This window comes from Aphelocoma coerulescens, chromosome 19, assembly GCF_041296385.1.
Source record: "Aphelocoma coerulescens isolate FSJ_1873_10779 chromosome 19, UR_Acoe_1.0, whole genome shotgun sequence".
In the NCBI taxonomy this organism is placed as follows: domain Eukaryota; kingdom Metazoa; phylum Chordata; class Aves; order Passeriformes; family Corvidae; genus Aphelocoma; species Aphelocoma coerulescens.
In genome coordinates, this window is record NC_091032.1 from 158,481 (window position 1) to 294,749 (window position 136,269).

The 136,269-nt window shown below is 54.2% G+C and overlaps 9 protein-coding genes and 2 non-coding genes across 14 annotated transcripts; 5 read left to right on the forward strand and 6 right to left on the reverse strand.

The window, feature by feature from the left end:
• Positions 1-1,517: 1,517 nt before the first annotated feature.
• On the reverse strand, positions 1,518-21,660 carry FKBP6 (FKBP prolyl isomerase family member 6 (inactive)). The gene is made up of 8 exons (XM_069033324.1): positions 21,333-21,660; positions 19,931-20,020; positions 19,194-19,396; positions 17,893-18,012; positions 16,868-17,062; positions 16,470-16,579; positions 13,100-13,184; positions 1,518-2,004 (listed from the first exon to the last, which is right to left on the reverse strand). Exons 1-7 carry the CDS (start codon positions 21,550-21,552, stop codon positions 13,112-13,114), a joined length of 1,011 nt encoding a protein of 336 aa, XP_068889425.1. The 5' UTR covers positions 21,553-21,660; the 3' UTR covers positions 1,518-2,004; positions 13,100-13,111.
• Positions 21,661-27,479: 5,819 nt separating this feature from the next.
• Positions 27,480-30,810, forward strand: NSUN5 (NOP2/Sun RNA methyltransferase 5). Of its 2 annotated transcripts, none has more exons than XM_069033118.1 (10): positions 27,480-27,601; positions 27,721-27,843; positions 27,954-28,128; positions 28,207-28,315; positions 28,583-28,721; positions 29,072-29,187; positions 29,522-29,700; positions 29,781-29,985; positions 30,058-30,210; positions 30,361-30,810. In XM_069033118.1, exons 1-10 carry the CDS (start codon positions 27,509-27,511, stop codon positions 30,464-30,466), a joined length of 1,398 nt encoding a protein of 465 aa, XP_068889219.1. In that variant the 5' UTR covers positions 27,480-27,508; the 3' UTR covers positions 30,467-30,810. The 2 variants fall into 2 exon arrangements, with proteins under 2 accessions (XP_068889219.1, XP_068889218.1); XM_069033117.1 differs by having other exon boundaries at positions 29,837-29,985.
• A 228-nt stretch (positions 30,811-31,038) lies between these two features.
• Positions 31,039-43,946, reverse strand: POM121 (POM121 transmembrane nucleoporin). Its single transcript, XM_069033119.1, has 13 exons — positions 43,699-43,946; positions 43,412-43,615; positions 42,983-43,147; positions 40,772-40,852; positions 40,301-40,472; positions 39,284-39,375; positions 38,447-38,517; positions 37,610-37,734; positions 37,107-37,209; positions 36,664-36,834; positions 34,596-36,335; positions 33,606-33,734; positions 31,039-33,393 (listed from the first exon to the last, which is right to left on the reverse strand). The coding sequence occupies exons 1-13, from the start codon at positions 43,944-43,946 to the stop codon at positions 33,299-33,301; spliced, it is 3,396 nt and encodes a 1,131-aa protein (XP_068889220.1). The 3' UTR covers positions 31,039-33,298.
• A 3,505-nt stretch (positions 43,947-47,451) lies between these two features.
• On the reverse strand, positions 47,452-90,277 carry HIP1 (huntingtin interacting protein 1). Of its 3 annotated transcripts, none has more exons than XM_069033210.1 (31): positions 90,115-90,277; positions 60,990-61,053; positions 60,280-60,422; positions 59,651-59,707; positions 59,126-59,206; positions 58,366-58,442; positions 58,052-58,113; positions 56,680-56,820; positions 56,238-56,295; positions 55,362-55,437; positions 54,771-54,902; positions 54,015-54,112; positions 53,795-53,867; positions 53,256-53,439; positions 53,075-53,163; positions 52,868-52,984; positions 52,680-52,781; positions 51,777-51,971; positions 51,508-51,655; positions 51,330-51,416; positions 51,118-51,225; positions 50,549-50,685; positions 50,332-50,442; positions 50,155-50,213; positions 49,952-50,045; positions 49,496-49,596; positions 49,280-49,385; positions 49,028-49,151; positions 48,481-48,542; positions 47,844-47,955; positions 47,452-47,544 (listed from the first exon to the last, which is right to left on the reverse strand). In XM_069033210.1, exons 1-31 carry the CDS (start codon positions 90,229-90,231, stop codon positions 47,534-47,536), a joined length of 3,126 nt encoding a protein of 1,041 aa, XP_068889311.1. In that variant the 5' UTR covers positions 90,232-90,277; the 3' UTR covers positions 47,452-47,533. The 3 variants fall into 3 exon arrangements, with proteins under 3 accessions (XP_068889311.1, XP_068889313.1, XP_068889312.1); XM_069033212.1 differs by lacking the exon at positions 90,115-90,277 and adding an exon at positions 68,003-68,077; XM_069033211.1 differs by lacking the exon at positions 90,115-90,277 and adding an exon at positions 67,517-67,854.
• A 10,159-nt stretch (positions 90,278-100,436) lies between these two features.
• LOC138120594 (C-C motif chemokine 5-like) lies at positions 100,437-101,629 on the forward strand. The gene is made up of 3 exons (XM_069033384.1): positions 100,437-100,555; positions 100,826-100,940; positions 101,414-101,629. The coding sequence occupies exons 1-3, from the start codon at positions 100,483-100,485 to the stop codon at positions 101,511-101,513; spliced, it is 288 nt and encodes a 95-aa protein (XP_068889485.1). The 5' UTR covers positions 100,437-100,482; the 3' UTR covers positions 101,514-101,629.
• A 680-nt stretch (positions 101,630-102,309) lies between these two features.
• TRIM50 (tripartite motif containing 50) lies at positions 102,310-107,889 on the forward strand. Its single transcript, XM_069033383.1, has 6 exons — positions 102,310-102,915; positions 103,552-103,647; positions 105,445-105,675; positions 105,779-105,801; positions 106,345-106,457; positions 106,958-107,889. The coding sequence occupies exons 1-6, from the start codon at positions 102,478-102,480 to the stop codon at positions 107,527-107,529; spliced, it is 1,473 nt and encodes a 490-aa protein (XP_068889484.1). The 5' UTR covers positions 102,310-102,477; the 3' UTR covers positions 107,530-107,889.
• A 5,917-nt stretch (positions 107,890-113,806) lies between these two features.
• On the reverse strand, positions 113,807-115,335 carry LOC138120595 (C-C motif chemokine 4 homolog). Its single transcript, XM_069033385.1, has 3 exons — positions 115,221-115,335; positions 114,596-114,710; positions 113,807-114,153 (listed from the first exon to the last, which is right to left on the reverse strand). Exons 1-3 carry the CDS (start codon positions 115,288-115,290, stop codon positions 114,066-114,068), a joined length of 273 nt encoding a protein of 90 aa, XP_068889486.1. The 5' UTR covers positions 115,291-115,335; the 3' UTR covers positions 113,807-114,065.
• An 8,462-nt stretch (positions 115,336-123,797) lies between these two features.
• LOC138120596 (C-C motif chemokine 4 homolog) lies at positions 123,798-125,502 on the forward strand. The gene is made up of 3 exons (XM_069033386.1): positions 123,798-124,131; positions 124,618-124,729; positions 125,030-125,502. The coding sequence occupies exons 1-3, from the start codon at positions 124,059-124,061 to the stop codon at positions 125,115-125,117; spliced, it is 273 nt and encodes a 90-aa protein (XP_068889487.1). The 5' UTR covers positions 123,798-124,058; the 3' UTR covers positions 125,118-125,502.
• Positions 125,503-128,974: 3,472 nt separating this feature from the next.
• LOC138120569 (C-C motif chemokine 5-like) lies at positions 128,975-130,767 on the reverse strand. The gene is made up of 3 exons (XM_069033353.1): positions 130,658-130,767; positions 130,070-130,181; positions 128,975-129,566 (listed from the first exon to the last, which is right to left on the reverse strand). The coding sequence occupies exons 1-3, from the start codon at positions 130,728-130,730 to the stop codon at positions 129,479-129,481; spliced, it is 273 nt and encodes a 90-aa protein (XP_068889454.1). The 5' UTR covers positions 130,731-130,767; the 3' UTR covers positions 128,975-129,478.
• Positions 130,768-134,675: 3,908 nt separating this feature from the next.
• Positions 134,676-134,747, forward strand: TRNAE-CUC (transfer RNA glutamic acid (anticodon CUC)). Its single transcript has one exon. It is a non-coding gene; the product is annotated as a tRNA-Glu (tRNA).
• A 1,433-nt stretch (positions 134,748-136,180) lies between these two features.
• TRNAS-UGA (transfer RNA serine (anticodon UGA)) lies at positions 136,181-136,262 on the reverse strand. Its single transcript has one exon. It is a non-coding gene; the product is annotated as a tRNA-Ser (tRNA).
• Between the last annotated feature and the right edge of the window lie 7 nt (positions 136,263-136,269).

The following is a 136,269-nucleotide window of genomic DNA, read 5'->3' on the forward strand; positions in this document are numbered from 1 at the left end:
AATAAAAATGGAAAAATGCACTTCAGCAAGGTCTACTTCACCATGGGAAGTCTCCAACAGCAACAAACTACCTGTCAACCTGCAGAGGGACTCTGAGTAAAGTACAAGTAACTGGCGTGGCCTGGGTGACAGGGAAGGGTGTTCCTGCAGTGTGCACCACTGGCAGCAGGACTGGAGTGGACCTTCCAGAGGCTTGGAAAGCTCCTCACCGTGCCACAGCAGCCACACCACTCCTACACTTCACATTTAGCAGATGAAATGCCTTCCTCAATGGGCTTTGTCTCCACAGTTTGGGGTCCAGAGAACCTGCCTTTCCAAGGTCACTGGTGAACAGGGACATGCCAAGTTTCCACTCATGGATCCAGCTGCCCACGGTTGTTTGACCCAAGGGCTGGCAGGAAAGTGCCAGCACAGCCCAGTTCAGAGAACTCCAGGGAGGCACAGCTGTCCCCTTCTGGAAAACTTGCCTTATGTCTTCAGAACTATCTTATCACAGGAAGCACAAAATTCTCTGCTTCTTGTAGGGAAGAGGCATCAATTCCCAGAGTTACTACAAAATTTGTGTAGAAAAAGACCAACATCCAGATTTAAAGGCCATCAGAAAGGAGTCCCGAACACCGCTGGGAAGGATGCATTGCCATCTAGTGTCGGGCTAGGAAAGGGCTCAGGAACATACTCGCCTCCAGCAGGAGCTGGACTGGATAATCCTAGTGGGTCCTTTTGGCTCAAGATATTCCATTCTTCTACAATTCTCCTCTTAGTGCCAGCCCAACCAGTACTGACTGGGGAGACAGTTTTAGGCCCTTCTGGGAAAGAGCAAGGCCAGGAAGATAGACAAACAAGGCCACCTGTGATGCATGGATGGCTGGGAAGCCCTGGCTGGTATGGCTGTGGAAGTCACAGAATCATGAAACGGTTTGGGTTGGGAGGGACTGTAAAGCTCATCTTATTCCACCCACTGCCATGGGCAAGGACAGCTTCCACTAGACCAGGCTGCTCCAAGCCCCCTCTGACCTGGCCTTGAACACTTCCAGGGACGGGGCAGCCACAGTTTCTCTGGGCACCCTGTGCCAGGGCCCCCCCACGCTCCCAGGGAAGAATTTCTTCCCAATGTCCCATCTAACCCTGCCCTCTGGCAGTGGGATGCCATTCCCCCTTGTCCTGTCACTCCAGTCCCTTGTCCCTAGTCCCTCTCCAGCTCTCTTGGAGCCCCTTCAGGCACTGGAAGTGGCTCTAAGGTCTTCTTGGAGCCTTCTCCAGGTGAACACCCCCAGCTCTCCCAGTCTGTCTCCAGAGCAGAGGAGCTCCAGTCCTCAGAGCATCTTTGACTCTGCATTTATTCAATCCCAGCTACAGCCACATGTTCTGAGCACACAGAGTTCTGGAGTTTGCTCCAAAGCTGGTATTATTCAGTAATTTTAAATCTAGCATCAACATTCACAGGAACACTCAGCCAAAACAAAGAGCACAACAACCTGTCGCCCATGAAGGGAGCCAGCTCTACAGACCCCATTCTAAATTCCAGCTCCTTTCAGGCATTAATCACTCTTGCACAATGAATTGGCACAAGTCCTGCCAGCTTCAGCGCTCAGGTTGGTTTATTTTCTCAGAACAAAAACATCAAACATATTTTTTTAAAGAACAACCTGTATAAATAGAAAACTTCATGGCATCCTCCTCCCAACTTGCAAATTCTCTGAAAGCAGCCCGGAATCTATCTGCAAGAGGCAGGATGACAGGAAAGAGTTTTCTTCAAACTGTGTGCATGGGAGAAGAGAAGGAATTTACACAGACCCTTTCCCTTCTCCAACAGCAGGACTTAATTATTCTGAAAACTGCCTCAAAACATGGCAAACAAACCCAACTTCAGGAAAATCAGGTCGTGTATAAACCCAGAACCTTCACTTCAATCTCTCAAAGTAAGACAATGCTCCTGCCCCTTTTCCCAAAACTTGTATGATGTTGAGATCTCTATGTGCCAAGAGCTGGACAGCTGGAACAGTCCTAGGATGACAAAGTGACACAGTCAGTGTCTCCCCAGCATCACCTGCAGAGTTTATTTAATTTGAGCACTAAATGATCCATGGTTACCAGCACACACTTCCAGTGGTCCTGAAAGAAACACCTAGAATTGCATGGATTAGCACAAGTGGAACAAACACAGTGAAATCCCCTTAAAATCCATTCAATTTCCTCATGAAAGACTTGCAGAAACCTGAGTATTAAGTGACAAGAGCTAAAAACGAGCCATGCCCCCCCAGGGAAATCCCCAGAGCACTCCTTGGGCCACCTCCCTTCCTACACAAGGTCATCCATCTCCCATCACTTACGCTTTTCCACCCTGGTTCAGGGAAACTGAAGCCTGGATACTTACTCTTTGCCTTTGGGAGAAAGGTGAATCTTGTATGAGACACAGGGATTTCTCATGAATCCAGATTTCTATTGTTTCTCCCCATATTTTCCTGCTCCCAGCTCCTTCCTGTTGCAGGAGAGGAGCACTGGAAGGACTGCCCATCCAGCTGCATCCCAGCAATGGATCACAGAGCACTCCCAGCACTCTGGGTGTTGTTACCCCACCCCACTTGCAGTTGGGTCCTTGACAGTCTTGGAGCCCACATCCAGCAAAACCTCCTTCTTTCATCTTGGCCTCCACCCATCCCTCCCCTTCTTTAGAGTAACCAGAAGGAAACCAGTACCTTGGTGCAGCATCAGCTTGGTCTGGATAAGAACCAGGACTGTTTTTAAGTGGTGATTCCTCCCTCCTCAGCTCTAAATTTCAAAGGGGAACCTCTTGGGTCACTGCTCAGGACTTGGCTCACCTACCTCACCTTCTAATGGCTTCACTGACCTTGTTGCCAAAAGTTCACCTGCTCCTTCAGTGCCTCTCCCAGGTAGGCTTTCCCTCTGCTCCTGCAGAAGCAGCACCTTCCCCTCTCTGGTCCTCAGACAGACTCAGCACCTTCCCCTGTGCCTGGTGCCACAGGTCACATCCTGCTGCTCTTGATGTTGCTGCAAGTGGCTCCTCTCAAATACCAACACAGAAAAACTGATACTGGAAGTATTTCCCCAATTTGTCAGCACAAAAGGCACCAAAACACTGTTGGAACATAAGCCTTGTCCCCTCCATAGTATGACCAGCAGAAGGAAAAATAAAATAAATGAAAAACCAAGAAAATCCTTGGAAACCTTTCCCCAAAACAACAGTATCTGTCTCCTACAGGAACTCTGAGGACCAAAGGATCCCATCCAAAAGGTGTCTGACCTGCTCTCAGCTCAGGAATACCAGGAGCCCAAACCCATTTTTATGCCCTTCCAGCATCCGCAGGCCACCACAGCTGGCCCACCCAGTTCAGCTACAGTGGCCATTCCAGCACACATAAATCAAATTACTGGTAGCAAAATAGGGAAGCCTGTTCCTTAGAGGATATCGAGTTGCAGGCTGCTAAGCAGGAGGCAAAAAAAAAAAAAAAACCAGGAATTGTGAGGGAAATAGCCTCTTTACGGACTAAAAGAGGAGACGATGAAGCATCACATGATGCTCAAAATCCACACCTCATTCATTAAACATCCTTGAAAGGCACCACAGGATCACGGGATAATTGAGGCTTAGAGGAACATCAGGACTCTCCAGCCCACCCCCAAAGACTCATCCTTCTGCTGACCCCGAAGCAGTGTGAGCTCAGAGCCACACAGAACCCGTGATCAAGGGCCACCCTGCCAGAAAACCAGGTCTGATTCAACACCATGTGCCTCTTACAAGGTCTATCCCCAATTTAAAGTTTGGGATAATAAAAGCATAAAAGAGTTGAGGAACTTTCAAGACTGCCAGAAACACAGGAGTGAGACTTCCAGCCTACCACAAACTGGGATTTAGTGCAGTCACTGTCCTGGTTCATCCACACTCACCAAATCCCACATTACAGCCTCATTTAATAGGCCCCCTTGTACTGCCAAATCTTCCAAAACTGGGGGTGCACGAGGTTTCTGACACACAAGATATCCACAGTCAGTCCAGGCTGGCAGCACTTTCCAGGAGAAGGGGGAAAGGAAGTCCATAAAGAAGGAAAATTACTGGAGGACACTTCAGCTGACCTCCTCTTTGAAAATGAATCAGAGAGAGAAACACTTCAATCATTTCTCCAGTTCACAGAAGAAAGTTCTGTCAACCAGAAGGAAAAAAGGGCTTCAAATGGGAAAAAGAAATTCTTATCCTTGATGTGCTACAGTGTTCTGTGCATTGTTAGACAAAAGCATCCTTGCTTCTCCTAAAATACAACTGACTTCCACTCTGCTCCTTGTCAGTCTAATGCCATCCCCACGCAGCACTTCCTTCACATGTTCCCAAACAGGAATACTTCAAAGCTGATCACTGGATGTTCCCACCAGCTGTTAGCTGTGGTTGGGGGTGTCTTAACTGGGAACAAGCCTACAGCTGAGGCTTCTTGTGCACAAAGAAAATAAAGGATCAGACCAAGAGGTTTCTGGTTTTGTGGCTGCTATTTGAAGCAATAAAATCTTTACGTGGAGCTAATTAAAAAAATATTCAAACTGAAATCCTAAAGCCATTTCAGGGAGTGTTTGATCAGTTTACCTCTTTCATTTCCACCTACCAGCTACACAATCAGAAGAGGAGGGGAACCACAGGGCCCTGCAGACACAAGAGCTGGATGGGATTCAACACCAGTGGTGCTCCTGCACGGAGGAGAATGACACACTCCAACCAGAACCCTGCTCCAAGATTTGTTTCCTTCACTACAGCAGGTTGGCAGTGACTCAGCCACGAAGCCCAGCAAGGCACACTTGGGCTTTGAAGGTCACACGCAAGCCTGTTGTGTCCCAGCTATTTTAACTCATCCTTTGGAACTACAAAGCTGATCATCAATTCACAGGAAGCAACAGGCCAGGTCATGGGTTATTTATAGTCCCAGTCACCTTTACTCTGCATTAAAGCCACAATTAACAGTTAATGCTTAACTAAAGCTTTACAATTTGTTTAAGCTGCTTTTTTGCATAAAAAACTGCAGGTGCATCTTCTCCCTTTTCTGCCTCCATCTCTAGAAGGGCTTGAAGAGAAGCACCAAACACAGAAGGTAAAGTTTCTGTCAAAACATGAGGGAACTGGAAAACTCAGAATTGTGCACTTAAACATTGCTCCTGCCAGTTCAGCCCTCACTACCCCCATGCCTTGAGGCAGCAGCTCCCAGCAGTCCTGCACTGGGATAACCCTCATCGAGAAGAGTGCTCCTCAAGGCAAGTATCCAAGAAATCAGGTTGGTGGTGGCAGCCTGGAAAGCTTTTACATCTCAGAAGAGTGACCTTAAAGGATATTCAGAGAAATGCAGCCTCCTCTGTTAGGGGAAAGAGAGCACCTTCTCTTCAATGCTTCTGTTCAGATCTAAATGGGATTCACACTGAGTATGGAAAAGAAAGGAAGGGAAGTTGTGACTCAGTAGCCAGAAGGATAAAGCACATCCTACACCACAGCTCCACACAAGCCTGGCTGGGAAAGCAGATGTTATGTGCACACATCAGCAAAGAGCCAAAACCTTGAACAGCAACTGCCTGAGAAGCACTCTTCACTCAAAGCCTGACCAGCCCCACAGGCACTGCCTCTCTGGAATGACACTCTGGAGAAAAACCACTACGACCAGGAAGGAACAATCTCATGGACCTCACAAGAGGTTCCTGACAGGCTGCAGTGCTCTGGAGTGCCGAGAAGAAATTCCAGCAGCACCAGGGTGCTCTCAGCAGCTGATAACACGACATGCTGGGCAATCCACCCTGACACCAGGAGAGGAAGAGCCATTTACAATGCCAGCCTGTCCTGATTTATTTGGGCATGAGGCATTGCCATCCCAGGGAGCCTTCTCTGAGCATGTGACATGTCTTAGGGAGAAAATTCCCTAATTAGGGACCATTTATATGCTCTCTGTGGAAGTGACTCTGCAGTCAGCCATGCCCTCTTCTTTTCTCTGTAAGTGCTGTTCAGGGATGTCCCAGCTGTGAGGGCTTCAAGTGGCCACTCCAATGGTTGAGGTGGCTGTGGATATATTTTCAGAGCATGGCAGCACACAAGCACACAGACACTCACCCTTCCCACATCCAAAGTCAGAGCCTGCCGCATCACAGATGCCCAAATCCACAGAGGAAGGTGGAAGGAACAGATATGTTGCTCCTCTTTTCTAGAGCCAAGCTACATGAACTTCAACTGGTATCTGAAGATTTGCACTTACACATTGTTTTCCTCAGGACTGTTTCTTCCAAGTCAATTTGTCAAGATGCTCAGCTCTGCAAAGGATCCACAGTGAGTTCCAAGAGCTGCCTGTATGCCAGATAGACAGCTCTGTGGCAGGAGGAATGCTCCAGAGATCTGTAACAAGTCTTGACTCCAAAGGCCCTGAATGCTGATAACAGGTACTAACCATCCTGAACCTAAAGTGTTGGAAGCAAGAGCTGTCAAATTTGCTTAGATCTGGGGTAAGACAAGGACACATAAAGAAAAAATGAAGAACAGAAAGCAGAGCTCTTTCCCAAGCACACCTTTAAAAAAAACTCCAAACCCTTAAAACAGCATCCAGCCAAAACAGCAAAACTTCTTGTTCAGAGAGCAAGAGGTCTGACAAGAGGAATGATTATGGGAAGGTGAAAGAAGGGATGAACCCTTCAACACACACTTCTGACTCAGGAAGGACTTTACCCAGCAAGCTGGGGCGGAAACTGATCCTTGGAGCAGCTCCCAGTCCTTCAAGAGCTCAGATAACTTCTATGACAGCAATGTTCAGCATTCTATGGAACCAACAGCCCCTGATAAAGCAGGGTGGGCTGCACAAGATGCACATTAAGTTCATGTCTATCCTTACTGGAAGTAACTCTTGAGCTCTGAAAACCAACTCCCAGCAGTACCAAGACACTCCTTGCATCTGAAGCAAAAAGCCTTTCCAAAAGCTCATTCCCTAAATACGGAGTCCTTGTTGGGATCTCCTGGTGCCTGCCGACAGCCAAAAATATCATCTGTTTGAAAAGTGCTGCTGACACTGTGTCAGACACAGCCACCAGTGCCCAGGTGCTGTTCCAGCAGGGATGCAGCCCCCAATTCCATCAGGTGCTTTGTGCTGCTGATGATGGAAAAGACACTCCAATATGGAGCAGCTGAGGGAGCTGGAGGGGCTCAACTTGGAGAAAAGGAGGCTCAGGAGGGACCTTCTGTCTCTCCACAGCTCCCTGACAGGAGGGTGCAGCCAGGTGGGGGTTGGGCTCTGCCCCCAGGGAATGAGGGTCAGGACAAGAAGGAACAGCCTCAAGCTGTGCCAGGGGAGGTTTAGTTGGGATATTCTGAAATTTTTTTTCACTAGGTGGTTAGTCAGGCACTGACACAGATGGCCCAGGGCAGTCATAGAGTCCCCATCCCTGGAGGGGTTTAAGAGGTATGTGGATGTGGCACTTGTGGACATGGGTTAGTGGTGGCCTTGGCAGTGCTGGGGGAATAGTTGGACTCTGATCTTAGAGGGCTTTTCCAACCTTAATGATTCTGTGATTCAGTGATTCTATGCACAAGTGAACAAAGGTGAACAAGGGTTGGGAGCTCACAAACAGAGGAGTGTTTCCCAAAACCACAATGAACACTTTTGAGGGCCCTCAGCACTTATTCCATTAACCTCAGCTGTCCCTGTGTCATCACAGCTACTGCAATGCCCAATTAGAGCATTTAAAACTCTGCCCAAGTTTGTCCGTGTTCCACTGCTCACTGGACCAGAGAGCTGGCAGGTCTCAGGACTCTGACCAGCACCAACACCCTCTCATAATCAGGAGAGCACTTCCCCTGCAGGGTATCAGGACAGTAATAAGCATCCATGATCATTTAAAATCCCTGGATTAAAGACTAAGAAAAACAGATAGGACAAAGACATCTCTTCTGTTGGTTCAAAGGGAAAGTCTGGAGCCTCCAAAGCAGCAGGACTGATGGCCAGACAGAGCACAACCGAGGGGTAGAGAAAGGAGGCCTTAAAAATTATAACTCAGAGAAAGACTTAGGATAATCATGTGCCTCGCTGCTGGAAGTGAGGGCTAGTGACTCTGAGTGCTCTGCAAAGCTAAAACTTCATAAAGAAATTCCCATCTTACACATAGCCAATTCTCTTTAAACTCCACCTGCATGATAAACCAGGTGTTATCACGGGAATGAAAAGAGCCCAGCACCTTCTTCATGTTCTACTGATTTGTAACACGAGACTATTTTATATTAGAGCTCCTGGCAAAGGCTCTGGGAAGTAAAGCCTTACACAGGGATATCCCTTGGGGTCTCAGCCTAGCCTTCACCAGTCACCAGTGCCAGGTGACCTTTAGCAGGCAGGAGCTGGAGGAAAACAGAATCACAGAAGGTTGGAAAAACCCTCTAGGATCAAGTCCAACCATCAATCCAGCACCACCACGTTCACCACTAAATCATGTCCTGAAGTCCCACATCCATACTTTTTTTGAACACTTACAGGGAGGGTGACTCCACTACTGCTCTGGGCAGTCTATTCCAATGCTTTACAATGAAAATCCTTTCCATGAAAAGAATTTCCCCAAGATCCAATCTAAACCTCCCCTGGTACAACTTGAGGCTGTTTCCTCTTGTCACCTGAGAGCAGAGCCCAAACCCACCTGGCTCCAACCTCCTGTCAGCAAAGTTTCCTTTCAGCACTGCAGCCAGGTATCTGCTCCTACCTCACCTGGGAGCTTTACGTTTGAGCACAAAGGGGAATCACGGGCTTTAGGCACTTCCTAAATCAGAGAGAAGAGCCCAGGGCCCATCCTTGGATGAGGCTGGAGAATCAATACTTCACCAAAGCCTTGAAGGACAGCCACAGTGGGACACTGGGGTATTGTACAGTTCTCTGTCCTTTCCATTTCACATCATCTTGTGGCTCCTAAGCCCTGGCCAGGCCTCCCAGTCTGGGCAAAGCCAGCCCTAGTGCATCCAGACCCATGTCCAGTATGCCCACTGGGAAAGCATATCAGGGATCCCTAAAACCAGGTGTTGCGGTCATTTCCTCAGTTTCCAGAAGTGATCAGAGCCCAGGATTCTTCCAGAGAGGTATTACAGGTACTACTGCAGGCCAGAACTGCAGAAATTCTCAGAAAAAGGCACAAGATGCTAGAAGAGGAGAGAGCTGGAGGGAAAACAAAACCCCAAACCAAACAACCTCATTAAAGCTTTTCTCCTTCCTCTGCTTAACAAGGAGAATGCTTAATTAAGTCCTCCTTCAAGCCTTCCCCCTCACCCAGCAAGGCTCAGCAGAAAGCAGAGATTTAACAATTTCCTCTGCAGCACAGGACACTTCAGTGGGACAGGAATTTGCTTATTCTAAAGGCACAGTGAATTGCTGGTTCTCTGTTGTTCAGCCGCAGCTGGGAGGGACAAGATCAGCAGGAGGTACACTTCAGATCTGCTCAGGAATGAGAGAGCAGGAGGGGAAGGAAGAAAGTTGCTGTTTATTCCAAGTCTGGAGCTTTCCCAAGGCAGAAGTTTCACTGTGTTATGCACAGACTTCTCAGTTTATTTGAAAGTCCCCTGCAGCTTACCAAATCAGTTCAACTGGCAACTGCTGCTGATTTTAAGCCAAATTATAGTCACTCCTACCTGGTGACACAGCCTCAGTTCTGCAGCCAGTTCTCACCCATTAATGCCTCCGGAATTGGTAGAACTTGCTATTTAAGGCAATCACCAGTTTGACCTCAAAGTTACTGCTTCCTGTCATAATTTCAGCTTTGTTTTTTTTTCACTGGAACACCTCCCTGTGTGTTCCCACCTCCTGGGACCACTTCTCCTGTGTACTGAGCTGAGATACATTATTAGAGACAAGCTTTCAATTCTGGCTCACTTAAAATCAAATATAAGAGCTCAGAGACTCATCCTCCTGGGACAGAACTATCACCAAGGAGCCTCTACTAGAATCCAGACAGGGAATTTGTCCCCACTCCTCATGATTTAGTTCTCTTATGAAGGACCACAGCAACACAACAATGGGAAATTTTTTTCTGATGGGTCTTTCAATCAAAACAGAACAAAAAGCTCCAAAAAGCCAGAGGCCTTGGCCCATGATTTGGCAGTTTAGGGGACACCAAGGAGGACTTCCAGTTTTGGACATCCCAGGAAACTAGGCTCGATATACCTGCACCACACAAAGTGAACAGAGGCAGGTAAATAAACCAAACCCTGAGAGCGGCCAGCATGAGACTCAAGGGGTTTACAAGGACCTGCAGCAGGATGGATTCAAAAAGGAGTTTGTGCTTCTATTTCTCCCTCTGAGTACTTCTGAATTCCCCTCAGAAAGCACCACAAGCAACCTTGCATTTCACCAAAGGGAAAATCTATTCTGACCTGAAATTCCATTGAAAAGGTAGGAAGTGTGTTCTGAGCAAGATGTTTGTGGCAATTAGAAGAACTGGGCTCTACAGTTGGCAGGGGATACAGAAATCATGGGATGATTTGGGTTGGAAAGGACCTTAAAACCCACCCAGTTCCACTCCCTGCCACAGACAGGGACTCCTTCCACTAGACCACTGTGCTCAGAGCCACATCCAGCCTGGTTTTGAACACTTCCAGGGATGAGGCAGCCACAGCTTCTCTGGGCACTGTGTGCCAGGGCTTCACCACCCTCACAGGGAAGAATTTCTTCCCTATATCCAATCTGAATCTCCCCTCTTTCAGCTTAAAGCCATTCCCCCTTGTCCTACCACTGCAAAATCCTTTGCAAAAATACCAGGCAGAAGGAAGATGCTCAGGTGTACCCAGGTCTGAATGTAATTATACAAAACAGCCCTGGATTATTCAGGGCAGAGAAATGAACTTTGTCCCTGGAACACAGCAGGGCTCACCAAAGGCACAGCAGTCCCACCTGGGAAAGAGCTCTGAAGCAAGGGATGGATGCAGCAATGTTCAGGAGGGAAGGGATGCCACAACTACAGCTCTGAGTCATTCAGGAGCTGGACCACAGATCAGCTCAGTGCTCAACAAGGACCTGTCAGCTGCTATTTGGGGAGGTTTTCTGTAACTTTTGTGATTCCACTGGACCATTAACCATGGACTACAGGCAGCATTCCCAGCCCATCTCCTCACTCAGTGTCTAACTCAGAATGGATGAAGCAGGCCTGCCAAACTGCCCCAGTACAGCCTGTGCCCTAAACTTAACTGGTACAAAGCTGTTAGAAAACACTAAAGAATGTTCTGCCTCAGTTCTGACCAATTCCCAGTGCCTTTGACAGGGAGCAGGAGCTCCTGCTGGAACTGCTTTGTTCCTCTCTGAATGTGTAATGAAGTTTTAAAGCAGCAGCCCAACCTCCAGCACGCACAGGGCCCTGCAAGAATCTCCTCCAGCAAAGGACTCCTTTTGCCATAAATGAACAGTAGATTTTTATTTGGGTCTCAGTGATTTATGTTCATCTGGGAGACTTAGTTTCCTTTTAATACTGCAACAAAACTCAACTTCAAGGAAGTCTGGAAACATTTTTGACTGACAGCTGTCCATCATCTGTGTAAGGTAGGAGAACTCCACACACAGGAGTCAGTGGATAAATTGGCTGATGAGCAGTTCAGCCCAGCCCTTAAGCTTGCCTCCAAGAGAGATTCTCCCTTTTCCTTTGTACTTCTCAGTCTCTTCTAACCAAAATCACTGGTTTACTTACACCAGATGTGTGAAAATCAGCACCTTCACAAGATGCTTTTTGGGAAACAAGAAGCCCCACAACCTTCCCAGGGGAGGACCTGTCTGGTGTCCCAGCAGATCACCACAATCACCCCAACTCGCACCACAAACCAGGCTCAGCTGATCCCAGAGCCCCACAAGAAGCTTCCCAGGTCAGGCACCACCAGGAATGAGACCCAAGGTCCTACAGGCTTCCAAACGACAACTTCCTGAAACATAGCAAGTGGAAAATCAGAGCCTCTTGCCAAGTCCAGAGCCACAGACTTTCTGCACAAGACCTTATCAGACCTTACATCCCCTTTCAGAGCTCCTTTCCTGGGGGCAGGCACCTGCTAGCACATCTAGTAAGTCCCATCCCAAACCCAGGGCAGCATGACTTGTGCTCTGAGGCCACATGTCCAGCTCAGAGCAGAACATAGGGGCAGCAGGAAGGGTAAAGGCTCCACAAGGAGGCACGTCCAGCCAAAAGAAGGTTGTGCTCCTTTAGGAAGCAGCGTTCAATCCAACCTCTTCCTCAAACACTGCCTTAGCTTCCTCACAAGCACAAAGAGACAACCTTAAAACACCAGAGCTGATGGAAAGGCTGCCAATACTCATTTTCTACTAGCGAAGAGGTACTGCCTGTATTGCAGGAGAGACAACAGTAGCAAACTGATGGCCCTGTGCTGGGGATGGTTCATGACAGAAGGATCCTGTCATTTTCCACAACTCTTTCCCTAGGGTTTCTCCCAAAGCAAGAGACCGGCAAAGATTTCCACTCCTGCCTGCACTCCCCTGAAGATTTTGAGAAAAAAAAAAAGAATGATCAAAGAGCCTTTGTGCATTTATAAACCCATCAATTTCGCTAGAAGATTTAAGGCTTTAAAGAGTCTAAAACATCTATATGAAATTTTCTGTCCAAACAGACTTTTTAAATACTTTAAAAAACCCCAGAAATAAAGTATTTAGATTTTTCTGAAGTGGGGCATTCCAACAGCTCTCCAGACAGAAGTGCTGGAGGGGAGGAGGAAATCCAATTCTTAAGTTTGACAGGAACTTACCTTTTTTTTTTTTCCCCTCCTTCCTTTTAGTTGGCAGAGAAACAAGACTACAGAGCTATTTCACCCCTGGCTCTCATCAGGAATAGCTGGGATAAGCAGCACAGGAAACAACAAACCAAACTTACTCAACTGCTGGCAGATCCAGGTCCCTGTCCCACACAAGCTTTGCCTCACAGGAAAGATTGTCCGAGCTGATGATGCAGCAGTACTCCACCCCACCATCCATGCTGTTCCTCTCCACACGCTCCCACCACTTTCCATTTTGCCTCCAAAACCCTCCCATGCAGAAAAGAAGCAGGTTCCCCACGTGAGAACAGTACAGGCATGACAGGTTTTGGGAGAGCTCAGGTTTTTTCAAAACCTGGTTACCTTGATTTCTTCTCAGCCATAAGAATTGAGAGGGTCAGATACTTGGCAGGACACTTTTTCCGTTTCCATGTACTCCTTGTAGTATCTGCAAAGTAGAGCACAGGATGGCATCAGGGGCTGGAGACTGTCTGTGCTACCCTCAGTGTCACAACCTGAAAATGATGTTATTTTTCAGATATAAATAAATTAACATAATGGAAGAGTGTGCTGGCAGCAGAGACACAGCTCCTCCAAGCCCTTCTTTCTGCAGTGTCAGGGAAGGAGAGCAGGAAATGTCATGTCTCATCCCCAGAGCTTGGGTCTCTGCTCTGGTGGGGACTAATTCAACCATTTGCCTTCTGTGAGACAGGTGCTTTCTCCATTAGTTTTGGAAGCATGGGACAATGCAGAGGAACCCCATCCATGTGCTGTGGGATACTTTTGTGTCTCCTTATGCAAGTTCTTTTAGCACCCAGGAGACACGCAGGCGTCCAAGTGCCATACACCAGGATATCTACCACGGATATAGGATCTGGGCAGAGGGTGGGCAGGAGACAGCAGGGATTTGTGTCTGGACTAAGTGGATGACAAGGCAGATGTTTCCTCCTTTGTTCTCTCTTCCTTGCCAGTGTCACAGGATGGCAAAAGCTTCCCAGTCTGCTCCATCTGAACTTCTCCAAGCACAGCATCCTCTGCTCCCTGTGCTCTCACCTCACTGGTAGGAAATCCCTGAGCTGAAGGGTAACTCAGTTTGGGAACACCGTCCCAGGGATCAGTGGCTGCCCACAAGTTCGGCTCTCCTGCATCTGCTGCCATATAAGGCCAAAAGCAAAGAGTTTTGTGCAACATACCAGAACTAGCCCCAGTGAGAGGCTGGCTCAGCCTCTCTCAGCCCCAGCCCTCAGCACCCTTGAGGCCCAGAACCTCAGAGGGTGTGAAATCCTGGCACAGCAAATCTCTCCTGGTAAGTCTCAGACAGATGCTGCTGATCAAGGATGCCCACCTGAGGGTGGCACATTTCCACAGCTATGACAGCAGGAAATCCAAGAGCCCCTTGTTTGGAGGAACAGATTCATGCCAGATATCGGAAGAACCCCATTTCATTCTATTTCTTATGCAATGCAAGCCTTCCAATAGAATTCCCAGATCCAGCAGTAGAATTTGCACCCAAACCACCACAGCTCATACCAGACACATTCTACGTACCCCTCACCCTGGATTCTGCCTGTTGTTCTCCAGGGAATTTTGCCAAGAACCTGTTTCAGCTGGTAAAGAGATGCATTCCAAAGCTTTGTTTTAGACAGCAAAAGAGAGCTTGCTGATTACCACACAACATTGCTTTTAACAAAGTATAAATGTACTCAGTAAGGAAGTGAAAAGCCACTAAGAACAAGATTTTGATTCATATTCCATTTCTGAAGCATTTGTCAGATCACTCCACAAGTTCTCAGGCAAAGGCAGGCTGGCAACATTACATATCTAGCCTGAGGTAAAGCCTCATTAACAACACCCAGTAACACTTGCTTCATCCGTTTCACACTAATTCCACTCTTTGTCATAGGCAAAAGACCTCACCTGCAGTGCTGCCTCCAGCTCTGTGATCCAACATCAGAAAGACATGGAGCTGCCGGAGCCCGTCTGCTCTAAAGATAGGCTGGCAGAGCTGGGGCGTTCACCTGGAGAAGGCTCCAGATAGACCTCAGAGCCTTTTCCAGAGCCTAAAGGAGCTCCAGGAGAGCTGGAGATGGGCTTTCGACAAGGGATGGAGTGACAGGACAAGAGGGAATGGCTTCCCACTGCCAGAGGGCAGGGTTAGATGGGATATTGGGAAGAAATTCTTCCCTGTGAGGGTGGGGAGGCCCTGGCACAGGGTGCCCAGAGAAGCTGTGGCTGCCCCATCCCTGGAAGCGTTTCAAGGCCAAGTTGGACAGGGCTTAGAGCGCCCTGGTCTAGTGGAAAGAGTCTTTGCCCATGGCAGTGGGATGAGATTTAATGTCCCTTCCAACCCAAACCATTCCATGGTTAAAAGCAAAAAATACACCAGTTTTAACAGGCAGCAGAGCAGGAACTCCAGGACAAGTGGTTTAATGTGCACTCAATTCTGACACACGCACACTCACTGAATGTGCTGCTCTCTCCAGAGCTGGAGCTGAAAAAGGCAGAAATGCCTTGTTGCTTCCTGGCCACACCACCTCAACATCATTAGCAAGATTTCTCTCTTATCTACCAACACATTTCAAAAAAAAAATCTAAGTGAATACATGAGGCTTCTAGAATCAGGCCTTCTAGCACTGTACACATACTAGCCTCCAAGAGCAGCCAGACAGATCTAGTCTAGAACTCCCCACCCTCACTGGACAATTTGGTAGCTCCAAACCCAGTGGGAGATCCGGATGAATACAAGAGATTCATTTCAAATTTCCAGACCAGCAGCTAATACTGCCTTCAAGCTCTTTGTACTTCAGAAGTAACAGAACAAATTTGAAGACTTGATGTTATGACAGACTACTAAAGGCAACATGGGTACACAGGACAGAACAGCCCTCCACCAACATATCTCCTGGTGGAAGGCACTCAGCCTATCAGACTGGCTTTTCCAGCAGCACCAATCACTCTTTTTAGATGTTACTGGTGCCTTTCTGCAAGTGCCGGACAGTGACATAGAGGAGAGGGTTTGTATTCAAAGGCTGCTTTGTGAGCTCCAGAGATGAGGACAGCATTGCTCCTGCCTCAGTGAACAGTGCCAGGAGGACAGCACACACTTTTGGGAAAAAGCTAATGCTTCTGGCAGTTTCAAAGGAAGAGCATCATGAGGGCACAGACAAGCATTAGTCATGTTTTGCTGGGGCTGGGGCATGACTAAAGTTGGCAGCATAGTCCTGTACTCAGCCTGCGGGCAAAGGGAGAGTTTGTCTTCAGGGCTGTTCACTTATTATCTCCAAGATGCCAAGAAATTCACTTTTAATGAACATTAGTATTGTGCATTGAAGCACGTGCAGTGCAGAAAAGCTGCTGAAATTAACCAGCACATCTTAAAGGGAATGAAAATCATGCCTATTGAGAACATTAACAGCTGGAGCATCAGCCCCTGTACATCACTGCGTTTGAGGCATTTTAGTAGCCCCCACATCCCTGTCCTCACAAGTCAGGTAACATACATTGCACCAAAGAAATATATGGAAAGGGTGGGCATTCCCAGCTCCTCACTTGCAGCTTTCTGTGCCTGAAAAATGTCTCAAGCTGTTTTCTCCACATGCGTTTTCCCAAGTCGCTTATTAACCCAGTAGTTTGGGGTTCCAGGTTTTTTTGAACATTTTAAATATTTTGGAATGGGTATTACAGCCTGTCCAAACACTCTCTCTTCCCCAGGGATGGAAACAAGGGCTCTCACCTTGCCAACTTCTTCAGCTCATTGTTGATATCACGGTTGAAGGGCTGGATGCACTGAGCTCTGGTCAGGAAATCATGGGATTTGCTATATTCCCTCATGTAGAGACAAGCCTGTCATGGAAAGAAGATAGATGCATCACAAAATAAATACAGACCCACTGCCCTTCTTCAGGACTCGTGCAACAACAAACATTCCTGAGAGAGAGCCAGCTAATTCAGGAATATCCCAGGAAAAGCTCTGTGTGATGCATTTCCAGAGAGCCAGACTTTCCAAAAGGGCAGATGCAGACAAACCACCTTGACTGCTGCAGCAGCCCAGAATTCAGGGATTCTCCTCAGTTCATTCTGGGCTCCCTCTACAGACAGGCTGGGATGTTCCATGATGATTTATTTGCCCACCTGGCCACACCTGAACAGCGCTTTGGCATTTCCTTGGTCCATCTCCAAGGCTAACTCCCCATATTTCAAAGCTCGGTCAGCACGTTCCAGTTTCAGGTAAGTGAGTGAGAGATTCAGGAATAGCAGCAGTTTTGAAGCGTTGATCTGACTCTGCTCTGCCTTACTGGAAGAGCTGCGACCCAGGATGGAGAGTGCCTGAGCAGAGAGGGAAAAACAGCCAGTGCACAACAAATCCATCATGGAAAGTGAGAAATCCATCTCATCCAACAGCTATACCCATGCTTCTGTTCACCTAGGTCACTTAGAAGTAATAACATTCAAAACTCTAAATACAGGCCACGGCATTCTCAGCATGACTAGTCAGCTCAGCCATATGACCACAGGTTTAGGAACTTGCCAAGGAAAGCAGTAGAATTAAAAAAACCAAACTACACCCAGGACTCAGATTTTAAGGACAAATATGGAAATCTTACAGGGAAGAAGACAAGTCAAATTACTTTTGTTTCAAAAATACCAAGGAAAAGCAACTTTGAATCACCTCCACCTCTGAAAAAGTAGCAGAGGCATTCAAGTTTGAGAATAACTGAGCATTTACACTGCCTGGAGAGGGAGCTGAAGAGGCTTAGCCTGGGGAAAAGGAGGCTCAGAGAGTACCTTCTTGCTCTTTACAATTCCCTGACAGGAGGGTGCAGCCAGATGGGGGTCATGCTCTGCTCCCAGGTAGCCCTCTGGATGTGGCACTTGTGGGCATGGGACAGTGGTGGCCTTGGCACTTCTGGGGAACAGTTGGACTCTGTGGTCTCAGAGAGCTTTTCCAACCAAAATGATTCTGTGACTATTACTTCATTTACCACTGCCGCTCACACAAAACCAGGTGTGGAAGTCCTGTTCTTAAGTAAGAAACTATGCCTGGAAAATACCACAGAGTTACTTGATCTCTAACCTGTACCTGTTGTGGTGAGCTAAAATAATCCCTTCTTTCACAGCTTTCCCAAAGCACACCCCACATTTTCCTGGTGCCATACCCTCTTATATCTGTTCTTGGCAATCTTGAAGCGCTGCTTATAGAAGAAGTAGTTGCCAAACTCTCTCTCTGTGGCTGCCACTTTCAACACCTTTTCTAGAGGATGTCTATCCTGCTGCTCCTGGGTGAAGAAATATCTGAATTTCAGTTTAAACTCAAGAAAATAGGCAGAGAACTCAGACAGGACAGTCCTGCACAGCCCCCTCCTATTCACAGAGCAGAAGCCAGGTCCTTGCCAAGGCCAGGCCATCACCATGTGGTATCTCCCCAGCCAGACTGAAATGTGACAGTGTTCTTCTGCTGGTTATTCCTAGTAAAGGGGTCAGGAAGCTCCCCAGGCCCAAAGAGGGACTGAAAAAAGCAGGAATGTGTCCTTAAAACTTGCCCGAGTCTTTCAGCACACAGCTGAGTTAACACAACTGCAGCCACTAGCACAAAGCTGCTTGAAAGGTTCCGTTGCTCTAATTGCTCTCAGACCAGCTCTGGGACAGCCTGACACTCCCAAAGACACCAACCAGCAAAACAAAAAACCCCAACAATAATTTTAAAAAAAGATAAAAATGGAGAGACAGGATTTCTTCTCGGTCTGCAAGTTGGAACCAGCTCATAAAGAGAGGTCAGTCAGCCAAAAAGGGTGGGCAAAGAGGGAGAGCAACAAGTGTGGTTTGCTCACAGGGCTCTGGGGGTAAATTTGCCTGTGCAGAGGCTGGAGGGAGGTGGAGGGACTCCCCCATTAGCTTCTGCCTCCCCTCACCGACCCACAACCATAGCCCAAAGCCACTGACATGAAAAGGTGAATTAACACTAGTACAGTAACTCACCAGGGAGGAAAAAACAGGAAAAGAACACTTGGGAGAGGAGCCAAGAGGCAGAGACAAAGGGTGGGGGCTGGCGGGGCGCTGGAACACTGCAGACTGAAGAGGGTTGTTACATACAGCTCCTTATTGTTCCTTAAAGAAATTCTTGGAAGTTGGTGCCCTCTAGTGCAATCATGAGGGGTTTCTGGTAAAACTAAAAATAAATGAGAACCATTCCACTGACTCCATCCAGCACACAGGAGCAAACAAAGGCAGCACCTGCCTTCTCCTTCTGCATGGGAGGGCAAACAGAGCGAGGCATGGAGAGACAGACACAAAGGGCAAGTAGGTATGGGGATCAGAGGAGAGCTGGGAGCCCAGGACTGGATACTTGCACCTGCATTCACCTGAACACATGCAACACACAAGCCACAGCAGCTGTGAGACAGGACAACGATGGTTCACCCTCCAGATTTCGGTCTCAAGTGATATTAAGGGAACTCACATAAGTCAACTCAAAGAACGCGTCGCATTCCTCTGAGTCTATGAAGTCCAGCACCTCCACCTTGAAGAGGACCGTGGTGTTTGGGGGGATGGAGGGGGGACAGCCCCGCTGGCCGTAGGCATATTCTGGACTGAGGACGAACAGCGCAGTCTCTCCCTTGGTCATAGACAGCAGCCCGATCTCCAGCCCCCACAGTGTGATGTCTGTCACAACAAGGGGTGGGGCAGGTGAGGTTCACAAACACCAACCCCCCTCACACACCAAACAGTGATTTCTCCTTAAGCAGAAAAGGAGAAGGAAAAAAATCCTTGGGAGCTCCTGTCTCAGCAACTACAACAGCCAGCTGCTCCAGTAGGGATTATTGGGGCAGCCTACTGTGGGACTGAGCACATGTTATCACAAATCCAGAGTGGGATGAGTTGGAAGGGGCTTTGGACATCATCCAGTCCAAGCTCTGCCAAGGGCAGGGACACCTTCCACTAGACGAGCATGCTCCAAGACCTGTCCAGCCTGGAAAACACCTCCCTACCACCCTCAGGCAGAGAGTGAGCAGGTCCAGATTCAATCTCCTGTGTGAACCAGGAGGATTTTGGGCCCCATGAACAAGCGTTAAAAGTTTCAAACAACCTAAAGACACCAAACAGCATTTAAACTGAAATGCCTTAATACAATCCCAGGTCCCAAAATGTCTTAATACAATCCCAAGCCCCAGGACAAAGTTTGTGGCTCAAACCTACCTTTTCCAAGTTTCATCAGCCTTGGATACTTGCTGTTTTCATTTGAACAGAAGAGCTTATTCCAGTTTCCCAGGTACCCGGAGTACTTCACTGTGCAGCCCAAAGCGAGGAGTGGGGAGAAGGGAAAAGCAAGAGTTTGATTTCATATCCCATAATGGCAACATCAGGAGCACACCAGGAGTTGTAACCACCCAGTTATCCTGTTTCTCTTTTTCTGTTCGGCTATAGAACAGCAGAGGCAGCATAAACCCTTGTGTTTTACACCAAAAACCTGGTCACATCCAAGCAGCCAAGTGCTGTGTGCTTTAGCATCACTCCCAGACAAAGCAGCTGCTTCATGGTCCTGAGCTAATTAAGAGATGTGATTTTTGCGCTTTTAAGAATTGGAAACTTCAGCTGAGCAAATTAAAATTCCCCAGTTATATGCAGAAACACTTCAAAAGTATTCCCTAACCAAAGCTGGAGCTCTGGAAAGAGCAACAAGGGGGAAAATGTACCACCACTCCAAGCTCTGCGTCTGTAACTCCAGTTCTGCCTCAGAAAATACTGTAACGGGCCTCTCTTGACACAGCACCAGGGCCCTGCACTTCAGGAACCACTTCCAGCTTCAAACTTCTGTGAGCACAGGTGGGCCCTAGAAATCCTTCTTTCCTCAAGGTCAAAATGCCTTTTCATTTAATGTGTCAGCCACAAGAAGTTAAACAGGGTATCAAACTGTTAAAATACTGGTAAGGAGAAGAGACAGTCTCTGAAACAGATACACGCCACGGTATAATACCAGCACTTCTAAGTCCTTGTTGTGGTCTTTGTCAGCCACCGGCACCTCAGCATTAGAGGCTTGGGGCATCTTTCCCAACAGGCTCTGCCCTGTTTCCCTCAGCACCCGCGTCAGGTCCAGCCACACAGAACAAACCTCACACTGAGACACAGGCGACAACAGACGAGCACCAGACCCTCACTCCAGCCCACACTTCCAAGGATTTTTGCTGTCGTAGTCCTGCTGAACACAGATTAAACTAGACAATTGCTATTTAAAAGCTGGTTACTGGTGCCTGAACCACCTGTGCATTCAGGAACAGCATTACTGCCCCCCCGGGCAGCCAGGCCAAGCTCAGGCAGCCTCGCTCCAGGACACCAGCCCTGGTGAGACTGAGAGAATTGTTTGGGTTGGAAGGGACCTGGAAGATCGTCCAGTCTAACCCATGCCCATGGGCAGGGACACCTTCCACTGGAGCAGGTTGCTCCAATCTGGTCTTGAACATTTCCAGGAATGGGGCAACCACAGCTTCCCTGGGCAACCTGTGCCAGAGAACTGGGACATCCTTAACAGGGGTGCCCCGCCATGGCCAGGGGACCTCCCACAGCCCACAGGAGGCTCTGTAGCCCCCGGACTCAGCTGTACCTGCCACAGAGGCGGATGGGGGCACGGGCTGCCCGGTGCCAGGGCGCAGCTGCTCCTTGCGCACCCCTCCATCGCTGGTCAGGTCCTGAAGGGGCTGGAGAGACGCCGAGGCCACCGACAAAGAGGGTGTCGAGGCCGGGGTCAGGGCCCATATCGGTGCTGGGGCCGGGGTCAGTGCTAGAGCCCACATCGGAGTCGCAGCCGGGTCCTCACCCGCCATTACAGCTACGCCGCGTCTCCTCCGCGCCTCAGCCGCTCCGCCAGCCACCGCCCGCCAGCAGCGGCGCCTTCAGCCAATCACGCTCCGAACAGCAACCCCGTCCCAGCGCGCGCCTTTAGAGCCACGCGGGAACGCACGCGCCCCTGCGCGGCACGGGACCAATAGCAGGTGGAACGTCACGGGGCGCAGCAGTGCACGCTGGGGGATGTAGTCCATGGCGTGCGCTGCCTTCCGTACGAACCAAAAACCCCAAACCAACCCAAAACTCAAAAACCAAAAACAAAACCCCACAAAAGCAACGTCAAAAAACCCAACCAAACTACAAAACACCCCCCACAATACTACAAAATAAAAGCCTCCCAAACCAAAACCCAATCCAACAAAACCCCAAACCAAACAAAAGCAAAAGCAAAAACACCCCCACCACCAGCCAAACAAACAAAAAACCCCAAACCAACCAACCAACCCAACAAAAAATCACCACAGGCAAAAAAATCCAAACTGGTTTGGAACAAGTTTGAAAGTTCAGCCTTCTTCAGGCAACTGAAATGATATAAATGCAAAACAAATGAGAATGCAAAATAAAAGCAGGAAGAAACCCACATTCTTGAGATTTTTTGAGATCACCACAAAAGAACATAAACCCAAGTTTTTAATTCACAGAAGGTTTTATTTTGAAGGGAGGGAGGGAGGGAGGGAGGGAGGGAGGGAGGAAGGAAGGAAGGAAGGAAGGAAGGAAGGAAGGAAGGAAGGAAGGAAGGAAGGAAGGAAGGAAGGAAGGAAGGAAGGAAGGAAGGAAGGAAGGAAGGAAGGAAGGAAGGAAGGAAGGAAGGAAGGAAGGAAGGAAGGAAGGAAGGAAGGAAGGAAGGAAGGAAGGAAGGAAGGAAGGAAGGAAGGAAGGAAGGAAGGAAGGAAGGAAGGAAGGATCCCCACAGCCTGTCCCCCAGCTCCCCTTTGGAGAGAAGGTGCTGCATTCTCTGCTTTGCTGTGTCTCAAGAGACCTTCATTGTGAGGCTGGGTGTGAGCCCCAGGCTGATCCTTCTCTCACTGCATTCCCTAAGTTGGACACTCCTCAGGGATAAGCCAGGACCATCCCCAGCTCCCCGGGAGATGCTGAGAGGGAAGCCAGAGGATGGGCTCATGATGGGATTCATATGAGAGATGCTCATAAGCCAAACACATCCATGAACCAGGAGTTATTATATGAGAAACTATATTTTTTCACAATCAGACAAAATAATTCTTGTGCCTTGCCCCACACAGTAAGAGCAATGCTTGGTTTCCTTCTGTTTTTTTTCCAAAAGCATAAAAGGTTTCACCAGACAACAGAAAAACACTGGTTTGACCAAAAAAAATTATATAGTTAATAGCAAAGTTAGCTTAGTTGATAACAATGTCTTAAAGTCAAGTTATCTTAAACTTAGCTGATAACAAAGTGCTTTGGTGAGAACATTCCCTCTGTTGCAGTGGGGATAAGAGAAGTCCCACGGGGATTTGGGGACCCTGGCTGCTGTGGGAGGCAAACACGGCCGGCTCTTCTCTCGGTCCTGCCCAGTCATGTGCTGTGTGTGCCCACACGTGGGTCCACGCAGCCCTTCCTGGGGCGTGCAGGGACAGGATAGGGGGACAAGAGCCTGCCTGGGTCTCCCTGGGAGCGGGAACATCCTGGCAGGGCTGAGGCTGCAGGAGGAGAGCTGCTGGGGTCCCCATCCTGAGGATGAGCTACCTTGTCTGACCGGGTCACATCAGCTTGGCCAGGAGAAGCCGAGGAAAGTCCGTCGGATCCATGCACTGGGAGAAGCAGAGCCAGAGAAATCCGTGTAGGCCACCCGAGTGGTTGGGTATTATTTGGGTGTCTGGGAGGTGTTTCCTGTGAGCACAGGGAGCCCCTGAGGCTGGTCCCTCTGCTTGGGGTCCTGGGATATCTGGTGGACACTTGAGCTTCCCTTGGTTCACCCCACAGCAATGCGCCACACCAGCCCAGCTCTGGTCACAGCCTCCCCTTTCCCTGGGGAAATAACCAAGTCCCTGGCTTCAGGTTTGTTTTCTTCAACTCCAGGCCATGTGTGTGACTTGCCCAGGAATCTGGCAGTTCTGTCCCACTGTGAACAGCAGGGAAGGCAGTGCTGCCTGAGCCTTACAGCTTGGGAACACGCTGCCCTGTGCTCCCTGGGGCTGATGGGAGAGGCCGGGATTTCAGCTCACATCTTTTGAGGGTGCTGGCCCAAAGCATGGAATATGGAAACAAGTTTCAAGAGGGTGAGCTGTGCCTCAGCTTCCCAAATCCAGCATCGCCCCCCACCTCCAAGATAAATGTGCTTTTTGTGTTTTCCTTCTGCTTTTTGCTTAGATGTATCACTTGGGTGATGCCAGTCCTTCTGAGGATGTCCATGGGCTGAGATAACCTCAAAGAGATCGGTGGGAATTCATACAGGGTCAAGACTGGGATTTTTCAGCAGAAAATCCCTCCTGGCTATGTCTGAGCCCTGGCACACAGGCAGGACTCCACTGCAGTCTGACATCCCTGCCTGGGCCCAGGTGGGAACAGCTTGGGGGTGACTGCTGACACCTTGGGCAGATCCAGGACACATGACCAGCTGTGGGCCAGGTGTAGCCACAAACCCACTATGGGTTAAAATCATCATCTCAGACTTTGTTTGGAGTTTTAATGATGGGTTTGCAGCTGTTTGCGCTGCCAATCTTGATCTTGGAACAGGACTGATCTCCCACCAGTGTTTCCCAGCCCAGATCCATGTGGGAAGGTGGCAGGATGGCTCAGAAGACAAACATCAACAAGCTGGAGGAGCAGCTGGTCTGTCCCGTCTGCCTGGACATGTTCAAGAAGCAACTGATGCTGCAGTGTGGGCACTCGTCCTGTCAGCACTGCAGGCTGTCCCTCCCCAGGGTGCTGGAGGGGCAGATCCTGTGCTCTGTGTGCTGCCAAGCCAGGGCCTGCAGCCCCCTGGCACCCAGCATTGTGCTGGCCTTTGTCATTGAGGTGCTGTGGAGCCAGGGTAAGGGCAGAGCTCACCTCAGAGTCCTGCCCAATGCATCCCACAGATGCACAGGCATAGAATCATGGAATGGTTTGGCTTGGAAGGGACCTTGTTGGGGAACAGAATTATTGGGATCAATAAAAGAACTGTGCAAGCAATAGGGCTGGAAGTTTTTAGGCTTGTGTGTGAGACACTTTCCATGGGAAAGTCCCTGTGTGAAGGTAAACAATCAGCCTGAGAAAGAACAGGGAGTAGAGAACTTGCAGCTGTGCTGTCCAGGAGTGAACCAGGGGAGGTGAGCACAAAATTCTTTTGATCATAACAAGACTGTGGAAACTTGCCAATATAGGTCCAATTATGTAGAAATAGAAATGTGTCTTGATAAGCTTTAAGCCACTTAGGAGCTAACAAGCTGGTATACTATATAAGTGCCTTTAGACTGGTAATAAACAGAGTTCATTTATCAACCATATTGGTTTGGATTCTCTTTCTCGCTCTCCCCGCCGGGGATCCAGGCTCCTCGTCCTGCGCGGCTTCCAACGGGACCTTAAAGATCATTTCATTCCAACCCCCTGCCATTGGCAGGGACACCTTCCACTAGACCAGGTTGCTTCAAGCTCCATCCAACCTGGCCTTGGAAACTTCTAGGGATGGCAGCCACAGCTTCTCTGGGCAACCTGTGCCAAGGCCTTTTCACCCTCACAGGGAAAAATCTCTTCCATATATCTAACTTAAATTTTCCCTTTTTCAGTTTGAACCCATTTCGCCTTGATCTATCCAGTTCCTGATGAAAAGTCCTTCTCCAGCTTCCTTGTAGCCCCTTTCAGATACTGGAACTTTCTCTTCTCCAGACTGCACAGCCTCAGTTCTCTCAGCTTGTCTCAGTTAAGGCTGTGGCAGAGTTGTCCTCCCATGGAAGCTGTGGTGCTGCACAACAAGCTCCATCAGTACAGGAGAGTCCTTTCCCTCTCCTCTAAGAGCATAAAATGTCAACCTTGACCTCAGCATCCCCATCCCCAGTCTGAAACACAGCTTACCTGCCTGGATCTCCCCCTGGAAAGGTCTGTATGCCTGAACAGGGTGAGCCATGAGTGTTCAGGGTCTTTGTGGCACATCCTTCCAAACAGAGCTTGAGGTGGATGGGCTGGTTGCTGGCTGAGACAGGGACCCTCTCTGAGACTATGAGCACAGCCGGAGCTGAGCAGGCAACCATGGTGCTCTGCAGGATGAGGGGCTGCTGAAGGGGGAAATGGGAGCACAAAAAGCAGCTGAAGAGCTGTGTGCAGGCAGCAGGTCAGTCCTGGTCTTTCCAGCTGCCCAGGGCTGTGAGCTGGCATGGGGGACTGTGTGCCCAGCCTGCTAGGGGGGACACTGCCCAGGGCCATGGGCTGAGGGGAGCAGGGCACCTGAGGGGCTCAGCCACTCTGCACATAGCCCAGCAGTGCCTCTCCAGTGGCTCCTGAAAACTGCAAAGGGTCACCAGGGACCTGCTCCTTGGTCCTGTCACCAAAATGCACAACCAGCCTGTGCCGACCAGAGGCCAGGGCATAAAATACGCCACCACCAAGGTAAATGTTTGTTCCTGCATCCCCACCAAACTGGGGCTCCTGATCGTGCCTTTCCATGGGTTCAAGTATTGTAGAATCAATGTAATATCCTGAGCTGGAAGGGACCTACACGGATCATCGAGTCCAACTCCTGGCCCTGCACAGACACCCCAACAATCCCACCTTGTGCCTGAGAGTGTTGTACAAACACTCCTGGAGCTCTGGCAGCCTTGGGGCTGTGACCATTCCCTGGGGAGCCTGGGCAGTGCCCCACCACCCTCTGTGGGAAGAACCTTTTACTGATACCAACCTAAACCTTCCCTGACAGTGACAGAGCTCCAGCCATTCCCTCAGATCCTGTCACTAGGATGAGATTCTTACACCCTTTGATTGTTCAGGTACAAGATGACTGATCCTCAGCACCCACTGCTAACCCTTCAGACACTGCAAAGCAGCTCTTGTCTGTCCCTGGATCCAGGTGTCCCTGGAGCTGGTCGTGCTGGAGTGACTGATCCTTCACACCAGACAGTGCTGGGACAGTTTCAAAGCCATGTCCAGGTGGCTGGGATACTGCCTTATGGTGGCTGTCCTGGGGTATCCTTTGCCCTCCATGGACAGCTCTGAGCTTCCCAGAGCAGATCCCTCTTTCTCAGAGCAGATCCCTTTCCTGGAGCAGACCCCTCTTTCCAGGGCTGGGCATCCTTTGCTTTGTTTGAGTTCAGCATAAACACCACCGAAGTCCACAGCAAATCCCCACCAACCCATCACCCACAGGGTATCACAAGGTCTAGCAACCAGTAGTAACATCAGCTTGCTTCCACATGCAGGGACCGGATGGGGTGTCCAGGGTGGTGACTGGAGTTGGTGACCAGGGTCACTGGGGTGATGGAGGTGTTTGGGATGGCCAGGGTGATTGGTTGGTCAGGGTGGCTGGGATCACCAGGATGAACAGGGTGATGGGGGTAGCTGGTGTCACTGGGCTGGCCAAGGTCACTGATAATGGGGTGGCCAGGATGATGGGGGTGACCGGGGTCACTGGGCTGGCCAAGGTCACTGATAATGGGGTGGCCAGGATGATGGGGGTGACCGGGGTCACTGGGCTGGCCGGGGTGACCAGAGTGGCCGAGGTCATTGTGATGATGGGGTGGCCAGGGTGACCAAGGTGGCTGGGATCACCGGGGTGACCAGGGTGATGGGGGTGACCGGGGTGACTGGGTTGGCCGGGGTCACTGTGATGATGGTGTAGCCAGGGTGACCCGGGTCCTTCCGCCGGCGCTGCCCGCCCAGCAGCGCCCGCACGGCGCCCGCCCCGCTTCGTGCCCTAGGCCCGCTCCCCGGGCAGCGACCCCGGAGCGGGGCCGCGCTCGCCCCCTGTGGCCCCGGAGGCCCCGGCGGAAGCGGCGCGGGGCGCACATGGCGCTGTACAGCGCGGCGGCCGCGGTGCTGGCGGGGCTGGAGCGCGGCGAGGGCGGCCTCAAGAGCCTCGTGTACAACAGCGGCTTCCCGGTGCGCCCGGAGGGGACGGGGGTGCGGGGCAGCCGGGGGGGAATCACATTCGGGAGGGTGGGGGGGAGCCCTGGAGCCCGGCGCAGGCCCGGTGGCGCTCACCGCTGCCTGCTCCGCAGCATGTCCGGCAGCTGTACGCGCTGGTGTCCGAGACCCTCCGCTACGCCTCGGTGCTGGAGAAGCTGCTGGATGGAGCCGCGCTACTGCAGGCCGAGAAGAAGCTGCCGCCGCAGCTGGCGAAGGTACGAGGAGTCGCGTAATCCCTGGGCCGCGGTGTCCGGGATTCGTGGTATCCTGAAGCCGCGGTGTCCTGGAGCGGCGGGGCCGGGCTCACATCGTCCCCTCCTCTCAGGTCCTGGTGTATGACCTGCTCTTCGGCAAGGGGCTGAAGTGCGGGGGCCGGTGGAAGGCGCTGGCCCGGCGGCACCGGGCGCGGCTGGAGGCCGAGCTGGCCCGCATGAAGGTGCGGCACAAGGTGAGCCGCAACGAGGACCTGCTGGCCCCGGAGCAGGCGGTAAGCCCTGCAGGTGAGTGGGCTCGAGCTGGGTGGGCACCCTGTGCTGGGAGCAGTGGAGGGCCGTGTCTGACCTGTCCAGCCCCTGCAGTCTCCCAGGTCCCACGCTACGTCCGGGTCAACACCCTGAAGACTTGTGTGGACGATGTGATCGACTTCTTCAAGCGCCAGGGATACACCTACCTGGGCAAGGCAGCCAGGTGAGTATTTCTTTCTGCTATGCCGCCTTTCCTGGGATGTCAGCAAGTGGCGTGGGATGAGGTCTGGAGGGTTGAAGGATTGCTGAACTTGGTGCTCAGGGTGGTTGGGCTGGGGTCTCAATCACCCCCCATTCTTAGATGCTGCCTCTCTGGGTGCTGCCTGGAGCTGGAGAGGAGCTGTGGGATGAAGGGGGTTCTCAGCCTGGGCTCTGCTGTAGGCACTGGGATTAAGACTTTGTATTCATGCTCCCTATGTCTCATGGGCAGTGTGGAGGAGCTGAAGGCCCTCTCCGGAAAAAAATTCTTGTTGGATCTTCATCTCCCGGAGTTGTTGGTTTTCCCTGCGCAGACAGACCTCCATGACAACTTGCTGTATACTTCAGGACACATAATTCTGCAGGACAAGGTGAGGGAACTGAGGAGCAGGAAGTTGCAAGGGCAGGAGAACTACCGACGGGTGGAAGGGTGAGCTCCTTCCACAATGGCTCAACTTGCTGCAGCATTTAAGTCTAAGCAGAAACTGTGGGACTCCCCTGAGGCTTTGCTTCCATAGTTTGAAGGTTCAGGATGAAATCCTGGGGTATAAAAGCCCCTGTGGGAGCTGGGGACTGTGGGTTGGGCAAGGCTGTTGGTGGAGGGTGGTGGTGGCCTTGGCCCTGTGTAATGGTGGTCCCTGTGACCCCACAGCATCAGCCATGTCCGAGGAGGGGCCAGGTGTTTCTGCCCATCCCTTTGATGGTCTTTGCTCTCTTGCAGGCCAGCTGCCTCCCTGCCTTCCTCCTTGGCCCTGTTGCCGGCTCCCACGTCATCGATGCCTGTGCTGCCCCTGGAAACAAGACAAGCCACCTGGCTGCCATCCTGAAGAACAAGGGGTGAGGGCAGGGCTGTGTGCAGGGGTGGAGGGAAGGGGGGAGGTGGCCCTGGTCCCCCCGAGCCCGCAGAGAGCACAAGAAGGTGGCAGGAAGAGCTGCAGCCTGTCACCAACTCAGGTGACCTGGTGGCTCTGACAGTGCTGGGCCACTGGAAGGACCTGAGGGGACATGAAGTTAGGTAGGGGTTCACTCCCAGCCTCCTGGCCCTGGCCCTGTTCCATACCCCTGCCAGAGGGGAGGCAGCTCTCAAGGTCTGCCTGCCCAGTATTTGAGTGTTCCTGGGGGCCAGGTGGTCTGTTCACAGTCTCTCTTGGGCACTGGGCTCTGCCTTCAGACAGATCTTTGCCTTTGATGTGGACCCCAAGCGCGTGGCCACCATGAACACACTGCTGACACGGGCAGGGGTCACTGGCTGCCAGCTGGCCCAGCAGGACTTCCTGACTGTGGACCCCAGAGACCCCAAATACAGCAGGGTGACCCACATCCTTCTCGACCCATCCTGCAGTGGCTCAGGTAATGTGTTAGACTCCAGCTGCTCACCTGGAGCTGGGCTGTGGGTGTGCAGACCCCAGGTGACAGCTCCTGTCCTGCAGGGATGGTGACCCGGGGGCTGGGGCAGGAAGCGGCCCCAAGTGCTGAACGCTTGCAGGCACTGGCTGGCTTCCAGCGCCGGGCCCTGAACCATGCCCTGAGCTTTCCAGCTCTCCAGCGCCTGGTCTACTCCACCTGCTCCCTACACCAGGAGGAGAACGAGGATGTGGTGCAGGCTGTGCTGCAGGAGTGGGGCTCGGCCTTCAGGTGGGTCTGGCTCAGGGAACTTAGGGAGCTGTAGGGGCAGGGTTTGGTGCTGACCCCTTTTCCATGCTGCAGGCTGGTGACTGCCTTCCCTTCGTGGCCCTGCCGAGGACTCGCTGCCTTCTCTGGAGCAGAGAGCTGCCTCCGTGCTTCCCCTGCAGAGACCTTCACCCATGGCTTCTTTGTGGCTATGCTGGAACGGTGCAGGGAAGGGGCTGCTGCTCCCAGGTGAGAGGGGGCTGTGGGGGACTCTAGCTACTTCTGGGGGGCCCCATTGCCAAGGTCAGGGCTCCAGGCACCCAGGGGAGGGTGTGAGGGGACGTGGCTGTGGGAACAGAGGGCACTGGTGAGTGTGGCTCAGTTTGCTCTTGTCCACAGCTCCCTGCCTGCAGTAGCCAAGGAGAACCCACAGCCAGGAGAGGAAATGGAGCCAGGAGCAGCTCCCAAGAAGAGGAAAAAGAAAAAGCAGCGGGTGAAAGAGTGAAACATTTTCTGGACAGACCCCTTCACAGTTGGGGCTGTGGGGAACACACACTGGCCTGAACACAAGTCAAGCTATGTTCCAGCTGCAGTCATAGTGAGAATTCTGTAACACCGGGGACTGAGTGCCAACACTGAGACCAACCTGGAAGGGGCAACTGCTCAGCCAGGGCTGCCCCTTGCAGCCAATCCCCGCTCCACACCCTGCAGGGCTGGGGTCCTCCAGCTGGATTAAGGGTGGTTTATCATGTTTCCCCCCAAAAAAATTTCAACCCTGAGCCTGATGTGGAGCTTTGAAAAAACATTTCACTGTAGGGATGAAGCAGATTAAAAGTTTATTTCTCTTCACTGTCTTTTCCAGGGTGTTTGTGCAGTCCTGCCCTGAAATTGCTACTGCTCATAGTAGAGGCAAAGTGGGGGCAAAAAAGTGAAATACTACTACTACTACTAATCCTGTCCGTGCATCTGTCTTTGAATTGGGGGAGCAAGGACACATGAGCCAGAGGGTGCTGGACCTGAACCCCACTAGCACCCTGGGAATCCCAGCCCCAGGAATCGCACATGGGTACAGCCACATGAACACAGTAATTTTATTTTAAACCAGGGACATAAGAAGCAAGAAAACAAAAATTGCACATTCACACTAAAATCCTCATCAGCCACACCAGGAATGATCCAAGTCTTCAAGTCAGTTAAAACGCAGCCTCCCCCCCAAGCACAAGGGGCTCTCCCAGCAGGGCCTGTGTGGCAGGGAAGGGAGAGCCTGGCTCCTCACGGGTATGTAGGACTACATGGGGCAGCATCCAGAGCCAGGGTGCCCTCAGCCTTGTCCCAGCTCATCCCCATCTCATCAGAGCTGACCTGGCCAAACCCTGGCACCTCAAGGATGGGGAGTGGGTGCTCTCCTGGCCCAGGATCAGTTTGGCAGGCACTAGCCCCTTCCCATCTGCTTCTTCCAACACCAAGGACACATTTTCCCAGCCTGGCTGCTCTCGGCCCACTGCACCCTCAGCCATGCTGGTAGGTGATGGAACATCCTCACCAGCACCTGCAAGTCCTTAATGTCCCCTTACTGTGGGGCTGTGTCCCCTCTGTGCCACAGAGAGCCCATCCTGCTGGGAGAGATGCCTCGACCCTGGCACTCAGCACTGTAATGTGAGAGCTCCTGCTCCTCACCCTCAGAGAAATAATTAAAAAACAAAAACAAACAAAAAAGGTTTAGTCACATCCACATACGTCACATTTAAAAAGAAGGGGATGAGGTACAGCAGGGGGGAGCATGGCAGAGCCTGCAGGATGCAGCTGCCTTTCCCAGCACAGCGCATTCCCGCAGGCACAGCCAGGGTGGGAACAGCTAAACACTAACAGCTGCGGGACTGGCAACTTCACTGAACCAAGCTTGAAGGAATTTGAAGGCAATTTAGCTTAAATATAAAAATAAATTTTTATTTCATTAAAAAATGTTTAAATATTTGTGATTTTTTTTTTGGTTTTTTTTTTTTCTTGGTTTTTTTTTTTAATTTAGACCTCAGCAGACACACACACTCACACGGCTCGGAGAGTAAAAACCTGGCAGCAAAGCACTCCTGGGAATGGAGTGCCCATCCCTCACCTGGGGCAGGGCAGGGGGTGGCTCTTTGGTGACCCCCAGCTCTGGCAGTCTCTTTCCACAGAAGCTCCGAGGCAGGGAAGGGTGGGATTCTCACTCCTGGCTGGATGGGGACAGGGGAGGCAGCACCACAGTTCCTAGGAGCTAGTAAAACCCACAGGGATGGAGATGAGCTAAAAAATGAAAAACAACTTGGATTTGGGATAGGGGGGAGAATGCATCTGCTCTGGACTCCTTGTGTGAGCAATTCCAGATCCCCCTGAAGTGGGGAAGAGGTCCTAGGAGAGAGGGAAAGGGAGCGGAGAGACTGCCAAGGTTGGAACCCCCTGTCGTAGCTGCCTTCCAGTAATAACATGGAAGGGACAACTCCCCAGCACGAGCAGCCACGCAGTGATGCTACTGTCAACACCCAATTAGCCGGGGCACATCTCCCCCCAAGGACTGGTGCCCCCCAAAAAAGAAACTCCAAACAGCAAATCCGGCATAACCAACATGCCGCCACACACACGGTTCAGCTCTTCCTCCAAACTCGATTCAGTGAGTGCAGGAACAGGAGCACAGATAAAGCAGAACAGGGGAGCAGGGTGGGGGCAGCCCACAGCCCCATGGAGCAGCAGGAATGGGACAGGGGTGGGGGGACCCCCATCCTCACCCCGTGCCTCCAGCCCAGGTCCCGGGCTATGGCATGTCCTCAGCTGGAGGTAACAGGATATAAGGCCCCAGCGAGGGGTGTCACCTAGCTGCACACATGCCAGTCACCTGTGGCACTGAAACAGTGCCAGGCTGGAACCAGCCCTGGTTGTGGGGATGGAACCGTGTTCACCAGGCCATGGGATGAACAATGGGAAAGATTTCGGGACCTGGTGAAGATGGTGTCTGACAGCAGCTCAGAACCCCAGCATGTCACCAGTCAGGCTCTGAGTGGGACACAGCCATGGGGCTGGCTGAGGGCTGGGGAGGGGCACGGGAACAGCTAGAAGAAGCAAATGGGGAGAAATTTACACATTATTAAACATGGCAAAATAAATTGAGGAAAAGAACATTGCGGATATGTACAGAGATTTGTCCAGCCTTGGCTCTGGAACTGTTCAAGTAACACGAGTTTGGTTTATCCCGTCCCATCATGGTCTCCGGTGGGTGTCAGGGGACGAGGCCTGGTCCCACCACAGGGGCAGCTCCAGCCCAGAACCCCCACACGTGGGCCAGCAGAGCCCAGCAGCACCAGGGTTACTTTTTGCGGGTGTGCTGCCTCCGTGCCTGAAGCCGTTGGCGAGTGCCCGTCTTGGATCCTGCCCCGATGGAGAAGGTGGGGGTGGACGAACCTGGAAGCAGAAAGGTTGCTCAGGTCTCTGTAGCTTTGGGATCAGCGTGATCCTCACCCTGGGAGGAATGGAAGGCTTGGCATTCCCCAGAGTCCAGCAGGTACCACCTGAGCCGTCTCCCAGAGCACACCTGGCCTTACCACTGTCCCCAGCCCGCGGGGACACCGTGACCCATGAGCTCCCCAAGGCTGGAGCACCAACTCCCTCCTTACCAAAGGAAGTGCCAATTCCTCCAAAGCTCGAGGCAGGAGTGCTGGGTGTCCTGAAGGAAACGGTGCTGCTTCCACTGCCCACGACTCCAGGGACAGGTGTGCTCTGCCCAAAGGTGGGCACAGGAGCTCCTGGAAAGCAACAGGTCACTGTGAGCCAGGGTTGGCAAAGGAGAAAGAGCCTTTGGGAGTCAGTGGCACCCAGAAGAGGCACAGCATGCCATCTGGGGGTTGAAGCACCACAGTCCATCCCCCAGGACCAGCCTCTGCTCCTGAAAAGCCCTTTTAATGCATAAGTTACACTTTGGATAATCCCTGGGCTCTCCCAACAGCAGGGCTGCACAGAAGGATTTGCCAGGGAGGAACAAAGACCTTGGCCTTTCTAGATCAAGGAGCTGCTCACTGTGTGGGTTTCAGTTCTGTGGGAGCTGGGAATATCCAGTGAGCATCTGAAGTGTTAGGGAAACCCTGAGAGCAAGCACGAAGTGATGGCAGTCATTGGCTGGCAGCATTCCAGCTCACCAAGGCATTCCAGGCAGCTGTTAAGGACTGGGATGATTTTGGCTCCTGCAGGACATTTGGATGGGCAGAGCTGGGGAGCTGGTGCCTTTGCAGGGGCCAATGAACAGAGTTTAGGGATTCCCCTTCCCCAGTTTAGGGATTCCTCCCCAGACAGCCAGGATCCTGACAGGGAGTGATGGGAGTGCCTTCCCTTTGTATGGCAAGGCTCAGCTCTGCGTAACAGGGGCACTGGCCTCACCAGGACTGTGGACCCCAGGAGCTTGGCAAGGTCCATCAGGACTACTACTGCCCAACTCGAGACGCCCAAGATGGCTTGTTTGCCCCCACCCCATCCTGGAAATGTTCAAGGCCAGGCTGGACAGGGCCCTGAGCAACCTGGCATAGTGAAAGGTGTCTGAGCCCATGGCAGGGGGGTGGAACAACATGATCTTTAAGGTCCCTTCCAACATGACCCATTCCATGATGACTCACCTCCAAACGCAGGCTTGCTGTTGGGAGTGCTGGTCATGGTGAAGGCGAAGGGCGTGCTCTGGCCCTGCGCTCCCAGTGCGCTCTGCGGCAGAGATGAGCCGAATGGCGTTGCTGCTGGGGCTGCCCCGCTCTGCCCAGCCCCAAAGCTGAAGGCCACGGCCGGGGACCCGCTGCTGAGGCCCGGCGTACCCATCCCAAAGGTGCTGGTGGAGGGGCCCGGCTGGGTGGTGGCCCCGAAGGTGAATGGAGATGGGGTGGTGCCAAAGACAGTGGCACCGGTGCTGCTGCTTGTGGTCTGGGTGGTAGAACCAAAGCTGGATGTGGTGGAGGTGGCTGTTCCAAAAGAGAACACCGAGGTGGTGGTCCCAAACGCTGCCTGGGTGCTGCTGGTGCCAAAGGAGCCCTGGGCACTGGTTGTGCCGAAGGCTGGCTGGGCACCACTGCCAAATGCTGGCTGAGCCACTGACTGTGCTGGGGGGGCTCCAAAACTGAACTGGGGGGTGAAGTTGATGGGGCCAGCAGCAGGCTTGCTGGCGGGCACCTGGCTGTCAGCAGCCCCAGTACTGAAGGTGAGCTGGCTCCCAGTGCTGGGGTACGGTGGCGGTGGCTTTGCACTGGCACTGAAAGAGCTGCCAAAAGCTGAAACGGAGGAGCCGAATGTCAGTGGCGCTTGAGCTGTGGTGGCTGGGGCCGAGGAGGTCAGTGTAGTGCTCCCAAATATGCTAAAGCCCACAGTGGTGGCAGCAACTGTTGAGTTTGAAGGTACCTGGCCAAAGGCAGGGCCTCCTGGGACACTGGTGGTGGCAGTGACTGTGGCTGGAGGCGCCTTCCCGAACTGGAACACAGGCCCCGGGGTGGCAAAGCTGGTTTCCGTGCTGGGAGCAGAGCTGGCCAGGCCCCCGAACAGGAAAGGCTGTGTTGTGCTGGTGGAGGTGGCAGTGGTGAGAGTCACGCTGGCGGCAGGGCCAGTGGAGGCAGGCGGGTTCAGTCCGAAGCTGAAGACAGGTTTAATGGTGGCATCTGTGGAGGAACTCTGGGTGGTGGCAGTTGTAGCTGCAGTGGTGAAGATGACGTTGGGAAGACCCGTGAATCCTGCCAGAGTAGCTGTGGAGGCAGTTGGTGGCTCTGAGGCTGGCTGTGCCGCGGGTTTGAAGGCGAAAGGAGATACTTTCGCTGGAGATGAAGCAGCAGTGATGCTACCAAAGATCGGCTTGAATATGGAGGATGTGGAGGACGTCGAGGCAGGGCCCGAGCTTGCAGACACGGTGGCTGTAGTGGAGGTGACAGCCGTGCAGGCTGCTGTGCTCTCACTCTTCAGCACAGCACCAAAGATGGGTTTGAAGATGGGGGTTGTGGTGGGCATGGCAGTGGGTGGGGTGGGCACAGCAGTGGATGCAGTGAGTGCAGCAGTGGCTGTGGTGGGCACGGCAGTAGCCACGGTCACTGCTGGCTGGCTGGCTGGAGGGGTGTTCAGCATCCCAAACAGGATGCTTGGCTTTGGGAAGGAGGGAGGCTTGCTGGGGGTCTGGCCCAGCTCGGTGAACACAGGAGGGGCCAGGCTGCTGGGGGGTTGCACTGCCAGGGCAGGGGGGGCACTGGGGGCAGGTGTGCTCAACACAGGCATGGGCTTGGTGTCAGCAGAGATGGTAGGCAGAGAGCTCGACTCCAATGACACAGCAGAAGCAGGTGGCTGTGCAGCTGATGGAGGTGGTTGGGATGCTGCCACAGCTCCAGTGGAGTCTGGAAAGGGGAGAGAGCTTATTTACGGACAAGGGCGCACCTTCAGCAGCTCACCCTTCTGCCAGGTACCCACCCACTGCTGCAAAGGCTCCCGGAGCAGCACCCACCACACCCAAACCTCCATGCTTACCATAAGCCTCCAGCAGGACCAGGGGCTCAGCATTCCCAAAGGTGTCCCCTCAAGCCCTGCCTGCCAGCTCTGCTGCCAGCAGAGCACTTGAACAGAGGGTTTTGTCAGCTGCCTCAAGCAGAGGTAACAAGGAGTTCCCGCTGCACCTGCCCAACTCTGCTGGCGTTCCACTGTGCCAATCCTCCCCCTCCTCCTCACCTGATGCTGTGGATACAGCCTGGCTGCTCTGCATCTTCTTCAGGCTGTCCAGGAGTGAGGAGCTGGCTGGGGCAGGAGCTGTGGAGGCAGGCATGGGCCCAGGGGAGGTCACAGCAAATGCCAGCGGCTTGGACACAGGCATTGTCTCTGCAGTGGTGCTGGGAACTGCATCTACAGGGAAACAGCAAGATATCAGGGCTCACAAGTGGCTGTGATGAACAAACCCTTAGCAGAGCTTCCCAGCAGGCAGGGAAACTGCACCTACACCCTACAGCCCTGGGGAACCTCACCCAGCACCACATGGCATGAGACCTCCTCAGCTGGAAGGCATCAAGACCACACCCAGACCTGAGGCACGACTGGCCCAGGAGCTTCCTTGGCCCATGCTGGCCTGCCAGACCTGGGCTTGTTCCTACCCCTCCACAATCCCAGCCCATCCTTACCAGCCTTATCCTCCAAGACACTGTTGAACCACTGCAGCACTGCCTTCTTCTCTGCATCCAGGTCCTCTGAGGTGATGGAGTAGCCCAGCTGAGGCGGCGGGGGCTGCCAAGAGAGAGCAGCAGCAGCTTAGCTCCTTCCCAGGGAAGCAGGCAGAGCCTCTCTGAAGGTGTGCTGGCGACTGGCCGTGGCGAGCCCTGTGAAGCAGGTGGTCCTGCTGCAGCTACCGCGGAGCTCCGGTCCCCAACTCTGGTGGGCCCCCGGCGTGGCACTGAGGGCATGGCAAGCCTTCCCCAGGCCATTACCTGGTCCGGCAGCAGGCAGCACAACCACGCACAGCCCACCAGACACTGGGGCTGGGGAGAGCGTCACTTCCCACTCGGCCAAGGACGGGGCCTCCTTCCTGAGGGCAGGCAGGTCAGTGTGCCCCCAGCCCTGCAGAAATTGCAGTGAGCACATTCTATTGCCAGAGCGGGGCCAGAGGGGCTGTGAGACAGCGACGTACCAGAACCAGCTGGTCCCCACGGAGAGACGACAGCAACGGGATCTTCCGCTTGCGCTTCCCACTGCTCCCCGATGTGGATGGTGGGCTCAGGGAATTCTGCTTCTTCCACACTGGTGACTCCACCACTACAGAAGGAGACAAGTCAGGCCAAGCTCTGGGCAGAGAGGTGTTTGGTTGTAGTGACAGGGTTGTCCCTTCTGGCCCCGCTCTGGGTGGCCCCGCTCAGAGGGCAGAGCCAGGGGCACAGCTTGAAGCTGAGGACAAGGTTGTGATGCCCTGAAGAGCAGCTCCACATCCAGGAGGTCTGTGACAAGAGGCTGGCGGGGCTCTGTGGGGCAGTGGCCCCCTCCCAGCTCCATGGATGGTGCCAACACACTGCCTACCCAAACCACATGCCACAGCTGGCACCCTATCATGGGGCCCACCTGCCACGGGCACAGAGGATTTCCTCTCCATTTTAGCTGAGGAAGCATTGGAATAAGCTCAGACTGGAATTTGGTCAGGGTGCTATTCATGCCACAGCAGGTTGTGGACCAAGGCTGACACCTGACCCATGCTGGGTTGGGAGCTGGAGTTCCCCCTTGCAAGCCACCTCCCAGGTATCTGCTAGCACCCCAACACTGTCAGCATCCCCGTATCACTTGGAAATCCCACTAGAGCAGTCACTGAGGCCAGCAGAAGTGCCACTGCCTTGGGAACAGCACATGCCATGTTTCCAGGTGATCTCTCAAACCATTCCCTCTGCAGACCTCAGCTACCTCCTGTCCTGCTCTCTTGCTTGCAGGAGATGGTAACCCATCCAACCTGGGTGCAGTGTCAGGGCACACCTACACTTACCTTTCTCTGTCTGCAGCTCCTTGTCTGACTTCACTGGGGTGGAAGCATTGGAACGAAGTGACTCCTCTTCCCTGTGTAAGCAGGAGAGACAGTTAGGGTCAACCCTGGGCTCAGCCCTGTCCCCAGGGAGCAGGATGAGACCGAACATGCTGAAGACTCGCACGAGAATCCCTGGTGTTTTTATTTGCCTCCTGTGAACAGATCTCAGGACAAAAGCTTTTACCAGCTCCAGGCAGAGGAGTTGCTTCCTGCTCCAGACTCAGCTTGGCTGAGCCTGTGCACCCTCCGCAAGACGAGTCAGCCTCAGGAGAGTAGCTGGGGTCCTCAGATGGGAGTCACTGCCCCTCACAGGTTGGGCCCACCCAGGTGGTTGTGTCAATTTTAGTTCCGACATAAGCTCAGGCCCCTCTGACTTGGCAAAGAGGAGAACACAGGCTGTGCTCCAAGGCAGGTATTAAAATACAAATACTGCGATTTGACTTTGAGATGGCAAAAATCAGGGCCTGTCTCTTCCCAATGATCCAGCAACCAGCAACTCAGGCCACGCCAATGCCACGAGGCACCATCACTACTGCTGCAACCTGTGCCCGTAAGTCTCTGACCTGGCTTGGGAGCGGGCCAGGGGTGGCACAGCTTGGACACGCCACAGCATGACAAGGTGACAGGGAGACCAATTGACACAAGTGGGTCTCCTGATCATTATGTCTGGGAGAGGGGCCTGGACTGTCCCAGCTCCAGTGGAAAGTGGGACTTGCATGCTAGGATGGCTGGGAAGGACTGCTCGCTTGCCGGCTGGCCATCAGTGAGCAGGCACTCACCAGGTGACTGGCTGGTTACCTGGCTTTCTTGAGAGGCCACTCCGGTGTCTGGGGGCGGGAGGACGCTGGGCTGGACAGTGGGGAGACGCTCACACCACTTCTCTTCCACAGCTGGAACGCAGAGAGATACCAGCAGTAACTTGGCGTGGGGCTGGCAGAAAGCACAGCTCCTCTCCGCCCTGCTCACTCACACTAAGACCTAGGGCCATAGCTATTGAGCCCAATGAGCTGAGAGCCTCTCCTGCTTCACCACCACTTAACTCCCCTCCACATTTTAGGGAGCACAAAGTCTGGCCACCCCAAGCTGAATCCACATGGGGAACAAGCAGCCTCCAGGGCCTTTACAGCCCTGGCTGAGCACAGGGAGGGAGGACACTGCCAGGCCAGCCTTCACGTGACACAGGCAGAGGCCAGCCAGCTGTTTTGGACACCCTTGTGTGTAGGGCTGCTCTGGCGGGAGCCAGCACCTCCTTGCCAGGAATTCAAAGCACATGGATCCCAATGCAAGGGTCAGACTCTCTGCAGCCCAAGCAAACCCCTCCCTCTCACTGCCTGGAGCAAACCTTTCCCTACACAGACAGAGCTCCACTGGCCATGTCTATGTGTCCCTTGCACATCTGCAAGCCCAGCCAGGCCACAAGCAGTGCTCCATCGTAGTCAGCAGCTGGCACCTGGGTCAGAGTGGGAACACATGGCTCCCACACTGCTGACTCCAGCTGAAAGGATGTCAGCACAGCAAAACCATTTTTTTTTCCTTTACCTGGATCTATCCAGTCTAGCAGACTGGGCAAGGAGGAGGAGGGAGGGGAAAACAGTCGTGTTCTTGGTTTGGTGTAAAAGGAGCAGTACAGCTCAGCCTGAGATTCCCCCAAAAACCAGATAATTGCTGCTTGGCCCATGGCCCACGGCCCACCTGATCCCCAGGGTGATGAGACTGCCAGGCTGAGCCACACTGGGTCCAGGCATCCAGCCACACCAGTCTCCTCACGAGCCCAGAGCTGGGATTACATGGGTGATCAAGCTACTGTGTCCCTACCTGTGCGAGGCCCCGGCTGGAGCTGTAGGAGCTGGCAATGGCGTTGCGGATGGAGCTGGGGATCCCACCAGCATAGGTGTTGTTGAGGGAACTCATGGAGGAGGTGCGAGACCTCTTGTTGGAGCAGTCATCGGGGCAGTGCGAGATGAGGCCCCTCTTCAGAGAGCCCGGCCTGGAGGGGAATGAAGGTCTGATTTGCTCCTCACTGCTCCTGCCCGCCAGTCCCTTCCATGCAGGGCAGGTGGAGGAAGGCAATCTTGCTCCTTCTTACAGCACAGGGCTTAGAAACAACCCTCAGCAGCAGCACAGCCCTGCTGTCACAGGGTGACAAACTGAAGGCACAACCACAGCCTCTCTTGCTCTGCCCCAAAGGCAGGCTCTGCAAGCAAAATCCAAGCCCCCTTTTCCAGATCCCACAGACATTTTCTCCCTCCCATCCCAGGAGCTGCTTTTGGCCCATTGGGCACTTACTTGGGTATGAGAGAGGCAGGGGCACCATTGGCTACCAGTGGCTCAAACGCTGACTGCCCACTTCCACTGCTGTCGTGGCGCCTGTGGAAAGAGGGTGAAAGCCTATGACAGCGTGGAAGGCTCTTCCAGCCTGGGGAAAGGCAGGCTGAGCACCCAGAGAGAGATCAAACCTTGGTTTTTTCCTAGCACAAAATGCCTAGGACAGAGCTTTCCCCCATCTACACCCTGCTGCAGATTTTCTTTCTCTGTGGGCCTGTCCTCACTGACTCTCACCCCAAACACCAGGAACTCCCCCAGCTGCCTCCTGGGCACAGTAGTTTGGTGTAAGAAAAAAAATACAAATCTTTGCTTAAATTCATTACTATAGGCCAAAATACTTCCAGAAATGAGCTGCTGAGTCTTTCTGAACAGACCTGACCTCTGAAACTCCCACCTCTGAGCTCTTCCTAACCAGTGTCCTGGATGGTTCAAGTCAAAAACTGAACTCTCCTTCCCACTATGATTTCATGAGGATCTGAAGTGTCAAAATCACAGAAGACGTTGTGTTCCCTGCTGTGAAATGGAGCTGGAGGTGTAGGACAGCCCTGTCACTTGGCCAGGAGCTCCCCTCAAGCCCAGAGCATGCTGACCCCAAGGCACAGGTGATTCCACACTCTCCAGCTGACGCAGCTCCTTTCTGTCCACCAAGTACATGGAATTTTCTACCTACAAGCATTCTTCGTACTTGCCAAACATTAATGACTTCAAAACGGGCTTTTGTGGCAGAGCTGTGTATTGCCATATTAAAAAATGTTTAAAGAATACCCTGAGCTGATCCTGTCTGTGTACCCATTCTGTTGTCACCCTGATTGGCTCTTGTGGGGCTCAGATCCAGTGAGCCAGGTGTTCAGAGACAGGAACTCAGTGCTGGAGGAGGATGGTGTGCTCTGCTTTACCCTGCTCTACTCCCTGGGTCACCTCCAGCAGCAGCCCTGGTGCAGGACAATGCCCCAGGCACTGCCCAAGCATTGTCTCAGCTCCCCATCCCAGCTCAGATGGAACAGCTTCCATGGCCACAACGAGGAAGGATGAAGCAACCGTTGGAGCAAGTCCAGAAGAGAGCTGCAAATTTGGTAAGGGGACTGGAGCACCTTCCCTATGGAAACAGGCTGAGACATCAGGGGCTGTTCAGCCTGAAGAAGAGAAAGTTGTGTGGAGATCTCAGCAGCCTTTCAGGATCTGGAGGAGCCTGCAAGAAAGCTGGAGAGGCACTGCATCAAGAAGTGCAGTGATAGGACAAGGGGGAAAGGCTGCAAAGTGAAAGCACGGTAATTTAGGTTGGATATACAGAATAAATTCTTCCTTCAGAGTGGTGAGGACCTGGCACAGGTTGCCCAGAAAACCTGTGGCTACCTCATCCCTGGAAGTGTTCAAGGCCAGGCTGGACAGGGCTTGGTGCAACCTGGTGTAGTGGAGAGTGTCCCTGTCCATGACAAGGGGTAGCTCACTGGATGACCTTTAAGGTCCCTTCCAACCCAAATCATCCTATGATTCTATGAAAAACAGGAGGATGGGATGGCAAGGCAGCGCTGTGCCTGGGTAGTTGGAAAGGCTTTGGCAGACCATGGCTCTCAGGATTTACTCCTTGTCCTTCCTAGAACACTGGCGAAAACACAGCACTCTCCCTCCTCTGAAAGCAGGGATGGAAGTTGCTGGCCTTGAGTAACAAAAGCACCAGTGTCTCGTTTACTCTCGTTTCACCTCCTTCTGCTAGATCAGCTCACAAGGGAAGTGCACGGAGCTCTCCAAATGCAGTGCTTCCACGTGGTAATCCTGTCTCTCCTGGGAGCCCAGGGCTGACAGAAGGACAGAGCCCACGGCAGATACCAACACTTCCCACCATGCTTTCCCAGTCTACAAGCCTCCATGAGGAGAAAAGCCACTTCCCACAACACATCCCAGCCAGGCAGGGGAACACACTGGACCCACACCTAAACCACATTCCTTTGACCTCAAAACCTTGGAGGACTTTTGGGATGCAGCACCAAGGGCTGGGTGATGGATGGGGTGTGCTTCCTCTCCGCAGTTCACTTCTCACAGTACTTTTCCAGCCCTGACTCCAATGGGGCCTGGCACGCTCTGGGACACATCCCATTCATCACCTTTGAAGCAAGAATCCCATTTGTGACTTTCCCAACGCACTGGCTGCAACTTGAATTGCTGCCTTTTTACCTTCTCTTGCTCTCCTGATCATTCCCAAAAGTCTGGTCCTCTTCCTCCTCTTCCTCCACAGCCCTTTTCCTGCTCTCCCTGATGGCATTCAGCACAGTCTCCTTCGCACACGGGTCAGGGCTGCTGGTGGCCGGGAAAGCCGGAGGCGAGATCAGCTGCTCCAGACTGCGGAACAGAGCAGAGTGAGGTGTGAAGCAGGCCGGGATCCCCGGTCTGATCCCCCCACAGAAGCGGGGACACGGCTCTCCCACGCGGCCCTTCTCGGAGGTTTGGACAGCACCATCCTCCCAGCCACATGGTAGCACTCGGGATGGGATGTTGATCCCAGACACAGCACACCGGCTGAGGGCTCCCCCCGGTGTGTCCTGGTCCCCACCGTGGCTGATAACCGGGCTCCCCCAGGTGTGTCCCGGTCTCCCCCGTACTCACGCCGGGGAGCGGGCGATGCCGACGGTCGGCGGGGCGATTCTCACGGTGACGGGGCTGCGGAGCGGGCAGGCGCGGCGGGCCCAAGGCGCGCTGCGGGGCGAGCCGCCCTCCCAGCGGGCGGCGGACAAGCACAGCGGCACGGCCGGCCCGGTCTGAGGCAGCGGGTACCGGCGGCGCGGGGCCTGCGGCCGGCAGCGCGGAGCCCTGCGGGGACAGAGCGCGGTCAACACCTCCGACGCGATCTGGAGCTTCCCCGTGCGCCCTACCCCTACCTTCCCCTCGCTTACCCGGGCTGGGGCCGACGCGGCGCCGCCCTCACGGCGGGGCCGCCGTTGGCGGCGGCTTTGCCGGGCAGGCGCGGCGCGGGCGGGCCGGGCCGCATGGCGCACCAGGCGCCCGCCGCGCCCAGCGCCGCCGCGCTCAGCAGCGTTCCCCGCAGCAGCAGCCAGGCCAGGGCGAGCGCCAGCGCGGCGGCCACGGCCAGCGCGGCCCTCACAGCCCCATCCCGCCGCCCGCCCGGCCCCGCACCCGCCATCGCCGCGCGCCCGCCGCTCCCGGCGTGCTCTGCGGGGCGGGGCGGGGGCAGGGGCGGGGCTTAACAATCGGGCAGGAACTTCGCGGGTGGGCGGGGCTTAGGGGAACGGGGCTGGCCCGCTCGGTGCGCCCTGCGGGGGCGGGGCTCGGGGCTCGGGGCACGCTGGGGCAGGCGGGGCTTCCCGCCTCAGCGCCACCAGTCCTGCCGCCGTACACCGAGGGGGCGGGGCCCCATGGGTGGGCGGGGCTTAGTGCGCGCGAGAGGAACCGGCCCGCTTGGCGTCAACGCGGGGGGCGCGGCTTCCTGGGGCGGAGCTTCCGGGTGCTTCTCGCGTGGATGGGCGGGGCTCCCCGAGATGGGCGGGGCTCCCCGGTGAGCACGGCCGGTTCTGCCTCCGCGGGCTACCGGCATGCTCTGCGCGGGGCGGGCGGGGCTCCTGCCGGCCCCGCCCCCGTGTCCCCATCCCGCTCCCGTGACCGCTCCTGACGCCCCTGTCCTCCCTTCTCGTCCCCCGGCCAGGGTCTCGCCCCCTCGTCATCCATCACCCCTGCCCCAGGCCGTGTGCCCCTGTCCCCACCCGGACCCTCGGGCCTGCTCCACCCCCACCCCTTCCCCACCACATCTTCCTCACCCAGATTCCAATTTCCCCATCTACTACTCCAATCCACCGTCCTGTTTACCACCCCAATCCCCATGTCCTCCCTCTCCCGGTTCCTGTGTTCCCATCTTGTCTCTTACACCCCCCCTGCATCATTCCAGCCTCTGTGTCCCCCTCTCTGCCCCTCCCTATGTCCCCCTCCCCATCCTGTCCCCTACAGCCCCCCTACACCATTCCAGCCTCTGTGTTCCCCTATCCCCGTCCCTGCATGTCCTCGCATGTCCCCAGTCCCAACCCCGTATCTGACCATGCGTCCCACGTGCAGAACACGTGGGCACAGTCCTGCCTGTCGCCAGTCACCACCGTGTCCAACCTGTCCCCTTGTCCCAACTGAAGGGTGCCACTGCCACCACCCTGCTCTGAGGACAGAGCAGTGGGAAATTCACTCTGGCTGGCTGTGCCCTTAGGGTCCTCAGGAGACATGGCTATCCCTGGGAATATCCCCGCTGCTGCCAGCCAGCTCTGTCCTGCAGAGCAAGGACTGTGGCAGGCAGTGACAACAGTAAGGAAAATGACAGGGGCCTTGGCAGGGATGGTGGTTGTCACGGGGCTTTCTGCACCTCAAGGGTCTGAGTGGCCCTGGCAGGGCTGGAGGAGACTAGATGCTACCCAGGATGGGTTAACCATGCTTACGAAGTGACATTCCCCTTAGATCCCTGTCTGGACTCCATGGGCCACCCAGCAGCAGGACCGCCTTGCCATGACTGCCAGGGTGAGCCTACAGCCCGGGATGATCTGCACGGCCTCCCCACTGCAGCATCACCCCCCCAGGAAGGGACTGGAGAGGTCAGGAGGCCAAAGCCACTCGTGCTCCTTGGGGCTGGGCAGAGACCAGGTCCTGGTGCCTTCTCAGCAAAAAGATGTGACATGCAGAGTGGCCATGGGGACACACAGGTGTGGGACAGTGGGGGCAAAGGCTGGAGGTCATCACCAGGACAACACCTGGGTCACCTCAACACCAAGTGATTTTGGGGGCCACTGAGCACACTGAAGGGGCCAGAGCCCAGGACCCTCTTGTGACACAGGTCCCCTGCATCCCCCCCCAAGCTGTGGGGCTGGGCTGAAGGCTTTATTGAAAAATCTGAAACAAACAACATGGTCATTGTTATCATACAATGAAAACTCAAATCAACCTGCCCTGCAGTGGGGGGGCACCCCCACCATCCCTGTCACCAGCTGCCATCACCAGGGACACCGCAGGGACCCTCCGCCCACACCTGGCTGAGATACAAAAGGGACAAGTGGATTTGGGTGAGAACAGTGCCACTGTCCCCCAAGCCCCCGCTGCCACTGTCACCCCTGTGCTGCTCCCCGGCCCCCAGGCCTGAGGTAGTTGGTCGTGCAGGCGAGACTCCCCCCCAAAAAAGTAGGGAGGGTTTTGGGGCTCCCTGTGTCCTGCAGGAACGGGATGGTTGGTATTGCATCCTAAGGGAGCCAGCACGGGTTGAGGGTGGGGAGGCAGCAGGTCCCCTGGGGGAAGGTCCAGGTCCCTCTGGCGGGGTGGCGCACAGAGTGGGTGGTCTGGCAGCAGGGCTGGTGGAGGACATGGGAACAGCGGATTCCTGCACGCTGGATAGCTGTGTGGAGGGGTGGCAGCTCTGAGGCCATGGTGGTGGCAGGTCCTACTGCTCCAGGTGCCAGCTGGGTGCTGATGGGTGGGCGCCGCTGGAAAGCACGTAGTGACAGCCCAGCCCCTTCCCAAAGGGAGAAAGGCCAAATCCTGTGCTCAGCACCCCGAGTGGAGGAACACTGGCCCCAGCAGGGGCACCAGCAGGACCATGGGGGATGGGGACATCGCTGCCTGGTCTGATGTCACTGTCTCCACTGCAGTGAGATGAGCTGGGGGGCCCGGAGGTGGCTGATTCCCCCCTGCCCTCTGAGCCCCCTGCTCAAGGCACAAAGGTTCCCTCGCTGGTGCCAGCCCCATGGCCACCCCTGCCCACAGCCACACTGGCCCTGGTCCCCCTGCACCCAAGAGGGTGGCGGTGGCACCAGGGTGGCACCAAAGTCAGCAGGGTCAGGGAGTTGTTTGCTCTGGCTTTGGGATGCTCTGGTTTTGGGGCACCCTGGCTGCCCCCCCCAAACCCTCTGTGCTGCTGCCCTAGAGTCACCCCCCATCCCCAGGAGATGGTGGCTTGTGCAGTGGCACCGTGGTGGCCCAAACCCACAACCAGCACCTTGTGGAGGGTTTATTGCTGGCATGAACACAGTGATCTGTCAGGGCAGAGCAGCCCAGCTCAGGTGGGGCTTGGAAGGTGTTTTGGGGACCTGGAATGAGGCGCAGGAGCTCATGGCAGCATACCTCCTGCTGCCACCCCTTTCCCAGCTGTTCCTGGCACCCCGTGTCACTGGCCAGGGTGTCCCATGGGAACACCACCTCCCAGCCTGCGGTGGCCAAAGGCACTTGGTGCCCCTGCCAAGTGGGAGCACACTTAGCACCATGCCCAGCAGCACCCCGAAAGCTGTCCCCCACCGGGTGGTACCCCTGTGGCCTTCAGCATGCTCATTCCTGGGGTGGGGGGATGTTCATGTCGAGCCAGGGGCTGGATTAAGGCTGGAAAAGCAACGAGAGGCAAGAGAAGCCCGACCGCTCTCGCTCAACCAGAGACGGCTCTAAGAGTTCCCATAATCTGTGCAAAAACAAAACTAAAGGGTTAAAGACCCCCGCGCAGACACCTCCCCCCACCCCAGCAGCTCTAATAAATACAGGTGCGGTTTGCGTGAGCCCTTGCCCCGGGCCCGGGGTCTCGCTGGCGGCTTGGCTCTGGTGCTGGAGGCAGCTCCTGGGGGACACAGGGGATGTGTGCTTCAGGGGGGCTTCTGCACCACTTCCTTGGGGATCTTCTCAAAAGACTGCACCAAGTGGGGTCCCAGGGGTGTCCCCTGCAGGGTCCCAGCTGTCCCCCGTGGGCTGCTTCTACCACTGGTGCTAATCTGCAGCTATAGGCAGGAAGACAGGGTCAGGGGGTGCAGTGTCCACCGGCATCCCTCTGCCCCAAACCTCTGGGACCACAGGGCTGCTCTAGCAGCACCTGATGGCCTTGCCTGGGGGCAATGCAGATCCCACAAGCTGGGGTTTCTCCACATAGGATTTTGCCCATGTGTGCCAACTATCCCCAGGCTCATGCCAGCTGCAGCAAAACCTGCTCACTGCCATGGATGGCAGGCAGGGCCTCTCCATCCTGCCCCACCTTTTCTGGGAGCAGCTGCCCAGCTGGAGCAGGGCTGGCACCACTCACCGTCCTCCTCCCAGCCTTCCGCCACTCCAGCCAGCTCGTAGTGCTTCTTGCGCAGCTCCCCCAGCTTCTGCCGCTCCTTCTGCAGCTGGTTCTCCAGCTCCAGCACCCGCACCTGGGGACATGGCCCAGGACATGCCCAGCCAGCACCCTGGCATGGTGCTGGGCCAAGCACTCCCCTTTCACACCCATTATGCCCCCAATATCGAGCCCAAAGACCGCGGAGGTGCATCCCATGAGTGCACCAATGACAAGCAGACCTGGGGAGGGGATGGAGCTCAGGTGGGCACTGCTTGTGCAGACAGGTGAAGGCACAATGATTGGTGTGGGCACCCCAGGCAGGGGAATTCCCCAGAGCTGCCCCATGCCAGGTAGAGGTGGGTGCTGTGGGTAGCACACAGGGGACAGGGGTGGCCATGGGCTGCTATGCCATGATGGGAACAGCATAGGGGAGGGATCAAGGACCAAGTGCTTATGACTCCTGGGCAAACCCATCTGTTGCCTTCACACCTTGGGCTTCCCCCGTGCTTGTGCTACCTGGGGGCAGCTGGGCACGGTGACCCCAAATTTGATGCCCCACCCCGGGCAGCCCGAGAGAGACACGACCAGGTGTTTCCCAAAACATGTGGGAATTTCCTACCTGTGAGTCCATCTCCTGACGCTTGATCTGGGTGAGTGTCATGCTGGAAAAGTCCATGCTATCTGTGGAGAAAGACACCACCAGCCCGCCTCAAGCTCTGCTCCCCACTCGGACCCCCTGGCAGCTCCCATACCACTGCCAGGATCTGGCATCATAGGATATGCAGGGAGGGAGTGAGGGGCAGCCATGGGCAGAGACCACAGGGGCACAACCAACCAAGGGTGGTGAGTGCCAAGAGCACTCAAGGTTTTGGGGTCATGTCTGTGCTCCAAGCACTAGGACCAGAGGAAATGACCTCAAGTTGTGTCAGAGGAGGTTTAGGTTGGATAAAAGGAAAAATTTCTTCACGGAAAGGGTTATTCAGCACTGGCAGAGGCTGCCCAGGGCATGGTGGAGTCACAGCTCCTGAAGGGATTTAAAAGCCGTGTAGATGTGGCACTTGGGGACATGGTTAGTAGTGGGGGAACAATTTAACTCAATTGTCTTAGAGAGCTTCTCCAACTTAAGTGATTACATGATTCTAAGATCCCTGCAGCCCAGCACTTACTTTTCTCCTCCACCTGAGACTTCCCAGCCTTGGTGGAGGCCACCACACTGGCTGTGGCCTGGTTGACGCCCCGGGACGCTTGTTGGAGCTTGCAGAGGTTGGCGCTGTCTTTGTCTGCCTTCACCTGCCAGGACAGTGAGGAGGGATCTCACCCCGCCTGGCAAGTGGAAGACCAGCCCCACGATTTGGGGTGACCACATGGTGCCCCAGCATCACCCTGAACCATGGGCAGGGGAGCAGCCTTGCTCCTACCTTGGAGGCTGCCACCAGCTGAGCAGTGCTGGCTGCGATCTCCCGGGAACAGACCATCAGCTCCTCGAATGTCCCCTTGCCTTGCACCACCAGGTCGGCAGCATCACTGCAGGAGAGCAGAGAGGGGCTGGAGCATCATGCCACCATCCATGTCCCCTCCCTGGTGACGGCAGGACTCTGCCATCCTCTCCCCGCTCTGGTGACAGTGGAACTTACACCATGACAGTGGCACCCCAGCCCACTGCCTTGGAGGCAGAGATGAGACCCTCGGTCCAGCGTGAATTCTTGGCATAGAACTCCTTGGGGGATGCTGCACCCTGCCGTTGGTAAAGGCACAATTAGTTACTGCGCACCCCCTGACCCCTGCTCTGGGGGGAAAGGAGGAGGTCAAGGTGTCATTCAGGATGTGTGTGGGAGCTGGGGACACACTGAACTTGGGGGTTGTGGGGTCCCCTGTGTGGGAAGGGAGATCAGGGATCACCATGACACCCCAGGAACCATAACCAGGGTGAGACTCTAGGGTTGGAGAAGAGCTCCTGGCAGCTGGTGGGGAAGTCCCAGTGGGCCAAGGGAGCAGCACATCCCAGCAAGTGCACGATGAACCCCAGCTGGACAAGCACCCCTGTCTTCATCCCTGCCTGCCCCCTTGCCTGCATCCCTGTCCCAGCTCACCCGTCCACTCTCCACGATCTCTCTCTGGAGGTCCTTGGAAGCCAGGACCAGGACATGGATGGCCTGCATGAGGCCTGTGCAGGAGCCCAGGATCCTGCAAGACAAACACCACTGAGCCCCACCTGTGGAGCAGCTGCCCTGCCTGCAGCACCTGTCCCCATCCTGCCTGCCTGGCTCTGTCCAGTGCCCCGACTACCACTCACCTCTCGTTCACTTCCAGTTTGACCCCAGTGTCACCAGCCCGTGCCTTGCTCAGCATCTCCTGGTTGAGGGGAAAGAGGCTGTGCTCAGCCCAATGCGCCTCTCTGGCCTCTCCAGTGGTCTCAGCAGGCCCCCAGCACGGTGCCTGTGGGCACCTCTCTGCTCATGGTGACCCTCACCTCAATACGGGCAGATGCCGTTTCGATGGCTGCAGCTGTTGCTGCCATCTCCTTGTCCACCAGGTCACCCAGCTCCTCCTGCCTGACATCCAGACCTTTGGGACGCAGCTCCTGGGGATAGGATGGGATGAAAGGGACTGTCCAGGAGCAGTACAGACCCTGTGGTGGTGCCTGCCATGGCCTGATCCCATCCCACTAGCCCTCCTGGGGCACCCACCTCCCCAATGGCGCTGATCTGGCCCAGGCAGGCTGTCACCAGGCTGCAGTCAGCACTTGCCACCGTCCCTGGGTCTTGCAGGGCGCTGAGGTAGCTCACAGCCGCACTGCCACACTGCTTGCACAGCTCCAGCAGACCTGCATGGGCAGCATGGGGGGCTGAGGGGGCCACACGTGGAGAGGAGATCTCTGGTTCCTACCCACCACAGCATCCTACCTGCGCTGGCCTCTGCCTGCCCTGGTTTCTGCCCACTTCAGCACCCTACTTGCCCCAGCATCCTGCCCACCTTATCCCAGCATCCTGCCATGACCCCTGCCCACCCTGGCCTCTGCTCACTCCAGCATCCTCCTTGCCCTGGCCTGTCCTGGCACCTGCCCACCCTGACATCTGCTCACCCCAGCCCCTGCTCACCCTGATCCCCTGCCCACTGAATTCCCTGCCTACCCCAGCTCCTGCCCACCCTGACCCCTACCCACCCCAACTCATGCTCACCCTGATCCCCGGCCCATTCTGACCCCTGCCCACGCTGGCCCCTGCCCACCCAGCCCCTGGCCTGGGGCAGCACTCACGGTCAGCAGGCTCCACAGGGGCCACATGGGAGGTTGCACTGCCCTGCAAGAGGGTGTCGCTGACCAGGTGGGCAAAGAGGGCCAGGCAGGGCAGCAGGGAACCCACAGCTGCAGCAGGACAGCGAGCACAAGCCTCAGCCCACTGCGTTACTCACCCGTCCCGCATGCCAGGGCTGCCCCTGTGCCCCCTGCCTGGGGCTGCCACCTCTCACCTGTGCCATCCGAAAGGTACTTGCTGTGTGCGTCCCGCAGCCGCTCTGCGCACTCGGAGGCTGCCAATGTCCGGGACAGGAGGCAATCTGCAGGCAGACAGCAGGCAGGGCTCAGCTGGGACTACAGGGAGCAGGCAGGCTGGGGTAACACCAGCTTTGGGAGCAGCAGGGACGTCACCTGCTGAGCCGGTGCAGCTGATGTGAGCAGGATCCTCCATGCGAGTCAGGGCGTCCTGCACCATGCGCTCGGCCTCGCGTGCGGTGCCCTGCAGCAGGGACAGCTGCTCCTTGGCCAGGCGCTGCTGCAGCGCCTGCTCTGTGCTCTCCTGCTGGGCCAGAGCTGGGCTCAGGGCCCCTGTTGGGCCACTGGGCATTCCCTGCACTTGGCCCCACTGAACCCCTCTGGTCTGGCCAGAATGGGGATGGCCATGAGGACCCTCATGGTACCTTGTCTCTCAGCTGGGTCTGCAGCGTCTCCAGCTCTGTCCTGCTGTTCTCCTGCTCGCGGCTGAGCGTGTCCTGAAGCTGCTGCAGCTCAGCCTGCAGAGCTGCCATCTCGTCCCTGTGCTGCTCTGCTGCTTGGCTCAGCCTGTCCCTCTCCTGCTCAAGGCTGGCAATCCGAGTGTTCTGCTCTGCTCCTGCCTGGGGGGCCATGAAACAGCAGTCAGGGCTGTGCCGAGGGTGAACTTTCCAGTTTGGGGACTCATTCCAGGCTTGGGCCACCCTGACTGTCCCTGCTGGGTGCATCATGGCCTGTGCAGGCACAGCTCCCCACTCCCCCAGCAGCACTGATGATGACCCTACCTGGTGACAACTGAGGCTTCTGGGGAGCCCTTTCACTTTTGTCAGTGAAAATGCATTTTTATCATGACTGTCACCATCCTGATGTAGGACTGGATGCAGGGTGGTGCCTCTGCCCCATCCCCATCCTGCTGCTGAGTCTGCTCACTTCATAGATGGGTGACTGCATTTTCCTGCCAGCTTCTACCCCCTCCAACAAGTCCAGGCATCCCTGCTGTCTTCCACAGCTCTGCAGGCATGGGATACCCTCTGGCACATCTTGCAGTGTGATGCCACACTGCTACCTGGGCTTAGAGCAGGCAAAGCTGCTGACCGACCCTCTTCTTCCAGGCATTTTATTCCATGATCCCTGCTGCTGGAGCCCATTGCTCCACATACTACCACACCCAGGAGTGTGAAACCCCCTTGTGTGACATCAAACCCACTCAGATGTGGGAAAGAAGATGACAGGGAGCTGGTTTTGAGGTCAGTGGTGGGTATCACCTCTCGAATGGGTAAGGCCTGGCTACCCAGCCCAGAGGGGTGCTGGGGGGCCCCACATGCTCTCACCTGTGTGCTGGACTCCAGTGTGCCCTGGACCACCTGCAGCTCCTGTCTGCTGGCTGCCAGCTCCCGCTTCAGTGTCTCCAGCACCTCTGCCTGCTCCTGAGACTGCAGCAAGGGGAGAGGTTGGCAGAACTGGTGCCCCATGGGGAGCCCCTGCTTATCCCTGGTGTGTGCCCCCCATCCCTACTTACCTTCCTCTGTGCCTGCTCGCTCACCCGCTGGAAGGAGTCCTCCAGCTCCTTTTTCTCCCGCTCCACATCCCCCTGGGCCTGCCTGGCCACTGTAATCTGCTTGGTCACCTCTGCGTTCTGGCAATGGCAGAGAATGAGATGAGCAGCCCATGGTGTCAGGGGGCATGGCTGGGAGAGGGCATGCTGGGGGGTGTTTGGGGAGCCCACCTTGCGCAGCAGGTCAGCGTGGTTCTGCACCAGCTCGCTGTACTTCTCCTTCAGTTTGCTGTAGCGCTGCTCATTGGCCTGTGCCCGTCCTGCCACACACAGTGACACAGAGCTGAGCACTTGGGACCCCCCAACTGGGGCTCACCCCGACCCCACACCAGTGCTGGCACTTCCTGCTCACTCTCGATTTCCGTCAGGCTCCGCTGAGCCTTCTCCGTGTCCTCCCGCTGCTTCTTCAGCTCCTCCAGCTCTGTGCGCAGGAACTCACTCTCATCCTGTGCCTGCTGCTTCAGGTGCTGCTGCTCGGCCAGCTCAGCCTCCAGCTCACTGGCACGGCCACGCAGCTGCACTGCACCCCGTGTGCTCTGTGGGGACGGGTAGGGGCTGATGGTGCTGTTCAGTGCCCACCAGGACCATCCAATGCCCACTGGTACCATCCAATGCCCACCAGTACTGTCCAGCAGCCCCCCCATGGGTACCACCCTGCAGGCCCCCAAGTGCATCTTGACAAAGCACAAGGATGCTGGGCAGTGGGGCTGAGCCCACCCCCCGGCAGGGATGCAGCCCCCTGGCACACCTGGGGACCTCCTGTATGACAGAGGCCACCAGGAACAGGGCAGGACAGAGATGGGGTCACTGTCTTGCCCACCCAGGGACACAGCCACCAGCCTACCCCACACTCCCAGTGGGTCTCATCCTGCCCACCTGGCTGTCACCCACCTCAGCCTTGAAGTTCTCCAGCTCCTCTTTCAGGCCTGCGATCTCCCCGTAAAGCTGCTCAATTAGCCGGTCCCTGGGAAGGAGAGACATGGGGTACATCCTCAGTGCCATAGGGACACAGCCTGGGAGGGGAGGTGTCCCCTGTGCCACTATGGCTGTTCCAGGCAGGGAGCTCCTGGTACAATCCTGGCCATTTAGCAGCATCGCCAGCATTGCTTACTTGTCATCCTTGCTCATCCCATTCTGGCTGTTGAAGTTGAAGGGGTCGCAGCTGAAGGAGCTGCCAAAGATGTCATCAAACTTGTTGTCAAACAGGCTCTGGGGGAAGAGCAGGACAGACCTGGAGTGACCCCACCACCACCACTTGGGAGCCCTTGTCCCTCCATGTCCCCAGTGTCACTGCCAAGCCAGCCTATGAGCTGCCTGGACACTGGGGCCCCGCTGCTTCCAGGGCACTGAATGTTATGAACTTGATGAACATGGAGCATCTGTAGTCCATCCCCACCTAACTCTTGGAGGGAGAAGATCCCCAAAGCCACATCACTGCATGCTCCCTCCCCTCCCCACTCAATGCCTGGGGACAACCCTTGGTAGAGAGGAGGGTAAAGACCTAAAGGTCCCCATGGCAATGCTCAAAACCAAACCCCTCCTTGCCCATCACTGGGGGGCACCACACCACTGAGCAGCCACCAGGAGAATTCAGGCTGGCTCAGCCCTAGCAGCATCCAGACGGGACACCCAGCATGCAGATGGGATACGATACGCAGCACCCAGATGGGACACGCAGCACCCAGATGGGACATCCAGCACCCAGACGGTCACCCAGCACCCAGATGGGGCACTCAGCACCGAACCATCTCTTTGCAGTGACACTCCCCAGTTCCCAAGGCCATCCCCACTGTCTCAGCCCTCACCGCAGTGTGGGTTTGGAGAAATAACCCCAGGCTCAGAGCCAGAGAGCCCCCACCATCCTTACCTGCGAGGCTGTGTCCATTTCCACCAAGTCTGTGATGGGCTCACTGTCGGGCGAGGATGCCTCAGCAGGGATCACCACCACGGGGCTGATGTGCTCTGACAGTGCAGAGGCACGCAGGAAATTGGGAGGGTTCTGGGGAGGGAGGGGAGCAGGGCTGAGGGGGAAACACTGGCACTGCTGCTGGGCTGAAGGCACAGTTGTTTGAAATCCTGCCCTGGAGCTGAGCTGGCCCATGCCTTGACCCACGAGAACAGAGCCAGGACCCACAGAGATGGAGTCAGGATGCAGAGGAATAGAGTCAGAACCCACAAGAATGGAACCAGGACCCGCAGGGGTGGATCTCAGCAAGGGCTATGGATCAGTGAGAGAGGGGATCCCAGCTGCCAGTCAGAGGGCAGCTCCATCCAGCCGGATGCCACCCAGCGAGGGATACAAGAATCATCCTCAAGGTCCAGGAACCCCATGTTGCCACCAGACCTAAGAAGCTGGGCAAGGCAGCAAGAGGCTTTTTTTGGCCATCTGCCAGTGCCAGTGGCCCCACTGCTGCCCCTGGGCACAGGGACAGGAAACACGGGGACTGCAGGGTCTCACCTCTGGCAGCTGCGGGATCTGAATCAACCGCTTGAAGTACTGCAGGTTGCTGGAGCGGTAGAAAAGGTCCTTGAGCCTGCAAGGGGCAGGGAATGGTTAGGGATGGCTCTTGTCCAACCCGGACAACCCCTTGCCTGGCTCCAGGAGGTGTCACCTGGCCACTGTACTGCCTTGGAGGGGAAGGCGTTTTGTGCTGCCACCAAACTCGGGGCAGGTGTTGGGAGCCAGCCTCCCACCACTGGAGGGTTTATCCCATAAATCCCCGGCCTGACAGGCAGGGAGAAGGACCTGAAACTTGAGCAACCTGGTCTAGTGGAAGGTGTCCCTGTCCACAGGAGGGGGTTGTACCTCATGACCTTCAAAGGTCCCTTCCAACCTAAACCACTTCCTGCCTACCCAAAGTTTCCAGGAGCAGGGGGCTTCCTGCCTGGAGCCAACATCTCCACCCTCACCTTCAGTTCCTACAGGAGCATCTTCCCCAGAAGCAGGGTTTTTCCCTCCAGGACTCCCAGTTTTGGGGAGGAGGGACAGTGCCCAGCTGCACCACTCCTAGCTCTCACCTCTCCCAGTCACCTGAGCAACCTAGTCAGGATCTTGGCACACTTGATCCCTGTCCCAAGGTTAGGCCCTGGGTGGTCAGAGCACAGCCAGCGCTGCTATCTGCTCTTTGCAGTTTGTGACCTTGAATCAAGCTGTCACTCAGTACCATGATATCCTCCCCTGGCACCATTACATCCCCTCCCTGCTCTCGGTTGCCAGCTGTTGTTTTGGTTACTCATGTACCAGAGACCACAGCATGTCCCTGCTCACTCATTTTAAATCTCAGTGCCTTGGGAGCACTTCCAGAGCACCGATGCTCTGGGTGTGGGCACTTACTTTCGGAACTGCTCCAGGAAGCGATCCCGGTGGCCCTGCAGCGTATCTGCTGGCAGACCTGGAAGAAGCAGCAAGTAGAAATGTCAGCGGGTGTCTTCATGGATCAGGGAACAACCCATCAGCACAGCCACATGGAGATGGCTCTTTCCCAGAGATGGCCACCCTCCTCTGGGGGTCCAAATAATCCAGGCAGTGTCCTGCTGCAGGAGGAGACCACACCCCATACCCCCCAGGGCAGAGAAAAGCGTGGGCTGGCAGCTGCCACAATTTCAGATCCTGAAGGATATGGGTTTTGCGCCTCCTTGCCATGGTGACTCCCTTCACCCCCCAAAAGAGGCTGGGGAAGAGGTGGTGGTGAACAGCCCAGGTTGAGCAGGGTGGTGGCCCCAGTGCCTCCCTCTGTGTCCCCCCTGTCAAAGGCAGTGCTGCTGGGGGCACTCACAGGAATGGAGCTTGAAGAGCAGCTTGACGGTGTAGTCATAGAGGTGGCTGCAGTCCAGGATCACCTGGATGAGCGGGGCCAGACGGCACTGCCCCGCTGCCGTCACCGACACTGAGCGCGACATGTCCAGGGAGCTGAACACTGCAGGGAAGGAGTGCAGGATCAGATCCAGCAGCACCGGCAGCACCAGGAGGTGCCACACTGTGTCTGCCAAATCCACAGATGTCATCCTGAGCAAGAGCCGTTCGCCTGGAGCAAGATACCCACTGGCCCTTGGGGACACAGCCTGCTGTCCTGCAGCTGTTTGTGAGCTGAGTGGGAGGGGAAATTCCCACCCAGGTCTCCCACACAGGCCTGGGAACACTCCAGCCTGGCACCATGGGCCTCCAACTGGGACTGAGCCCCAGCCATGTACCTGGGCAGAGCTGACACGTGACTCCTGTGCTCTGCCTGTCACTGTTGTCCCACTGGCACTCAAGTGTACTAGGTGTGCCAGAGGGAAGATGCTCCAAAACCAGCTGGGAGCAGCTGAAGCCCATCTCACTCCAACACCTTCCACTAGACCAGAGTGCTCCAAGCTGTATCCAACCTGGCCTTGACCCCTTCCACGGATGGGGCAGCCACAGCTTCTCTGGGCACCCTGTGCCAGGGCCTCACCACCCTCACAGCCAAGAATTTCTTCCCAATATCCCATCTAACCCTGCCCTCTGGCAGTGGGAAGCCATTCTCCCTTATCCTGTCACTCCATCCCTTGTCCCCAGTCCCTCTCTGGTCCTCTTGGAGCCCCTTTAAGCAGAGGAAGGGGCTCTGAGGTCTTCCTGTAGCCTTCTCCAGGTGAACACCCCCAGCTCTGCCAGCCTGGCTCCAGAGCAGAGGAACTCCAGCCCTTGGAGCACCTCTGTGTCCTCCTCTGGACTTGCTCCAGCAGGCCCACATCCTTCCTGGGCTGATGACCCAGTGTGGGCAGCAGGTGAGGGGGGGATTCTGCCCCTCTGCCCCGTAAGAGCTGCAGAGCTGCCTCCAGCCCTGGTGTCGTCAGCCCAGGGCATAGGGGGCTTTGGAGCATACATGGCTGGGGCACATTGAACTTATCCTCCAGCACCCCTAAGTCCTTCCTGGCAGGGCTGCTCTCCATCCCTTCATCCTCCAGCCTGGGCTGATACCAGGGGTTGCACTGACCCAGGCGCAGCACCTTCCACTTTGCCTTGTTGAACCTTAATTCAGGTGAAGTGCCCATAGAAGAGCTGAGTTGTGGTGCCCTCAGCCAACATCCCCTGTCAGAGCCTCCTCCAACTCGGATCAGCCCCACGAAGGGGCTGGACTCCTGCAGATCTCTCACTCCACCCTGTCTCAGAGTAATGCAGGGCTTTACCTGTCTGGAAGAGGTTCAGCTCACACTCCAGGTAGTCAAACATCTCCACCGTCAGCTGAAAACTAGGAAACAGGGTTGAGGATGGTTGGGGACTGTCCCCAAGGCCACCCACGAGCCTCAGTCTTTGATGAGGGTGCTCTAGTGTGGATGCACCAGCCTTGCCTGAGGCTCTGCCCGTTCTCAGGACCTGCCACAGGGCAGGGGGCAGGAGGAAGGTCCTGTCCCTGCTTGGTTATGCTGCTGGTGGGGTTGGGGAGATCGTGTCCCCCACCTCTACCCACTCCCTCCCTGACCTTCCCCTGCCCCACACTCACAAATTATTGACGTCATTCTCCCCAGCCTCATCAAGCTGCCGGTCAGACATCTGAAGATTTCCAGGGAATCGGGGATTCTGTGGGAGAAACAGGAGGTGGGAAAGGGTTCCAGAGGCTCTCCTGGTCTGGCCAGAGCGCCTGTGATCCTGCAGCCTCAAAGTCAGCTCCTGGATGAGCCAGGGGAGTGATGTGGGGGAAAAGGGAGGTAACACAGGGTCTCTGAATCCTGGGTGACCACAGCATCCCTAATCCACAGCATCCCTAATCCACAGCATCTGTGCTCTTCCCAGCAAGAAAAGCTGATTCTCCCTGGGTTGAGAAATCTGTCAAGCAGGGAGGAGATGAGGCTGCCAGCAGAGAGCTGGACAGGATGGAATGATATCTGCTCCAGGGGGTACCCGCTCTGGCATTTTGGGGAAGGTCGTATCACACTTCCAAAACAGGGTGATGGGCACACAAAACACCTCTTTCCAGCACTTTTCCCCCTTTTCCCATCTAGGATAGCTGGGGGGGGAAAGGGGGTGTGTGTCTCCTGCTGCTGCAGCCCACCAACTCCCAGCCCAGACCAAGGAGCCCTGGGCCACCAGGAATCCTGCCACCCCCAAAGCATTGGTCCTTGGGCCATTTTTGACGGCCACTGGCAGCTTCGGGAATATTTCATGGATGCAGCAGGATGGCCATACTGGTCCACTGCTGTCACCCCAGTGCCCACCCCTTGCTACAGCCCTGGGGACAGGGATGGGGTGGGGGGGGGGCTTACCTTTGTGTGAAATTCCATCTTGGTTCTCAGCAGTTTGAGGTAGATGCTGCAGAGCTGCCCATAGCCCTCGCTCAGGTGGCCCTGGGGGGACCCCAAAAAGCTGTTGAGATCCAGGACAGGCTGTCGAAAAGCCTTTTTCTGCTGCAGAATGACTGGCCCCTCCCTTATCTCCCCAAAACCACAGCCAAACCCTCCTCGCTGGCACCTGGATGCAGGCTGGCTGTACTGAAGGGATTTGGTCAGACCTTCTCATCACCTTCTCTGTATGTTTCTATGCTTCATTTGACTGTGAGAGCCGAGTTTTTAGTGGGTTTTTGCCATGAAACAGGAAGGAGGCATTTGATTTTGGTGGAAGGGAACACCGAATGCAATTGAAACCCAGCCCAGGTAGGTGATGACAGCCACAAGTCAGCCATGGCTGCGCTCCGCTTCCTGGGAGAGGGAACCCCCCAAGCCTACACCCCCCAGCCTGGCCAAGGGACCCCTGGGATCTCCCCACCATGGCTGGCAGGGTTGGTCACTTACCCACATCCTGCTCATGTCGCTCAGCTCATTCTTGTATCGCACGGAGTCTTTCAGGACCTGGAGGAATGATGGTGACAAGCAGTAGGCAGAGCACCAGGACACGATGCTCCATACTTGAAACTGGGTGAGAAATGGGAGGTCTTGATGCATTCCCAACCCTTTATCGCCACTGCCAGCCCTGGGTGCCTCAGCTTCCCCAAGGAGGAGCCTTGCTGACGGCTCCTGCACCAATGTCATTGCCAGGTGCTGAGCCATTTCCTCTGGCACTGGCACTGACGTTGGCACTGGGGTTTGAGGCACACAGGTTTTTGGGCAGGGCAGCACCAGGAGGGCTCTGGCATCCAGGACTGACCTGCAGGAAGGCACTGACCCTTTGAAAGAGCTCTAGCACTGGTGTCCACATAGGATTGACCTCCAGGAGGGCACCAACCCTCCAGGAGGGCTCCAGATCCAGTCCCTACTCAGGACTGACCCTTAGGAGGCCAGTGACCCTCTGGGAGGGCTCCAGCTCCAGTCCCCACCCCGGGACTGACCCCCCAGAAGGATACTGACCCTTCAGCATCTCCCATCACCCAGTGCAGCCCTGCAGGGGAAAGGATTTGGCCCCAAGCTGAGCTTTGGGCACTCACATTGGAATGTCCATCCCGGAGGAGCTTGTGGAACACATGGCAGAACTTCCAGCAGAGCACAGCGTTGCCAGACAGCGGCAGCCGGTTCACCACTGACCAGAAGGTCTGCGCTCCCTTCTCATGGTGCGTGCCCAGGATGCATGGTGCTGGTGGTCAAGGAAACACTCCTCTGCCCTTTGGTGATGGAGAATGGCCACCCAAAGATGGCTGCACCCGCAGAGCCCAGGGGGGCCAGGCCACCACAGGGAGCTAATACTGCCCACCCCAAGCATGTGCTGTCCCCAAAGTGGCACAAGCCACCCTCTCTCCCACAGACTTGCTCTAGGAGCACCATGGCACATGCAAGGCTGGGGCTGTGCCTCCGCTGAGCCTTCCCAGGTGCCTGGCTGGGATGCTGGGGATCCACTTTTGGTGGCAGTGTCCCAACCTGCTGCGGGCACCTTCCCCTCTTGCCCTCTCATGGGATGGCAGTGCTGGGAGCACCAGCCAGGGCACCTACCAACATTCAATGGCTGTGACAGCAGGAGCAGGGACCCTGTGCCATGCTGGAAAAATATCCAATGTCGTTAACAGCACTCCAAGGTCCCATCCGGCCTCCCCAGCACCCTGGGCACCTCTCCTCACACACCCTCTTGATGCTGCCCCTTTTCTGGGCAGTCCCAGCCCCGCTCCCACACTCCTTGTCCCACGGCTAGCTTTGAGAAGGATATTCCTGGCGTGTTTCTCCTTGACAGCCACTTCCTGTGCATTAATGGCCTTATTGATGCTGACGGTCTGCAAGAGAGAAGTGATGGAGGGGGGTGAGATGGGGAGGGTTGAAACTCCCTTATGGTCCCCCCCTCGCTCACTGAGACCCTTCGGCTCTGACAGCACCTGCCAGTGGCTGGGTACCATCCAGGTCCCCAGTCCCTGCTTGTGCCAGCTGGATGCTGACCCTTCCCGGATGCCTTTCTGGGATGCAGTTGGCATCCACCAGGTTCAGCTGCTGCCAGGACTCATTTACTCAGGATAATAATGATGCAATTAAAGCAGCGCCCACAAAGAACCCTCTGCTGCCTTCACAGTGGTGGGACAGGCAGAGGGAAGGCAAGTCCCTCTCCTTCCCTTGGATTGTGGGCAGCAGCTGGTGGCTCCTACCCCACTTTTGGCAGGGCTGAATGGGGAGGACAATTTGGGGGGGCATCAAGAATCAGGTAGTGGGATGGCAAGACCACTGTCAGGGCTGCCTGGCAAGGTCCTGGCTGCTTCATGGATTAGAGGGGCAGGAGTGGAATCCCCAGGCAGGACTGGCCATGTAGGTGTTAAGGACCCTGGGGAGTCCATGCTGAGGAGCCTGGGCACAGCCAGCCACCATTTATCCTATGGAAGGCATTGGCAGCTACTGGAAGCGTTTTCCAGGCAGGATTTTTAACTCTACCCCATTTCTGATCCTACACAGTGACACAATGATGCCAGCTCAGGGTCACCCTCTCCCCAAGCTCCCACATCACCAAGTGCTTCCCTGGCACCTGCTCCGTGAACATCCCGCTGCCAAGGGAAGGAACCGTCTGGCTCGGCACTGCCAGAAGTAGCTCATTACTGATATAAACCAATTAAAGCCGTGAGATTAATTCCAATGCCTTCCTCACTGCAATCCTTGCTGCAAGTCTGCTTCCTGGCCCTCTCTGAGGTGGCCCCATATGGCTTCATCTCTATGGACCCTGGTGATTCTGTGCTGAGCGGGACTGGAGGGGCCCACAGGAGCCCCAAATGCAGGGGGGGTACTGCCCAAACCCCCAGGAAGTCCCTCTGCCACCAAAACATGTGCCAGCTGGAGTGGGAATGATGATGGCCTGAGACAGATGAGACCCCACTTACAGCTGCACCCCCAGCCCAGCACTCCCAGCCCAGAGCCAAGCACCCTCTTAGCTGAAACAGTGTCTGGATGTCCCAGTGTGAACCAGTTCTGCTGCAGGGATGGCGCTGCTCTGTGGTGTTTGCAGCCCCATCCCTATTGGCTCTGGGTGGAGAGCATGGAGGTTACCAGTAAGGACCATGGAGGTGACATGGGAAGTCATCAGCAAGATGAAGAAGGCTCATTTTGAGGTGTCAGGGGACCCAGATTGCCAGTTGCAAGACACCCATCCCAGGCACCCAGAGCAGAACCTGGATCTCAGTTTGGTTTTTTAAGGAAAGCTGAAAGGAACACCAGCAGTGGAGAGACCCATCCATCCCTTCCTGAGGAGCTGGATGGAGGCAACAGGCTCCCAGCACATGAGGACGAGAGTGGGAGTCACCTCTGCAGCTCTGTCTGTCCCAGCAGCCACAGTCTCTCGTCAGGAAAACCATAAAATTAAATTCAGCATTAAAAAATGCTTGGGAAGGTGCCTCTGCCAGTCTGGAGAGGGATGCCCATGTCCCAGAGGCTTGGAGCAGGATGCCTGCATCCCAACAGCCATCTGTGACACGTGCCTCAGATCCAGCTCCAGGGGCAGCCATGATGAACCAGCCAGCCCAGCGAGGAGTGCCAGGATCGGCATTTAAACGCACATTCCACCTCAGAACGGAATCCTGGACCACAAGGAACAAGCCAAATGCAAAGCCAGAGCTGGGGAGTTGAAGCTCATAGCCAGAGGTGGGATGTAGACACCTCTCTCCTGAAGCCAGCACGTGTCTGCTCCTGCCACCCTTGAACGACCGGAACAGGGGTGGTCTCTGGAGGGAAGCAGTGCTGCATCCCTGGGAAAGCTAGAAATGGAGCTCCCAGTTTAACTGCTCTTTCATGCCAGCTTTTCCTAGCAAAGCAAGGACACTTTTTTCCAACCAAGGAAGCCCCAGTGACCTCCCAGCGTGAGGAGACACAGTGGGAGGGTGACAGGGGCTGGCAGCCCCTGGATCCGGGCAGGGACCTCCCGGAGCTTCCATCCCCAAGTTCCTCAACTCCATTTGAAGCACATACAGACATCCTTTCTGGAAGGCAGAAAGGTTTTCCAAGGAAAAGCTGGATCTCACTTTCCTGTCCTTGTGGACACCCCACTTTCCCATTGCATCCCCAGGAGTGCAGGGCAGGGGTCCCATCCTGGGAGCCAATTGGGACATGCCCAAATTTCCATACCAGTGTCTCTGGCAGTGCCCACATCAGCAAACTGGGGGAGCACGGAGCAGCAGGAGACCAAAGCTGGAATTGTCAGCTCCGGGGGACAAGTGGGGTCAGGGAGGGTGATTTGGCTGCAAGATCGGGTCAGAATGGAGGGAAATTTGGGGCTGCCTGGACAGCAAGCCCAGACCCCTTCCCCACAGAGGGTCTTTCACCCTGACTCAGAGATGCCACTTCCCACCACCATCCCACACCTGTAGTTGACGGAATTTTAATTTAATTATGAGCTTGGAACCTATGAGGGCAACTTCTGACCCACCAGGACACATCTGGGCAGCACTGCTGGCCCAGCTCCAGTTTTCTGAACAGGGCAGGGGACATGGGGGACATGAGGGACATGAGGCAGCCCCACACCCCACCCTGCTGCCGGGACAGGAAACCCTGGAGTTTCCTCTTGTGCAACAGGCCAGGCGGGAAGCGGGACGAGAGTCCAGAGGGGCCCATTGCACAAGGAGAGGTGTGAGGGTGACACTGCCATCCGGCCACCCTGGCAGAGCCACAGGGCCAGGATGTGGGACTGAGCTCAGTGGGGCAGGACCTGGGGCAGGGCTGGGCATGGGGCTCTGCCAGGCTGGACAGTGATTCATGGATCAGGTCTCATGTCACCTCTCTGGGAGTGTCTGCAGGCTCCAGACAGGGACAGAGGAGCCCAAAAAACTGCATGGAGGGAGAGGGTCAGGATGACAGAGGCTTTCTGAGCCCTGACACACACTTCCCTCTGTCACACACACCCTCACTCCCCACCAGTTCACCCCAGATTACGCTCTCACTCCCTGAATCCAAAATTTCCCATTTGGAGGCACAGAGCCAAGCTTGGCTCAGGAGCAGCACAACGCCTTCCCGCTTCTTTCATTTCCAAAAGGAAATGAGTGTTGATTAAAGAATCCAGAGCTACTGCAAATTATTTGGAGAAACTGAGTAAGTCGCAGTGCAAATCCTCTCAGCAATGCTCCCTCATTTCTCCTTAATTCCTTTCTATAAATGGAGAGACGGGATGGAGCATACCTTCGGAAAACCGCTCACAAGCCCTGCAGATGCAGGAGCTTCGGAGAAGGGAGTGAGCAGGGAGACTTGACTACAACAAGCCTGGAAGAAAAATCCATGGGCTTAATTAAAATGCAAACCCCAGTAAAGCAAAGCTCAGGTCAGGACCTGGAGGTGTGCAGGACATGGGACGCAGGCAAGCTCTTCCAAGGGCACATCTCTCTTTAAACATCACCCACCACCAGCAGCTAGTGGCAAATCCCAGCCTCGATGGGGCTCAGAGAATGGTTTTGTCCAGCAAAATCCTGGAGCAAAGCCAGCTGGGTAATACCTGGGGTGTACAGTGCTCCACTGAGGACTGGCGAGAGCTCCTGGGGACAGCTGGGGTGGCTGCAGTCCCCCCATGCTGGGCACCTGTGGCCTGACAGCAGCAGCAGGAGCAGGGAACAAGCCTGGCTTTGTGGCTGCCAGCAGCCGGAGGGAAAGGGAGCCAGGAAGGCAGGAAAGCAATGCCAGCAGGGCTGGCCAGCCCCACAGGATGTAAAACCCAGGGATATATTCCTACGTATTGGATAGGAGGATGCTCAACCTGTCTTCCCACTCAGTCCCATGGGCTTCCTGTGAGCAGAAAGTCAGAAGATGTGAAAAATACCTTCCCACCACTTAATCCAGGTTATTTGGCTGCATCTGCTGCTGAATCCATGAGTCTGGAAAGCAAGTGCTCCTCTCCTGGCTAGCTACATCCTGGAGCTGCTCTGGGGATGAAGGTCCTTGTCCAGGCTGTGTGAATATCTCCCGGAAGTTGCTGCTGCTCTTCTCACCTCCTGCTCCCTCCAGATGAGAGTAATTCCCAAAATGACACAAGTCTCAGATTTCCCACTGCTCGGCCCATAAAAACAACCATTTTTCCCAAGCCAACTACATACTCCAGTGATAGAGACCCCAAAACCTTGCTGCATCCACCAGGGTCACTCCCAGTGGTGGTGGCTTCAGATGTCCCTCTCCAGGAGGACATGCCGATGTCACCAGCCCAAATGCAGGCAGGAGGAGGACCAAGGTGTCCAGAGATAGCCCTGAATCCCAAGTGATACCAGTGTAGGTGTTTGGGGTCACCTTGTCCCACAGCCTGCACACGGAACACCTCAAAAGAGAGTCACCAGGAAGATGGCAAAAGGCTCTGTGAGCCACACTGGAATCCAGTGGCATCACCATGATGCTCTTCTTAGCAGAGACCCTGCCCTGGCATTGCTGCCTCCAGGTCTGCTCTCCTGAGGCCAGGAGGATGATGACTTCAGATTGATGACAACACCAGCCCCTCCGGCACTCAGCAATGCCCGATGAAGGAGTGTTACAGAGCTCTTCCAGCACAGGTGGGGTTTCCAGGGAAAAAACCACCTGGGCCAGGAAATGGAGTGGTGATGTGAGGTTCAGAGGTCTCCAACCACAAGGAGACATGCGAGGCTGGAAGCTGATGCCTGACTACTTGCACGCCTTTGCCTTGAGAGCTGTAGTGCTGTTATCCCACTAGGAAAACCAAAATAAAGTTGTAGGATGTCCATTTGGAGTGTGCCTGGACAGCCCACTCTACCAGCTCCCAGCTCCTCCTGAGGGTAGCAGAGGTTGGGATCCACAGGGGGATGCACCCATGAGCTGCGTGTGCAAGGACTTGACCCGTTGTTCCCTCTTCCAGAGCCTCCAGCGAAAATCCCGAGTTCCGCACCATCAGGAGAGACAGGGTAGGATGAGACAGTGTGATCCAACTGCTCCTCCACCTTCAAGGCAAAGGAGAAGAAGACAACCACCCAACCAATCTGTGGTGGGTCCCAAGGGCTCCAGTGAGATACTTGATGCCAGCACGGGAGAGCTGGAATGACCCCAGGGAGGGTTTGGCTCCACCAACACCAGGGACGAGAGCTCACCACAGTGAACACATCACTGCCCACCACAGGGAACCAGCAACTGGAGTGCTGGGCAACTGGATTTCTCCAGCCATAAACAACTTACGCAGTTTAATTACTTGGACATGGAATTTTTAAATCCAGTTTAAGGAATGTGGACTTTTCCAATACACAGATAAACCTTAGGGGAAAAAAGGATAGTAAGGAGCAATTTTGGGGAGAACAGTTGGCAAAAAGCAAGGCTACAGAATCCAGACCTCACAGGGACCACTAGGGAAGCTGACACTGTAAAGTTCAGAGCCCAGGCTGCCGCTGCCCAGCGCTTCCGACCCCACAGCACAACCAAAGCCCATCACAGGGGGCTGGATCCAAGGAGAGGCAAAATTCCAGAGGACCCCCATCCCTCCATTAAAACATGCACGTCTGCTCATTACTCTCCTCACTTAATTACTGCTCAAGGCACTCTGTCAATCCTGCCCCATGTGCCCAGCTGGCTTGGCCGCAGCCAGAGCCTTTCTCATGAGCTGCCCCAATATCCAGGCTTTTAATTTTAAATGGGGATTTTATGCAAGGATAATCTCTTCCAGCAGTGGTGACTTCTGTCTGGGGAGGGAGTGTGGCTGTGTCTAACAGTGTCAGTGGTCCAGGAAGGTCTTCCACCACCTTCAAACGTTCCTGAAACATTCCCAGTCATGCTGACCAGAGTCTTCTGCTTCCCAGCAGATGCAAATATTTGGGCATTTTTTGGAACAGGAAGAGATAAAGGAGCGAGGATGGAGAATTTGGGGAGCAGATGCAAGGAGCTCACATCCAGACGTGCATTTCTATGATCAGCTGCCATTCAGGACCCATCTTTCTTGGGAAGCGTCACCCCGGCAGGAACACGGCGGTACTCATTGCCCTAGCAGGATATTCCCAAATTAAGCTGGGATCTAGTGTTGGTGGAAATCGTTCCTTGCAATGCTTCTGGGTGAGCAGCAACTCCTGGGAAGAGGATGGGGCAATCCCTGTTATCCCCCCAGGATGTCTGGATCCTGCAATGGTGCCAATAGCAGCCACGACCATGTGGGCTCAATGCTGCATCTGAGGGACCTGCTGGAGCACTGGGAAAAGCCAAATCCCTCTTCCCAGGAGAGCAGTGCAGGGATGACCATGCTCCCTGTAGAAACGGACCCTAAAAACCCACTTCTTGCCCCAAACTTGTTTCCATTCCTTCTACCTGGGTGAGGGGCAGTCCCCATGGGCCGGAGGAGCTGTGACAGCAGCACTGGACATGGCGACACAAACGCGTGGAGATACAGGTATTTGGGGACACAGGTGCTCCTGGGGACATGGGAACATGGATTGCATGGGGACATGAGTGAGTGCTCGTGGGGACACGGGTGCTCGTGGCACGGCCTGAACCCGGCCGAGCCGAAGACTGGGGGAACACGACTCACACGGGTGTGTGGGAGCGAACCCGCCCCGGCCGCAGCCGCACGGGGAGCTCGGCATCACCACGGAGACGAGCCCCCCACAGATGCTGGCGGGTCCCCCCGCCACACGAACCATCCCCGCTCCCCGCGATGTTCCTCCGGGAACCGCCGCTATCGGGGGGAACGAACTTCCCCGGGAAGGAGTTTCCCTGGATGCGAACCTTGATTTCGGGAATGAGCCCGGGAGGGGCGCGAGGGTCCCCGGGGGGTGGCCGTGGCCGCGCACTTACCACCTTGCCCAGCTCCATGGCGGGGGCGGCGGGGGCTCGGCCGGGTGCGGGCTCAGCGCGGCGCGGCGGCGGCGCCCATGGCGGCGGCCCCGCGGGGCGGCGGCGCTGGAAGGTTCTGCCGGGCAAAGGCGGCGGAGCGGGGCGGGGGAGCGGGGGGGGCGCGGGAGGGAGGGGAGCGGGGCGGGGGCGAGGGGCGCGGGAGGCGGGCGCGGGGCGCGCTCCCGCGAGGGGCGGCACGGCCGGGGCGGGGAGCGGGGGGCGCGGCCGCGGCGCTCGGCCGGAATAACAAAGGAGCCCACGGGGGGCGGGCGCGGGGGGCGGCACGCGCGGGGCACGTCCCGCAGAACCGCCCGCCCACCCCCGCCGCGCCCCCGCGCCCGGGGCGGTGGCAGAGGGTACCCGGGGGGAGGGTGGCCGGACGGTGGGCGCGTGGGGAGCTCCGCACCTCTCGGCGCCGCCGCGCCAGCCCTGCCGCCCCGCTCCACCTCCTGCCCCACTGCCGAGCTCCATCCAGATCCCTGCTTCATCCCCTACACGACTCCCACCCGAATCTCTGCCCCACGGCCAGATCTGCTGCCCCATCCCTGGCCTCCTGCCCCATCTCCTGCCTCATCCCTTGTACCACCTGCACCGTCCTGCTCCATCCCCTGCCCCACCGCTTGACCCTCTACTCCACTGCCAGACCCCTCTCTTACTGTCAGACTCCCTACCCCTGTGTCTGTCCCCATGTCCATTCCCTGTCAGGCCCCCCTACTCTATCCTCTGCCCCACCTCCTGCCCCATCTCTGTGCCTGGGGGTGAAGCTACACCGGTGGATCTGTCTGGGACCTGCCCAGGGTTCCCTTATTCCAGAGCCCACTTGGCTGCTGGTGTCTTGATTCCAACAACAAAAGCAATTAAACCAGTGTGGTAACAAGCCCCTGGCCCGAGCCCACCCCACAGGCAGGCACAGCTTGCTGACTGCCACGACCACCCTGCCGAGGGACAAGAGAACATCCAGGCAGGAGGATTTTGGTTTTTCCCAGCTCCTCCTTGTGCTCAAGGAACATTTTCCGATTGGAGGCACAAAAGAAACCCAAACAATTCTTCTATCACTCAGTGAATCTCCTAAAAGCAATCCCAAAGCACTGGCGGGGCCCTTGGCTTGCCGGCGGAGGAGACGCTTCAGAGCCTGAAGAACTAAGTGCTGCTGCAGGGCCAGCCCAGCCAACACACTAATCCCTTGGGATTACTGTAGTCTAGTCACAGCTCAGTCACTTACTCCGGGATGGTGACTTGGCCTCTCTTAATGAGATAACAGGATCCCACATCCCAGAGGGGACAGAGCACTGCCACCCCTGCACTCTCCCAACACCCAGCTCCGCAACCACCCAGTTCATCCCAGCCTTGGAGGAGCTTTTAGGGCCAAGACCAGGCTGTATTTTCCTCAGGTAGCTGTTAAAGCCCCTTTGAGATCCCTGGGATGGATAGACAGATGAACGAAGCACCGCTTGGCAGCACTGCTTGTCTCAGAGCACATAGCTCACAGGTTTTTTGCTGGACTAAATATGTTTTGCTGGACCAGATGGTTTCAAGCAGCAGCCAAATTCCTTCGGGAGCAGAGTCTGGATCCTGTTCTGAGCCTGGGAATGAGCACGGGTCAATGCTCTGCAATCAGGGCAGGCACCTGCCCCTGTTGCGGGTACCTGCTCCTGTCACAGGTGCCATCATGGGGCCAGGTTTTGTGCCCTCCCCCCAGTGAAGCCCCTCAGCGTGCGACTCCCAGCCACGTTCTCAACATGAAAAGTAAGAGCTTGGATCCTTGCTGTGCAGCCCACCCACCAGCCTAGTGTTCCCCCCAGCTCAAAGGGATCCTGGAATTAATTAATTCCCCCTTAGCTGGGTTTAGCATCGCTCTCAACTCAATGTCACGACTGCTGCTGCCTGCTGCCCCAGGATATCCTGGAGGTGCAGTCCAGAATTTCCAGGGCACCATCTCTGGAGTCACCAAGAAGCCAAGCCACAGCATCCAGAGGCCACAGTGCTGCAATTAGCACTTGGTCATCAAGTATTAATGGCTCATTTGCATGAAGAGACCTTAAGACAGGTATGCAAAGAGCACAGCCAAAGCCAAAGAGCATCTGGACTAAACCCAGTTCCTCCCACACGCACAGGATGGATGGGACTTTCTCTACAATGGCCCCTGCATAGAAAATAGCCTCTAAAAGAATAAGCAGGATACATCCATTTTTCATAATTAGTGGTGACATGCTGTAATGCCACTGGAACCCGCATGCAGTCATGCCAGACTGCCCACCCCCCACTCACAGGCTTTGTGCTCCCAGCATCCCTCCTCAATCCCCTAAATTAAAATCAGCTCATCATCATTAACCTTATTTTTCCAAATCAAGCTTTCAGACCAGCTCCCCCCTGAACAAAATGCTCAGCTCAGGGGGAAGGTGGTTATAGCTGCTATCCAGGGTTTCCTGCAGAGCTGGGCATCCGAGTATCCGAGGCCACTGTGTATTCCTTATGGCTGAGCTGCTCCAGCAAGCCCAGAGTTTGGACACCACCAGGAAGCACTTGGGGCAAAGGCAGAGAGCTCCAAATCCACCTGGCTTCACAGCATGGGGGGAGCTTCAGCCAGGGGGCAAAACTAAGAGCCAAGGCAGCTCGAGGAGAAAATCTGGAAATTAACTTGAAAGCAATTTTGGGAGGATCCTCAGAGCAAAGGGAAACACCAGTTCCAGAGAGGCCGGGAAAGCTGGAAGCACTGAGCAGGAATGACAGCACCCAACCATTCCAGGGCTCAAGAAAGGCCAGTGCAGCCTATGGGGACAAATCCCACCACTTCAGGAATCCACTGAGGTGGAAGGAATTTCATGCTCTTCCCAGGAGAGCTCCTTGCTGTGGTTCACTGCATCACTGTGAGGACACAAGGGTGAAGAGGCATTCCTTGGCCCCACCCTGCTCTTGGATTATTCCCAGGGTTCCCCCGAAGAGCAGGGGATATACAGAGTATCCCAGTCAGATGTGCAAAACCACACGCTTCATCTCAGGCTCCAGCAACCCTCTCCAGGGCTGCATCCTATCTCGACAATTTGGGATGTGCTTGCAGAGGCCCTAGCAAGCCTCTCCAGGTGGGATGGAGGGAATTAGGAGGGATGCACTGATGGGGCTGCTGAACAACTGCAGGGCATCACAGGCACTGCCTCCATTGGGGTAGGAAGGAGCCATTCCCACAGGGAGTAGGGAAGGCAAAGTGAGGGCTGCTTCCCCAGAGAACCAGGGGGGAGGCAGCTCCTTGCTTCACCCTGTCCCCTAAGGGCCTTCATTCATCATCCTCTGGTCTGATCTGGAGAGGTGGAGATCCCTCCTCTCCCCCTGGCTGTACTGAATCTCGTTGGGTGCTTCACTCCAAGTCCCTTTTCTCCACCCTGGAAGCACCCTCCATCCTCCTGCAGCTCTGTGACTCTCCTGCCAGCTTCCAGGATGGTATGTGTGGTCCGGATCACGATGGATGAAAAAAGAAGAGACAATCAGCATCTTCCCCCACCCGCCAGAGGCTCTGCAAGCAGCTTTTAAACTCTATTTCAGCAATCGCCTCCCATTAAAATGACGGGAATTAGGGTAAAATGTCTCAGCAAGTGTGGGCTTTTGTCATTGCAGCCCAGAGAGGCTCCTCAGAAATGCTCTCTAAGGCTTTGGCTTTTATTGCTTTTACATCTCTGATTTCTGTTGGAGCAAATCTCCTCCTGAGCTGATGCTCAGGGCAGGAGTGGGAAGCCTGGGCCAAGCTGCTCCAGAGAGCATTTATGTGCCTCTCAAAGGTCTCCTTCCCTCTTTTTTCCTCTCCTTCTGTTCATTTTACCAGGTCTAAAAATACTCTACTAAAAACCCTCTTCCCCTGCAGCCGCCTCCCTCCTGGATGACTAATAATATCTGTTGCTCCCTCTTGATCTCTCTGTTATTTCCCAAGTCTTCCCCAAGGAGAAGAACCAAGCCGGAGCTGTGCTCTCAACCAACCCCTCAGACTCCTAAATTCACTTTCCTCAGAGAATGGTATTTTTTTCCCAGCTCCTTCAGTGTAGGAGCAGTTTAAACCCAGCTCCCCAGCTCACCATAAACTAATCCTGGGCCACAGCTTACACCTGTCCAATGCTGCTGAAGCGTTGTTCTGATAGGGGAGCTCCAGGATCCTGGGATTTTCAGAGCTCTAGGTAGAACAGCAGGTTCACTGGGAAAACCACCAAGCACTTACAAAACAATTTATTGTCTGTTTGTCAGGTTTCAGCTCTTTCCAGCAGCTTTCCAGCCCTGGAGCACTCCCTTGGCGGATGTGCTGAGGAGGCTGGGTTAGGCTGGGTTTGGTGTCTGGATCATCCTTGGAGCTGCATGAGCAGCGCTGGCTGTGTGAGAAGCTTGCATTTTAGGAGCAGGGAGTGAATGCTGGGCACCAGCAGTGTTTGGGATAGTGGGACTTAGAGGAAAAGCCTGCCTTGCTGTCACCACACTGGTGGCAATGTTTTTTTTCCCCACTGAATGGGATGTTAGAACGTTCTAACAGGGATCAGCTTTCCTGCACTGCTCCATGTCTTTCCAAAACAGAGCCAAGACCTGCACCAGGCACCTTCCCCACTGCCAGCACCACATCATGGATTAGTCAGGATATAGGGATGGAACAGCACTGGCAGGAGCTGGAGGTGTGATGAGTTTCTCTGGACTCAGACACTGCAGTACAGCCAAATCCCTCAGGCCTGATCCCAACCCACTGTGATTTTCCAAAGAGATCCATCAATGAAAAAGCTCTGGAAAACCCTCATGCTGACACTGGTGATGTAAAAAATGTCTCCAAATGGTCACTGTCCTCATGAACCAGCCACTTCCAGCCTCAACCCTGCACTGCATGGAGGCAGATTTAAAGGGGGTTTGGCTGCTCTAACACTTCTGGAAATCCCCCTGGCTGGCTAATGCCCAAATACCTTTGCAAATCTTGATTTAGGAAAAATATCCACTTGGGAGCAGTGCTTAAAAAGCTCAAGGCCATTCTCAAATCCTTGTAATGCTGCAGTTTCCTGGACATGTGAAAGCGAGAGGAAAAAGCAGATCAGGCTGAAGCAGGCATGGGGCCAGGGCTGGCGGCTGTGCCCAGGGCTGTGCCGGCACAGAGCGTGCAGGAGCAGGCAGGAGTGGGCAGACCGGGGGTTATTTCAGCACCAAGCTCTCCCAGCTGCTCACCATGACTGGACCAGCATGGAAAGCAGGGAGGAGAGCAGCCCTTCCACGTCACCCTGGGCAGGAGATCCATGAAGGGCTCCCAGGGCAGACCACAGGATCCCCATGGACAGAGGGGTGTGGGTCGCTGCCAGCCCCGTGTGTGGGCAGGGAGCCGAGCTCCATTTTCCCTCCTGCCTTTACAGGAAGCCACTTGGTTGTGTTGTCAATATAGAGATTTTCTTTAAAAAAATAAAAAGCAAAAGCTGGGTTCATGGTGCCATTATTGATCATTTGGTATTTTTAGCTCCTTGTTCAATCCATCCCTGATGGTGTTACAACAACCACACGGCCCTGTGGAACACGGCTCAGTAGGGCTGCTCCAAGGTGAGCAGGAGCTCAGAGAGCAGCAATACAATGCCAGTGGGATTAAAAATGCAAGAGGGAAAGAGAGAGGTGGGATAAGCAGCATCCTCCCCCCTCGCTGCTTCCAACTCCTGCCAATGTTGCAGGGAGACAGGTAGATCCTCCCATCCAAACCAGGGGCAGATGAAACTCCTGTTTCCTACCTGGTGTGGAGGGTTGGGAATCCATAGAAAGGGTGAGACTGAGCTGAGTGGTGCCATCGATGGGCTGGAGGGAAGGGAGGACATCTACAAGGAGCTAGACAGGCTGGAGCAGTGGGTCCATGTGAGCCTCATGAGGTTCATCAGGCCAAGGGCAAGATCATGGACCTGGGCCATGGCAATCCCTAGTGCCAGCAGAGACTAGGGAGGTCTGCGGGGACCCCAGAGGTCTGTGAGGATAAACACTCTCAGCATCTCTCTTCATCCATGGGGCCATTTACCCACCAATGGCTCCCAACTTTGTCCTCTCTTTTCCACTTGCAGCCCCTCCATATCCTGGATCCACTGACTCCATAGTGACTCAGTGTATTCCACCATCACTGATTTCATAGATGGTGGATGGATGGATGGAGGGATGGATGGATGGATGGATGGATGGATGGATGGATGGATGGATGGAGGGATGGATGGATGGAGGGATGGATGGATGGATGGATGGATGGATGGATGGATGGATGGATGGATGGAGGGAGGGAGGGAGGGAGGGAGGGATGGATGGATGGAGGGATGGATGGAAGGATGGATGGATGGATGGATGGATGGATGGATGGAGGGATGGATGGATGGATGGATGGAGGGAGGGAGGGATGGATGGATGGATGGAGGGATGGATGGATGGAGGGATGGATGGATGGATGGAGGGATGGATGGATGGATGGATGGAGGGATGGATGGATGGATGGATGGATGGATGGATGGATGGAGGGAGGGATGGATGGATGGAGGGATGGATGGAGGGATGGATGGATGGATGGATGGATGGATGGATGGATGGATGGATGGATGGAGGGATGGATGGATGGATGGATGGAGGGATGGAGGGATGGATGGATGGATGGAGGGATGGATGGATGGATGGATGGATGGATGGATGGATGGAGGGATGGATGGATGGATGGATGGATGGATGGATGGATGGATGGATGGATGGAGGGATGGATGGATGGATGGATGGATGGATGGATGGATGGATGGATGGATGATGGAGATGACCCTGTGGAGGAGGACTGGGGAATTCTGGCAGGTGACAAATGGGACATGATCCAGCCATATATGCTGACAGCCCAAAAAGCCAAGTGTCTTCTGAGACCTCCCTGGAGCTGCTTCCACCTCTGGGGCCCCAGCACAGGACAGTGATGTTAAACTGAACAAGGGTGGGGTCAGGTTTGACATGGGAAAGAAATGCTGGACCATGAGGGAGGTGAGGGGCTGGCACAGGTGAATCATGGCAGTGGGATGTAAACCTGCACACTTAACCTCTATGTGACAACTTGCTCATCATTGCAGATGTCTCCTGGGTCCCCTGTGGCCCCATCCTTACATGCAGGTTATCTGGGAACCCTCCTGGAAACCCCAGGCTGGCTCTTCCTTTGCACACACACAATGCTCTGTTGTGGTGTCGCTTCCTTCTTGCCTCACGCTGACACCACCAAGATGAGACAACGCCCAGAAGAAGGAAACAGGGTCAGCAAAGGAGACAACTATACTGGGAACTGGTTCATCCTGCCATGTCTGACCCTTGCTGCTCCCTGGGCTCACAGGAAGCAGAGCTCCAATGTCACCCAAGTGCAAGCGGCAAAGTTTACAGGGGTCAGTACCCCCAGCAGCTGTCCCCATCCATGGGGACGTTTACCCCCAGCCATGAGTCCACTGACCCCCCCATCAACAGCCCCCAACTTTGTCCTCCCTTCTCTACTTGCAGCCCTTCCATATCTGGATCAGTGTCACCAGTGACTCAGAAGATGGTTAATACATCATAGAATCCCAGAAGGATTTGGGTTGGAAGGGACCTCTAAAGCTCATCTGAGTCCACCCCCTGCCATGGGCAGGGACACCTTTCACTATCCCAGGTTGCTCCAAGCCCTGTCCAACCTGGCCTTGGACACTTCCAGGGATGGGGCAGCCACAGATGCTCTGGACAACCACCCTTGCAGGGTGGAATTCCTCCCTAACATCCAATCCAAACCTACTCTCTTTCAGTTTGAAACCATAAAACACATCTCCCACTAATTTCCTTTTAAAGTTGCCAAGTTCTGCCCTGGAGACTTCATAAATGGGGAGTTGAGGCTTCACGTGAAGCACAGTGCCAAAACACATTCAGTGTATGCTCTCAGGTCCCTTCCTCCCTCTCCCAAAGCATAGTGAGGCCCTTGTGAATCTCCGAACACTTGCCTTAGGTGATCCTTCAATTGCCCCCTCAGAGGAATCACTTTAATTATCTGCTTTTGTTTGTCCTTTGAATTGAGACAGCAGAACCTGGCAACACCACTGCCACATGTGACGCTCAGCTCAGTGTCCAGCCCATAACCACCTCCCAGGACTTTCCCAAGCCTTCTCCTGAGCTTTATATCCATGTGAACGCGGACAGGGGAGCAGGGGTACAGTACAGGCACACACACCTCAGCACAAGTCTTAAATGTGAACAGTTTTGTTGCAACCAGATAGCAAAGGAGGAACAAACTCGCCTGAAGTGAAACCACTGGATGCAATAGGTTGGGAAATGCCACAGCACGTGTTTTCCCTGCACCAGACCACATCCCATGAGGCCAGCCCCTGCCTGCAGCCCCCTCAGCAGTGCTGGGGCTGTAGGGGGATGTGGATGCTGCGCCTGCCTCTGGCTAACAGGCAGCAGCCGAGGTATTTATAGGAAATATGCAACATACTTCCAGCATGGGGACAGTTTCCAGCTCTGAGCTTGTTTGTATTTAAGTGCTGTGTGGTTGCAGGGAGAGGTCGGAGCGGAGTGGGCGATGCCGGCTCGCAGCAATGCTGCCTCCTCCCAGTGCTCCCACAGGTTTGGCTGCTTGCTTTGGCCCCAGAGCCCACTTCCCAGCTCTCTTCCCCCCACCCCAGCTACCGAGACCCCGTCCACCTCCCTGTGTCCCAAACAGCCGCTTCCCAGAAGGGCTGTGGAGCCATGGGCTCTACAGAGCTGCAGGTTTGCAGAGGGGCCAAGGGCTGGTCTCCCTCCCAGCAGACCCAGCAGGATGGAGGTGCCCAGTTCAGCCCATGGGGAAAATGCTGGAGCAAATAGGTGTCCAAATGACAGCTAAAAATGACATGGTAAATTCCCTGCCGGGCATCCCCTCATATGCACCAGTGCCAGGATGAAACCCCGTGGGTGAACCCCAAGGGCTGGAGCCCCTCTGCTCTGGAGCCAGGCTGGGATACCTTGGGGTGTTCACCTGGAGAAGGCTCTGGGGAGACCTTAGAGCCCCTCCAATGCCTAAAGGGGCTCCAAGAGAACTAGAGAACGACTTTGGACAAGGGCCTGGAGTGACAGGACAAGGGGGAATGGCTTCCCACTGCCAGAGGGCAGGGTTAGATGGGATATTGGGAAGGAATTGCTCCCTGTGAGCGTGATGAGGCCCTGGCACGAGTTGCCCACGGAAGCTGTGGCTGCCCCATCCCTGGAAGTGTTTCAACGCCAGGCTAGGTAGAGCCTAAAGCAACCTGGGATAGTGGAAGGTGTCTCTGCCCGTGGCAAGGGGTGGAGTCTTTAAGGTTCCTTTCAATCCAAACCATTCCAGGATTCTCTGCCATGCGAGTTCAAGCTTTCCTTGTGCTCTTTTAACAGTCCCTGCTCCCGCATCTAATGCCTGTGGCTGCTCCTGCCACAGGTGATGGTCTCACAACAGCCTGGTCTCTCAGCCTGGCTGAGAGCACCTGGCACACCGCCGGCTCCTTGGGTGTGGGAAGGACCTGAGCAGGCGGCAGGGCTGGAGGAGGGATCTCCGCTGCGACCAGGGTGGAGCCCGAGGTGGAAAAAAACCCAGCACACAAAGGAAACTGTGTTTCATGTGTTATTGCCGCCTGTCTGAGCTGATCGAGGAGGGAATAGCAGCCACGATTCCATGCAAAAGGCTGCAAAATCCCTTCCTGAGATATAAATATTTGGTTTTCCTCATTTTCCTTGTGTGGAAATAAACACCACTGGCTGGAGTGTTGCCAGCATACTTTTGGGCTTATGCAGCCCAAGGAGAAGGGTTGCACTGTCCTGCCCCAGCACCGAGGATGGAGGGGCACTACGGGCATGAAACCCAGCTCTGGGTGTGGAAAACACGCCCATGCCTCCCGGAAGCATTGGGAAAACAGATGGGAGGCACTTGGAATAAGCACAGACTATAAGATGCAGCTCCATCGAGAGCCTCTCTGGCAGCAGGGGATGCCCCTGGTGTTGGGAGCCACCGGTTCCCCATGGCATGGAGGGCATCCCCCACGTGTAATTTCACAGTGGAATGGGTTGGGCGTCGAGGGCTGTGCCTGCCACTCTGTTCCCTGCTTCCTCTGGCCCTACGAGCAGGATGATAGATCTTCCACAGCAGAATGAAGGCACAAAGAGGGGCGCCTGAGGGGCTCTGCACCCCAGGGATGCCCCTGCTAGAGTCCATCAGGACAGAGGGAAGGGCAGCCCCGGGATTTCCATGTTGTTCCAGGAAAACGGGGTTTAATGTGGGAGGGAAATCTCTGCTCTCAAATGCAAATCACAACGCGTGGAGCACACACAATACCATCGACGCTGGCAGAGGGCACACGGGACAGCTCTGAGAGACACTAAACACACCCAATTTCCTTCTTTTCCAGCAATTCAGCAGTCGTCAGCCACTGCCAGGCCAGCCCAGCCCAGCACAGGGCACCCTGGTCTTCACACCCCCCACGCCACTCCCCCTCCCCCAGCACATCCTCCTGCTGGGGACATGTTGTGCTGGGAGGTGACAGGGTTGGGTGGAGTGACACAGGGACAAGGCTCCTGGGACACAAAAGCCACGGGAATCAGAGTGGCCTCGGAGAAGATGATGGATGGCTAAGCCAGGCACCAGCCCGGGGACCATGGGAGCTGCACTCAGCACTTCTGCGGAGAAAATCCTCAGTGTTCCGATGATGTTCAGGGAGTCAGGACTTTCTTTTTTTTTTTTTTTTTTTTAATAAATAAATAAAAATGTGCTAGAAATCTGCTGTATGATATTGTCAGAAACAACCCAGAGAGCCCTGACACAGCCCAACCACCATGGCCAGGCCCTCTGCTGTACCCTGGTGAGGCAGAGAAACAAATCCATGTGGGGACAATCGGTGGGAATTTCCAAATGCTGCTTCCTTCTGGAAGAGCATATTGAACCCAAACACAGGACCAGGAACACCTGCAGAGAAGAAGCAAAACTCCAGGTCCTGAAACACCCAGGCTGTGGGACCAGCTGTGTAAGGAGCTGAGCACCATCCTTACCCTCCAGGGCTGGGAAAGGTGGAAAGACCCATGGGAAGAAGAAGTAGAAGACCTCACCATGGCTACACACCCTGTTCATGAGATGCTTGCTGTTTCCCCAAGCAGAAATCACAGCACTTCCTGCTGCAGCTGGAAAGAAAGAATCCCTTGGAGGTGCTGGGACTGGGTTCTCAAAATTTGCTTATTATCCAAAGAAAGGGCCTGACAGACTTCACCCCTCTGACAGGAATCCATAGTTCTTAGCATTCCCACAATATGAAAAATCTCTTTTCCCTGCTGATGGGGAAGAGAAGTTGGATTGCAACTGCTCACAGAGTTAGTGAATGCAGCAGAAAGGGAGGAAAAAGGGTTAAAATTATTAATGATCTAACAGGGACACTGGCTAATTGTCATTTCCATGTGACAGCTGATTAGAAGAAAGATTGGTTCAGATTTGATCCCAGATTTATTTTTCCCTGGCATGTCCCTTTCCCAGCTCACAGAGATGCTGGTGCACACACATGGCACCCTGGAGGCTGACAGACAAAGGACAGCACGGACCCAAAGTGGTTCTGTGCTAAAAGAACTCTCAGAGGGGAGATTGCAGCTAGGGTATGCCCCTACATAGTAGGGGCATACCCTAGCTGCAGTACTACATAGCTACTACACAGCTAGTACCCTAGCTGCATACTACAATAGTATCCAAATATTAAGGGATTAATGGAAAAGTCTGGAGGTGACACAGTTAATTATGCCCTGCTCCTATGGGAGAGAGGAGCTGACCCCAGGATGCTGTGGATGCTGTGCCAGGGCAGCTCTGTCCACATGCCCCTGCCCTAGCATAGCACCATAGCCAAAATCCCATATAATAACGGGCTGGAAACCACAGGTTTTGTCCAACAATTTCTCCTCTTTCCTTTGCTCTGGTTTATTCTTGTCCGTGCTGCTGCCAAAGCTTTTCTTCCCTCCCTGTAGGCAGAAATTCCTGGATATTTAGTCTGAGCTTTTTGCCCACCACTCAGAAGCTTTGGCAAGTACCTGATCGCTCCTCCACCCCCCCCAGACATTACTAATTCCTCAGGGAGTTCTCCTGGCAAACCAGCCATGTTGAGGGGTGAAATCTGGGGGTTACAGAAAACACAGGAAGGGCTGACATTCCCTGGGGAAATCATCTTGAGGAGGCTCAGTGGTTGGTGTGAGGGCACTGGAAATAAGGCAAAGGAGAAAGAAAACCCAATGTGAATGGAAAAAATGTGGATAGTTCCCAGCTCTGTGCCTGCAGCAATGGGACTCTTCAAATTTGGACATTTCAGCTAAAAAAATAAAAAATCTGGAATGCAGGAGTGGAGAGCAGCCCTATTTCTAGCTGTGACTCCTCCCTGTGTGCTTGGCCTCCCAGACGACTCAGAAACTCAAGGCACTTCTTCCCGAGCTATAAAAAGAGCTGGAGTGGGACTGCAAGAGCCAGGAAGACAAACAAGGGAGTAGTTTGCCCTCCTGTTGAGGACATGGGTGAAGTCAGGAGAGGGTCTTGCTCAACCCACCTTTTGAGGTGTCCCCCAAGGAAGGAGAGTTGTGGGGCACAACAGAAATTCCAGGCTGGATCCCACCCACCAAAATGTTGTCTGTGCCGTATCCCAAGGCACCCCACCACCTCCCACCCCTCCTGTGTGAGGAGAAGGTCCAGGACTGGCCCCATCCATCACCCCAAAACAACTCTGGGTTCCCTGTGCTTGGGGAGGGTTGCAGGTACCATGGTGATCAGGGACAGGGCATGGAGTGTCCCCCAGGAACACAGGGTGGAAGGAGCTCCACCAAAACACAGCTCCCCTTTCCCCAGGCTGCTGAAAGGGTTAACAGCCTCACCCGACACCTGTCCCATGAATCCCAGCAGGACAGGATGGACTGTGCAAGTTCCAGGTGACCACAAACTTCAGCAAATTCAGGAATACCCACCTTTGCCCTCTCCAGACAAGTATTTACCTCTCCAGAAGCAGCCAAACCTTGCAGACTGTCGGAACATTTCATTCCCATTTGTGAAGTGCACAAAACATTCCTGGCTGGAAAAACACCACCAGGTCACTGACTGGGAACGGAGCCACCAGGAGAGATGAGTTCTTCAATGGCTTCGCTGACTTAGTGTAGAAGCAGCATCTCTTCTGGGGAGCCATTCCTAGCCTACACTGACTTCTTCAACACCCCGAAAGTTGAAGTCTTCCTCTGCCACCACTTCAGCATTCCCTTAAGACCTCAGAAAATATCCTCACACCACTAACTGGTGCTGTGGGACTTTTCTCCTGAGCAGTTCCAAGGGTTGTAGAGCTGGACTGGGTGGTCCATATGGAACAACCTGAAGTTGGCACACTTGGTAACCACGGTTCAGGAGGAGAAGGACAACAGATGGGACAAGAGGGCATTGACTCAAGCTGAACCAGGTGAGGTTCAGGTTGGACACGAGAAAGAATTCCTTCATGGAAAGCGTTGTTCGGCATTGGAAAGGGCTTCCCAGAGAGGTGGTGGAGTCCCCATCCCTGGAGGTGTCCAAGGAATGACTGGACATAGCACTCAGAGCTCTGGGCTGGGTGACAAGGCGGGAATCAGTCACAGGCTGGACTCGATGACCTTGGAGGTGTCTCCCAATCCAAATGATTCTGTGATGCCCATGGATCAACAAGGTGAGGGCACCAGCGTGACCTGCTGCCAAGCCCATGGAGATGCCAGACTGCTGGGATTTATTTAGTGGGATCCAGAGGTTGCATTTAGTTCATTTAGAGATGGGATGCAGAGGTTGCATTTAGACCTGGAACTGTGACTTCACCAGGATCAGGTTGGGGATCTGAGGGTCACATCTGGCTTGTGCAAAAGATGCCAGTTGCTCTTTTCAACAGTTTAACAGAGCCCTCCTGTGCTCAGGTGCCTGACCCTGGAGAAAGTTGTCCCTGCCCATGGCAGGGGATTTGGACTAGATGATCTTTAAAGGTCCTCCAGCCTAACCCCAAGGTTTTAAGAGTCTCTCAGCACATGGAGCTGCCTTTTGTAACTGAGGAATCTCAGTCCCTTCTTTGGTGGGACACTTCTCCAGCTTACCAAGCCTCACACCAATGGAAAGCATGTTCTGAGGGTTGGTTGTGGTTGTGGTTGGTGCTGTGCGATGAGGATGGGCTCAGCTCTGTAGCTGCTGCAGAATCAGACCCTGGTCATGGCTTCCAACAACATCTTCAGGCCAACACAGGGTGTCAGTCCCCACCATGGGCTGGGCTAGGTATATCTATCAGGTTTGTCCTGGAGTCTCTGTGCTCCACAGTGCTCAGCACTCACTCACTGATCCCTTCCTGTCCCTTGGTTGTGCCAGTTTGGTGCTCCAACAAGAAGGTGCCTTTTTTCCCACCAATGCAGAAAGTACCAGTCCAGTGGCTGGCAACAGTGTGGACTGAGGAACTGGGCAGCTCCAGAGTTGGCTCTAGCTTTACTCAGCTCATAGGGACGTTGCCAGGCTGGTTTGATGGTTTGGCCATGAAACTCAGGTTCAAGGGGAACTGGGGTTGCCCAAATGTGCCATACGTGAAGGAGACCCTTTGTTGCCTTGGCAGTGAAGCAAACTAATAAAACCCTGCTGAGCTGTGGCTACTTTATTCCAAGACTTCCATAATTTTAGATGCTATTTTTGTCTAGTCTGACTGGTAGCTTTATGTGATGACAATAAATCCCAGTTTAACATCATCAGCCTGTGCCCCTCCCCAGTGGGTGTTTGGTCCTGTTGTGCCAAGTGCTCACCATGCAGGAAAGAGGAAATTTCCATCAGAGGAGGGATCCTTTAGGAGAAGTGGCTTCTCTCACCAGGGCCAGGTTGGAGACTTGCTGCTTATTGTTCCCATTTGTCTCTTTTATTGGAATAAAAGATGGATGTGAGAAGCTCAGCATTCTCGAGAGAGCCTGTGGCATCGGGTTTTATTTGAATTAGCAGATACTAGTTGGAAAATAGCTTTTTCCAGTCTTTGTGTTCACATGGAAGTGAACAAGAATTCAGGGTTTTGTAAGTGCAAATTGTGTTGCAAGGTGCTAGTACCAGAACCTCAGGGACACCCAGGAATTGTCCCTTCTCCTTCTGAGAGCCCAGAAGACAGGGGATGGCATCAGTGGGGAAACCTCAGCACTCATGGCCCACTGGGACTCCTAAAGAGCACAAGGAAAGCTTGAACTCACATAGCACAAATACCAGACTGGTTTGGGTTGGAAGGGACCTTAAAGATCACCCAGTTCTACCCCCTGCCATGGGCAGGGACACTTTCCACTAGAGGAAGACCGGGCTGCTCCAAGCCCCATGCAACCTGGCCTTCTAGGGATGGGGCAGCCACAGCTTCTCTGGGCGACCTATGCCAGGGCCTCCCCACCCTCACAGCCAAGAATTCTTCCCAGCATCTCATTATCTATCCACTCTCTGTTGATCTGAAGCCATTCCCCCTTGTCCTGTCACTCCAGCCCCTTGTTCCAAGTCCCTCTCCAGCTCTCCTGGAGACCCTTTAGGCACTGGAGGGGCTCTAAGGTCTCCCCAGAGCCTTCTCTTCTCCACATGAACACCCTCAGGTGTCTCAGCCTGTCTCCAGAGCAGAGGGGCTCCAGGCCCCAGCACATCTTTGCGGCCTCCTCTGGACTCACTCCAACAGCTCCACTTCTATTCCTGGAAGTGTCCAAGGCCAGGCTGGACAGGGCTTGGAGCAACCTGGTCTAGTGAAGGTGTCCCTGCCCATAGCAGGAGATGGAACAAGGTGAGCTTTAAAGGTGCCTTCTGACCCAACCCCCTCGGTGAGTCCATAATAAACTATTCAATGTCTGTGTATGCATTTGATAAAATAATTCACTTTTCTCCTGTGGACTGGGATAATTTACCCTGCCCTGTGATTAGCCCAGAACAGCACACAGTGTATAATTAGTCCAGCCGTGGGCTGGACTCACACATCCGGGCTAAAACACCGGCTGTACTGCCTGTTGCTGCTGTCACCCGGGGAACAGGCTGTCCCCAGGAAGTTTTATTTGGTGACTGTGCAAAATAAATCAGCCAAGCTGGTGGCAGGGATGAGGGCCAGGATCCAGCCCTTCTCCAGCCCTCATGCTGCTGCATGACCCCCAGCTGCTGACGCTCTGTCCCAGGTTCAGAGGGTGCAGAGCCAGCAGCAGGTGATGGGATGAGGATGGGGACAGAATCCAGGTGCTGGGGTTTGTGCTGCAGTGTCATGTGCTGGATGGTGCTGGAGCAGGCAATGCTTATCCTGGCCCCATGTCACATACATGGGATGATGCAATGGGCTGCAATGGGCACCTTCTCCCCATCCTTGGATTCTCAGTCTTCCAGCCAAAATTGGCCCTTCTGCAGCTCCAGCCCCTGTCCAGAAGTTTTTTCTTCTGGGAGAGCAAAGCTGGGATGAGTCACCCCCTCCTCATGACAGGTGCCCACATCCTATATGCCCTTCCCCACTGTTTTCCCTGGACTTGGGTCATGGCCAGTGGCAGCAGAGGGGACCACACTCAGTCCAGAGTCCTCTGATAGGAAATTGAGTAAAAACCCTGCCTTCCTGGCTGTTTCTCCTCAGCACTGCAGATGGATGGAGTTAACTGGATAAGAGCCCTCCTGCACCCCTCAGGACATCCTTGGTGGGAAAGTACATGCTGAGCGAGAGGCAAAGGGCTTTTTGGGGCAGCAACATCCCCCAGCATCCCTGTCTTCCCACTCGGCCTCTGGTGTAATTCAGGGCAAGGTTCCCCCTTGTCACTTGGTGGTCCAAAACCATAATGTTTTCCCAGCTGCAGAAGCTCCTGGACTCGGTGGCAGTACTTTCAGCACCAAATCCATTCATCCTCCTGAGGCTCAGCTGCTTCTGGAGTCCATCCCCACATTAAAAAACTCAGATATTTCTGCATCTAAAATAGATACTTCTATATCTAAAAAAAACCTCCTAAACCCCTCCATCCCTGCATGCACTGATGAGAAAAGCAGCCCCCTATCTGGTACAAGACAAACTATTTTCTTTCCCTGGGGATGGAAATAAGTTTCTAAGAGGGACTCGCTGAAAAGAGAGGAGATGACTCACTTCACTGCTAAAGCTGTATTCAATCCCCAGCACCTCTGGTTCCCAGTAAAAGCCAGGAGACCGAAAGCATGGGGGTTTCACACAGCACAAAACCCAGGAGCTCCTTTTCCTGGAGATGAAAGGGCTATGAATTAATCCCCTCTATCACCTACTCCCCCAGGATGGGCTCAGCTGCCTTGAGCCCTCGCTCCCCACAGCCAGGAGCTATTTTTTCCTGTTCTTGATAGTGTCAATATGTTTCTTTAAATATCTTTTTGGAGAGGCTGTATATATATAGCCCCACTCTGGTGCTTTGAAAGGAGCCTCATTTCCTGTGTAAGAACTGAAGTTCTTGGCAAAGCTGCTGGTGGCTGCAGCATCTGAACCACAAAAATTGTTTTTTTCAGTAGTAAAATGGTATTTCCTCTGCAACTGTGAGTCGGACCAAGCTGGGTCTGGTCTGAAATCAGCTGGGCTGCTGTGTCTGGGAGATACAGATTCACAATTATAAAAATGATGGGAGAAAAGGATTAATTGCATTAATGGGGCTGTGATGGTGCCCAGAGGTGGCACAGCCCATGGCAGGGACTGGATGGGCACAAAGCTGCTTTTAACCTGCATTTGACTGTGAAAAAGTTTGGGTCACACATCAAAAGGATTTATTAACTGATACTGGGGGAGAAAAAAAAAGTCCATTTAATTTGCACCTGATACTTTTTCTCCTTCTTTTGCACCATTTCTCTGCACCTGGTTTTGGAGAAGGCTCCTCCAGCAGCAAGGCAGGAAGGAAAACAGCTTTGCAGCCCCTGAGGGATGGCTCATGGATACTCAGGACCTTAAAACCTTCCTGAAGAGATGTGGCATCAGCTGCATTCAGAGTTCTGCACCTCCTGACATGAAAATGCCACACCTTCTCACTGGGAAACCCTTAGCAGGAGGGTCTGACATCCCCAGCACCACCCTGGGGACTCTGATGGCAGTAGTGGAGATGCAGCCAGGTCAGCAATCACCTTCTGCTGCAAATACATCTTTCCAGGGTCATTTCTGAGTCATAAATTGCTTTTATTGCTGCACACAGTGCTAAGGACCCAGCATGTAAATGCGCCAGAGGTAGTGGCGGCCGTGGGCAGCTCAAGTGGTCCCTGTTTCCCTTTGCTACTCCATGACTTTTCCAGAAAAAACCTGCCACCAAAGAACCTAAAATGCAAGTTTTTTAGGTTTTCTGCAGGAATTTCAAAGAAGTGTCTCCTCTCAACCCTCACCCTTGTCAGGATGGGTCACCCTTGGAATTGTCCCTATGCCACAGGGACCATGCTGGGCATGCAGCCACATCTGCTGGCATAAAGCCCCAGCAGCCATGAGCTCTGGGGAACAAACATGGAATTTCTGTAGCTCCTCCACAGCCCCAGACACTGTCTCCACCTCATGCCCTCATCCCTGGGAAACAGCACCAGCTCAGGACAAGGCAGCCTGCAGTGGTGTGGGACATGATGGCTCATGGTGGAGCACGGCCGGGCACTGGAGCAGTGCTCAGGATGGGAGACACAAGAGAGTTATTTGGTGACTGTGCAGCCCAGGAGATGACATGCCACCACAACATGCCACTTCCCTTCCACCAAAACCCACAGGGCAGGGACAAGGACTGAAGCTCAGGGCACATCCTGCTGCAGCTTCAAGGGCACTTCCCGCAATTTTGATGTCCGAGCATTTTTGCCCCTCTCCAGTGATGGGTTTACAAAAAGAAGGAGAGGGTTGGTGCAGGAAGAGCTGAGCTGTGTCAGGAAGGAGATCTTTCCACACCTCCAGCCTTCCACGAGTCAGATACTGCTTTGCTTGGGAATGTCACGCACTACCTCTGGGAGTCTGCAGCTGCACCTGCACTGATGCCCTGCTGGCCATATCCCTGCTGGGAATGAAGGGAAATATCCCATGGCAGTCCAAAACATGAGTGAAGGAGCAGGAGAGCCTAGGACATCACCCTTGGAGCGTCATCCCTGCCCCGCTGAAGTCCTGTGTCCTTCCAACTCTGTTTTCACCCTCAATGCTTTGGCTCATCCAATTGTTGAATATCCAGTCTTTGCCAACCAGCCAAGCACAGAAGGAATTTACCTCCTTGGCTCCATCATGGCACAAGGATGTCTGCTGTGGACAACTACAGTGTGGAAGGAGGAAGAAGGAGGGAAGATCCCAAACACCAACCTAAACAAAGAAGACCTTCCCTACAGAGCTCCAGAACCAGGACATGCCCCTCAATCCAACCAGGAGAACTTGGAGGGGATGCAAACATCAGACACCATATGAAATACAAACATTTATCTTAAAATATGGCAGAATTTTCACTTTTTTCTCCTCCCTTGGTGACCTTTGCTGTGCCCAAAGATTTGTGCTGAGGTTGAGGTGATGAGTGGTGGTGAATCACCACGTGAAACACCAGCAAAGGGGGCACATTTGCAACACATACTCCCACAGCAGGGCTGCACCCAGCTCATCCCAACGGCAGCAGAACTGCAGGATTTGGTGTCCCTGTTGCTCAACTTCCCATGAAAACGATCAGCATTGACAGGAAAGGAAAAGAGGAGCCCTTGGCTGTGTCTTGTTCTCCCTGAGCTGCTTGTGCCCAGCAGGCAGCAAGGACAGCATGAAAGGAATACCGTGCCTGGGCATGTCCTCAGGTTTCCCACATTTGCATTCCCAGGAAAATTGAGACACTTGAACAACTGTAGGAGCAGAAGAGAGGCTACCAGGAAATTTATTCCTGTTTGTCTCCAAGCCAAGAGATGGATGTTGTCAGGGCAGAGTCATTGTGCAATATAATGACCACCATGGAAGCGTCCCACCGCCATGGAACCATTCCATCACCAGTTCACCACCACCATGGAAGTATCCCACCACCATGAGAGCATCCCACCACCAGACCGCCCCACTACTAGGGTGTCCCACCACCACCACAGCTCTGTAGGGTGCTCTTGTTCTGCCAAACTAAGCTCAGACCACAGAAATTGGGTGGTGTCAACCCAAGAAGGTGTTCCTCAGGCTCCCCAAAGGCCCATTTGGACACACTTTCTGCCTGTTTGGGCTCTTTTAGCCCAAAATAGGCTTTGCGGTGTATCCTCTGCTGCTCTGAGACAAGGAGATTTGGAGGGGAGGAGGGAAGGAGTCTGTACATGCTGAAACACAGGTAGACTTTTCATTTTAAAGCCATTTAACAGATGAAACTTCTCTTAAAAGAAGTCACTTTCAAAAAGAAAAAACCGCAAACACACAAAGTTTCTCTAAAAAAAAAACCTCAGAAAGAAGAAGTTGGACAAAAATTGGATGACCAAGACCTAAGGGGTGCCCGGCAAGTTCTCTAAACTAAGAGAGAGAATTATGCAAAAAAAAAAGGAGGGGGGAAATAAAAAAATGAGTGAAAAAGGGAATTGCTTGGAGCTGAAGCACAGAAGAAGGAAAAGCCAGGCAGGGCCATGCTGTGTCACTAGTCTGGAAATCAGATGAGGAAGATGAAATCCAGCTTGCAGGGATGTAGGGAGTGTGTGCTGCTCCACTGCCCTCTCCACTCAGCCCCTCCTGGAAAACCACGAGTGTCAGGGGGAGCCCGTGAGAGCTCTAGGCATCCCATGGGGCTGTTGCTGACACAAGGAGATGGCAGGTTCCAGGAGCAAACCGGTCCCAGTCCTACCTCTAGCAATATGAATAAATAATTGATGTCTGAGGTAACCTGAGTGGGAAGGTGAGCAGAGCCCTACACATGATCCTGCATCCAACCTCACACCCTGGTGGGTTTTCTTCCTGCAAAATCCCCTCAGACCTGATCCTTGGTGTTAATTTCCATCCTTAAGCCATCTCCCATGTGTTTTTCCCACTCTGGTCTCATCCAAGTCTGCTCCCACTGGACCTACTTCTACCCTGCTTCTGCCTCAGTTTCCCTTCCTCTCTTGCAGAAGGTCTGGACAGCTCTGCTTCACTGGTACATGGAGCAGGGGCCAAGCTGTCCCCAGCTCCCCCTGCTGCCATCCCTCCCTCTTCACCCTCCCCATGCCTTGTCCAGGCATATCCCCAGCTGGTCCAAGCACATCCTTTCCCCAAATGACCAGCTTTTTCCACCAAAGCACCCCTGCTGCTCCTCCAGCTTGGTTGCCACCTTCTCTCTGTGCAGGACATCAATCCATCACCTAATAACACCTGAGTGAAGGGCTCCATCCGGATACTCTGGATGCTGCTGAGGAGCAAATTCTGTCTGCTTTTCAACATGTCGGTGCCTCTTTCCAGGAGCCACCCACAGAGACAGACCCTGTCCCCTGCCCTGTCCACACCTGGTGTCCCTGAGGGACACAGGAGCAGAACCCAGTGGGATGACTGACTCCACTGGCCAAAGAGTCACTCCATGTACCCTCCAGCCAGCGGAGACACAGGCTATGTGTGCGCAGGGTGGTTCCAAGGACAGGGTGGCACTGTCCTGGGCAAGATGCCCGGCTGTGGCTGGGCTTGGAGACCCGGCAGCCCAGGCCAGCGGGTGAGCGTGCCCTGGCCCCACTGGTGGGGAGGCCAGGCTGAGCAGCTGGGCTGGGGCACCCCGGGTGCCGCCGCACCCTGATGTCCCCGGGCTTTCCTCCAGGGCCGCGCTCAGCCCCAGCCAGGGGGCCCGGGGGTCCCCATCCCTGTCCCCCATGGCGACCTGCCGCCCCGCTGGGTGGGTGGGGCCAGCCTCGTCAATCCCCACCTCCCTGGCGCAGCCCCGCTGGCGCCAACCCAGCTCGCCCAGGCCAGCCGCGCCCACCCAGCCAACTCCGCCCCTCGTGCCAACCCCAACCTGCGGGGCAATCGAGCTGTGCCCGCCCCCGGCACAGCCCCGCCCCGGCTCACCTGGCTGAGCCCGCCCGCTCGGCACAGCCCCGCCCCGCTGTGCCCACTCCAGGTACCTGTCGGGCCGCTCCCATCGCACCACGCCCCAGCCCGGCCCCGCCCCGGCAGCTGGCACCTTCCCTTCCTCGCCGTTCGCATCCCCGCCCCGCCCTGTTCTACCCGCACCTGGGCGCGCTCGAAGCTTTCCCGCTCCGCTTCCAGGCCGCCGCCGCCCGCTCGCCGGCTCAGCACCTTGGGCAGCGGGTTGGACACCTGCTTCATAGTGCTGCTCACGCGGTCCATGGCCGTCCCGGGCCCGCCGCCACCCCGGCCCCGCCGCCCCGCTCAGCGGCGCCGCCGCACGGGCTCCGCGCCATTGGCCTGCCCACCTGCCACTCACGCCCCGCGGCCACCACCTTTACACCCGCAGCTCCGCCCACCGTCCCGGCTTCTCGCTCTCATTGGTTCCCGGCAATGCCACTGGGGAGGAGCGGCCGGGAGGCCCAGCCCCCGTGCGGCAACTGCCAAGCGCATTGGTTTGGCTGAACGTCACTCAACACTAGCTCACGCCCCCCCAGAGTCCCCAAGCGCTGTGGCCGCGCCTTCGTGCCGTTCCCTGCTGTAATTGGTCCATGGCCCTGCCGCTCACACTTCGGTGCCCCGCCCCGGCTCTCACCGGTGCGGGGCGCGGCGCCCCCTGGCGGCACCGGGGCCGCGCTCGGGCCTCGCCGGGAAGGGCTCGGCCGCGTACGGGGCGCCGCCGGGGCGTCCACCGGGCCCGGGGGCTCGGGGAGCCGCTGTCGAACGGCTCCGTGCCCGCACGCCTCGGGGGTCCTTACAGGCCGTGCGTGTTGCCTGGGAGGCTGCGGCCCCTCAGCCGGGCCCGGAGTGTGACCAAGGGGGTGACACGGCACCACTGCCCCCTCTCTTGCTACCCGTGTCAGGCCCAGCCCGGCCCCTCTCGGAGCTGACCGCCCTTGTCAGGCTGTGCTTGGCGCACCGGGTGGTGCAGGGCTCCCCAGCCCTGCCTGGGGCCGGGGGTGGGGAGGCGGCTCCACCGTCTGTCAGCAGGAGCAGGGCCCCCGGCAGCCTGCGGGAGGGTTGTATAGGGCTTTTCCTTTGTGGGATCCAGGCTGTGGGTGGGAGCTCTGGAGGGGGTGCTGCAGGCACAACTGGCAGAGCCCAACAAGAAGGGTGTAGCATTGGCAGAGGGGCAAAGTGTGGTTACAGGTGTGTCCGAAAAAGAAGAGAGGTGAGAGAAGGATTTTGCTTCCCCTGAGCAGCTGGACTGTATTTTGGCATAATCTGATGCAAGCCTATGTGTTGGTGGTCCCATCACTCATCAGAGGTTTGTGTAGGGTTAGACTGGATACTGGGAAGGAGTTTTTTGGCAGTAAAGGTGGTTGAAGCCATGGCACAGGTTGCCCAGAGGAGCTGTGGCTGCCCCATGCCTGGAAGTTATCCAGGCCAGATTAGATGGGGCTTGGAGCAACCTGTTCTAGCGGAAGGTGTCCCTGCCCATGGCAGGGGGTGGAACAGGATTGTTGGAAATGATACAATTTCTAAAATTTTTAATTTAGTCAGAGGCTTTGTTCATCTTTGCCCAGGGGGAAGGGAATGGAAGTTTCTTTTCGAGAGACTGTTCCCTGGGCAAGGCCCAATGAACTTAACATCTCAATGGACTGGGAGCTGCCAGAGGATGCACAAGAGACAAGCGACCATTAACGAACACCAGTGCCCGAACATCCTTCCTGGTGTGTGTGTCACAGACACCTGGTCTAGGAAAAGATCATAAGAGAATGAATAAAGAGGACCTGATTAGCATTGAAGTCAAAGGGATCAATAACAAATAGGAAACCAAATGCTAAGAACCACTTGAGACCAATAGACATTGAACTAATGAATTTCTCTGGGTTTTGACTGTGTAAGTATGTGAAAAATCTAGGAAAGAGGCACCTGTGATGGAATGATTTTCCTTGCACAATCCGGCCAGTGTGTGGATAAAATGATTTCTGTTGCACATCCTGGCCCAGAACAAAGTAATGCTTGAATTCTCTAACACTAAAAAATGTTGTTGGAAAGGTTTTGTTTTTCCCACAGTTTTGGTGATAGGATGAACTTTAAGGTCTCTTCCAACCCAAACCATTCTGGGATTCTCTCAACATGGTGAATTGCTGACTCCTTTAATTTTGACCAGGAATATCATCCCATTCCAGAGGCAAATTTCTCACTTGGAACATTTCTGCAAAATTGGGAGAAATTACGTTTTTTGTGAAGGGACTGAAAACTGAATCCCCAGAGATGGCAAATGGGCTGTGCTAGGGTCATGCCAGCTGGGTTCCTGCATCCTTAAAAGCAGATCATAGCAAATCAGTGACTTTGCTCCAGGTGGGGAGGAACTGTGCAAAACACTGCTGGGGTGATGGGGCAATCTGGGAACAGCTGTTTAGGATGTGAGCTGTCAGGAGCTCTTGTGTAAGCAGTTCTTCCAGCATATCTCTCTTTTGTGGCTTATTTTTCAGCTGAAATAATTGCCACACCAGGACCCTCCTGGAGCTGCCCAGCAGGGTATGTGACAGGCTGCTTGCATCATAGGCCTTCCCAGTCCCCGTGCATTGGATATCAAATCCCAGCTGATGGGAAATCGCCTGCACAGAGCAGCGAGGCCATTCCTCCCACTGTGGCTTGTCTCAACTGCCTGTCTGCATTCTCCTTGATGTACTTTCTGGAAACCTGCCTCCTTCCTTGGGGCTGCTCCCAGGGGAGGTTTAATGAGTTTGATTCATCCACTATTGCAGCAAGGTGATTAATAATTGAAGAAATTATGTCATTGCTGAGTAGAGATGGAGGAAAGGAAGAGCAAAGGAGGGCACTGGACAAAGGACAGTGGTGTCCTTGTGATCTGGACCTCTCCCACCCTCCACCTGGCTCAGAACATTCTGCTTCCAGAGAGCATGGCAAGGGACCACAAGGCTGAGGTCTGGTGTAGCTGCTCCCTCCTACTGAACAGCAGGGTCACAGCCTTTTCTTCCCTGGCCAGGGCTCAGTGCCCACTCTGGGACCTGGGCAGGAGCAGAGGAAGGTGCTTGGATGTGGGACAAACCAGGCTGTTTCTACTGGCTGCTCCTGCCTCCTCCAGGAAGGGACTGTAACAGGATGGAACTGGGATCCAACCCATGGGCTGCTGGTCAGACCACCCTGGGCTGGCCCAGTCCACACAGCATCCCCGCTGAAATGTGCTGTGGTGCTCTGCAGGGATTTGAGGGGCTCCTTTCCAGTGGGAAAGAGTGCCTTGTTTTCAGGTAGCTGAGAGGGGAAGGCACAGAGCTGTTCCTGTGGAGTGTCTGTTCCTCTGCCTCCAGTTCCATGGGGAGATGATGGGGAAGGGCTGGAAGTGAGCAGGGTGGAGGTAGAGGAGATTGGGCATTGCTCTTCCTCCCCAGCAGGTCCTTTTTGGGATCCATGGCTGGGGTTCGCCTGCTCCAGTGCTCTGTCCTGACTCCTGTCCAAGAGCCTGGATTGAAGGGTGATGGCAGAACCCCTCATGGGGGTGTCTGGCCTGTGTAGGGACAGACATTGTCTGGGCATGTAGAGGACAATGTGTGCCCTCTCTTTTTTCCTGCTCAGCAGAGTGTGGTACCCATCAAGCGCTGCTCAGGTCAGGCAGGTGGGACTGGAGCTCATCCTTCCTCTCTTGCAGGGCTCCATATGGCAGTTCCCTCTTCCTGCACCATGCCCAGAGGCTCCTATCCACAGGACCCTTAAAGGGCGTCTGCTCCCATTCTGTCAGGACAGCCTTAACCCAAAGGGGAAGGACAAGTGGCAGGAGAGGGGCCGGAAGGGACTGCAGGGGCTGTGGGCCCTGCCCGGGGCTCGGGGATGCTCTTTTCCCAGGGGCTGTGAGCTAGAGAGTCTCCTTTTCCAATCCCGTCCCCAGCCAGAGCTGCAGAGTCCCAGGGTGCTGTTGCAGCACTCATGATCCTCCCATGGCCTGGCCTGGGCTCAGGGAGAGCACAGATCGCCCTTGTTTCAGCAGGAAAACAGAATCATAGAGCTCCAACAGTCCTTCCTCTGTTATCCTGCTGGCTGTGCTGGAGTGGGCAGGCACAGGGCTCTGTGCTAAGATCCTGCTCTTACCCCCTTGGAAGTGAGAAAAATGGATCCCAAATGGATCCCCTTCAGTAGTGCCTTCACATGTTCCAAGGCACACCATCCTGATCCCACCTGAGCAGATGAGCCATCCCTGGGGGGCACATCTGGAAAGGGCAGTGGCCATTTCAAGCCTTCCGTAAACCCAATCCTGCAGCCCCAGATGCAGCCCTGCCCTGGTGATGGGGTGATTTGCTCAGACTGTGGGATAAAAACAACTTCTGAGCCAAAGTGCCTACCTGGAGAGGGCAGGGTAGTGGTCCAAACCCAGCAGAAGGGTCCCTGGGGAGCAAAGATTGTGCCAGGAGGAGTAGGCATGGGGGCATGGGGAGGTTGTTCATTTTTTGATCCCATGTTTTGAATGCTTTGGGCAAACCAGATGCTGCTGCTGAGTCTTTGCTTAGGCTCCCAAAGAGACCCTGGGCTGCTATGTGGGGCAGGGACAGTCCTGGTGCAGGACCTGGGAGAGCATTGGAGGCAGAGCAGCCTGGGATTGGCAGAAGGTCTTGGAGAGGACTGCTTGGCTAAGGCGCTTGAGGTCCATGGGGCCCTCACCTCTGTGCTATCTAGGAAGAGGTCTCCTACTTGCCCAGGTGTTACAAGGAGGGCTGTAACCCCAAAACATCATCTGCTGTGTTTTCTGCATGGAAGCCTCATCAACTGCCTCTGCTTGCCCAAGAATTCAAAAGCAAAGCTGAACAGGTTTCCAGAGCAAAGACCTGAACAGGAGAAGACCTGAACTCCACAGGGATGCTGGGCTGCAGGGGCAGCTGCCTAGGTGAGAAACCGGCTCATGAGAGGACCTGGAGGTGGGAAGTGTTTTTGCCACTTGCTGGAGAGCTTCCCTTTGGCATGGCCAGCAGGTCCAGCTGGAGCACCCACCGAGCCCAGGTCTCTTCCAAGGCAGGGCATGGCAGACTTGGTTTCACAGAATCAATTGGTTGGAAAAGACCTCTGAGATCATCAAGTCCAACCTGTGACTGATCACCACCCTGTCAATTAGACCACGGCACTAAGTGTCACATCCAGTCTTTCCTTAAACACCTCTAGGGATGGTGACTCCACCACCTCCCTGGGCAGCCCATTCCAATGTCTGATCACCCTTTCTGTGCAGAAATTCTTCCTAGTTCTTCCTTTATTTCTGTGTTGTGAGCTTTGGCTGCCAGAGCGGGATCACCTAGGAAAGGATTTCTATGTAGGACTTGGGTGTCCTACTGTGTAGCTGGGTGTAGGAGCCCTGTGCTGGCTGCAGAGCCGTGTTGGGAGAGCACAAGGCAGGCGCTGCATTAGGGCATGGGCATGGATCTGGAGAGCCAGTATATCCCTGTCTTCCCTTTATGATATGGGAAACGTTCTGGCTCTCTACAACTCCCTGGCAGGAGGGTGGAGCCAGGTGGGGGTCGGGCTCTGCTCCTAGGGAACAAGTGATAGGACAAGGGGAAACGGCCTCAAGTTGAATCAAGGGAGGTTCAGGTTGGATATTAGGGAAAATTTCTTCACTGAAAGAGTGGTCAAGCATTGGAACAGGCTGCCCAGGGCAGTGGTGGAGTCACCATCCCTCGAGGGCTTTAACAGAAATAGAGATGTGATGCTTAGGGCCATGGTTAGTGGTGGCCTTGGCAGTGGTGTACTCAATGATGTTGGAGGTCTTTTCCAACCCGAATGACTCCATGATTTCTATGATTTCCATGATCCAACATCCACCAGTGCTCTTGTCAAATGTTGTTTTCAGGATTCCTGCAACTCCATGGCCTGACTTGCAGAGGTCCCCTGTACCTCCAGCTGACAACAACAGGCGGCAGAGTGTGCAAGGACAACGCAGCCGTCACGCTGGTGCTTGGCAGGCTCAGGTCCTGCCCATCTCAAACCCAACACTAAATGGTTTTATTTTCCTTTCTCTGAACCGTGGCTAAACCTGTCACGCTGTGCTGCAGCTGCTGGACAAGCCCTGCTCAGCTCCAGGCCAGTGGCTGCTCAGTACTGAGTGCATCACTGGGGAAACAAAGTTGTCATGTGGCAGAGGCATCATTTGGCTGTCCTGGGAAGTACCATCACGTTTCTGTGAGGGCCACATCCCAACATGGCATCCAGCCACCTCCTCCTCCTTAGACTCTTGGTCCCAAAGTGACCCAAATTTGGTGCCTCAAATTTGTCTTGGAAAATTGCAAGAACTGCAGCAATGTATTTCTGCCTTGCTGTCTGCTTAGAAACTGTTGGTGTCTTTCTGCTGACATTTACCAAAAATATTTATCTGGAGGCACATCCTGATGTATAGATTTCAGTCCAGGGATTTCAATGCAATTTCACAAGCCACTCTGTAGCCCTGATGGTCCTGTTGGACCAGTTGTCCTGGGGAATCAAAGATGAACAGTCCCAGAGGATGTAGACTAAGGATCCATCTAGACCAGCCTTGATACCTCCAGACGTGGCCACAGCAGACCCCTTGAAGAAACAGACCAATATTTGTACTGCCACCCTGGAGTGAACTTCCAGCCCCCAGCCATTCTCATTTTGCAAATCTTCTCAAGCTTATTGGTCTGAAATCCAAGCTCGGACTCGAGGAAATTTCCCTGTGCTCACCATGTCCGTTGGCAAGGAGCTCCTCATGTGAAGAGCTGCCTCCCTCTGTTACTTTTGAACCTGCCTCTTGCCTGCTCCATTGAATGATCTGTAGTTCCTGCTCTGGGACAGACAGTGACTATTCACTTTGTCCCTCTTTCTAGGCCACTTATCATCTTGCAGACTTCAATTCCCATGTGGAAAGTCTCAATTCTTCTTGAAAATATTTCTTCTCATCTGAGATCTTGCTTGGAGCTGCACCACCCTGGGATCTCTGGCCCCAGTCATTTTCTTTCTGTTTCCAACTGATTTTCTCACAGTTAAACTCAGTTTCCCACATTAGTGATCCGGCAGCTCCCAGGAGGATTGTGATAATGTGATCCCCCAGACATGACTCCAGCCCAGGAGGTGGTGTGGTGGAGGCTGCCCTCAGGGCTGAGCAGAGGCTTCCTCCCACATCCCAAAACTGTCCTGGTGATGGATCCAAAGACATCGTGTGTGGTCTCTATAGCTGAAACACACCATAAGGCAGAGGTTTTACAGACTCCATAAATAGCCACTATTTAGGATGTATAATACGGAGGAGGTTTTAGAAATCAAAATATTTAGAGATTTGCATTATTTGTCTTGGCAGGAAGGAGCAGCCAAGACTGAAATACAGAATCCTTAAGGAAGGAACAGAGTTGAGGAAAACAGTGAATAGGGGAAATAACAGAGGTGTTGAAACCTCCAAGAATTCCTTTGGGATGAATAAAAGCAGGAAACACAGCACGGTGTATCCGAAAGGAGGGAGAATTCATTGACAATGTTGAGGTACATTTATATTCCTGCTATAAAATACTGATTTTTCAAAACAAATCTTGACATTTTGATCAAACCTGTAATTGAATGTTGTGGAACATCCAGAACACTCAACTAAAGCTGCTCTGAGCTGGGCTGTGTTGGTGTGAGCCATCAGCGAGCAGGCTCCAGCTCATTCCCCAGTCTGTTCTCCTCCTCTCAGTTTTATTCTGGTCCTTGTGCGGAGATGTGTCAGAGCAGTGTAGGGTTGGTCCGAATGGAAATTTGTGCAAGTTTGTTTCTGCATATGCTGGTAGAAATGGAAGGAGTAGGGGATGGAAGGAGTAGATGTTTGTGGCACCTGATCTTGGGGACTTTTCCAACCTTAATTATTCAGTGGTTCTGTGATTCTGTGACTCACACTTGAGCAGTTTATTAACATTGCTCAGAGAAGACTGTGACAGGTTCAGAGATTGCCGCTGATAATAACCGACTGCAAAAATATTGGAGTCTCCTGACCTCCCTCCCCACTTCAGCTATATTTATATTATTTTCTTGGGAAACAGTAAAGATGTCATTTACAGTTTAGGTGGAGTTTGAGTGACTTTAGCTATTAGCATATGAAGAAGTGTGAAAAGTAATATGTATTTCTGAGTTGAGCAAAGTTCAGCTTTCAATTTCCATCTAGATCATTCCTTTGGCTCAGTTCCCACTAGCTGCATTGTTTTCCATGGAGCCTATCCACGACACTGCTGTGTCACTCCATCCTTTGTTTTATATTTACTTTGATTTCAACAGAGAATGACTGAAGTGCCTCCGTGCTGCTCCATCCTTTGTTCCATGTTTCCCTTGGAATGGCACACCAAGCTCCATCAGCACTCCTGCTCCTAAGGTGTGCAGGCAGTTTGTCCCTGTCCTTGCACTCCTTCTTGCTGCGCTTTGGGTTTCGGTCCCCTCACACCTTCCTTGTCCCACTGTGTGCAGTGTTGGGGGGGAGTGGATCCAGGGTGGTGGTAGGACCTCATGCCCTTGGAGGTGCCAGGTTTCATCCCAGTATCTGAATGGGCTCTGGAACACAGGACAAGGCAGATCATGGAGCAGGAAGGATCCTACAGGAATCCTGAGCTCCTCAGCTATTTGGAGCAGGGTATTCTGAGTCCTCTTCGCAAGTAAAACCTCAGCCTTGATTCTGGTTGTCTCAACTGACTCTCACTCTGGGAGTTTAACCTTTTAGGAGGAGCTGGGATAGAAGCGAGCCAATCCATGGGGAAAGAGCTTCAGAGAGGGAATGGATGTGCCAAGGCTAAACTGGGACTGGGCTGTGATGGCAACAGAGAATCTATGGGCTGTATGGAGCCTACCTGACTGCTGTGGGAAGGGGCAGGTATGTCTCTGCTAAGGAAATGTCTTTTCAGAAACCCAGCAACATGCCCTGTGCTCCCAGGGCTCTGTGGGCAGACCCTCCTCCGCTGCCCACTCCCCAGGTTTGTACCTGCACCTCCCTGGCACCAAGGCACCACATGTGGTCTCACCCAGGCTCAGTTTTGCTCATGCTTAGTAACAAAGTGTTGTAGTGAGAGAAAAAGCTCTGTGTAAAACAAACCCCACCATGGCACCAGCCTGCACCCTCTAATGAGTCTGGCTCACTTTTCCACAGAGTTCAGTCTCCTGAAATGTGCTGATTATCGATCACATGCCCTGGAGCACTTGGGAGCCCCAGGCCTGGAATCCACCCTTCTTAATTTCCCTGTCTTAATTTCACCTATCTTAATTTCCCTATGAGTTCCTCCTCTGGGTTCCTCCAAGAAACCCCACTTTGGTTGGGGAATTCTATTTTGTGATCATCCTCCTCCAGAGAGGAGCAAGACCCCTTTTGTCACTGGACCATCAGGAAAGGCAGCCTGCTCCTCTGGGTTTCCCATTGTGGCTGTGGTTGTCCCGCACCCAGACACATTTCCTAGCACCATGGAGACCTCGCTCTTCCTCCACTCTCCTGAGGCTCTGTCCACAGACCTTTGCCTGGAAAACAGCAGAGCCCTTCTGGAGGGATGTAACATTTCCAACAGTTTTTCTGACAGTGCAGACACCATTCTTGTCCCAAGCAATATGAGCTAAATCAGCTAATCTTTTCTGTGTGTGTGTTTGGCAGCTGGGACAATGACAGAGCAGTGTCAAGAGGGTGCTAGTGCTACACTGCTGGAACCAAATAATCATCTGAGTCAGCTTTGCTGTGCCAACATGGCCATGAGCTCCTAAAGTTCTCTGTAGGCATCAATGGCTGATTCCCATGTCCATGAAGAACTGAGTCCTATTTTAGCTGTCACTGGTATCTGGGAAGCTGTGATGTAACAGAACCAATTCCCTAAAGACTTGCTGGAAGGGATGCTCAAGCACAGAAGAGGAACCCAGGTCTGGAATGGCACCATGCTACACCCTCTGCTCTGCACATTTATGCACCAATGGCCTTTGGGGTCCCACGGAGAAAGCCCCCACTGCAAGTGGGACCCAGCATGGCTGGGTGGGCACACGGGTGGCCAGCCCTACTCACAGATTTTCCCTGCTCCAGTTGCTGTGGCAAAGGTGAGATCTCCTGTTTGTCCATGATGCAGATGTTCCGGGAAACACAAGTGTGTGACAGCCATGGTTGTCCTCCATCCATTGCTGTGACTTCTAGGCAAGTGGTCAACGTAACGATCTTCTGAATCACTCATTCTGGGTTTTCTGCGGAGTCCTTAGGTCAGGGGAAAGAAAATGACAAGTCACATCCTGTTCTCTGTCCTCTCATGGTATCATATCATTCATGATATCGAACCCTGTACCATATCAGGACACTGCTCTCATTGGGGCTCTGGACGGTTTTCTCTGCAGGGCTGTGTGGTATCCTTGACACTGCACTTTTTCCATTGTGTCACGACTTTCAGCAATGTTTCCATCATGTCTCCATCCTTGGTTTCTCTCTCCCTCTATAAAGAGGGCTGAACCCAGGGATCCCACACTAGGCACCACAAGGGACACTCTGCAACAGTCCTGCCTGACTCCTACAATTCATCTCCACCCACCAGGACCATGAAGACCTTCACAGCAGCCCTTGCTGTACTTTTTGTGGCTGTCTTCTGCTACCAGGCTGCCTCTTCTCCAAGTGAGTCCAATCTCTCCTCTCTGAGGAGCTCTCTCCTCTTTCTATCTGCTGCATAAGGTCTAGTAATGCTTGGCAGCTCTCTCTCCCCAGCATCTGCTGCGGGAAAGGAGAGGCCTGTCTTACCTTGGCTCCCTGAGGGGAAGGTGGCTGTGGTGGGAGGCCACTCTGGAAGCAGCACTTCCTCCAAGGGGGATCTTCTCATCTTCTGACCCTATTTCTCCCCACTGGCACTTTTCCTGGTCTGGTGTAATCAGAAAACTTCTCTTCCAGTTTCTCTCAACTTTTATGGTCCCTGCTGTGTTGAGTACATCACCAGACCATTGCCCTTGAGCCGTGTGGTGAAGTATGAGCACACGGGCAGACACTGCTCCCTACCAGCTGTGATGTGAGTAGATCTCCTGCCCTGTTTCTGGGGACCCTGCTTGTCCTGACAGTGTCAGGGAACCCCACATCACACCTCATCCTGACAAGGAAAAGCACTGGACAGGGCTCTCCCATGTGAGGAGAACAGCCTGGGAACATATCACAGGGCAAGCCCACATCCCAGGCAGCCAGTTTGTGGACCTCCCAATTAGATTTGAGCCAAAAGAGCTTTTGCTGGTTACGTCCCTCACCCCAGATAGTGGGACCCAGCCAGGATGGTGTCCCAGATGTAGAGATGCTGGGGACAAAGTGGCTTAAGTGACAGAGAGCAGGATACCTGTAATGACATGGACCCACCCCCACTCCATTTTCCTAGGGCTGTTTTGCAGCCTGTAGAGCTGTCTGGCAGGGTTCACTGGTGGTGTGGAGCAGGTGGTCCCACTCTCCTCTCTGTCTTCCTTTCCCTCTCCTTTCCTCACTGGATTTCCTTTCCAGATTTACCACCATCAAAGACAAGCTGGTCTGTGCCAACCTTAATGACAAGTGGGTCCAGGACATCATGAATCAATTGAAGGACAATGAGCATAGTGGATGAGCAATACCCTGCTCTCTCCAAGCATCACTTCTGCAAGGACCTGCTCTCATAGACACCTCTGAGACATATTCCATTTTCTCATTGCCTGGGAATTTGGCAGGGTATTCAACTCAGTGTTTAGCTCTTTTATTTAGGATTATGCAAAGCTAGTCTTAATTTATTTGGCATTTTCAGTGACGCCTTTCATTCTCCTTTGTACTGAATGTGTTGAAGTTATTGTTGTATAATAAAAAGGAGCAAACCCTGCAGCTTCTCCCAGCGGTTCTTGGGATGCTCCGCAGAGACTGGGGTGCGTAGCAGCGGCTGGGAGGGGATCAGGGCTGACACTCGAGTGTCTGTGAGTGATGGGGTGACTCCTGGCAGTCCCCCAGGCCCTGTGTGCATGCATAGGAGAGCATTTCTCATCCTGCCTGTCCCTCCTGCCTCCTGCCCCGGCACATTCCCAAGTTCTCAGCTCTCTGCAGTGAGTGGGTGTCCGGGGGGATGTTTTGGCACAATTGTTGGTGTGGCGAGGGGTCCCCGACCTCGACCAGCACCTTTGGGCAGAAGGCAGGTGCCACAGGGGCTCCACGGGCTGCTGGCTCAGCCAACACCAGACCCGACCCCCATCTCCACCACCGTCCTGGCCCGGGGTTATCTCTGGGCGCGGGTTATTTCTGGTGCTTCCTAATCTGTCCCGCTCTCCCCGCGGGGTTCTCTCTGGCTTTGCCCCGCCGGGCTGGAGGCAGTCCCAGCCTTTGGGGCCGGCTGCAGCTGTCCCGGCCGGTGCCAGCTCCTCCCCCCGCCAGCACGGAAGCTCCGTGGCCGGTGCTACCCGGCAGCAAGGGCGGCTCGTTCTCCAGGCTTTCATGGCACTGCCGCCACTTCCTCGCCGTGGGGCTGTGCCAGCCGTGCCTGCCTGCGAGTCCGCCTTTGCTGGTTGACGAGGGGCGAGGGCAGTGCCCGTCGAGACCACCGGGTCCCCATGGCGCTGGCAGGTGCCCTGGAGCGGCTGCAGGAGGAGGCCATCTGCCCCATCTGCCTGGAGTACATGAGCGAGCCGGTCAGCATCGACTGCGGGCACAACTTCTGCCGGGGCTGCATCGCCAAACACTGCCAGGACAAGGGGCTCTGGGCCGACGGACCCTTCTCCTGCCCGCAGTGCCGGGCCTCCTGCCACCGCAGCGGCTTCCGACCCAACAGGCAGCTGGCCAACATCGTGGAGAGCATCCGCCAGCTGGGGTTGCGGGGCGGCCTGGGGCCCGAGCTGGAGCCGGGCACCCCCCTGTGCCCCCAGCACGACGAGCGCCTGAAGCTGTTCTGCGAGGAGGACGAGGAGCCCATCTGCGTGGTGTGCCGGGAGTCCCTGCACCACCGCCCGCACACCGTCTACCCCATCGAGGAGGCGGCGCACGTGTACAAGGTAGGGGACGGTGGCGCACTGGGGGTCTCCGTCCTGCCCCGAGGCACGCCGGCACGGGGGTGTGCGGCCACCGGGACCCCAGCATGCCCAGTGGCACCGCTGGGAGAGCAGAGAAGGGGTGGCGCAGCCGATGACGCCCCCCTAGCCGCCTTCGCTGCAGGCATAAGGCTGGACCCGCCTTGTCTCCCAAATTGTCGATGGACCCAGGCTCACCCTGTCCATCCAGTTCAGGGAGGCAGCCTGGCTCCCTGCCCATTCACAACCCCTGGAGAAGCTGAGCCGGTGGGTCCCTGAGGACGTTTTGCCTCGGTGGAGGGATGCTGGCACCCAAACCCCACATCCCAGCAATGATCCTGGGAGTACCACCATCTACCCTTCATCCCAGCGTTGAAGGAGGGCTGTCACTTTGCACTCCAGAACCTTAATAGTGAGGAAAAACATAGGGGAAACCTGAGGAGCACGGGGAGGGTTAACGCTGCGAGCAGAATGAAGAGCGCAGCTGCTTGGTTCGGGTGCCAGTGCTGGCACCGCCTGGCACCGGGTCACTGTCTCCCCCCAGGCAGAGGGGACCCAGCCAACCTGCAGTGCTCACCGGGTGCTGGTGGGGTGAGCTGAGCCCATTTTTCCTCTTTCCAGGTCAAACTCCAGAAATCCCTGGAGAATCTTTCAAAGGAAGTGGAGGAGGTGAAGAAGCGTGAGTCAGCAGAAAGGATGAAAACCCAGGAGTGCAAGGCAGGTGCCTGTCTTAATTCTTAAAGAATGAGCTTCAGAGATATCAGGATTTAAAAACAACCACCCTGAATGGTCTTGTCTGGGGACACAGATTTGTCATAGTCTCCAGGCTTGGACATGTCCCCGTGTCCTGCTGTCACATGTAGGAGCAATGCTGGAAGCCAGGCTCAGTAACTATGTGTGGCTCCATAAAAAGGTTTGCAAGGAGCAGCATGCCAGATTCCCTGGAATCATGAGGACTTTGTGCTGGTTAAACAAGGAGACATGGGCTATTTTTTATTGCCCTTTGTTTTACAACATGTGCTTGAGTTCCAAGCCACGCATGAGCTGTGTGGTGAGCTCTGCTCCACAGCAACAGGAACCAGAAGTGTTTCCATAAGAAAAAAAAAAGCTGAATTACTACACCTCTGCCCGACTCCAGACAGTTCTGGGAAGAGCAGATGCCAGCAAACAGCTGCGTTTCAAGTCCCTTGGGGTGAAAGCTGGAAAGTGAAAGTTACTGTTGAAAAGGAAATGAAACTGCTGGATGAGTTATCCAGCCCTGAATGTGAGCTGATGGTTAATCAGCTCTGGCTTCTCTGAACTCCCCTAGTTTTTTGCTCAGCTCCCTTGCCTGTGGCAGTCCAGGCAAGTGGTGTTGGGTTTTGAGGATGTCCCTGTGAGCCCTCTGTCCCCCTTGGGGCTGGGATGGGGCTGGGGATAGAGACTGTGAGAGCTGTATCACTGTCCCCCCATCTGCCTGAGTCAAGGCTCAGGGCCGTGGCTCAGCTGCCTCCAGCTTCCTCTGATTGTGCTTTTAGAGCAAAAAGAGCAAAATGTCCCTTGTGGATGGTGGGGGGAAGAGTCTGTTCTGGCTTATCAAGTCTTCATGACTCAGGTCCAAGGAGTGATGTACTTGGATGGAAAAAAAAATGAAGTTCAGTTTCCTGTGCTTTATCTTCTTTGTTCTGAGGTTTCCTGGCCCAAGCTCACTGCAGGGTGTCTTTCTGCAGCTCCAGGTTTCCAGCCAGTTTTTAGGGCTGAGGTGAAAAACCCTAAAGCACTGGCAGAGCCTGCCTATTGGTGGCTCTTCACCTTGGAGTGAGACCCAGGGAGCCCTCCACAGCCCTGGGGCTTCTTTACATGGCAGAGAGAGGAGAAGAGGGAACTGTTTTAAACTAAAAGAGGAGAGATTTGCATTCGAGATAAGGAAGAATTTCCTCCCTGTGAGGGTGGTGAGGCCCTGGCACGGGTTGTCCGGAGAAGCTGTGGCTACCCCATCCCTACAAGTGTCCAGGGCCAGGTTGGATGAGGCTTGGAGAAACCTGGTCTAGTGGAAGGTGTCCCTGCCCGTGGCAGGGGTGGAAGCAGATGATCTTTAAGGTCCCTTCCAACTGAAACCACTCCATGATTTTATGTTTTTTCCACTTTTTGCCCTTTACTGGGGATTTTTCCAGCATTTTCCATCTGCACAAGCAGTGAATTAACCTGGATTTGGCTGGAGGTATGAGTTGTAATAAAAACCTACCCCGACACCTGAGGTCACCTCCTTGCAGCCCAACACACCCCAGACATCTGGGGTCCAGCTGAGAAGAAATGCCCCAAGCAAAGTCCTGCTGCTGGTAAACTGAGGATGTGAAGCAGGAACTCCAGTGAGGTGGAAACACAAGTTTGCCTCTAGCTGTTTTTTAAATTCATGCACTTATCACAAAAATGCGGTGTTTTCCCAGGGCCTGATGCTGGGCATGGATGCCGGAGCATCTGGCTCTGTCTCGGCTGCCTGGGTAATGTTCACCCCATGAATCTTCTTATCCCAAGGAGACAGTGAAGAAAAAGCGGGAGAGGATTGTAAGTGAGTTTGGGAAGCTGCATCGGCTGCTGGCTGATGAGGAGAAGCTCCTGCTCCAGAAGCTGGAGGAGGAGGAGAAGCAGATTCTGCTGCTGATCAATGAAAACCTGGCCAGGCTGGTGGAGGAGAAGTGCTTGCTGGAGGAGCTGATCCTGGAGATAAAGGAGAAGAGCCAGCAGCCAGCTGATGGGCTGCTCAAGGTCAGGCTTTGCCACCAGCACCACTAACTCAGCCCCAGTGCCTTTGTCACCTGGGTGGGTGCTTGGCCCAGACAAACCTAGAATAATTTTTGTTATCTTCTAGGACATGAAAAGCATCCTGAGCAGGTGGGTGATTTTTGCTGGTAGGTGCCTTGATTACTCCTGGCAGGTACCTATGGTTGTTTCTGGCAGGCACCATGATTGTTCCTCCTACTGTCCTCCAGGCTGCCTCCAGGCTCTGAGGCAGATGTTTGTGTCTGTTCCATCCCATCCTCCCTGCCCAGCATCTGCTTTGGTCCTCCTGGGATAGACACAGGAGGGACGGAGACAATCCCTCAGAGGATCCTTCCTCTTTCACAAGGGGCTCAGAGCCAAGGTCTTGCCTGGCTTGTGACATGAGAGATGTGTCCCCTCCTAAGGGATGTGCTGCCCAGTGGCTTTGCTCCTTCCTTTCCCAGGCCTGGTACTCCTGCTGCCTGTATTGTTTAACTCTGATCTCACTTGGGTTGCCAATATGCAAGTAATTATCCCTAGTGCTCTTCCCAGCCAGAACTCCAGGGAGGCGATGGATCTATGGAGCCAACAAAAGGGCATTAACTCCACTCCCCACAAGAGAGGAGCCATGGTGCAGGCTCTGGATACAGCCCATGGGCATCCCTCTCTTCTCAGGTGTGAAGCGGTAAAGTTCCAATCCCCCCAGTCTGTGTCTGTGACCCTGAAGGAAAACTACAGCATTCCTGAGCGCTGCCTCGGTATGAGGGATATGCTGAAGAAGTTCAAAGGTAAGGGGGCTGCTTTTGTGCCAGCTTCTGGCACATTTGGGCTCTGGTTTCCCCCAGTACCCTGGGGCACAGGGAGGTTTTTCCAACAAGCTTTGTCCAGCTGCTCCCAGTTTGTACACAGGCTGGTTTCATGGTGGGAAGACCTTTGTTGTGGTCTTGGATGGATTGTGAGGGGACCCTGAAGCCCAGGATGTCCCTCAGGGGTTTCAAGCACCGTGTTGCCCGTGACCTTTTGCTTTCAGTGTTGGCTCTTTCTGAAGCTGCCCTCATTCTGCCCTGGCTCTGCAGCTGGACACCAAATATTTTGATGTGGCTGATTTTCTATATTGCACTTCCCCACTGCCAGGCAGCACTGGGAGCTGTGCAGAACCACGAGCAAATAATTGTGGGAGGCGGGATGGTTTGGGAGAGCCCAGCATCCAGGTCACAGGTACCTGCTTGTGTCCGTGCCTGCAGATGCCTGAAGCCTTGTCCATCCTTCCACCCTTCTCTCTCTCCAGTGGATGTGATTCTGGACCCAGAGACAGCGCACCCAGACCTCACTGTTTCTGAGGACCGCAAGAGCGTCCGGCGCGGGAGCAAGAAGCTGCTTCTGTCCCTCTTTGACAACCCCAAGAGATTCGGCACCACCCCGGTGGTGCTGGGTAGCCCGGGCTTCTCCTCAGGCCGCCACTACTGGGAGGTGCAGGTGGGAGACAAGCCCGAGTGGGGCCTGGGGCTGTGCCGGGAGGCTGCTGGCCGCAAAGGCACTGTCCTCTTCTCCCCCAACAATGGCTACTGGGTGCTGCGGCTGCAAAACGGGGGCACCTACGAGGCTCTGACCGTCCCTGTGTCCCCCCTGACCCTGAGTGTGAGACCCCGGCGCGTCGGGATCTTCCTGGACTACGAGGCGGGAGAAGTCTCCTTCTACAACGTAAGCGACCGCTCCCACATTTACACCTTCACTGACAAGTTCTCCGGCAATCTCCGGCCTCTCTTTTTCCTGGGTGCCTTTTTGGGGGGCAGAAATGCAGAACCCTTGGTGATCTCCTGGGTCAGGGACCCCCAGGGGACTGGATGCTTCATCCTGTGACAGTGGCTGCCCTGGTTTGTCACTGGTGGGCAGAGACCAGGGAGCCCAACCAGCTTCTCCCTGTGAGTGGGGCAGCACTAGGGAAACACCTCAGTGCCTTGGTGAGTGTCCTGGCAGGATTCTCACATGGTCCTGGTTGCTGGGGTGACCTGCCATGTGTGATAACCACCATGTGCCACATGTTGGGAAGGCACTTTGCAGCAGGGATGTGCCATAACCCTCTGTGCCACTGAGGGGGACAGGGGAGTCCTGATGCCCTGATGCTCATCTCACAGGCTGCTGGAGAAGGGTATGTGCCCAACCTGCCATGTAGTGCTGACTTTGGTGTGAATGTGCTAGAATAAAGCAATAAAGGCTTGATTTGGGGAGCCTTGTGTTGTTAATGGTGTGTGTTTGTGGTGCTGCTACTCCAAAATACCTCAGAAGGCAAAGGGTGCTGCTGGACCTGGTCCTCTCCAGCCCAGAGAGGGTCCTTGAGAGATCCCACTGTGCCATCCATGGGACACAGCAGCACCCTCCAGGCAGGGATTTGGGAGTGGCAGTTGCCTGTATGTTGGCTTCACTCCAACCTTGTGATGCTGAGGCCTGGGGTGAAGAGAGAGGACGTCTCTGTGGGTGTGGGTGTTCCCTGGACTGCTCTCTCTGGTGCCCTGGTCAGGAGATCCCCTCCAGGGCTGGCAGCTCCAGCCCCTCCACCCCCCTTCAAAACCCCATGGGTGGGAAACCTCCAAGTGTGGGGAACTGCCCTCCAGAGGGCATGGGTACTTCAGGGCTGCAAGGGAAACCAGGGAAAGAAAAATAGCCCCGACTCTGTCTCCAAAGTTCACCTTTGGTCTCTCCATCCCCTGAGATATCCCTTCTCCTCCAGGCTGTCTTGCTGCCCCAAGGCTCTTGCCTTGAGCGGGCTGCCAGTGTGTCACTGGAGGAAAAGCTCATCTGAACCTCAGTGGGGCCATGGTCCCTTTGCACAGGACCAGGAGGCAGGAGAGACTGCCCTGGGGGGCCACCAGCCCTGGAATACCAGCTGGAGTGGCTGTGCATCATGTCTTTCAGACAGAAATCAAGAAGCTGCTCAATTTGAAGTCTGATTCAATTCAAATAAAATGAGATTTGGTAAAACACAGTCTGAAATGCTCAGCACAATTTTTCATAGAGTCCTGGACCGGTTTGGGTCGGAAGGGACCTCAGAGCGCATCTCATTCCACCCCTGCCATGGGTGGGGACATCTTCTGCTGGACCAGGCTGCTCCAAGCCCCAGTGTCCAACCTGGCCTTGGACACTTCCAGGGATCCAGAGGCAGCCACAGCTTCCCTGGGCAACCTGTGCCAGGGCCTCCGCACCCCCACAGGAAAGAATTTCTTCTCATAATCCAATCTAACCCTGCCCTCTGGCCATGGGAAGCCATTCCCCCTTGTCCTGTCACTCCAGGCCCTTGTAAATTGTCTCTTGCCGATTCTCTGGGGATGTCCTGGATGGTGCTTTAGGAGTCTTCTAGTGAAAAATTAGCTGGACAGGGAGAGCAGTTCCTCTTGGCTGAGTTTTGCTGTGTTTTGGGGAGTCCCACACTCCTTCAGGATCTTTCTTTTGGAGGCTGCACAACAGAGAGAACAGACCAGTGAGACAAGCTCAGTCACAGCTTTGCCATGTGCCAGGAAGGAGAAGGGTGATGGGTCTCAGTGGGTCCTGCAGTGCACTGACATCCTGGAGATATCACATGGAGATTGTGACCTTACATCTGCTCCATGGGGAGGGAGTTTATGGAGCCTGAGGAGATAAGAAAGAACATGACCTTTGATGCCTTGACAAAGGGCTGAAAGCAGAGGCAGTTGGTGGGGGGAGTGGTGAGGACAGCCACAGAAACCTTTTGTGCAGGGAAGGAACCAGGGTAAATGTCACTGAACCAGGGGTGGTAGGAGGTGATGGAATAGAAACTGTCCAGAGCAACCTGACCCTAGCAGGTGACAGGCAAGTGGCACTTGTTGCAGTGCTGGGGGGGTAAAGGGTTTCCAGATGAAGCAGAAGGAAGTGCAACAATTCAGAGACCTTGCAAATGGGGGAAAAAGTGAATGAGCAGAAAGGATGTGAACTCACCCCAGTGCAGGATCCAAAGTGTTTCTAGAAGTCATGAATCTGCCTTTCCTGGGAAGGACAGTGGAGGTCAAAAGTATGAGATAGCTCTGAGTAGGCTCCCAGATTTTCCATCTGGTGGACTCTGCATCACCTGCTACTAAGGAACTGCTTGGGGCAAATACCAGTCTGCCCTCTGATGCCCAGACTGGTTGGCAGTGGGCAGCTAGAGAGCAGCTGGGAGCACTGGGACCTGGCTTTGGGAGCTCCCTGCTACCTTGAAACTGATCCTGCGATGTTTTGCATCAGGATTTCTGTCTATGTCACGGCAAGTGGAGTTTGTCCCTGTCCTTAGTGGCAATGCTCTGGCCTCCACACAGACCCTGTCCTGCAAGGACCAGATCCTGCTCAGCCTCATCCAGAGGAATGGCTGCACAGCACAGCAGCGAATCATAGAATAATGGAATTTTTCAGGTTGGAAAACACCTCTAAGGTCATCGAGTCCAACTATTACCCCAGCCAAAGACTGTTCTGTTCAAGGGGTGTGGTTTGGCTGAAGGAAGAAATCCCTTGGGATTCCACATCTGGCAGAGGGACCATGGATTGGGTGTTACCGTTTTTCTGAGCAATCAGTAGATTAAAGTAACATTTTTGGGCTCCTGGGGCAGTTTGGTCACTCCGAGGCACTGGCAGTGTCCCCTGTTAAGATTCAGCACAGTTAACAGAGCTGCAGATTTAGAAATGTGCTTTCTCAAAAATGTTGCATCTTTCTCTTCTAGAAGAAAATGCTTTGTCATCTCAGGGGGATGTGAGTCACTGTCTGTGTCTTTCTAAGAACTCAGCAGAACTCCTTTGGGTCCTTGTGGCCACTTCTGCCTTTTGTTGGCTGTCAAAGGGAAGGTGACAGGCAGGCACAATTTCTTCTTCTTCCTTAGCCCCGGAAGTCTGGGATATCTCACCACTTTAGGAAAACAGTACTTTTGTATGCAGCATACAAACCCATCCCCTTTTACATTATATTTTTGGGTTCTGGCCCCTCAGAAGTGACACACCCCCTGCTCGTGGTGTCTCTGGGAAGAGCCGTTCTGGATGCGGGACTGAGCTTCCCCTCCCTGTAGCAAACCAGGGCCCTGGGATGGGGAGGAAGGCATGGAATTTGCACTTCTGGGTGCACAAACATATCTAATTCCTCTCTGAAAAGTGGAGATGTAAAAGCTCAGACCATGAACCTTGACTGGCTTCAATCCACATCCTCATCAGCACAGCCCAGCTGCTCCTTCTGTGAGGTGCTGGACTCCAGCCTCCAACTCCTCTGGCATTTGTTGTGCCTTAAAATGCCTACAGACACACTAGAGTGATGTAAACAGCAAATATAGAGAGATGTGCACATATATTATAATAATGATATTCTTATCATAGTAATGATTGAATTTTTGTTCACAGATAAGCTTGCCCAGGATTTTTGTCGAAATAAATAAGAAACCAAAAAAAAACAAAAAAACCAACCCCCCAAAAACCAGAAAAAGAATTATTTTTATATACCTTGTGCAAAACATTCAGTAAATATCACACTCTGGTTTCAGGATGACTAGTTTACAAATTCTGAAACCCTTGACAGCATTGTTCTTGTTTTGATCTGAATCCAGAGAAAACTCCCCAGAAAACCACCCTCCTCTTGGTCCCAGCCCCACTTTCCTCTTCATCTGCTGCCTTGGGCTTTAGGGTCCTTTCCAGCTCAGCATATTCTGTGATTCTGGTGTCCACCTGCTTGAGCACCCCATGAGGTTGTTTCTGGGAGGGATGGGAACCATAATTAGCCCTGAGCATGAGCTTCCTAGGGAGAAAAAATTCTTTGCTGTGAGAGTGGGGAGGCCCTGGCACAGGGTGCCCAGAGCAGCTGTGGCTGCCCCTGGATCCCTGGAAGTGTCCCAGGCCAGGCTGGACAGGGCTTGGAGCAGCCTGGGACAGCAGAATGTGTCCCTGCCCATGGCAGGGGTGGAACAGGATGAGCTTTGAGGTCCCTTCCAACACAAACCATTCCATGATTTTATGATTCCATGATTCTGTGGCCCAAGGGTTGCACAGTGTGAGGATTTCCTTGCATTCCTCAGCCCTAGCAGCAAAATCAGCCTCAAACGCTGCAGCAACAGCAAATACACCCAGTGCTCTGGGCAGGGTGATCCCTGGGTGAGGATTTGAGCTGATGGCGCCATGGGTACTGCAGCCCCTGCCTGCCCTGGGCCACTCCTCATCCTCTGCAGAACGTGCTCAGTTCTCACTTCTCTGCCGGGGGTGTGGAGTTACAGCTCCTCGCCTGCTCCTCGCTGGCTCCTCCGAGCTGTCGCACGTAGGTGGGTGCAAGATTAAGAAAGACATGAGCAATTCAGGGCTGCTGCAGGCTCCCGGAATAGCGGTGCGGAGTTAACTGAGGTACCCTGGAGCGGAGGGCAGGGCGCTGCTGTGGGAAGCTGGGGTGCGCCCCGACTGCACAAGGGGGTGTTTGCCGCGGACTGCAGCAGTGCCCAGGCTGGGTGATGCTCCTTGGATGACCCCGTGCCCTTCCACAAGATACCCCAAGGCTGTGGGACTGCTCCCGGTACCACGGGGGGAGGTGGGGCTTGTACCCAAGAGGCACTGTGGAGGCTCAAGTGATTTTGGGATAGCTCCATCACAGGTCTTCCCCCTTCTGTCTCCTGTCTCCTGCTCCTGCTGTTCGCTGGAGTGAGGGCAGCTCTGGACACTCGGCTTTGTGTCTGCACACCCAGTCCTCAGGGTGAATATATCCAGCAGCACCCAGGGTGGCTGGTACCCACTGGCCAAGATGTTTTCCTGGCCCTGATGATTCCTCCTTCTGGAGCTGGTCCTGGGGTGTGCAGGGTCTGGTGAGTGCAGGCTTTCACCAAGCCACCACCTTCACATGTGGGTGGTGATATCCATCTGAACCTCCCAGCCGTGGGCTCCTTCCCCTCCCAGCAGCATCTCAGTGAAGGGGGCTCCGGTCTTGCTCTCTACCTCACCTCCCCTCCTCCCAGGGTGCTATTTTAAGCTGGATGCAGTCAGCACTGGGGTGGGATGACTGATGGGATCCACACGGCCCCGTGGGCTGAGGAGCTGGGGGCTGCAGTTCCCCAAGTGAGGAGCGAGGCATTCCTTCCTCCCCCAGACACACCCACGTCCCCCTGATCCCTCCTAGCCCCACTCGAGCCTCCTCTACCTGCACATCTCCCACCCACCCTGTGTGTCTGCTCAAGGTCACCTCTCCCCAGGGCCACCTCCTGCTCTGCTCCCCTGTGTCCCACTGATGTTCGTGTTTGAAACCCCAAATCCAGTATGGAAACGCAGTGGGGTGAGCTGAGTCTTTTTCCTTGGACTGCACCAGAGATCCAGGCAGGAGGAAACCAAATCCTCCATGCTGATCCAACAGAGCCTGTCCAGAGCTGATCAGAGCATCCCAAATACCATCGGTGGTGTGGGAAATGCCATCAGGGATGTGGGAAATACCTTCACTAAGGTGGGCTCCATCTCCTTCCGCTCCGGGGGGACCAGTGGAGACATTTCCTTGCAGGGACAGGTCCTGCCCTGGGCTGCGTCTGGCATGGTCATCTCTGGACAGGCATCTCCAGAGATGAGCAGGTTTTGGAGTCAAGGTATTACTGAGAGGAGAATATCTGCTAAGCATCATGTCCCAGCTAAATGAAAGCTTTATGAAATAATTCTAAAATTCTTGCAGTGAAACATATTTTTTCCACCCTCAGCTCTGGAAATAGATGATCCATTTTTCCTGCAGCTCTCAGAAAGCTTTCCCTAAAACAGCCAATGTGTTAAATTTCAGCCCCTAAAGGTAATATTTTGATTGACTATAATGGGGCCAGCAGTGGAATTTAATGAGCTTCCAGTTGTCATAATTAATGGAGATTAAATACCTAATAAAAAGCTTGAGGCAAGTTACCTGAAGGTAATCCCTGCCCTTCTCACACCTCCTCCTTCATGGCTTTTCTCATTATTATTTTGCAAAACAGTATGTTCAGACACAGAAAGTTGTAGGAGTTTTGACAGTGTGGAAAAGGAAATAAAGAACTTGCTGTCACTATTATAATTTCAGCTATTGTCATCCCAAAGGATTGTAACAGAAGCAAACACAGAAGGTTCTTACAAAAATATTTATTTATTGACATCTGAATTGAATTTTATGTCAAAAATACATGTACTTAAATACAGAAAATACAACCTGAGTCTACATTAAAAAAAATACATATATTAAATAAAGTTATTTTTTTATCTCAGAGTTATTGCACCTGATCCCTCCCCTATAGAAAATTAAATAGCACAACATTAAGTTGGATTTTGGAATGTTTTCAGTTTCTCAGATAGCTCTAAATGACATTGAAGCACTTCCAATGGACCCCAGCTGGTCGTGCTCGCCCATCCCGGCAGCTGGGGACATGGAGCAGCTGGATCTGTCCAGGACCTCAGTCCAGCTCCAGCTCATTCACATACTGCTGGACCCAGTCCTCTACGGGGTTGGCACAGACTTCCCGGCCCTTCCTGGTGATAAACCTGTGGGGTGAGAGGAGGTCAGTTTTTGGGAGAGCACTGAATGGAGAATCACAGAATCATGGAATTATGGAATGGTTTGGGTCGGAAGGCACCTTAAGGCTCATCCAGTTCCACCCTCTGCCACGGGCAGGGACACCTTCCACCAGACCAGGTTGCTCCAAGCCCCATCCAACCTGGCCTGGAGCACTTCCATAGCTGGGACAAGAGCCCTGCCCAAGCCCAGCCTCTCCCAAGGATGAGCAGCTCCATGCCTTGCCCATCCTATCCAGCAACCACCAGTTTTATCTGCAAAGGCGTAGAGCAGGACCAGCATGAGGCTTCTGTGCTCCAAGCATTGCCTTGTACTTCTTGTCTACCCCAGCGTTCATTCCCTGTCTTTGGAAAAGGGGCCTTCTCCTCCCTGGCTTCTCATCCCAACCCCTGCCCCAGAGGAGGGACTTACACGACAGCAGGCTGGGAGCACTGGCTGTTGGTTTCATAGTAATCCTTCACGAAGCTGCGGGGCAGCTGCCGGGAGATGTAGGAGAAGCAGCAGGAGGTCGGTGGGTCAGAGCCAACTGTGAAGGGTAAAGACAGTCATGAGCAGGGGATGGGGAACAGGGCCGGGAGCTGGGGTCACCCATCCCTGGGTCTAGGCAGCAGGGATGATGTGGAGAAGGAAGAGAAAAGATGGGGTCTTTTTTCTTCTTCTTCCTTCAGTTGTTTCCCTGTTGGGTTCACCCCGAGCTGGCATTGACATAGCTGGCATTGACACAGATGTTGTCACCAGACAACATTTCCCAGCCCAAACCTGGCCACCCCTCGCCCTCCTCAGGGTGCCCACATTTGACCTCTGTAGCAGGGGTGGGGGGCATGGTTGTGGTTTTACCCTAAAAAGGGTAAAAAATACTTTAGGTTTTGTGCTAATGGTCTTTGAGCTGTGCCTGTCCCACAGCCCCAGAGCACCTGCCAGAAGATGGTGGGACAGAGGGAGGGACCCGGAGTGGAAGTGCTGGCAGAAGGGACTGTTCCAGCAGTGACATCTCTCCTGTCCCCATTTAGGGAAGGTGGGGAGAGCCCGGACTTACGTGGAGCAGCAGAGGTCTGGTAGCAGAAGGCAGCGATGAGGATGGCGAGGGCAACCACAGACACCTTCATATCGGTGAAGAAGTGGTGGCTGGAGCAGGCAAGGGAAGCTTGGAAGGCTCTTTGCTGTCTGATGCTGAGACCATGAGCAGCCCCTCAATTTATGGGGCGAGAGGTCCATGCAGTGACTTGCGTAGGCATGGTGGAATTTCCACCAGAGTCCACTCATGGTGCAGTCTCGTGATGGAACAGAGCAGCCCCAGCCCCGGAAGAGTGAAGCTCCCTGCTCGATTCAGTGCCTCCCCAGTGACACAGGATATGAAACAGTCACTGTGGCTATTTCTGCTTCTCTCATGCCTGTCCCTTAGTAAGAAGTTCCTCTGTGGAGGTTCCTGCATTTGTTAAATCCCCTGTTACCCAACCTTCCCAGGCAGCTCAGATGGGAGAGAGTATCAGTGCAAGAGCTGTACTGGAGGGCCCAGGAGCATTCGTGGGATGAGGCTGGTTAGGGAAAAAGAGACTGAAGACTCCTTTACCATGGAATTCTCCCCTCCCACATCTGCAAAGCCCTTGCTGCCCCAGGAGCAGGAGGTGGGAGCTGTCACCAGTGTCCTGCATGTGCTCCCCATGGCTGGAGGTGGCTCAGGACATGTCCTGCAGGCACTGGCACAGGTAGTGGTGGGCATGAAAGAGGAGTCTCAGAAGCTGAAACGCTCAAGTTTCCTCATCAATTTAAGGGAAAGGAGAGCTGAGATGGGCTATTTGTTATCTCCTGGAACTGCCTGATGCACTCCAGGTCCTATAAGGAGACATTAAATTACAATTTAGATTATACAGTTAAAATTCAAGCACTACTGGTAGTCTGGGCATGGGGATGCAGAGAGCTGAAAGAAGTGTAGAGACTTGTAACTCTGAAGATGAGGCAGAGAGAATTTCTCTGAAGTGCAGGGTGAGGAAGGAAACAGTGCTTCTGAAAATGAGGAGCAGATGAACTGTGGGGTGAGAGCATGGGCAGAAACTGGGAGGTTGGGAAGAAAAGAGTATCCTGTCTCAGCTGATGAGAGCAAATGACCACAGACTGGGGAAGCAGTACAATATATGGGAGAGAGTAAGAGCACTGTGAAGTCTGGGCAAAGGGTGAGACAGAGATGGTTCACAGGGAAGAAGCCACCAGCCTCCACACAGAGAGCCGTGAAGGTGTAACAGACTCCCTGAGGAGGAGAGGGAAGGCCAGGCAGGGAGGTGATGAGTGCTCTGGGAAGAGCTGAGGGCTGTCCAGCTGGAGCGAGATGTTCCTAGAAGGATATCTGTTCTCTACAGGAAAGCATACATTCCCAGGGAATGTCTCCATTTTGTTATTTTCAAGACATCATGGAGTGGTGATGGCTTGATAGACACTTCCTGAAAGCCAGTGGAAGGTTTATAATGTAAAGTGGAGCAACCCAACCTCACCCTGGCACCTCTGCACTCCCCCCCAGCAGCACTGGGCATTGACTCATCCTGGTTCTATTAAAGGTTTCCAGCTACTGCCCCAGGAACCTTCTGTAAATAACCGGGTATTTTCCCAGTATCCTTCAGCCCTCCACCAGCCGTGCCAGGTTAGCTCCGTGCAGGTGAACTGCCCTGCTCCAGGTGGATGGCGAGGGGTCCAGAGGACAAGGCACAGGAGAAGCCACAGATTTGTCCCACCCTCAGGGAGGCTCCTGCTGGGAGATGTGGTGGTGTCTCTCACCCAGGCTGGGGAGGGCAGATCTACCCCATGGAGCAAATATGGCTCTTGCCAAGCTGAGCATCCCCTTTCAGAGCTGATCTGGCCTGTTTTCATCTTTCCCTCTGCAGAGAGGCACCTTGCAGGCTCACTCACTAGTCCAGATCCCATTCCCTCACTCTGTCATCTTGCTTGTCCCCAAATATCCTGGGAAGATGAGGAGAGAGCCTGCCTCCACATGCAGGGCGCTCAGCCAGGCAGGACGGAGGTGTTCTGACGGAGGCCAGCTCGGGTGGGAGGGAGTGAGCGTCAGCTCACTTGGATCCTGTCTGGCTGCTCAGGAAATATAACTTGCACATGGATGTAGGAGAGTGGTTTGTCTCTGAGCTGTTCCTCTAATTGTGCCCTCAAGCATCTCTGAGTTATGCCTGGAGATCCAGCCCCTGCAGCCCAGTGCTCCTGTCCTACTCCCGAGGCTCACGGTGCCAAAATGTGGAGAGATGTTCTGCTAAATGACGAGTTTCATGAAAACAGAAGAATTAGTTTGGGATCTGCTTTGATTATTCAAATGTTTTCAATGAGAGATTTTCCCTTTCAGGCTGGACACCTCTGCGCCTTAATCCCTTTGTCAGCAAGCACGTGCCAAATTATTTTGGACTCTTGGGGACTATTTTGAAATTAATAAAAGCAAAAATTTCCTTAGTTTAGCTGAATCAGTTTAGGATCAGTTTAGTTGATGTAATGTGTGTTACAGGGGACTTGTAAGGGCTGAAACTTTTCCACTGCTGAGAGCCAAAAATAACCCTAAAGCCAAGTTGCTTGGTTTCTAGGAATCAAATTCTTCCTTAGAAATATGACAAAGGCTCCTGCTGTGCCAGCTTGTGGCTAGCTGGATGGAGGTGGGAGGCTACAGTCATGCCAGTGATGCCCTGGGATGTTGCAACATGCTCCTAAAAAATATTTCCTTACCCACTTCCCACATTCCAGTGATGATGAAAAGAGAAAGTCATCTCTTCCAGCTCTTCGCCCTTTTAGGAAGGACGGTTGAGTGTGTCTCAGATGAGGAGCCATTTTCCCTGGGAGGTGCCTTGAGACATGAAAATGGCCATGGAAGAGTGGGAAAAGTGGGCTGGAGCATCTCTGGGGGAATTAATTTAATTACACAGCAAAGTGGTGGTGTAAAAAGGAAGTTTTCGCATCAGGTGGCTTCAGAATTCCTGATCCAGCAGGCAGGGCTTGGAGTCAGTGGGATTTGCCACCTGAAGGAGTCTGGCTGATGTTGCCCTGTTTTACACAGAGGGATATGATTGAGGTTTTCTACAAGTCCCCCAAAAAATCCCAGGAGAAAGTGCTAAGTAAAGCAAATGCCCAAAATAAATTCAGTGACAGCAGAAATAGGGAAATCTGTCTTAATGAAAGGGGAACCTGGAAAAAACTGGTGACACTGGCTGATGTAAGCTGCTATTTATAGCAGGGTTTAATGCTGAGAAACTGGGATTCACTCAGAAAATGAAGTAATTAAAGATGTCCTGAGTTCAGAAATTGCCCCTAAGCCCACCGACCTCTCCAGCTCCATCCTGCCCTGCTCCAGCTCCAGCACCAGCACCAGTGACATTACATCAGTGTCCAGAAATTTCACCCCCACCATTCTTGACATTTCTGGAGAAATGTTGGAATTTTTTAGATGATGTCACATCCTGGAACTGACTCCAGTAAGAACCTGTGCCTGTGGGAGTGACTGGGGACCATCTGTCTCCAGTGTGGTGGGTCCAGGGGAGAGCATGGCCAACTTGGCTGGTTCCACAGGAAACACTTTGTGTTTCCCCAAAGTCATGTCAGGACAGGAAGCTGGTCATAGCTGATAAGAAATGTGTATCTTGATAAAGGTCCCATCCTTCTCCAGCAAAGGCATTTTACAAAATAAAATATTCTGCGGAGTGCTCTTCTTTCTAATGGCTGATGCCTCAGATTTTTCCTGGCCTTTCTTTTGAAGCAGAGCAAACCAAAGAGGATGGAGGGTACAGTATTTCAAAGCAAATTAAAGTGAAATAGAAAAGCCTCTTTGCTCCACACCCCTCTCCATTCTTGGCATGCAAAGAAAGAAACAGGGGAAACCTGAGTTTTGCAATTTTTGAGCCTTAGGGAGGTGACTGTGGGGCTGTGCCCCTGGTTCACCCTGACTGCTGGCTCCAGGGGCTGGGACATACCCAACCCACCCCTTCAGCATCCCTCAAACCCCAAAAGTCTGGGAGGACCAGACAAAGTGTCTCTCCTGAGGCTGCATCCTCTGCCCACCTCCCGCAGATCGTTGGTGAGTGCCCCAGGAAGAGCAAGGAGGACCAGGCTGAAAATTCAGAGCTCTGCTGTGATGGAAACTAAAAGAGGGTTGAGTTAGAATAGATATGAGGAAGAAATCCTTCCCTGGGAGGATGGGGAGGCCCTGGCACAGGGTGTCCAGAGCAGCTGTGGCTGCTCCTGGATCCCTGGAAGTGTCCAAGGCCAGGCTGGACATTGGGGCTTGGAGCAGCCTGGGACAGCAGAATGTGTCCCTGCCCATGGCAGGGGGTGAACAAAGTGGTCTTTAAGGTCCCTTCCAACTCTTTGATTCTACGATTCTATGAAAACCAAACCCACTTTTAGTGAACCCAGTGGGCCTTGCCTGATCATTATAATTGAGGAAAAATAAAAATAAATAGTTTTAATTTTCATTGGTGCTCCTGGTGTGCAGATTTCTAGGCTTTTTGGGGTGGGATGAGTGGAGGTGGCCCCAGGGAGCATGGGATGTCTGGCTGATCCCCACAGGTTAGAACCACAACCTCCCCTGAGAGCAGGGATAACCTTTAAACTTGTGTCAGGGCCATTGCCACAGCTGGAGGACTTCCCTAGTCATGGAATCATGGAATCATTTAGGCTGGAAAAGCCCTCTGAGAACATCGAGTCCAACCATCCTCCAAGTATTACCAGGGCCACCACTAACCCAGGTCCCCAAGTGTCACATCCACACATCTGTTAAACCCCTCCAGGGGTGGGGACTGATGGCCCCCAGACTTCCTTGCCCAGTGCTGGCCCCTCTCTTCAGGGTCCTGGCAGGGCTGTGTCACTGCAGGGAGGTCGGAGCCCCACGGGAGGTGCGAACCCCGGTCCCACAGCGAGGTGTGAGCTCTGCAGCTGCCAGTGAACAGCCATGGTCATGCACTGGTGTTTACTGGCCTCATGATTTATTCAAAGCTGTAAAACCATTTCCCATGTGTGGGGCTGGTTGGAGGTTGGGGTGTTCGGCAGCGTTTCTCTGAAGTGCAGGTCCTGTCCCACGTGATGTGGAGGGTTTTGCCACCCCAGATGGGTTTGTGCCCTTCAAAAGGGATATTGTCTGGCTGGCCCAGCTAGCACTGGCTGTGCCTGGCACCCGCATCCCCTGGGGGAGAGGGGAGGGCTCGGAGAGCTTTGGCACTGCTCACTGATGTGCCACAGCTCCACAGCCTCTCCTCCATCACTTCATGGCCCTGCAGCCTCCCCCTGTGGGCTCCTGCACCTTTCCACTGCCCCACAGCCTCTCCTGCATCCCCCCACAGCCTTCACAGCCACAGCATCCCCTGCCCTCCCCAGCACCAGGGTTCCTGCATCCCTTGGGGACCATGCAGGAATGCGCAGCCACATGCTGGGACTTGCTGGGCTCAGTTTGTGCGTGGGAGTAGAGGGACCTGGGCTCGGTCAGGGGTCACCTGAGGGGCAGCGCTGTGACCCCCAGAGCACCTCACCTCTGCCCCAGGTGAAGCCACCAGCATCTCCCAAATGGATCATCCCGCTCCCCAGAGCTTGCATCCACTTGTGGACTTACAGAAGGAGGAGAAAAGGCTACAGGAAGTAACAGGGATAATAATACTCCTTTCTGTGCTCCAAGGTCCTTCAGTGCCAGGGCTGGGATAGTGCAGCCCCCACGGGTGAGCTGTGCCCCTGGGAGGGGCTGACAAAGTCCCCCACAGGCCTGGGGAGAACCCTCACCATCACCCATGGGCAAAGTACCCCCATGCCCCTGCCCTGGGTTCTTGGCTTTGTGACCTGTGGCTACAGGCGAGGGCACGATTTCAGGGGAGCTTGAAGGAGTTTGAAAGCTTCTGGGCTAATCCTTGTCACTGTTTATATCCCATGGGATGCAGGCTCAGCACCCTCACAACATCCTTCCCTACACTCTTCTTCTTTGAATAATTTTAGTTTTCTATTTCTATCCTGCCCGCACCAAAACAAACCTCATACCCCAGTCGGGTGAGGCTAAAGTGGTAAAGAATGGCTTGTTTCCAGGAATAATAAAGGAACCTTGAGAGACGTCAGCTCATAAACACTTAAACTACAGGAACTGCCGTAGCAGAGGGCTCTGGGATTTGCCAGAGAAGCGAAAACCAGTGGACAGAAGCAGAAAACCGAAACCAGAAAATGGCCCGAGGGCCACTCGCTCGGGATCATCCTGGCAGGAGTTCCAGGGCTGGCAGCCGGTGACTCAAAGCTGGAGCCCTGGGGGCGGGGAGAAGTCTGTGATGGGGAGGAGGTGCCCCCCCTTTCCAGAAGGCTTCCCAGCATTCTGGGGCAAACAACAACCCCGCTGACAAAGCAGCTCTGTGGGCATTCACTGGTGACACAACCAAGGGGTTGCAGCTGCAGTAGCTCTTTGCAGCACCTCCTCCTCCTCCGCCTCCTCCTCCTTCTTCAGCTCCTCACATTTAATTATACTTTCTTTCCTCACACTGACCATCTCAGAGTTTCCAGGTGAAAGACAGAGCTGCAGGTCCCATCACAGCCACCATGCCTCCCCACATCCCCCTGTGCCCCGTGCACATAATCAGCCTCATGGTTTGTGCCTTGCAGGCAGCAGCTGGTGAGCAGAAGGTGCGAAGTTCCCATGAGCAAAGCTGTCACTGGCTGGTGCCAGCCGCAGGGTGCCTTTCTGCAGCCAAAGCCTCTGTCACCGCTCCACGCAGCGCTGGCGTTTGTCACTTCCCCGAGCACGCACTCACATGTGAGTTGCAAGAACAGAGGAACATAAAACCCCCACTGTTGGTTTCTGAATGAATTATTTCCGTGGCAAAAAGCCACAATTTGGTTTTTTTCAGCAGCAATTCGGCCAAAAGCTGGAGCCACTTCTTGTTCTGCGCTGAGCTGATCAGACTTACCAAGGGAACAAAGAGCTGATCCTGCCAGAGCTTGCTTCTGGCAAAATCCACCACCTTCTCTGATATCCATTCAGGACTTACAGAGCCTTTGTCCCCTCTAAAAGCACACCCTTGGCCACTCCGGTGAGGTCGCTGCCCAGATGAGGATGAGTCACAGCCGGCAGCATCAGGAATGTAATGCAGGACAAGACCATGAGGGAAGGGAGGAATGCAAAACAAATCCTCCCCATGGGATAAGCATGGGAAGGAACAGACCATCACCAGTCTCAGGAACCTCCAACCTTCTTCTTTCAGTCCCTGCCAGGGACAAGCCAGCTGGTGAAGGACAGTACCTCCATTGCTCTCATGTGCAGATCCAGGGTAGCCAAGCAGGGGGTTTAGACTCCTGGGAGAGAAAATCCAGGCTCAGGAATACAACCAGAGGCCTGAGCATCCTCTCTGCAGTGGTGGGGTCTTTGACTGCGTGCCCAGAATGTGACAGGACATCAGGAAGCCTAGGTCATCCCTCTCCCTTCTCCCCAAGGAGCTGCCCCGAGTTGTTGGCCTGCTGATACTTGAAAGTCTCTCCCATGTCAGGCAGGTTGTCTGCCACTTTCTTCTCACCTCTTTAGCCAGAAAATCCATCTTCTACCCAAGCCATCTTTTGGAGGGAGTGGCTGAGGCTGGAAAAATATCTCAGGTGCGGCAAACCCCTTTTGCCAGTGAACTCCCTGCTCCCAGGTGGGATCCTGCCCTTTGGGATGCCTGTGACTGCTAAGGGCGAACTGATGAAGGGTGGGTTAGTTGAACAGCAGTGAGAGAGGCAGGAATGGGCTGGATACTGTGCTTGGAGGGTTGTGATCTATGGCACAAAGTCCAGCTGGGTGCCAGGCAACAGCAGGGAAACCCAGGGATCGATACTTAATATCTTCATGTCCTGGCTGATGGGACAAAAGGGCGTCCTTAGCGAGCTGGCAGGTGACACAAAGCTGGGAGGAGAGGTTGTCACACCCTTCCCCTCTACTCAGCACTTTTGAGGCTGTTCCTCGAGTGCTGGGTCCAGTTCCGGGCTCCCCAGGGTTAGAGACCTATGGACATGCTGGAGGGAATCCAGCAAAGGGCCACAGAGATGATGAAGAGACAGGAGCATCTCTCCAGGGAGGAGATGCTGGTACAGTTCAGGCTGGAGAAGGCTCAGGGGATTCTTACCAACGTGTGTGGAGCAAAGCAGATGCAGCCCAACTCTCCTCAGTGGTAGCCACTGACAGGACAAGAGGCAATGAGAAATTCTACTTAAACACCAGATAAAACTTTATTGCACTCTGAAACAGGCTGTCCAGAGAGGCTGTCTCTCACAGCCCACCTCGAGATGGTCCTGGGCAGCCTCCCCACAGACTGGGCTGGATGAATTCAAGCCTCAGCTCCTCACCAGCCCTGCAGGTGTGGGGAGGGCAGGCAGAGTGTTTTGGGTGGCACAGAGCCCTCAGTGCAGCCACCCCTGAGCTCTGGGGCAGCAGCTCAGTAGTCTCTGGCAAACACCCAGCACACACGGCACGAGAGCACTTCTGTGCTGCCTGTTGGGGTTTTTTCCAGAGCTGCATAATCTTACACAAACATTGTCTTTCCCTACACAGCTTCACTGGGAAACTCCCCCTGGAGTCCAGAGGGACCGTTCTCCTCTTTGTGGCCAGGCCACTTGGCACATTTTAGTTTCCTTTTGATTTGAATAAAGCAAAAATGAGTGCTGAGTCACTTGGCATTGTGAACCATATTCCATTCTGCCTTACTTTTTTCTGTTCCATCTAATTCCTTTCAGCTATTTTCACTTTCATGTCGTCCTTTTTCATCATGTTGGAATTTCCATTTCGGCTTCTCCCAGCTGCCTCCAGGACTCCTTTTTAAAAGGGGTCTGAATCCAGCTGCTGCACATTGAGCTGCATCTTCCAGAGCTTCTGGTCCTGCTCCGACAGACCTCACCTGACGGAAAGATGAAGGTCTCTGCAGCTGGATTGGCTCTTCTCCTCATTTCAGCCTCCTTCTCCCAGACTTTCTCTGGTCCAGGTGAGTCCTGCTTTTTCATTTGTGAAGGGAGAACAGATCTGGGCCTTCAGTGTTATTTCTCCATTGAGCTCCCATGACAGATAACTGGGAATTTATCAGCATTTGTGCCACTCTCCACTCTGCCCAGAGATCAGCTGCATGTAGGAACCCTGGAATTAGAAAATCATCCATCCATCCATCCATCCATCCATCCATCCATCCATCCATCCATCCATCCATCCATCCATCCACCCTGGGCTCAGAGCACTTATTCCTGGTTAGAGTTGAAGGATTTCAGCCTCTGCCCTGGGGCTGGAGGAATTGGGGAAGTGAAGCTCTGAGCAATGGCAGGTTGAGAATCTCCCACAGTACCTTGATACTGCTCGTGGCATTGGACCAGATGATCCCCCCATGTCCATTTCAACCTTAATTATTCTCTAATTCCTCATTACCTTCCCTGACAGCAGAGCTCCCACTGCTCACATTGTCTTCCTTTGCCTCTTCTAGCTGGATCTGACCTCCCAATCTGCTGTGTCAGATATACACAGCACAGGCTCCCATGGAAGCGCATCCAGCGTCATTATATCACCAGCAGCAGTTGTCCCCTGACGGCCATTGTGTGAGTGCCAGCACGGGGGACAGGGTGGGGACAGCCGCTGTGGGGGGGTGGGTGGGTGACCAGCTCTGCACAGCAAGGGGGGCTGCAGGAACAGAGCAGGGAGAGGGGAATACCAAGGAGAAAAGGCTCATACAGGGATTGCTGGGGATACCCAGCAGGAGTGGAGGAGGCAGTGTGGGAAAAGGGATGGGAGTGGGGAGCATAGGGGTAAACGTCTTGTGATACTCAAAGCTGGGACCCAGGCTCTCTTGGGAAGCAGGTGTGAGCAGAGATCTAACATGTCCCATCCCTGTTCCACAGGTTTGTCACAAAGGAAGGCCGCCAGGTCTGTGCCAATCCCGAAAACACCTGGGTCCAAAAACACCTGCAAATCTTGGAGCAGAACTGAGCCAAGCAGGAGGGCATGTGTAGCTGCTGTCACGGACAAGTCATGTTATCCTGAGCTCCAGCCATGGAGCAGGACCCTGGGACAACAGGAGCTGCAGGAGCATCTGCAGGTGTCCCCAAAGGACTGCTGGAAGGACACCTTGTGTTTGGAGCTGCTGCTTATCCTTGGCTTGCATGGACCAGGCTGCAGCCTCATCCCTCTGCCCCGACCCCAGGCCCATGGGACTGTGCCTCGGCTGTTGTATTATTTGAAGTTATTTAAGAAATTATCATATGGGGCAGTCAGTCCTTTTTTCCCTGTGGATAATGATATTATTTATAGGGGGGTGACAGGGAGGGTTATTTATAGGAGGGTGACCCAATGTTGGATGACGGGGGACCCTGGTTTATACACATGAACTCATGATTCTGGAGAATAAAGAATTTGGAGAAAACCTTTGCTTTTTCCCTCTTATGTGCCTCCATGTGGTGTTCACCAGCTCACACACAGAACGTCACTCTGAGCCATCTGAGCTTCTGTAGGACACATGAAGATGGAAAATGGTTTGAGGCAAACCCATAAAGTTTCCATACTGCAGACTCAGGAACATCCTCCAAAACCTCATTCCCCCACTGCACACACCCCCACTCCCCACATCCTCTACAGAATTAGATGTGTTTGTACCCACATGTGGGACTTTTACACACATGAATCTGCTCTCCACACTCCCCAGGCACATCCCACACACTTGCTGCTCCCAGCCCCCCACACCCCACTTCAGACTGGTCCATGGGTATGCAGTAAGTCATGCTGACACCAGCAGTGCTGCTTGGAGAGGGACAGGGGACCCATCTTTCATTCTGACCATCCCAGTGGGGTTTTGTTCCTCACTTTCCCACCTGTAAAACAAAGAGGAAGGTCCAGCTCTTGCTGCAGGGGTAAAACAAGCAGCAGAAAACCTGCTGCAGTTGTTCTCAGGGGCAGCTTTCCATGGGAACACAAATGGGAAGGAGCAGGTCCCAAGGGTAAAAGCACAGTGCTGGGCACAGCTTGTCCATGGAGGTCATGCTCAGGGCTCCTTGACATCTGCACTCTGGGAAGAAATTCCAGAAGGATTTTGGTTGTAAAGGCCTTAAAGCCCATCTCATTCCATCCCTGCCATGGGCAGGGATACCTTCTGCTGGACCAGTGTGCTCTAAGTCCCATCCAACCTGGCCTGGAACACTTGCAGGGCTGGGGCAGCCACAGCTTCTCTGGGCACCCTGTGCCAGGGCCTCCCCACCCTCACAGAGAAGAATTTCTTCCCAATGTCCATTCTAAATTGACCTCCTTCAGTGTAATACCATTCCCCTTTGTCCTGCAGCAACAGTCCCTGCTAAAAGTTTTGTCAGCATTTTTCTTACAGACTGCCTTCAAGTGCCCTCACAGCATAGTCCAGAGCTGTCCTGGCCTTGCCCACACCCCATTCTTCTTTCTAAAGCAAAAAAAAAAAGCTTTCTCTAAGTGTTTATTTTTTTCCTGCTGCAGTTATAGGTCAGATTTGGCAACTCTGAGGCTGGGAAAGCACCTCTGTGTTGTCTTGTGATTTCTCTCTAGTCTTGTGTTTTCCAGGCAGGAAAGCTGGCTGGAGGCAAGAGGGTCATGGACACCCAAGGAGCAGCATCCCAGCAAAGGGCAGCCCAGCCCAGCATCATTCTGTGTCCCAGGAAATGGTGCTGGTGCTGGGGGAATATGTGGAGAGATGAAAGTCTGCAGGGGGTGTATCCTGAGTGGGGCTACCTCACTGCACTGTGAAACCCTGGAGCACAGTGATCAGTGGATGGACAGGAGCGGGTGAAGAGCCCGGGAATGGGGTGCTGGGTGTCTCCCATACCTGTGAGGACATCTCAGCCCCGTGTTTGGTGCTGCAGAGGAACTGCAGGAGCCCCAAATTGTCCCTGGTCTGGGACCCTGAGTGCTGAGAGGGGATGGAGGATGGATGTTTTGGAGAAAAGGAAGTTGAGGGGAGTACTGGGGTTTATCCCATGCCCAGGATTCAGGGACAGGCTGGAGAGGCTGGATCATCCAGTGCTGCAGCTGCCTCCCCTCCAGACAGTCCCTGGCTCTGTGCCCAGGCACTTGTGGGAATTTCCCTCTCAAGCCTTTCTGGTTTCGGTTTCCAGTTGCTGAACTTAGGGAATGATTCCTTCACTGCCTGCAGTGGCAGAAAGCATCAGGAGATCAGAAGACCTTCATGGTTCCATGGGCAAAACACTGGATAGCCTGCTTTTCTCTGGCCTTTTTGAGAGCATGAACCCCGTGGCTGTTCCCTCTGTCCCAGCTTCACTTGAAGAAGCCCTGGGAGGAGAGAGGAGCCATGGCTACCCTCAGTCCCAATGTCCACATCGTCTCCCTGCTGGTCCCTGCTCCAATCTCATCATGAACATCCTGGCACAGCCCCTCACTGCCACTCCTGGAGAACTGATGGTTTGAACTTTGCCTCACACCTCAGCCACTTCAATTTCTCTCTTTTCAATCTGCACTGGCCACTTCATCCAAGAATCCTTTCTCCTAAAGCCACCCATTTACATGTCCCATCACTGGTGCTACCCTGTGGAAAGTGGGGGCTGGATGGATCAGTGCTAAGCACAAACATGGTCTGTGTGATGGGAACTTGAAGGTCTCTCTGCTTGAGCCTTGTTCCTCTCCTTGTTGCTGCTTTTCTTTCTCAATCCTGCTCTGCTCCAGGTGAGTCCACCCACCCAGAACCATAGAATCACTAAGGTTGGAAAAGACCTCTAGGATGGTTGCCCCAGCCACTACCCCAGCTCTGCCAGGGCCACCACTGACCCACATCCCTATGTGCCATTTAAACGCCTTCAGGGATGGGGAAGGTAATGCCCTGGGCAGAGGTGATGAGGAGCAAGGGGAGGTCAGGAGACAACATGAACATCTGCAGACCACCGTGGCACCAATGGGGCTTGGGGGTGTTTTACAGGATTTTATCTCACACTGGTTTTCTTGGCCCTGGTTATTGGAGGTCATTTGTTGCTGGACATGAGGGGAGCCTGAAGAAATTGCTCCCAGGGGTGATGGAGTGGAAAATGCTGGAAAATGTCCTTGGAAGTGTAGACTTGACCTGCCAAGCTGCCAGGTGGGGATACTCTTGTCCAAGGAGTGATACAAAAGCTTCTGAACTTTTGCTTCAGCTGGCTCTGATGGATACAGCCCTAATTGTTCCCATCCCCTGTAGAGCTTCAGCGCAGGGAGGTGGGACCAGCAGTTTCGTTTTCTACCCACAAAGTAATCAGCCAGTTTTAAATGTCAACCGCAGGCTGATAAAGTGATTTTGTTGGTTTTACTTTGTGCTTTATTAAACAAAATTCTTGTTTCCTTCCCCAGGAAGATTCAGAACAGCAGTGAATTGGTGCCTGTCTTGCAATGAACACTAACTGAGCATCCCAAGGGCTAAGCCTGTCTCAGGCATTCCCAGAGGAGTCTGTGCCAGTGATGTGGTCCCAGCCACCCCCCTTCCATCTCACCATAGGGACACCCCTTAATCCCCACCCTGAGATTTCCAGGCATTCCTTTGCCAGATCTGCAGTGGCAAAGCTCCACCAGCTCCCAGCCTATGATATGATGGGGGGAAAGGGCTGGGAGGAAGTTCTGGCTCTGCATCAGCATGAGGGCTGGGAGGTGCTAGCAGGTGCTGGGGCTGCTGCTGCTGAGGTGCTGGGATCAGGGAGGCCAAGCAGAAGGGAAGGCTTTCAGAGCTAAGGAGGCTGGGGCATTTCCAGCTGAGAAGTTGGGGTTTTTCCCCTATGTCTCCCAAAATAGTTGTAGTGGGGTCCCTGTTTTCCAAACAGGAGGGAAATGACACAGATGACACAGAGGGAAAACAACTTTATTCTTTGGCACCAGCACAAAACAGTGGTTTGAGAATAAGCCCGAACACTGCGGTTCCACAACGAGCATCCTGTAAGAAACCAGGGTACCACTTCCTTCTCTAGGTGCAGATGTTACTCACAGCATCTACTGCACTGCTACAAAATTCAGCAGGCAAAACTCAGCCTGAGCTTACAGGACAGTACTCAGACCTAATTCCAACCTAGCCCTGGGATGAAATCCCCCTCCCATTCTAGCAGTGGAGGCACAAGGTGGAGCTCAGTTTAGCCACATCACACAGCAGGGCCTAAGATGGGTCTGCAAGGCCAGGAGGTCTTCAGCCTCACGGCTGCCCTAAGTGTGGCTGAATTATTGCATATAAATGACACCTTTGCAAGACAAAACGGACTTCAGGGGTCCCAAGGTGGCTCAGCAGGTCCTGATGCTTGACAGTAGCATTTCTAGGTCTGTGCCAAGCTCTCATGGATGGTCTGACAGGACTTCTCAGCTTCCAGTGCTCACTGCAGCTCCAGGCTGTTCACATATTCCTTCACCCACCTGGTGTCAGGGTCAGCACAGACCTCCCGCTTCTTCCTGGTCACAAACCTGGCAAGTCAGAGGTTCAGGGGTTACAGTCCCAAAGGGGAAAAGGGACATGAGGGACTTGGGTCATGTCATTGGATCATCTCCCACAAACCCGCAAGCATCCGGGAGCTGCAGAGCCTGCTAAAACCCAGGGGGAGATCAGGGTCCCTTGGGAGAACCTGCCACGCTCAGATATTCATCTCCTTGTCCAATGCAGAGGTGAGCCTGGATGCAGCGTGGAATGTTGTGTGGATTGGGCTCATCAGCTCTGGAAGGTCCTGCTGGCTCCTGACCTCCTTCCCATGCCTTATTCCCAGCACCATGACAGTCCAAGGAGACCAAGGACCACTTATTTCTCAGCTGAGGAGGGTGAGGGCTCACATGCTACACATGGGACCTGGGTGGCTGCTCCCTTTCCCCGGAGATGATAGCTCACAGCACCCTGCTCCTGGCCCTGTTGAATGTGAAGCCAGGAGCCCTAAGGCTGGCAAAGCCTCTCCTCACAGCCCAAAGCTGGTACTTACACAACTGCTGGCTGGGAGCACTTGCTGCTGGTGTAGAAATACTCCTGCACATGACTCTGGGGCAGCTTTCGTGAGGTGTAGCTGAAGCAGCACGGAGTCGTGTCAGATCCCACTGGAAGAGATCAGGAGATCCAGCCTGAGATCATCACTCAATAACTTGCATATTCCTGGCTGAGAGCACAGGCAACCACCCCTTAATCAGCTGGAAAGCCCCTTCTCCTCCTGTTTTCCCTGAAAATCAGCAAGAAATTGCTGTGAACACTAAAGCTTGATAAACAACATTGCTAGGATTGCTTGTTAGAAGTTTTACACTCACATCCCAGGGTAAAAATCCCTTTGGTTACCCTGGGTCCACTCCTAAAGGCCAGAAACAAAATCAGGGGAAAGGAAACCTGAAAACCTTGATACCAGTAAAATTCATCCCTAAGATGAAAGGATGTTAGAAAGAAAGACCAGTCCAAATAAATCAGGAGAAGTCATTCAAGCACGTTTCCAACCTTTGCAGCTGACTTTTGCCAGTTCTGCTCCAAATTACAGGCAGTCAGAGCAAAAGTCCACCCCAGGAGAGCAGAGGGATGTTATACTCACATGGAGCAGGAAAGGCCTGAGAAAAGAGGGCAGCAACCAGGATGACAGAGAGGCAGAGTGTAGAGGTGTTCATCCTGGACAGAGATAAGCTGCAAGAGCAGAGGCAGGACCAGAGCAGGTTCCTCCTGTGCCTTTTGTGAGGTGCTGGCTCAGTCCTTGCTTTTTATAGGGACAGGGGCCAGTCAGTCAGATTAGAAGGCAAGTGTGGAATTTCCAAAGAATAATAGAGCTGATGTCATGGCACCTTTGCCTCACAAATACTGGAAAAAAAAGAGGAAACAGCTGGTTGAGGAAGCAACAGAATAGTGTTTGTGTGAAGGGAGGTAAGCATGAGCAAATCAGCCCCCACTGACCAAGACAGGATACGAAACCACCCTTGAGCAGCAGCTTCACATTTGCATCATCCGAAACAACTCTGCTTACCAAACTCACCTCAGCATCCTCCCCAAAGCACCAGAAGGACCCAGCTTGGTCTCCTCTTCAAGGAACCCAGTTTGGGGGTCAGGGGTGCTCAGACCCTCAAATGGAAGGTGCATGTCCAGCCGTGGGGTCCCTTCTCCAGTCGTGGGTCTGGGAAATGTCCAGGGTGGATACAGGGGGTCAGTGAGGGCAGCGCAGGCAGCAGGAACACTCAGTCTGCAGGCTGCCTGTAGATCCAGGCTCGCAGCCTTGGCACCGTCAAGCACAAAATTCTCAGTGCTGTGCTTCCTGTGTGGGGCTTGTGCCCCCAAACCCCTCCCAACACCCCCCAGTAATGGCAGGGCTTGACTGGGAATCCTGCTTGGATGGGCTGACTCTACAAAGCATCTTCTCCAAGTGCCAGGGGGTTTGGTACAAGGTGGGATGCAGAGGGCAGAGCAGGAGGTTCCCCAGCCCAGAGAGTGGAGAGGGACCAAGAGACCCCAGTCCCTGGTGCTTGCCCACAGTCAGGGGATCATGGTATGGTCTGCCCAGAGGCCTCGGCACTGCCCTTGCCATGGCACGATGGGCTCTCCAGGATGTCCCAGGGAGCATTTCCCCTTTTTCCACCTCTCTCTTCTTTGTGACAGGCCCCCATTTTGCCAGCTCGCAGCCTGTGGTTCCTCTGGGTGTTTTCCAGCCCAGCTGCTGCTCACGAGGCACCACAAGCTCATGTTCCTGGGATTTCCTCACTGACCCTCGGCCCCAGTGTTGCGGCAGGGCTGCAGACAAGGGCTGTTCTGCTGCCCCTCTCCTCCCCCACTGATCTCATGGGTCTGTGGGGACACTCACAGCCTCCCCAGTGTCCCTTCACCATCATGTCGCCATGGGTGGGCACCAGGGCTGCAGGAGGGTCTCCAGGGCTGTGCCAGGGACCCTGCAGGGGTGGGCAGGAGCCCATGGCTTTTCCAACTCATCCTCCCAGGAGCAATCCAGGTGGTGTCCTGAGGACCCTGAGGACTCTTCATGAGCAGGAGCTGGCGCTGAACCGAGTGCCTGACATCATGGGGTTTTCACAGACACATGGTGGTGGCATTTTGGGGCAGCACAGCAACGTGCTGTGGGTACTCAGGCTTTGCAAGGGACAAAACCTCAGCTGGAATTTGCCAAGGGACATCCCCCTGTCAGAGGTGGGGAGCTGGATTATTTATTGCTACTGCCAGGTTGCATTCAAGAAGTGTGATTAGACTGTTGGTCTGGCTAATTGATGTGTGCACTGCTGATGCCCCAGACCCACGCAGGTGCAAAGGAAGGTAGTGGGTCTCACCCTCACCTCCTCAGCACAACAATAATTGCATTTTGTGCTGAGCCTCATCCCCACTGCCCCAAGGCTGATCCTGGGACTGGGATTTCTCTTTCCAAGGAGCAGTACCTGTAGAAAAAGTCTGGTTTTTATGCCCTCCACCTGCCTTGCCACATGGCCTAACAAAGAGCTCCAAAAGGCAGCTCCTGTGCTGTGACACCTCCCAGTTGCACGTGGTGGGTGACAGCCACTCACCTTCCATCAGAGAGAGAGACTGTCCTGCCCTGGGACATGCGAATGAACCTGTTTGGTGTTCCCAGACCTGCTGGCAGACGAAGGAACTGTTACTGCCTGTGACATAATAAGTGACAGGGCCAGATCGAGATCTAAGAAACCACAGAAAGGTACTGATGCTCCCCCAACCGCAAGGCAGCCGGAGCTCATGCTCTGTCATGGCTGGTAAAGGCAACTGAAACCGTGACATCTGATTTTTGCTCTGACAGTGCAGGGTGACTCTGCCTCAGCCCTGCACAGCCTCCCCCTTCCCTGCTCCTCACATGCCCAAGGGCTGGCACAATCCTGTAGCATCATCACACAGCCCAGCCTTGCTCCTCATGGGGAGGCTTTGCTCTGTGCAGGGTTTTTTGAAGGTGCATTCTGCAGCCCTGGCCCTCACAGCAGAGATGCCAGAGGGTTGGAAATATGCCAGGTCATTTGTCGTGGCTCCATCCTTCCTCCAGGCCTACTCTGCATTCCCCAAAGCTGCCTCCCTTTGCCTTCTCCTTCTTGCAGGGCAGCTCCCCAAGGAAACGTGTTAGCAAAGGCGGCATCTGGGATCCACCAGGCACTGCAGAGAAACTTGGGATGAGATCATGGCACCACAGGGATGGGGGGCGGGATGCCCAAAGTCCCACTGGGACCCCAGACCAGGTCATGGAATGGCTGCAGGGGGGAACTGTGGTGGGGTTTGGCCTCAGATGGAGACGGGAGCTGCACTGGCCATTTTTTGGGAGCTGCATGGGACAAGGCAAGGCACACGGAGGTTTCCCCAGTCTGTGTGCATCGATCCCTGAAAACCGGAGAGGTTTTCTCTCTGTCCATTTACTTCCCCTCCTGACCACACGCGAGCATCCAAGGATCACCAGGCCCTCTGCTGTCCTCCACGGGAAGCGTTCCTGGAGCCCTTCCACTCACCTCCGCCTCAGCCGCGGTTCACCCATCTGCTGAGGGGCCCTGGGGACACGCCCGTGCTCCCCTCTCGGGGTCTCCTCCCTGCACACAGCTCAGGAGGTCCGTCCTCTGTGTCAGCGCTCCTTCGCCTGGGATCTGAGCCCTGCTGTGCTGGGAGCTGCAGGCACAGGTGACACTTGTACTGTCCCCTTGAGCCCTGGGCTCTCCCTTGTGCTTTTTGTCCTGGGCAGGGATCCGGGGCTCTGCAATGCCCTGTCTTGCTGCCCATGCTGGCAGCAAATCCCTGGGGAGTGAGGGGGAAGTGGGGGATAGTTCCAGCTGCTCTCTATCTCCCTGTTCATCAGGAAGCCGCTTTTTGTTCCCCTTCTGTGGGGCAAAGGAAGACAGAAGTCTCTACTCCCCCTAAAGACTCTGCAAACAAGAATCACCTACCTGCTCTTCACAGCTTCAGATTAGGTTCCAAAAGATGGCCCCAACCAGCTGTTTCCTCATAGAAAAACAAGATGACAAGGTAAAACTATCAGGAATGGGGGCTCCAGACACACTCCCTGCCCAGCGCTGGGGCTCAGACCCATTTTCCTCGCCCAGGAAAGGCTCTGCTGATAGTCAGCCTGTACCTGCACTTTTGTTCTTCTCCCCAGGTGACTCTGGGGAAGCTCTGACTGTGTCCTGGGGGTTGTGTTCATGACACTGTGCCCAGTGTGGTGTGTGTCACATGAGCCTGGCAATGTCCAGCAGCCCCAAGGGTGCCATGATCCAGCAGCAGCAGGAAAACCTCCCTGGTGAACCCCCAGAGGATGCTGCACCTTTTCCTGGACCATTTGCCGTCACTGCCTTCCCCAAACCTGCCTTCAGTAGTGGTCAGAGTCACGGCATAACCATGTCCTGCTTCCCTGGCCTGCAGAGGTGGGGTTCTCTTGCACAGAGGGGCTTCCTAATGCCACAGGCATCCCTGCCAATTCCCCCAGAAAGGCTGTGACATCCATCCCCTCTGGTCCTCTTCTTGAAGTGTGGGGAGCAAGTGTCTCTGTCCCTTCAGGGCTTGGTTGATGCCAGCAGCAGATCATCCTGGTGGTGGCCACTCTACACTGGTGGTCACCACTCCTCCCTGGTGGTCACTACTCATCCCTGGTGGTCTAGTGGTCAGGATTCGGCACTCTCACTGCCGCAGTCTGGGTTTGATTCCCAGCCAGGGAAGGGGCTCCTGCAGCCACCACAGGTCCCAGTCTTTTCCTGGGTGGCTGTGCTGTCCTGGAGCAGCTCCTGGAGTTCAGTTCAGGGTTCAGAAGCTCCCAGTGTATGGGACTGGGTCAGGGCAGGATGAATTTTGGGGGGTGGCAGCAGCTTCCTGTCCTCTCACTGCCATCAGGCTGCACCTGCCAGTGGGGTGATACCCCTGTGGTGGGGTGTAGGAGCAGGGCATGACAGGGCTGTAGGGAGCTCACAAGGTAGTGCCCCGATACCTCCCTGGGGAGGGGTTTTACACTGATGCAACACTGGGGGCTGTGATGGTTAATGTCCCCTTCTAATGCCATGACCAGGGTTAGGCCCCATTTCTCCTGAATGCTTTATTGTGCCAGTCGGGAGTTGTTGGAAGGGAGGGAATTGGCATGATAAAAAACATTACCCCACCTCCACAGGATCTGCTTCTTATCAGCCTTTGCCCTTACCTCTTGAACACACTCAAGACATTAATCTCTGACTATCAGGGACATAATAAATCACAGGGCTCAAGCAGCTTGTTTAAACAAAACTCAGTCTATCACTGCAGAGTGACATGGCTGCAGGGAGCAGGGTATGGGCTGTGGGAAGAGGGTGACACAGCTGCAGGGAGCAGGGTGACACAGCTACAGTGAGCAGGGTGACACAGCTACAGTGAGCAGGGTGACACAGCTTTTGGGAGCAGGGTGACATGCCTTATGGGAGCAGGGTGACACAGCTGCAGGGAGCAGGGTGACACAGCTTTTGGGAGCAGAATGACACAGCTGCAGTGAGCAGGGTGACACAGCTGCAGGGAGCAGGGTGGCACACCTTATGGGAATAGGGTGACATGGCTGCAGTGAGCAGGGTGGCACACCTTATGGGAGCAGGGTGACACAGCTGCAGTGAGCAGGGTGACACAGCTGCAGGGAGCAGGGTGACACGCCTTATGGGAGCAGGGTGACATGGCCTTTTGGGAACAGGGTGATGGGCTGCAGGGAGCAGGATGACACATTTATAGAAAGCAGGGTGACACAGTTCTGGGAGCAGTGTGACACCTCTGTAAGGGAGCAGGATGACAGGAGGTAGAAAGCAGGGTGACACATCTATAGGGAGCAGTGTCACACAGCTGTAGGGAACAGGGTGACACAGCTGTAGGGAACAGTGTCACACAGCTGTAGGGAGGAGCAAGGTGACATGGCTGTATGGGGGAGAGGGGGAGACATGCTATTGCAGGATTTCTTCCTGTGGTAAGAAGAGGTGCAGGGCTGCTCCCCTGAACACCCTCCTGACCATCTTCTAAAGGTAAAGAGTCCCTGGATACCAGGGCCAGGACAGGAACACAGGGATCCCTTGAGGGGGTGTGTGACTGCCCTGTGTCCGTCTGTCCCTCCTGGGGCCAGGGAGACAGGGACTGACAGTAAAACTCCCGCTGTGAGCAGGACTTGAACCTGCGCAGGGAAACCCCATTGGATTTCAAGTCCAACGCCTTCACCACTCGGCCATCACAGCAGCTTGT

Coding starts and splice junctions, on each gene's coding strand:
- FKBP6 (XM_069033324.1), bottom strand. CDS start 21,552: ATGGCGGGTGAGGACCCGGCTGCGACTCCGATGTGGGCTCTAGCACTG. Junction 20,021..21,332: donor CCCATCCGCCTCTGTGGCAG/GTACAGCTGAGT, acceptor TGGGCTGCACAG/TGAAGTACTCCGGGTACCTG. Junction 17,063..17,892: donor CCAAGAACAGATATAAGAGG/GTATGGCACCAG, acceptor CTCTCTGCTCAG/GCACTCTCCATCCTGGGTCG.
- NSUN5 (XM_069033117.1), top strand. CDS start 27,509: ATGGCGCTGTACAGCGCGGCGGCCGCGGTGCTGGCGGGGCTGGAGCGC. Junction 27,844..27,953: donor TGCCGCCGCAGCTGGCGAAG/GTACGAGGAGTC, acceptor CCCTCCTCTCAG/GTCCTGGTGTATGACCTGCT. Junction 28,722..29,071: donor ACATAATTCTGCAGGACAAG/GTGAGGGAACTG, acceptor GCTCTCTTGCAG/GCCAGCTGCCTCCCTGCCTT.
- POM121 (XM_069033119.1), bottom strand. CDS start 43,946: ATGGCGGGTGCGGGGCCGGGCGGGCGGCGGGATGGGGCTGTGAGGGCC. Junction 37,735..38,446: donor GGAGCTGCAGACAGAGAAAG/GTAAGTGTAGGT, acceptor CTCCTTCTGTAG/TGGTGGAGTCACCAGTGTGG. Junction 33,394..33,605: donor AGGAATTGGCACTTCCTTTG/GTAAGGAGGGAG, acceptor TTCTGCTTCCAG/GTTCGTCCACCCCCACCTTC.
- HIP1 (XM_069033210.1), bottom strand. CDS start 90,231: ATGGACCGCGTGAGCAGCACTATGAAGCAGGTGTCCAACCCGCTGCCC. Junction 61,054..90,114: donor AAAGCTTCGAGCGCGCCCAG/GTGCGGGTAGAA, acceptor TCTCTCTTGCAG/ACCGTCAGCATCAATAAGGC. Junction 59,207..59,650: donor GCGACATGAGCAGGATGTGG/GTAAGTGACCAA, acceptor GGGTCCCCCCAG/GGCCACCTGAGCGAGGGCTA.
- LOC138120594 (XM_069033384.1), top strand. CDS start 100,483: ATGAAGACCTTCACAGCAGCCCTTGCTGTACTTTTTGTGGCTGTCTTC. Junction 100,556..100,825: donor CCAGGCTGCCTCTTCTCCAA/GTGAGTCCAATC, acceptor CTTCTCTTCCAG/TTTCTCTCAACTTTTATGGT. Junction 100,941..101,413: donor TGCTCCCTACCAGCTGTGAT/GTGAGTAGATCT, acceptor TTTCCTTTCCAG/ATTTACCACCATCAAAGACA.
- TRIM50 (XM_069033383.1), top strand. CDS start 102,478: ATGGCGCTGGCAGGTGCCCTGGAGCGGCTGCAGGAGGAGGCCATCTGC. Junction 103,648..105,444: donor TGAAAACCCAGGAGTGCAAG/GCAGGTGCCTGT, acceptor TCTTATCCCAAG/GAGACAGTGAAGAAAAAGCG. Junction 106,458..106,957: donor TATGCTGAAGAAGTTCAAAG/GTAAGGGGGCTG, acceptor CTCTCTCTCCAG/TGGATGTGATTCTGGACCCA.
- LOC138120595 (XM_069033385.1), bottom strand. CDS start 115,290: ATGAAGGTGTCTGTGGTTGCCCTCGCCATCCTCATCGCTGCCTTCTGC. Junction 114,711..115,220: donor CCAGACCTCTGCTGCTCCAC/GTAAGTCCGGGC, acceptor TACCCTTCACAG/TTGGCTCTGACCCACCGACC. Junction 114,154..114,595: donor TGCTCCCAGCCTGCTGTCGT/GTAAGTCCCTCC, acceptor CTCACCCCACAG/GTTTATCACCAGGAAGGGCC.
- LOC138120596 (XM_069033386.1), top strand. CDS start 124,059: ATGAAGGTCTCTGCAGCTGGATTGGCTCTTCTCCTCATTTCAGCCTCC. Junction 124,132..124,617: donor CCAGACTTTCTCTGGTCCAG/GTGAGTCCTGCT, acceptor TGCCTCTTCTAG/CTGGATCTGACCTCCCAATC. Junction 124,730..125,029: donor TGTCCCCTGACGGCCATTGT/GTGAGTGCCAGC, acceptor CCTGTTCCACAG/GTTTGTCACAAAGGAAGGCC.
- LOC138120569 (XM_069033353.1), bottom strand. CDS start 130,730: ATGAACACCTCTACACTCTGCCTCTCTGTCATCCTGGTTGCTGCCCTC. Junction 130,182..130,657: donor TCAGGCCTTTCCTGCTCCAT/GTGAGTATAACA, acceptor GATCTCTTCCAG/TGGGATCTGACACGACTCCG. Junction 129,567..130,069: donor TGCTCCCAGCCAGCAGTTGT/GTAAGTACCAGC, acceptor CTGACTTGCCAG/GTTTGTGACCAGGAAGAAGC.